We start from the raw sequence: 144,179 nt of genomic DNA on the forward strand, positions 1-144,179 counted from the left end.
CCTATAGTAATATACCAAGAAACATGGTTATAGCAATTGCCACTGAATTAAATACGATTAAACGCGATAAATACGAAATAAAAAATGTTAATTCAGACAATAAAATTATTAATAAAGAAAAAATAATAGTAACAAAAATAACAGAAGTAACGGATAAACAAGGTACAATAATAAAAATACCTAACGAACTTATCTATGAACAACGTATAAAGACACAAACACCAATAAACAAATTCAAGCGTTTATTCACTTCAGACCCTTTAGACTTGGTATGCGCACAAGTAGAACCGTGTGAAATTGAATTTAAAACAGATAAATCGACATTTCAACCACCATAATTAATTAAAGAAATCCGGGAAGGTTTCGAAAATCTTATACATTTTATCAAGTCCCTTGAATAATGTTTCTGAATATTACTTTAAACAAGAAACACAAGATTTAACATAACTGTACAAATTTAACCTTCCTCAAGATTTTATAACATGTATAATACCTTTTACCTACCACTCAACAAGCCACCGTCGGAGACCAACAGACCGCTCCGGCCGCCAACGTTCTTTCATTCGATTTCTACTGATTCATCATCAACCATCATTCTCCATTACGTACCGGACCTGCAAATTGCAACCCTGTCCACGACGAAAATTTTTCACGCAACCACACTAACCTCTTGTTTGGTATCATCTTTTATCCGTTTTCACGACACTGAATTTTCATTTCGGTTGTTGTGTACGACAATATGATAAGGACACCGCCATGGGCCACCGATGGCCGAAAGGCCAATCCACAGTACACACTAACACTTTAAGTCAACTTCTCAAGCCGGCTGTCACCCACGTTATCGTTATATAATATATATATATATGTATGCATTATATAATGATTTTAAATCAATGAACAAATTTAATTTAACTACCTTAAAAATTGAATATTTCTACCTTTAATATTCCTCCAGAATTTTATAATATGTAATACCCTTTTAAGAACAAATATGTAATTTAGCACCAGATTAGTAAAATCAATAGCAAGACATTAGCAGATTTTAAACTAACTAAACTATTGTAATATTATAATAAAACAAATTACATTTAAGGAAAAATAATAAAATATTAAAAACATGTTACAAAAGTAAAAAAACAAAAGAATAGAATGTATTTTCAGCATAATCAAAAATTCACGAGTCAACGAGTAGCAACAATCTTCTGAGACAAAGGGCGAATATAATATTTTCATAGTAGACAATAAGCATTAAACCAAAAATTATAGAAACAATAGCAAATAAAATTGTTCCATACGAAGACACGAAAAAGACACAGTCCAAACAGAAATTTGAAAAGCAGAAATATAGATGTAAGAATAAAAATTACAAATCAAATTCGACAAAACGAAAACAAGCAAGATAATATTCAAATACTTACCTTATGAAATACAAGAAGAGAAGAAGAATTAACTACCACAGAATCAAAGAATGAAATACCATAGAAAAACAACGAACATTTATTGCTATTTGTCGAAATAAAAATATTATACTTCAAACTGTGAACAATCTCTAAGAAAAAATTTTTCCACAAAAGGACCAATCAATACATTTTTATAACCTTATATTCATATTTATTTTTTTTTTAGGCACGCATTATATAATTAACTATTAAAGTAGTAGGATTAAATTATCATTTAAGCATAATTTTATAGTCAACGACGCGAATAAGCCGAGACAGTAACCTAGTAATAATATAAGTTTAGTATTTAATTTAGTAATAAGACATTTTTATGTAGCAATAGCATTAAAAAATGAGGGCATTTTTTCCAAAAAACAACGGGGACTGTCGTATATTGCAGACAGTCGTCAAAATAATATTATTTAATACATATGTAATAGGGTGGTCCTTATTAATACGTAAATTCTCGTAAGTCCATTGGTTTTCATGGAAAATAAAAATATTATATAAAAATATTCAATGTATTGTAATATACATTTTTCTTGTTTTTTTAAAAGCATATAATATAAATACATATGGATGTATGATAACAGTACAATTTTGATTTAATATGTAATAGTTAATCAGTCGAAGAAATACTGTAGACATTCGTCGGTGGCTATGGAAATAATTATTTTTAGAATTAAACTGTTCTGTTACCCTTGTTACCACTGAATAATATTGCTAAGTCTTATCTTATCTTATTTTTTTCGTTGGCACATATTTTTACCAACACATTTACGATATTGTCTTCATAGCTTAATGTACAACACACACCATTTTAGTATTCGATAAGTGGTCTAAGCGTATTGTTTGTCGTTTGTCGTTGAATTTAGAGATTAAGTTGTACTTAAAATTGATTAATTGTTGTTTAATATGCCACGACACCGCGTTTTTCTTGTTGGATCAATGGACTACCAAATTACTGGTAGTAAATTGCCATCTAAAAAAAATTGTTTGAGTGTTTTATTTTATAATTTACGAATTGTAAAATTAAGTTTGCAAGAGAGTGCAGCACTAGTTGTTGACGAGTATTTAATATTTTGGAAAAAAGCTCGAATACCTACTCAAGATCCATCTAATATTATAAAAAAATTGAAAAAATTATATGACGAACTTAGAACATTAGAAAAAAGTAAAACTAGGAAGAGTGATTTGTGCAGAAAAAGAGAGCGAGCCTTTGAAGATAAATTAAACAATTTATTCGATATTGCTCATGCTAATGCTATTGATCTAATGAAAATAAAAGAGGATAAAGATTTTTTACAACTCCAACGAAAACCAGGTCGTCCTGGTTGTATGATGGGTGTGGATATGAAGTTAACGGGAGCTGAACAAAAGAAACTAATCAAAAACGAAATAAAAAATAAAAAGCTTGTACCTCTTTCAGAAATACCAGTAACAGGTAATTTATAACAGTAAAATAATAAAAATATATATAAAAATGTGATAATATATATTAATAATTTATGCATAATTTAGAACAGTATTCAATTTCTTCGTCTACGTCAAGTTTTGAAGAAACGGAAAATGAAGATGAAGTAATTGAACAGCTATCTCCAGTCCCGGGTCCATCAAGAAATAAAAGAGGTAGGATAGAACTTTTAACACCTAGATTATCAGCCACTCTTGATAGATGCAAAATAAGTGATAGAGATGCTGTTCATTTGTTAACTGCATGTGTAGAAGCCCTGTCATTAGATCCCAGTATTTATGTTATAAACCGAACATCAATTAAAAGGTCTCGTGAAGACTATCGACAAAAAATATCGGAAAATATTAATTCCGAATTTCACGAAAAAAAATTAAATTATGTAGTGATCCATTGGGATTCAAAAATACTTCCAGCCCTTACCGGAAAGAATAATGTTGATCGTTTGCCAATTATTGCAACAGCCATGAATGTTGAACAACTTCTTGAAGTCCCGCAAATACCTTCTGGGACAGGATATGAAATATCTTCAGCTGTGTATGATACTTTACAAAAATGGTCATTACTAGATAAAGTCCAAGCATTCGTATTTGATACTACAGCTTCTAACACAGGGAGGTTGAATGGGGCATGCATACTATTAGAACAAAGTTTAGAAAGAGAAATTTTATTTTTGGCGTGCCGACATCACATTTTTGAACTTGTTTTACAAGGTGTATTTTTAGAAGTTAAGTTGTTTCCCATGACAGGACCAGATATATTACTTTTTAAAAGATTTCAACACGCGTGGGAAAATATTGATAAAAGCAAATTTTCCACATCGGTTTCTGATTTCTATATTCATAATATTTTAAAAAATGACGCTGACGAAATAATTTTATATGCGAAAAAAAAAATTACTGAAAATCTTCCTCGAGATGATTACCAAGAGTTTTTAGAACTCGTTATCATATTTTTAGGCGGTGTTCCACCTCGAGGCATTGCTTTTAGGCAGCCTGGTCCATACCATTTAGCCAGATGGATGGCTAAGGCCATATATTCTTTAAAGCTATACATATTATGTAATATAGGTGGGAATATTTCAAATTGTAAATTATTGACATAGGTCAGGCCAGCGAAGCAATATGTGCTGAGGTGACAATAATATTTTCTATATAACACCGCCGTACGCGCAGGCACGGCCCCCCGTTGTCGCTGAGTGATTCGGCAAGGACGTAGCTACGACGTGCGTGTGAAACGCCGATCGTAGTACGGGCTAGGCGATCTGAATTTGCTAAGTGTTTTATTTACGTTTGTTTTAAATATAATAAAAGTGTTTCCGACCTGAAAACCCGAGTTAAACATTATTTTAGTCATTCTTACGTTCTTACATTTTATAGGAACAGCGCCGGGATATACGTACTATGTGTCAATGAAGATTTATTAAACTGAATAGTGCCAAGGTATATGTAATCTTTGAGTCATTTCAACTAGATAGGAACGAACTAAGAATTGACAAGCGCCTACCATCGTACCTCAACGAGTTAACAGTGCCATTCTAATTAACTTTAGAGAGTGTCATTAACTAGAGAATACGAGGGTAAGGTGATAGTTGGTTTACCGCGTATTGTCTAATACGGGTGATACCACAATACCAAGTTGTTCAAAGACAATATTTGATATTAAAGACTCATTTGATGAAGAGTTTGACAAAGAAATAAACGACACGCTACCAAATGTAGTCTCTGATAAAAAACCAGATGTATATTGTGAAGGCGAAAAATCTGATAGCAAATATAGTTGTATAGAAGATGAAATATCTGACGAAAACTCAATAACCCTTTCAACTTCTCTGTCTGGTGAAGAATATAAAAATTGGCGTGGACGTGGTGGTGAATCACAGGAAATATATTTTAATGATAAACCTAAAAGACAGAGAATAACAAAATATATGCAAGCAAATAGAGATATCGAACTGTCGGTATCCGGTGAATTGGTCACGAACAATTGATCGCCGGGTGAATTTATTGTGGATATAATTGGTCGCTAGGATAATTGATCGTCAAATGAACAATTTTAGTTTTTTAATTATTTTATTATAATATTAGGTATATTTCTGAGTTTTATGCTTTTAAAATTTCTCACAGTTAATTAAATTTAAAATTATAATAAATAAATAAATAATAATAATAATAAAAATAAAATAATAATAATAATATTAATAATCATACATTTTAATTTATTTAAAGTTGGAGTTGAAGATTATGGGCTATTCCTTTTAAAAAATCTAATTTACTCCTAGTATGATAGTCGTCACATATTTTTATAATTTTTTCTGCATGGTCTTTGTACTTCCGTTTAACACCCATCGTCATTCCTGCAATTTATTAGTTGTTCTGTCTGTAACTTGATAAGGCTCTCCTCCTTTTTGAACGAATCTATAAATTTCCATATAGTTGGATGACACGCGTTCAGACTAGATGCAAAGCCATTGTGCCACCCTTCAACAGAATTGTTGGTCCGGGGGATATTTTCGAAAATATATTTAAAACAGTTCCACAGCGTCACTGGAAATAATGCTGGTTTCCTTCGATTTCTTCGATCAAGACGTCCAATCCACGTATCTTCAAAATAATTTGTTAAAGGTGTTAATATTTCTTCGTTCAGTGAATAAAATTCTGAGTCCAGTAGTTCATTCCAGGCATTTTCTACATTCTCTTCTGGTACAAAACTAAGTGCTGCCATCATTCTAATTTGCAAAGCAAATTCCGAGTCTTCCATGTACCTTTTTTGGAATCCTAAATTTTGCAAGCGTCTCTAAATGCTTTGCGATAGATGAAAAAAGCACCCACGAACTGATGTAGTTGGTCGGATTGCTGGACTCGATTGGTCAAAGTCGGGGGCTACGTGAACTTGGCCCCCCGACATTTGTTTTTTGATTTATAAGTTATCTGCTGATTTACAAATTCACAAATGTAATTTACAATTATTTACAATTAATTTACAATTGTTTATAATAATTTTGAAAATGTTTGGACAAAGTCGGGGGGCCATTTTCATGTACGTCCCCCGGAGCGCGTGCGATCAACCATGTATCAGTGGACCCATCCGAGATTGTTACCCCCGTTTTATTAACAGAAATAAACAACAATAATCACATAAAATGTAAATCACCCACTTGTACAGATAGGGAATTAGAGTTTCTAGTCGACACAGGAAGTGAAGTAAATATAATAAAAACCATATTTTAGATAACAATGTAATAGTGGAAAATCAGTTAACTTAAGGGGAATTAACGACAAAATAATACAAACAATAGGCAAGCTTACCATACCTTTGATAATCCAAGGGCAAGAAATAAATACAGAATTTGATTTAGTTGACGAAAACTTTCCAATAAGGATAAACGGTAAAATAACGTTTTAATTAACTTAGCAAATACAACTCTAACAATTAACGCTAATAAAAATAAGCGAAGAATTACTATTAAAGCCGAGATTGGAAACAATTGTATCGATACCTATAGCTGCAAAGGATTTAGAAAATAAGGAGATTTTAATTCATAGACAAGAAATAATGGAAGGTGTATTTTGTGGAAATGTAATAAATACCGTACATAACAGTGAAGTAATAATAAGTATTTTAAATATAACCGAAAAGCCTCAAAACGTTATGTTAAATAATTTAAATAAAATAGGATGTTCATTCCAACGCTTAATGAACAATGTAATGGCTGGTATCTTGGGGATAAAATGTTTAGTGTATTTAGATGACATAATAATATACGGAAAAGGTTTACTTGATCATTATAAAAAACTACGTGATGTATTTGAACGATTACGAAATCTTAATTTAAAAATACAACCAGCAAAATGCGAGTTCTTAAAACAACAGTGTATGTATTTAGGTCATATAATTAGTAAAAATGGCATGCAGCCAGATCACGCAAAGGTCGAGTCAGTATTACAGTTCCCAGCACCAACAAACGTAAAAGAAATTAAATCATTTCTGGGACTTTCTGGGTATTATAGGAAGTTTATAAAATCATATAGTTTAATAGCAAAACCAATGACAACCCTATTGAGGAAGGGCGTTACCTTTAACTGGGACACCCCTTACCAAGAAGCGTTTGATAAGTTAAAAAATATCCTTTCTACGGAACCCATATTACAATATCCAGATTTCACAAAACCATTTATTGTTACCACGAACGCAAGTGGAAAAGCTCTAGGTGCCATATTATCCCAAGGGAAAGTGTCACGAGACTTACCTATTGCATATATATCTAGAACTTTAAATAAAAGGGAAAACAATTATAGCACTACTGAACTCAAGTGTTTAGCCATAATATTCGCAGTAAAAACATTCAGACCTTATTTATATGGAAGAAAATGTATTATACTGAGTGACCACCGCTCACTTTCATGGTTATTCAATTTAAAGGACCCACTATCAAAACTCGCACGTTGGCGAATACTTCTAGAGGAATACGATTATGGGATTCATTACAAACCAGGAATATTATACTCAAATGTCGTTGCACTCACTAGGATGTATAGCATAAATGAGATCAAAAAGGAAAGTTATGCAGCATTTTCAAATAAATTCGAAACACAATTAATAACTAATAACCGCGTAAAAGAAGTAAACGGTAGTCTAATAGAGTCACCCGAGGAGTACCATATAGTATCAGAAATCGAAAAACGTTATAACCTTATGTCAGGAATAAATTACAAGTTAAAACAAAAATTTGGCAACGGTCAAAAATTAACACCTAGCAAAGCAATTGTGGAAGTAAATTATTTACGTGATAAAAATAGGTATATAATATTCTTAACTACTAAAAGTATAAAAAAGCAACGTATGAAAATATTTACCTATCACTATTAAATCTAAAACTATTATGTGAAGAACAATCATTGAATAAATTAGCTATGAATAAATTGGGTTTTATAGACCGACTAGAATGGGCACAAGTATGTGCTATGATTCGATATGTTTTCCAAAACACAGAAGTTGACATAATTATTTGTTCTAAGTTAGAATTCAGTGACGAGGAAAAATTAATCATATTCAAACAATGTCACTACTCCGTAACCGGCGGACACGTCGGAATACATAGAACAATAAAAAAAATAAAAACACAATTTAATTGGCGAGGTTTAAAAGAAGACGTAGTAATCGAATTTATAAAAAATTGCGCATCATGTCAAAAGAAAAAGGTCACGAATAAAAAAGTAAAGCAACCCATGGTAATCACGACAGCAAAAAATATTGTAATAATGCGCGGAAAAAGACACGTTACGGTGCATAAAAATCACGTAAAAAGGTTCCACGAGAATCCAAGTTAAATAAGAATAATATATAATATACATGTAAATACAATCATTAACAATAATTGATAGGATAAGGCAATGAAAAAATATATATGAATATGTAATTAGATAAATTTAATATATAAGGAAACTTTTTAGGATCATGATGACGATCGTCATGCTCCAAGTCACATTGGCACAAACAAAGCTGTATCAAATTTCAAAACTTTCCCAAGAGAATGGGATGTACTTTGAAAATCAGGGACCACTTCGATTAACAAATTCCGATTAGAAATGAATAATATATGTTAAATGAGATATCTTTAATCGACGTACTAAGGATATGATGTATTATTACGATAAAACCCTAAAATTATGTGACGATTTAACAATAGTATATGAAGGTATGGTTAAAATACTTTGTGAATATTTTAAGGTCACGTCTATTAGTCTTGAATAGGAAGTTACGAGAAAACGAGTATATATGTTACAATCTATAGATGGAACAGATACAATTACCCGGACAAGAAGGGGTTTAGTAAATTTAGTTGTATTTAAAATACAAAAAACATTATTTGGTACATTAGATGATACCGACGCAGAATCATATGATAAACAAATCAAGGAATTACAAACTAGTCAGAATAATTTATTAAAAATAGTAGAAAAACAAACTAGTATATTAAAATTTAAAAGCAACTGGTAACACGTTTAAAGAGGCAACCCAAAAGGAAGGGCAGATAAATAAACTTAGTATATTATACAATCGAATGGCAACAACCGTAAATCAAACCATAATCAATTTAGATATCGTTGAAGCAAAAAGTAATATTAACGAACAAATAAACATATTAAATTTAATATTCCAATAATTAAGTTTCGAAACCGATACAATTTGCGAAGTAATAATAGCCGCGCAAAGTGATATAATACATTTGAGCGTAATATCTGCTATGGAATTACGTACACAGTTAAAAGATATTTCAATAAACGTTCCAAAAGGACAAAGCTTACCGTTCGATCTAAATCAAATATCATTATAAGAACTAAGTAAAATGTCAAAATTGAATATAATTTACATAAACGAAACATTAATATTCGAAATAATAATACCACTAATAAACTCAGTCGATTTAACATTGTTCCACGTAATACCGTATAGCCGTTTGTACGTAAGTGTATAATATTTAACTCTAAATTATCAAAGTTATACCAAGATTTTTGTTTTTACTTAATTATCATACAGCTAACATGTTATTAATTTCAACTATATTGTTCCTAGATAAGCGCTTCCTCTTGATACCATTTGTGGAGCGACCAAGGTTTGATTTCCTCTTTGTATTTTAATAAAATTCTTCAAAATTAACAACTAAAACTACAACAATCATAATTCATAACCAATAGCAACCTTACAATGAACAAAAATATATTATTATTTAGTTTATTTTTTCCTTTACAGATGGTGCCACTGTTGTATTTTTGACATCCAGATTTCCTACTTTTCTGGTAGATTTTCTTAAAATTTTCTTTCATAAGAACCTTGTCCTGCCAAAAAAAAAGAATCAGCCAAATCAGTCAAGCTGGACTTTGGAGTCAAATCTGGACTTGCTTTTATAGTATAGATTTACCTAGTCTAACTGACTGAGTGTATTACCTAAATTAGTAAATTATTAAAATTGGCTACATTTATCCATTAAAAAATGTTGAAATGTAAATAAAAATTCAAAATAGTATTAAATCGAATTTTATAATAATTACATAACTTTATTTCGTATTGTAATTTTCTACGAAAGAACTGAATGAGTGATGGGTTACTGCATCGAATTGTACACACAACCATGCAACAGCCTTCGTTATAGCAATTATAGTCACCAAGGTAACTAAACTAAGCTTATAAATATACCATAATGTATATTGTGATCTAAGCTCCAGCTTTATAGATATTTATGCATTTCGTTTTGAATTTAAACTATAACTTTTTGAAATAAGTTATTTTTTATTAACTTGCATTTAAAGATGCATAGTGGAGACAGTGCAGAACTGGATGATAAACGGTTGGTTTATGTGTATAATTTTCTAGCCAGATCTTTGAAAATTAAAAGCGATGTAATAGACACAATGATGAAAAATCGAGACTATCAAGTACGTATACTATTGTCTTATGGTCTTATGATAAATTTATTACAAATTATAATGTTTATTCATAATAAACGTGTTCGTTAAATACTTAGAATACAACAATACTTTAGTAAGTATTTTTTTTTTTTTTTTGTTATTAAGAAAACAAATACAGTAAATAATGTATAAATAAAAATGAACAATGCTTGACGGCTTGATTAAGAGGGGACCAGTACGACGCTACTTCCACTTGATTAGATGTTTATTTTGTGTGTGTTTTTTTCTTAATTAATAATTGTTTAGGCGGTCACGTGACCAATTAGTTTTAAGGAGAATTACCCGGGATAGTAAAAGAAGAGAGATTTGATATTAGGGGATTTGAGCGGGCTAAAGTATTGGAGTGAAATATTATTTTATATCTGGATAACTAATTAATTAATAATAATAAAATAACATACGTTTATGATTTTTAATTAATTATTGGTCTGGTGGTAGGTCACATACTATACGAATACCGTATAATTTTTTGTAGTGAGTGGAAGCAAGTTTAGAGTGAGTAAGAATTCTGGGTTCATTATGAAGGATGTTGTTGCTAACTGTATCACGGAGCGTTGGAATGGATATTCTAAAATTAAATTCATTCTGAAAAAAACTATAAATATTTAGTTCTGAATATAGTACCGATACTATATTATTTAAAATACCTCTTTATACGAATGGTTATTGGTTACACATATATTATATATATATATATTATAGGTACCTAGCATAGTTTTTTTTTAACACACACATACCTAAATATTGCTCATCGTCTAACGCCATATTTGCCTCTGTCTAATACATTGCTACGTATGGACCCTACTCAAATCCTATACATATAACTATAATATACTACAAATGATATTATATAGTATATTACTTCACACATAAAATCGAGATGATCTTAGCGTTACGACGAGACCCTGAGAAAGCAATAACTATTATTTAATGTTCGCAACAATTAGCATAGGCCACATGGGATAGAAGGGTCAACGCACAGAATTATGAAATAATAATAAAAGATATACAGTGAGAAGTCCGTGGGTCTGATAAAATCACACGGACTATCTTATATATATTCACATAATATATTCCACATGTAGTAAGGATAAGCACATCTGCGCCAGACCACTTGTTGAATTCATACTTTGGAACATAGATTATATCGATCAATGACTTTTCGGGACTTAGAAAATATCCAAACCATCGTATATTTTCTAACAGCCATCATCATTCATTAGTCTCTAGAAAGTCTAAATCAGCTTAACTTGTAAAATTGTTGAAATATCTTTGTGCAATTTCTGAAAAATGGCAGGTACAGGCGTACAGGTACAGCATAATTTTATTCAGTTTGCGTTAGAGTATTTCAACTAGTAGCGTATACAAGGGGGGGGCGTGGGTGTTAGATCCCCTCCCATTGGTTTTGGAGTGGAGAATCTTCTATATTGTGTTCGATGTGAATTTTGAATTAATTCAAATTATATTCATTGTTCCTTATTGTTAAATATTTTACTACCTAAGTAAAAAGTTTTGAGAGGGTGGGGGATTTTCCAATTTTCCCCTCCTATTTAACTATGACGTTTTCTTTTTTGATCCCCCCCCCCATTTCAGTCATCATGTCTACGCCACTGATTTCAACAATCCATCATCCTATACTATCACCGTCTACTGTAAGCGGGTGTACGCTTTAAAATAATAAACACGAAGCAAAAAAATATAAATATGTAAATTAAATGTATAAATGAGAAACTGTGGCTTGAAGTGGCGCAGTGCATGCACTCAACTGCGGAAACGCACTGAGTGTACGTAACGGCGTTGCTAGTTCCCGGATGGGTGACCACCTGGGGTTTTTAGCAACGAATCCTTGCCACATATAAAAAAAAACGCGTTTTCAACCGTTCCCTCTGTACTAACCTAACCTAAAAACAACTTACAAACAAAACAAACCAGCTAAAGGCCTACATTGCCGGGCTCAAGCTCAATAAAAAAAAAAAAAAAATGAGAAACTTTTTTAAATTAAATTAAATTAAATCTTATTATACACTAAAAATACGCAATAAGCAAAATATTTATTTAGTTTTGTTTTATACAACTTTTAGGCTTTGGTAATGGACTTTTTTACCATGCCAGATCGTAATTCAATTTTTTTTACGATGAACTCTGCTGGTTTATTAACAGCAATGTCCGATGACTTTCCTGATGGTTACAAGTCTAAAGTTTTGTATATTATAAGACTTGAACCTATTGAAGTTACGCAAACAAATTGTAACTCGATACTTTTGAGTGGAGAAATATCACCGAACCCGTTTGAGGATTTAAAAGCAATCACTGAAAAAGTAAGAGATACACTGACAAACAAGTTTAACGTTATTTACTTATATTACCGTCTAAATTAAATTGATGCATACTAATCTTGAATAGGCTTTGTTAAATTTGTTCTCTACCGAAGAGAATTTTTTCAAAAACTGTTCAGATGACATTATAGTAGAAGTTCAAGACAGGCTTAATGATTTTCTTACAAACATAAACAACATGTCAGGACAGATGAAAAACCGTTCAATATTGACATTACCTTATGGCTATGACAACATAACTAATGCTTTAAAAGACACTGAAATGAGGTATCAAATTTGTATTCAAAAATTATTTTTATTAAATTTAGTACGTACAATGTACATCACAACAGAAAATGTAGGTTAGGCTATAAAGTATCGATAGGTATGTAAAATTCAATATGCTACACTGCTACAGTTCATATTTTATACTAGCTTTATTCTAGGCACGGTATAGTTTTAAAAACGTATGCAAGTGGGTAGTACCGCTCTGCTAACTCAAATAGTTTTTCTTTGTTTGGATATCTAATTTTGTCCAAATTTGAACTTAAAATATCTAAAATAAAACTGTGTTTATATTACGTTTTTTTTATATTTTTTTGTTTTGTTTTTATTACTCGTGGATGTACATATTACAATTTCAATCTTTAACTATAAAAAGATGGGTAAGTAGATGTTGCTCTGATGTACAGTAGGTTACAAGTGGGTCACTGTAATGGATGGTGTTAAATTTGAATTCAATGATATGATATCATTGTATAAGAAAAACGATTCTAAGCGAAAACAGTCAGTCAGTCTATGGTATTACTAATTATATTTGATGATATTATTGTGAATAAAGTAATTTATATATAACCTACTTACGTGGGACCTTGTTTTAAATTTTCAATCCTTAGCTATAAAAGTTGAACATTTTATAAATTTTTAGGTACAAAATAATAATAACATCAATATTCTAAAAAATATTGTTACTTCGTATCTTTAATATTATTTAACTGCTATTATCACAACTTATGGTAAACCTTTCATAGTTTAATTACATTTTCAAGCTGTTTGGTCCTTGAAAACATTTTTTTTATCGATATTTATACAAAAAGTGGATAAGTGGGTAACGCTTTTTTAATATTTAAATATTTAAATATTTAATTTTTTTATTTTAAATACTACTAAATTAAAAAGTATAATTATTTTCATTATAACTACTTATTATAACCAATAACAGAATATCTGATGGATAGGTAACTGTGTTATTATAAGCAACCTGTTAAACTGCCGGTTTCCTTCGTGTTTTATAAATAAAATTTGTTGTTTCTCTTGTGGAACCTTTTATTCAATTTTTAAACTTTTTGACTCAACGAATTAAATTTTATTAACATAATATATATAATAAAACTAAAAAAAAGACTGTATTAACTCAAAACAATTCAAAATTATATCATGCATAGAAAATGGTAAAATTAACATTTGATGAAAAATAAAAGTACCTACCCTACGGTTATTAGTTTATGAATAACAACAAAATAATAAAATCGTTGTATGATCATTTCTTAATTTACGGGTGAATTTTCAATGTCTAACTTAAAACGCTCGTAAAAAATCAATATGACTTTCTGGTAAACTTTTTTTTTTTGTTTACGGTAGAAAAACTTATGAGGAATCTTGTATTAAATTTTTAAGTCTTAGATAATCTTAGATAAAGACAAATTTGGTAGTCAAGAATAATAATAATAATAATAATTTGCTAACACAAAATATAATGTAAAATTGCACTATATTTGTGGTGATTTTAATATTAATTTATTATCAAATAATTAAGTATGTATAGATTATCTGAATATTATGGCTGATTATCAGTTAATCTCGTGTATGAATAGTATAAAAGAAGTTTTAATGATTCAAATAGTATATATCAGCGTTTCCCAACCTTTTTGCAATGGCGACCCATAAATTTAATCTTTATTAGGTACGCGACCCCCCCCCCCCCCCCCCCCCAAAAAAAAGTATGCCGTAAATAAATAAGATTTTTATTATAATCCATTTTATCATTGAGTTTTTTATAAAATACAATACGATACAATATACTGAATAAGAATAACTTAATAAATAAATAAATAAAATAAATTATAATAAAAATATAAAATACAAAAAATTAGTATAATAGAAAATTTAGTGTGAATTTTGATTTTGGACACTGTTGCATAAAATTTCCCACTGGGGTACAATTTTAGATAAACTAATGTGCATGCCATGAGTGACATCTAATCTGTTTCTTTGTTTTTTTTAATATTGGCCATGGTAGAAAATCCTTTTTCGCACAAATAAGCTTATATAAACAATGCGTCTCTGAACAGTATTCTTTGAAGCTGGTATTGTTTTTAATTTATTTGCCGCTTCTTTTCCTAATATTTCAGTACACATATCTATTGCAGTGGGCAGAATAAGATTTTCACCAATAGTATGAGGTTTATTATTTTTAGCAATTCTATATGCTAATAAATATGAAGCCTTCACAGCAGAAACTGTAGCGTGACAATAGGTCTTCATTGAATTTGTACTACTTTTAAACTGGTCATTTAAGCGTTCAAAATATTCGGTAGGTTTGTTTTTTACATTTGGGTGTTTGGTATCAAGATGCCTTTTTAATTTGGAGGGTTTTAAACTTTCATTGGCTAAAGTTTCTCCACATACAACGCATTGTGGTTGAACCATTTTATTATTTTCATAACGTCGAAATCCAAATTTAATAAAATCTGTACTAAAACTACGGTTACCTGATGTTTTCTTGTTTTGTACTGAACTGCCTGATGGTATACGCTGGTATATATTGTAATAAATTTGTACCATTAAAGAAAATGATATCAAAAGGTCTTTTAGTCCCCATTAATCATAAAAACAAGGTATATGGTATACAAATTAAGCATCTTTTTATATAAATTTTACGAATTGTTTTTTTAAGAAATAAAAATGTTTAACATATTTTTCAAAAAAGCACGGAATTTGTATTATATGGAAGAAATTGTCTTAGCTAAGCATGATACTAAATAGACTTAGAATATTATTCATGATATTTTAAATATTGATAAGAAAAATAAACAGACCATCATTGAAAGTATTTATAACAAAGGCAATAAAATAATAAAGCGTTAGAAATAAATTATTTTTTTGCAAACTTTGGTAATGATATTTTTTAAATATATTGTTGACAATGGTTGCATTAAAGATCCTTAAGTAAATATTCTTCTCAAACCTGTTGATTCTTTGGAAATTTACTAGAATTTACTTATTAGTTTAAAATTTTTTTTTTTTTGATTAGGGATAACAAATCATATTTTAATGAAGTCTGCTACTTTTATTGCAGAACCCCTTTCAATCATATTTAATAAATGTTTTTAAATCAGAATTTTTCTTAATTCCTTCAAAAAATGCCTAATTACTCCGATTTTAAAAGTGGTGATAAAAAATGTATAGGTTATTACAGACATATTTCTTTATCTCTTTCAATCAGTAAAGTTTTTTTTGTTCACTTTTTTTTGTTAAATATAGGAAAACTCAGAAGTATATCGTAGCTTAGATATAAATAGTTTGTCAATTTTCATGATTTTGATGAACCATGTCAAAATATTTATTTCAGACGATCATAAAAAATACTGTGGATTTTTTTTACTGCTCAATAACATCAGCTTATAAGGGATGTTCTACTATATTTTCAAGTCATTTTATCAGCAGAAAAATTTTGTATCGAAAATAGTTTAAAAAAACTTATAAAATTAATATTTTCTTTTGCCTATAATAAATAGCTTAAAAAGACTCGCAATATTTCGAAAATGTTATGATGCATAAAAATTGCTAATATAAACATTCAGTGAAATGCCCCCCCCCCCCCTCACCACAACAAGTACCAACTAGATTACTTTTCTACCAGAAAAAGTACTTGAAAAAAATTTAAATATTTTTACTGTCCCAATAGGTCACGCCAGACACAAATGAATAAAAAATCACACATCATTATAAAATCAATAAACTCCTCGCACCACTCAGGATCTAAAATTAATTAATACAAATTTAAATTAACTAATAAATATTGATAATTTATTATGACTAGAAAAACCTTAAAAAGATTAAAACTACCTACATTTAAAATGTTATCATATGTGGCGTTAAACGACATATTTATATATTTGGTGAAAACTTAAAGTATCTACCGTTATTTGTTTTTGAGCTACACCAAAAAAACAAAATCAATTTTGTCAATAACTGGTAGGTACGCGTAAAAATTCCCGTTTTTTTTTATTTTCCTCATCGTTTTTAAAATTTTCATTTACTATTGTGTATTGAATACTAATAATTTATTGGTTAAATACGTTTTTAGTGATGGAAAAATCATTGATGATGTGTTAAAACAAAGATTGGAAAACAAAGTGTATACTTGGTTCCAAGAAATGAAAATAATGGTAGCGCTCAAGCCAGAAGTGATTTTGGAGAAAGATCCCGCTGCGTCGCCTTCCCAATGTATATGCTAAATTAAAAATTATAATTAAATTATGTTCAATTTCCATACTGACACATTATAAATATACAGACCTTGATTTTTGGAAAAATCGAGAACAACAGTTTATACATTTTCACGAACAAATTGACGAAAAGATTGGAGATTTCTTAACCATTACAAAAAGCCCATGTATGGATATTTATAAACAAATAATAGAAACAACAGTAACTGGTAAATTAATGTATCTTATATTCTAATTAATATGGTTTCTATATTATAAATATTTAATTCAGTGATTATAATAATATTATTATTTTGTTTTTAATTAGAAAAACGAGAAGCGAATCTTATAAATATGTTTTTATCTACGATGACTAAGCACATAAATATGATCGAAGGTGATGGTTTGGTCGAGTCGAAAGAAGAACTATGCATTTTATGGAGAAAATTAGCTTTGATATGGATAAATTGCCCAAATTTTCAAAATTACAATTATATAATTGTCTTGATAAATGTATTATGTAATATGGTCATGGCTGAAGTAAGCAAAACAAATGTATACATTTATTTCTTTATTCTTATCAAACATTGATATTCCAGTCTTCAAGATATTTGGAACCAACCGCTCTATTTCAAGGTGAACTAGTGGAGAACTTAGCTAAGATTTATGATATTCTAGACGTATTAAGTTATTTCAAGTAACTACTATATTCATACATATTAATATAATATTATACGCTAATTGTCATAATATTTCGTTAAAAAATATATTACGCTACAGAGATCAATTCAAAGTTACTCAAACGGAATATTTTCAAGAACAATTTGATAAATTTATATTGACAAATTCTGTTTCACGTAATTACAAACCACGTTATTGGAACTTCCACACAAATGACCTTTTTCAGAATTTTGACGCATATGAAGATCGGTTAAATTCAATTAAAGTATGTTAGAAACGAATTACATATAACTTAAAAATACATAACTATCTACGCTATGTTTACAGATTTGAGTTACTTAATAAAATTAAGTTTTTTTATTAAGGGGACTTTAGTTGATGAAAAAAGTGACTTTTAGACCAATAAGCTGGACAAAACTGGAAGAATTTGGTTTGACAGATTTTAATTTTGACAACGGATTATGATTGATCAACAAGTTTACTAGGGAATGATCGAGGTGATTTTGAATATTTTTTCGTCTGTGATATCTAAGAATAAAAATATCGAAAAAATATGATATTTTTGTATTTATATTATTGATTATGACACTAACAATAATTGGAATATTCAAAATCGCCTCGATCATTCCTTAGTAAACTTGTTGAGCAATCATAATCCGGTTTCAAAATTAAAATCTGTCAAACCAAATCCTTCCAGTTTTGTCTAGCTTATTGGTCTAAAAGTCACTTTATTTCATTGACTGAGTCATCCCCTCCAGCCCCTTTAAGGTTTATTTTAGGTTACGGAATTTAAATATATTGAAAAACATTATAATAAACAAAATTAATGTTTAGATTGGTCAAATCTACATTAGTTTGACTTTTGACGAAACCGGATGCAGCCCCCTTAAGAAATCTTTATAATGATCTCAATTGGTACAGTTGAGTATTAGTTCTAAATCATTGTAGACAATCAAAATATTTAATGTCAGTACCTTTCTAAATTAACATTTAAGATTCTGAGCGCAGTAATGAGTGTATTTATTTATTTGTTTTTTTTTTTTATTAATTTTCTTATTGTGTTTGTCATCATCCCGTTATGACTTATGGAGCAGTGGCGTAATTACGGGGAAGGGGGATTTGGGTATCATAAACCCCCTCATGACTTTTTTTTAACTGGAGAACCATATTTAAAAATATTTACAAATAATAATCCCAAATCCCCTATGGTAGCTGTAACTAAGGTTATATTACTTCGTAATAAACACTTAAACACAATTGCAAATTGAATATTGTACAAACATATAGAAATAATGCAGTTTAGCTCAATTTTTGGGAATTTTTTTCGGAAATATATAGGGAATAGGTATAATTCAATTTTTTTACGAGTTAAGTACAATGGTGCAATCATAATGTGTTGGTCGGACTTAGTTCCAAGGTATAATCTTTTGAAAATTGCGATTTTGAGTATTTTACGTCTACACAGATTATTCTACAAATCTACTCGAAAAAAAGTTCATTTAAAACTTTATTAAATAGTATCTTCGTAATTATTTATTTTCATGTATGCATACATGTACCCTTCTTACATTATAATGATTACAGATCACAATGGTTGGACTGAGAGGATTTTATATGATATAAACCAATTTTTTTTAGTGGTCTGTAGTTGTTGGGGTAAATATTTCAATCTCCTCCCCTCCCTCCACAAACATGACCAAATTACACCACTGTTACGGATCGGCAAATATGCTCTACTCATCTAAGTTGAAAGTGGTTTCCGATAATGAATTAGATCTAGTATTGGTCAAAAGCATGGAATTTCCAGTACATTTTAAAATAATAAAAACTAAAAAAAAATAAAGTAAACGGGAATATTTATACTTTTTTTACCCAGTTTTTAGCAAAATCTATTTGGTTATTATATTGTAATTGTATTATATTGTATTATATTTATAACTGTAAAGTTTTGATAGTTTCATAAAATATTTATGTTACCATTTTCTAAGCCCGGTATAATTTTCAAAATGTTTTGTTATTTAAAGCTATGAATAGGCATTTTAAACTTTCAAATTATTTGTTTTTTTTCTCAGTCAAAGAGCTGTGTGTAATGTAATACAAGAAGTCGTACATATTATATAGATAGGTACTATCAAGTTAAACATTTCAATAATACATAATAGTTAGTATTTTTCAATCATTTGAAAATGCATTACGAACATTTGCAAATTATATAGTATATCTACTATAGATACCTTACTAAAATATAGATCCGAAGTTCTCAGGGTTTGTTAAGTTTACTTTTTATTACGCAAATATAAAAATAATAATGCTAACTGCTAATAGCCTTTTCTTTTATTTTTACTACAATTACATTGTATTATAGTATAAGTTTCATACCTGGTATTACATAATATAATTTATTTTATTATGTATTAAAATTATACTGTTTTAGTCGATGATAATAACATTTATTGACTATCAAAAATTGGAAAAAGTGGAAGTGGGTGGACTCATAGGCTGTTGGTATAGCCCAATGATTGAAAACATGTGTATTCGGTTTACAAAGTATATGGAAAAGTTGATTTCTATAGCTTACGATCCATTGGACATGTTAAGCGATGCGAATAACGCCTTGTTTGTGGAGGACTACAATTTCTATTTGAATATGTCGGACGATATTGACAATCGCTTAGCCACTGTTTCAAAAGCTTGTTTCGAAAACATCGACAACTCAACGGCATTTCACAAGGTAAATTTACTCTCTTTTTATTTTAAATTTTTTTATAAAATATACTAATTTAGTTGTACACCGAGCTTAAAAAATATTACTCAAAATAGTAATATTAACTGTTACATATGCGACCAATGATCTTTGTAATCGAGGCCTTGTATGTAGAAAAAAAATTATTATAGGTATATACTTACTGGAGTACTGATGATTTACGAACACATTTTTAGAAATATAATAGATACATAGCAATATAAAATATAAAATACAATATAAAACTACTTTTACTTAAAATAAGTGCAGAAGAAATTTCGTTTGTCATTTGGTATCTACCGAAATATTAATACCTATTGCGGTTTAAAGGACGCCACACACTGCAGCGATGACGGTAAAATTGTTTCCAGACTCATTTTGCCGCCATTACCACCGCTGCAGTGTGAAAAAGACCTTAAGCAGGACATGAAACCGCTTATGAAAGTATAGACATATTATAGAACATATTAGATGATTATTATTCATTTTATTTTATTGTAACTGTCGCCGTTAATCGTTGATTAACACTTTTCCGTGAACTATTTTTCAATCGATGGTTATGGGTAATTTATTAATTTAATATAAATTTATATCTATCCAAATATTCAAATGATAAAATATAGCCATATTGGTATTTATTTTTTTATTTAGCTTGTCCTAAACCATTTTATAAAGTGGATATTTGTTTTGTGTAAATTAAAGTAAAACTAAAATTTTCCGAAAAAAACCGGTAATCTTGCAGTATTAAAACCACTTCCAAACCGTTAACCACATTTTTAGAGATAATTTTGGTAACCGGTAATCAATTACCACTAATTCTAAAAACCCCTAAATCTGGTAACCAGTTACGAAAAATTTTTTGGGTAACCGAATTTTTCATAAGCGGTTTCATGCCCTGCTATGAACCAATGAATCGTACTTAGTATCTACGATTGGTGCTTATTACTTATTATCACGGCTACAGACAGTATACCATCTTTAATCGTACTTATTATTACATTATATTTATTATCTTGTAAATAAAATAATAAATCAAAAAAAAAATATAAAAATCAAATATATCGTTAATTTTTTTGATATTTACGGTGTTATTGAATTGACAGGTTTTTTTAAAAAAAGGTTTCTGATACACGTTACCCCTTAATTGAACTTAGTGGTTACCGGTAATTGTTAATCGCTTCTCAAAATTTAAACTCCCAATCCGGGAAGCGGCTACCAGACCCAAAATTGGTCATGGTACCAGTTTCCGTTAAAAACTGGTAACCAGTTTCAAGCCCTGGTTTTAAGTATAAATGTTTGTAAGCATAAATTATTAAATGTTAGAAATCTGAATCAGTTTAAAAAAGGTGGAGGATGCACCTGCATTCACTTTTCTACATTTTTACAGTCATAAACTATGACTTATAGTTACCTTAAATTTACAGTTTCTTATGCTATTTGGTTCGGCCGTGTTGAATCGACCTATCGTAGCGGCTGCTGTGGAAAAACATTACGAACAATTGTTGGATCTACTTGACCAAGATTTGGCCAGGGAGTTTGTTAGTACCAACCCTTTATTTTTTTCATGACCAATTATTATACTATATATATCATACTGACCTAGTAGTTAAATCCATTTTTTGTGCATGTCTTTAGAAAATTATCGACCGCCTATCGGGAACAGCGATGACTACCGAAATCGAGAAAAGTGACTATTACGAATTGCGTTTCATACCAGAAGAAATGGATCTAGAGTACCCACCCGTTGCTAGAGCGATGATGTGGGGGAACTCGCGTATAAATAATCGATTGTTGGAAGATTTAACTATTATTCGGACTTTTGACTTACCGTAAATATTAAGTATTATAATACATTGTTTATAATAATTTATAATTATTCCTTTGTCCTTACAATACAATAGTAGGTACACTGACTTATTTACTACAAAACTACACTAGAGTAAAAACTCGTGTTATTAAATTAATTTTGTTTCACCATTTTCTGGGTTACAAAATTGACATAGCTGATATGTTTAGGGCACGTCTGCGGTATTTTAGCACCTATATATTATTTATAATGAATACATAGTTAGTTTTGACTTTTATAATATCAAAAATGACAAAAATATTTGTCCAACCCATAAAATGGCAAACAAGCATCAATTATTTTGTATTCGTGTTATTTGAACTTTGTTATCTAGTATAGAAATAGGTGTGGCTATAATATTAAACAATTATTACAAATTAAAAATAAATAAACTAATAAGCTACCTCTTAATTATTAGATACGTACAGACTTAACAAATCATACATTTACACTGATATAAATATATAAATAATAATAGCACACTATTTAATTCGAAATGTTATTTCAAACCTAATAATAGACTATATTTTGAAGCCAATAAAATAATCTATTTATGATTTATATTTTAGGATTTTTTAAGGATTATTATCATCAGTACCTATAATCATTACAATAACTCAAAAAATAGCTACTCGTTAGAAATTTGATTTGAATACATCAACATTTAAAAAAAACCATCTTATTAATAATTTGCAGTAAAAAAGGGCGTTCTCATTTGAAAAATAGATGTTTTTATCACCACAAGGCACTCTTTAAGTAGTACAAAAAAATATCAGAAATTTGAAAAAATTATCTTAAGGTATACTTAAAAATTCTAAACATAAGAATTTGAATAAATGTACTATTAAAGGGAAAATGGGAATAAGCATGCTTAATAAATCACCCTGTATACTATTATCTATCAGAATTAAGTTTTTTTAAATATTATTATTGCAATACCAAGCTCGATATTTATTTCAAGAATTAGGTAATACCTAGATACCTACTTAATATTTTAGGTAAGAGAGCTTAAGAGAGCTCATACATTTGTTTTAATGAATGAAAGCATAGTTATATTGATAAGTATTTATTAAATATTAAAATTTAGGTATGTAGGTATTTAATATTTTCATAAACGTTTTCTTTATCTTACAGAATCATGAAAACCCCAAGAGGAGAACAAATCAATATAAAGATTGAACAATTAAAGGATAAATTTAAAAATTATTTAAGTCCTATATTTGAGGAATGGAAGCGTGTTGTACCACTTCAGATACAAGAAAAACTAATGCAACCACTATTCACAATCAATGAAAATAATACAATTGGTCTTAATTTTTCTGAAGAAGTAATCATTTTTTGTTTATAATCAATAATAATTATCATTCACTAATTCTTTTTATTATTTTTATTTACAACAAAAAGTTGGATGCCGCAATTAAAGAAACCAGATACATAATACTCAGTAATTACAATTTCAAAAATCCAATCTTGGCAATTGGAATAGATGACATACCAGACGATGCAATTAAGCTCTATAAACGAGAAAAACTGATTTTGTCATATAAAAGAGATATTGAAGAAATTGTTAAATGGTTAGTGACATTATTTATTTAGCTTTTACATTTAGAACTTTCAAAATATGAAAACATTTGTAAATAATAAATTATATTAATTAGGAATTTGATAACTTATCAAAGTAGGTGCCTAGTACCTACCTATATCAAAATATATTAAATTATTAAAAATAAAACTTAAACAGTTATTTACTAAGTCGCATGGAATTTATTGTATTAATTTAATGAATTAAACATTTTCTAAACATTTAAATATTCACTAAATTATGTTTAAAAAGACTGCCGGACTATTTATAGGACACTATTGATTCATTAAATGTTGACAGATTGATCATGAACCCGGCAATAGAGTATGAATTATAATATAATTATATTATTAAGCTGAAGTTTTTCTTTCAAAACTACATCCTTTAAGTCAGTGTTTCCCAAACTTTTTGCAATGGCGACCCATTCATTTAATCTTTATTAAGTACGCAACCCCCTGCTAAAAAAAAATCAATTATGCCATAAATAAATAATATTTTTTATCAATTTATATACTTATTTACGTGGAACCTTGTTTTACATTTTCAATCATTTGCTATAAAAGCTTAGTACTTAATACATTTTTAGCTATAAAATCATTTTTAAATTTTAAATTTGATACACTTTGTCAAAATTTGAACTTTAAATGCTTATAAAAATAATATTTGTCCATATGTATTTTTAATATTTTTCAACTGCTATCAATATATTAGGAGCAGTGTATTAAATTATCACGTTTTTTGACCCAACAAATAAAATTTTATCGTGTAGAATATGCTAATATAATCATTCAGGGAAAATTACAAGTACCTATCAACGATTTTTGTTTTAGAGTTTCACTAAAAACCAAAATCGATTTTTTTACAAACAAATTTGAAAACTCAGAATCTAAAATTCTTATTTTCTGATTTGCTTGTTACAAAATTACATTAATTATTATTATAGGTATAATATACTGAGAACTGAAACACATCCTACAGAATTACAGTTAATTATTGAAGAAATCGAGAATATTGATAAACTTATTGATGATGCTCAAAAGTATGTTACGTGGAATTCGGAAGGTAAAAAAAAAAGTGTCTTATTAATTATTATCTCTAGGTATATTACTAATAGGTACTAGTATTTATAATCAATGGCATCATATTAGATAATTAAATAAACATAATATTATCATCTTATAAATAGATGTTGTTTACTTAAGTGAAAATGACATGAACGAAGAAACAGACAATTATGAGTCTATGTCACCGATATCGTTACAAAGTACAATTAGCACCATTCATAATTTAACAAAAAATGTTTATGAGCGTGTAATGCAAACCCACGAAAATTTCCAAAAAATAATTACTCTAAGTAGTCAATGGATTGATAAGCCAATGTATGTGCGTGATAAGATTACAAAACGTATAACATTTGGCAATAAGTTGACAGAAATGAAAATCGCTAGGTACGCCGAAGTGCGAGACGCTAGTATTAAGATACAACAATTGCTTATGGAAGATCTTTTATTATTTCACAACGTGCCATTAGTGGATCCAAATTTGAGTAAGTTAACTTCAACACATTTATCTTTAAAATGATAATGACATCAACATGGTCTATTTTTAAATATATATATAATATATTAAACTCGGTTTCGTAAATAATTTTTTATTGAGATATGCTCCTAAATAGGTAATATTATGAAGTTTAGATAGAAAACTTTCAAGGTTAACATGAGATATAAATATATACATAATCATATACCTACATATATTTATGAAATAATTTGATGTCTGAGAAGAAAAGGAGGAGAAGAAGAAGAACAACAACAACAACAGCAACAATAACAACAACATCCTCATCAAGAAAAATTACTTATGAAACAGAGTTTAATACAAATTTTAAAAATAAATTATGTTTATGTCGTTAACATTTTAAAGACAAAAAAAATGTGATAAATTATAAGTTATGTACATTAAGAAGAACTTATTTTAGGAGAAATATTAGAGGAAGAAAAATACGAAGAAGAAATCACAGACAACGTAGACAACGTAGACAACGTAGAAATTCAGACAGAGACTGTCTTAGAAGAAATGTTAGATGAAGACAACAATTTTTACGGAGAAGAAATGATAGATGAAGTAGAAAATCAGTTAGATATTATTTTAGAATCATTTATTGAAGGAGAAGCAGAAGATGAATATTACGGAGAACAAATATTAGATTACATACATATTCAGGCAGAAATAATTTTATCCAACATCGAGAGAAAGTTATTGTGGGATCAATATAAATTATTTGTTGATGAAATAGTATTTACTGGGTTACAAGATGCGACTCTTTGCAGGTATGAAATACATAATATAATGAAATGATAAAATATTACAAATTCAAAAGTTTTAAACTATGTGAAATAAATACATTATAAAATAGTCGGTATATTTATGTCAGGATATCCATATTTCTTATTTTCAAGGTACAATTAAGTATCAACCTATGTAGACCTATGGGTATGTGAAAAATCATTCAAATAATAAATTCTCTTAATTTTTAATCTAGTGAATCCTAATACTTAAATCATAACATAGTAATAATACGTTTAAAGTTATTGAGTTTTTCCTTTAATATTATATTTCACTATTTTAACATTACTAAAATCATATTTTATCTTGGCATATAAAATTTTGAATAATTAATGTATCTATATCTGAAGTATTCACTAGTTTTTAATTTTTCAATTATTTTAGGTGATCTGTAGCAATGTCTTATTTGTGTATACAACTACCTATTTACAATATTTTGAAATAATGATTTTAATCGATTACAGGGAATACTTATATTTTTGTATAAATTTAATAGACTAATTTTATTAAAAAAATTCTTACAGCCTCAAGTATATCAACGATGAAATGACAATTCCAAATGGATCTTTAGCAATATTTATTGTCATATATCTTCTCGATAACGATAATATCCCTCGTTTTTCACCTAATCTGGAAATCGACGATGAACCAAATTTCTATGGATTAGTAACTTCTTTACTTGAAGACATGGTTGAAATGGGATCGTACATGGAAAGAGTTGCTGATAGTTATCCACCATATAATGTAAAAATGTTAATATGGTGTATGCATTTATTTAAATATAATTTTAAATATCAAATTGTAGGTAGATATTAGGATTGTTGAAAAAGTGGTAGAATATATAGATATCATACTTGATCAAGTAAAAATTACAACCAATAAAGTAAGATTAAATCTTAGCTAATTGTACTTATTACCTGTATATTATTTAATAGTTTAATTCCTGTTTCGGTTTTCCTATTTCAGGCTCTTGAATATTTTGTGCAGTATCAAGGTTATTCTACGCTATGGCTAACCAATCAAAACGATGCATTAGCATCTTTTCTATTATATGGCAGAGATCTAACATTGGAAGAACTAGAAATTCAATATGACGTTGATGAAAACGAAAATCTATTAGTAATGCAGTCTTCCCCAAAACTGATTGATTTTCAAAACAAAGTATATGCAACAAAAATACATACATTTAATTAGTAATATATAATATATTTGAGGTTGGACATTTTATTTTATTTAGATTAACTCATTTGATAATATTTATCAAATAGTCGATAAAATAGATGAAATCATGACATTTGATTTTTGGTTAACTGTAGACATTAAACCATTTAAAAGGGATCTTTTAAAACTAATTACGAGTTGGTCAGATTTATTTAAAACCTATTTGGTCAACAAAGTGGTGAACAGGTATAGATTTATAAACCAGATTAAAATATAGTATTTTTCTATCTATAGTTTTTAAATTATCTAGTTTGCGTTCGTTACGAGATTTCACAGTAGAAACTGATATCGGTCTTTTAAAACCATTAGAAGAAGGGGACTATGAAGGTCTAGTTAAAATCATGGGACATTTATTTAATGTTCGAGAGAGGCAAGATGAATATGATTCAATGTTCGAGCCAATAGGAGAAATATTGCATCTACTGAAGGTGTACGACGTAGAAATGCCGGAAGATGTGTACATTTTGAAGCAGGTATGATTATTATTGTCTTATAATTTATAACTAAACAATAAGAGAATAAAATTCAATACATTTACTATAGATATTTATCTTAAGACTTAACACATCTAATTCATTTACTTTTAACTAATTAATTTCACAATGTCTACAATAAGAAACAGACAATTTTGTTTTTTATTTAAGATTCTGAGCAAACAAAAAAATGTATCGTTTTGTATTTGATTTTTGAGCACAAGAAATGTTACATTTGGAGAAGGTTTTGGTATCAAATTTGATATAATATCATAACTACGGAAGAGAGGATAAAAAGTTGGAAATTAAAAGACTTTTCTTGATAGTTGGGAAAATCTATCAAAATTGGATATTTAACTAATATATGACAGTTTTTTTCTTAGGTTTTAGTTATTTTTATGTAATACAAAAATATTAATTGAAGATTCTATAAACTTCCCAGCATAACCTAAAGAAAATTATGATAGCACCATAAATAATTTTAAAGATGAAAACGGGACTATTAGTTATTACTTATTATCAATTAATATGACAGTTCATTTTGAGAATGTTAATATAGGTTTCGTTCATGTCTGTTCTCTAATTATGATTATATAGCTGATCCCGCTGGCACTTCGTTGCCCGTTAAATGTACCAATTCTATATGACTCAAACTTTGTTCAATTCGTTATTTAATATTCGGTGTATGGTGTATAGTGTTCAAAATTTATCTTAACTTTTCTGTTGCCCGGAATAAAAATTCTGATTCGCAGCAGTATATTATCAGGTAGGCAATATACCTGCGGTAGATCGTGGACCCCGTGCTCTTTGTATGCAAGTGTATGATTTAACTCTAAAGTATTAAAATTGTACCAAGTTTGTAATTTTTACTTAATTTCACCTTCGGAGGATTAATATAATAAATTAATACAAAAGCCTGACGCAACCGTACTAAAATCCGATGAATAAAAAAAATAAATTTAACACTTTTTAAATTATCCCATCTTCTTCCCAGAGGTCTAATCTACAAACAAACATTCATTTTAACCGATTTTGAAAATTCTTTTACTAATACAAAGCCACATTCTTTGTGAGTGTCATAAGCTAATTTAAAAATCACCCCCGGTAGGTGCTCAAACAGGAATTTTGAGTTACGATAGAAATTTTTGTTTTTAATGGTTGCTATATATATATATTATATATATATAAATAAAAATAATTGTATAGACGTTGTTGTTGTTTTTGGCCATGTCGCCAGTTGTGTACTTAAGAGGCCATAACTCCGAAACCACTTATCCCACAGCGTAAAAACTTCACAGAAACCATTTACATATCAATCTTAATATGCCCTGAAATGTTTATCGAAATCGGTTTGGTGCATCTTGAGTTATAAAATTTATTCAAAATGTACTATTTTTATTTATATAATATATTTTATTATTTTAATAAATAATAATATGACGTTATGATGCTTAGAAAAACACACGTTTATGTTAAATTTGTATTAAGGAATTACCGGAAAAATGGAGTACAACTAAGAAAAATGCTTTAAACGTCAAATCTCAAGTAATTCCATTAATTCAAATAGAAGGATCAATTATAATCGGGAGAATAATTTTGTTAAATGTGCGGGAAACGTTTTACAAAATGAACTTTATGAAACAGGCTCAATTTAAGTAAGCATCGTGTTTCTATTTATAATTTATAGTTTTATAAATGTCAATATACTACATCTCATAGTTAATTTTATTTAGTGCAAATTGTGAATATCCTTACATAGAGATTGATAATTCAAATCATTCTTTAATGGAATTAGAAGACATGCATGAAAAATTACTCTCTCAAGCTGTATTATTCGAAATACCACAACCAGAACCAAATATTTTATTAACAACTAAAAAAACGTTACGTATCAATAAACAGCTGTGGGATTTTGTGAACTTAGTAAGAGGTTGGATAGATGTGTGGAAATCGACATTGTGGAATGACGTAGACACAGAGTACATGGATATGGAACTTAAACGGTTCGCCAAAGAATTAAAAGGTACCTATTACAATTTTACATTTAAAAATGTTTAAATATATATTTTCAAAAATTATACAACTTTATCTATATTTATTTTATTTTAAGTAATGGATAAAATTATTCGCGAGTGGTCGGTATATGGATACATTGAAGACTTGGTAAAAACCATGATGACATCTTTGAGAGCATTAAGTGAACTACAAAACCCAGCAATGAAAGAACGCCATTGGGCAGAACTTATGAATGTTACAAATGTAATATTATTCTATTATATTTATATAATATACATTGTTATTTGATTTATTAATATCTATATAATTTATTGAACCATTACATTATTCCAGGTTGTTTTTGCTATTGAGAAAACAACAACACTAAATGATTTAGTATCACTTAATTTACATGTGTATGAAGAAGATATCAAAAATATTGTCGATAAGTCTGTAAAAGAAATGAGCATGGAGAAGTCTTTGAAAGAATTTACTGAAACTTGGAATACAATGTCATTTGAGTATCAGCCTCATCCTAGGACAAAAGTTAATTTGCTTAAAGTCAGGGAAGAAATAATAGAAGTCTTAGAAGACAATCAAGTCCAATTACAAAATATGCTAAGCTCTAAGTTCGTTGGATATTTTTATAATGAAGTTTCAAGTTGGCAATTAAAGTTGAATACAGCTGATAAAGTAATAAATTTATGGTTGGAAGTACAAAGAATATGGGCTTATCTAGAAGCAATATTTATTGGTTCTGGTGACATACGGGTACAGTTACCAGAGGACACGAGGCGATTCGAATTACTCGACAAAGAATTTAAGGTGAATGAATAAAATAAAAATAAAATATAACCATCAATAATAATGAAAATTGTTTGAATAATATTGTATTCATAGGCATTACTAGTGGATATTCGAGCTAATCCAAACGTTATAAAAGGTACTAGTAAACCTGGATTGTACAATAAACTTGTTAATATACAAACTGAGCTGTCTAAATGTGAAAAAATATTAGCACAATACTTGGAAACAAAACGTTTAACTTATCCAAGGTTTTATTTTATATCATCGGCTGATTTATTGGATATACTATCAAATGGAAATAATCCGGAGTCCGTTTGCAAGTAAATTGAATTAGTGTATATTAATTTTTTTTATATAACTTAATTTAACAGCACGTTTTATTATACAATAAATAAATTATTAATTTAAATATAATCGCAGACATTTGATCAAACTATATGACTCGATGGCAAAAATAAAGTTTATTAAAGACAAATTAGGGGTTGGCATGTATGCCAAGGATGGTGAATACGTTGAGTTTGATGGAAACTGTGAATGTTCCGGACAAGTAAAAAATTACAATAAATCCCAATTTATATTTTTAATTAATCAAAAATTATTTACAATTATTAGGTCGAAAAATGGCTTAACAAATTGACAGATATAATGCGTTCATCAGGCCGTCAGTACTTTAGCAAAGCAGTAAAATCTTATGACGATAAACCAAGAAGGTTATGGATATTTGATTACCCAGCTCAGGCAGCTTTATGCGGAGTCCAAATATGGTGGACTGCTGAAACCAACGATGCCTTTGCTCAACTGGAAATAGGTCATGAAAACGCGCTAAAAGAATATAACAAAAAACAAGTAATCTAAACTTCTTCTCTTAAATATTTCATTATTTAAATACTAATAAATCTGTTCGAGCAAAGTTCAAGAATGCTCAATACTCATACTCATAGATGTCATCATACGTGCGCGCGTGCACTATCACCGACAGGGAACACACACAAATATGCGTAGCAAATATACTATATACCTTTGGTATATTAATATTGTTCCGTTCTTCAAACAGAGTGAACTAAATTTTTTGTCATTATTGTTATTATGGCGAGGACATGAATCACTTTTTATAATATTATTGTTGTTAGAGTGCGAATCACCTTTTATTGTTGTTATTATTATCTCAAGGGTATCCATTTTTTAGAATTGAGACCATCTAGCTAGTCTATGCTCTACTATCATTGTTGTGAATTATTATGAGTCCATAATATTAATTTATATAATTTGTAAACTATACATTGAAACTATACAACTTCCAAATAGCTGTGTTAAAGTATTTTTATCTGTTGGGCCTGAATGGCTGTTTATTGTTTTATTCTCCTTGTAGAAATAAAGGGGTTAAAATGATTATATTATGTATTTATATATAATCATAATCTATTTTATAGGTAACTGGGAAAGCCAATTATTATTATATACACTCAGTCAAATATATTGTTATGTTTTCAGATAGTGCAATTGAACGAACTTATCGATTTACTATTGGAAGACTTGACCAAAGGAGACCGACAAAAAGTGAACACAATTTGTACTATTGACGTGCATTGCCGGGACGTAGTGGCAAAAATGATTCAACAGAAAATCGAAACTGGTTCTGCTTTTCAGTGGCAGTGTCAACTAAGACACAGGTAACATAATATTATATACCTTCTTAATTTTGGAAAATAAAAATAATTGTGTTTTATAAAAGATGGGATTTAAAAGACTCTGATTGTTTTGCGAACATTTGTGACGCTCAATTTCGGTATTGGTACGAATACTTGGGAAACACTCCTAGATTGGTTGTGACCCCCTTAACAGATAGATGTTACATAACGTTAACACAGGTAATTTCTGATACATCTCGATAGTGTCAGAATGGAAATTTAAGTGTATATTTTTAATAATACAGTAGAACCTCGATTATCCGAACTAATTGGGACCGCACCTAGTTCGGATACGCAAAAGTTCGGATATTGGAAATATAAAATAAAAAATGTTTATAATATTATGTATTAATTATTTATTATTTTTATAATTAAATATTTATTATTATTATAAATATTTTATTAGAATTGCATTACATATTACATTACATTATCAGAAATACATTAAATTATTAGAAATACATTAGGTACATACATACATTATTAGAAATAAATAAATACATAATTAAATACATGACATTTATTATATTTTTTTGACATAATTATCGGATACAAGTTTTCATGTTCGGATAACAGAACGTTCGTATACGCTAATTATAGTTCTAGAGGGTTCGTATAACGGAGGTTCGGATAATCGAGGTTCTACTGTATAATGAAATACAATTTGAACAAGTCACATTATGTTGAATGTTGAATAATTACATTAAATGTTCATGTTTATGTTTTAAAATAGTCGTTACATTTAATAATGGGTGGTGCTCCTGCTGGACCAGCCGGTACCGGAAAAACTGAGACAACCAAAGATTTAGGAAAAGCTATAGGAATGATGGTCTACGTTTTCAATTGCTCCGAACAAATGGATTATAGAGTGAATTAATAATATTATTTATTTCTAAATAGAATATTTTTCTTCCTATTAACATACATAATATTATAACATGTTTATATTTTTAAAAAAAAAATCTCTTTTCTAGTCATGTGGTAATATATACAAAGGCCTTGCTCAAACTGGCGCTTGGGGATGTTTTGATGAATTCAATAGAATATCCGTAGAAGTGTTGTCCGTGGTGGCAACTCAAGTTAAATCTGTATTAGACTCCATTAAAGCAAAAAAGAACACTGTTTTTCTGTTGGGTGATACTGTTAATCTCATTCCAACCATTGGTATGTTTATTACGATGAACCCTGGATACGCGGGAAGAGCAGAACTCCCTGAGAATCTTAAGGCGTTGTTCAGGTAAATTGACAAACATTTTCTAAAATTTTCATAATTTCATGCTTGTTAATTTCAAATGTATTTATACAGGCCTTGTGCTATGGTGGTACCAGATTTTGAACTTATCTGTGAGATAAATTTGATTGCGGAAGGATTCCAAAATGCAAGGTTACTTGCTAGAAAATTCTTAACTCTATATTCGCTTTGCAAAGAACTCCTATCCAAACAAGATCATTACGATTGGGGTCTAAGAGCTATTAAATCATTATTAGTTGTTGCCGGATCGTTGAAGGTGACAATTTAATTATGCTATTTTAGTTCTTACCTATATGTTACAATTAAAATGATTGCTTGGACATTTGTATTTGTTATATTTTCTATAGAATATCTTATAATACAATTATCTGTCTTAAGCGGCACATACACAATTGATTTTATTGATATGGACATATGGGTATGGGCCATGGACGATGGGTTGCTTAAATTAAATTATAGTCATCTAGTCGCAGTTTGTGACATGAAAAATGGGTTGTAAATGTCATGAACAAGCGGCCATTTCGTCTCAATCGTTTTCATATATATTGGGGACTGGGGAGTAGTTACATGTGGCGCGTGGTTACAGTAAATGATTTAGTTATAGCTAATGACCGGTCTATGTTGAACGGATGACAGGGGTCACCAACCAGTTTTCTTATCGTGTACTAAAATTAAATTGTATTAAAAATTATGTATCTTAAAAAATTCAAAAATATGCATATTATTTGTCTTAAGATAAATGTCACACAATTATAATTTTTATTTTAGCGGGCAGATAGAAATCGTCCTGAAGATGAAGTTTTAATGCGAGCTCTTCGAGATTTCAACACTCCAAAAATTGTAACTGAAGATGTAACTATATTTATGGGACTTATCGGTGATTTGTTCCCTGCGCTAGACGTGCCCCGAAAACGTGATTTAGAATTTGAAAAGCAAGTTCGTCAAGCTGCAATTGACTTGAAACTCCAGCCAGAGGATAATTTTATTCTTAAGGTCCTTAAAAAAAAAAAAAATCAATAAACTGGACGTTCTATTAATGGTAATATGAATTGTTAATTTTATCCACGCAGGTAGTTCAACTAGTGGAGTTATTAGAAGTTAGGCATTCAGTTTTCATAATTGGCTTGGCTGGTACAGGCAAGTCTGAGGTGTGGAAAACTCTGTATAGAACTTATGCAAACCTCAAATTTAAACCGTATTTCAATGACATTGAACCGAAAGCAGTAACGAATGATGAGTTGTTTGGCGTCATTAGTCCGACTACTAGAGAATGGGTAGACGGTAAGTGTTTGTGCATCAGTATACTTTTTGCGTGTGGTTGTAGTAATACTGTATTTTCTGATAGGATTATTTTCGTCCCTGATAAGAGATCAATCACAAATGTCTGGTGATGGATCCAAATGGATGGTAATGGACGGTGACATAGATCCTATGTGGATTGAGTCGTTAAACACAGTGATGGATGACAATAAGGTAAGAAATACTTTCAGTCTTTCATGATGATTATATAGGTATGCTGTGAATAATAAATGGGTTTACATTATTACCACATGGAAACGAAGTCTGTTGATATAATATATACATTACAGGTGTTGACGTTGGCGAGTAATGAACGTATTGCTTTGACACCGACAATGCGTCTACTTTTCGAGATATCCAATTTGAGATCCGCCACGCCAGCAACTGTTTCCCGGGCTGGTATACTCTACTTAAACCCTACTGATCTTGGCTGGAATCCGTATGTTTCTAGTTGGATTGACACTAGGCATAATGCAACCGAAAAAGCCGTTCTTCTGGTACTGTTTGAGAAATATGTGCCCGTCTGTTTGGAAGCGCTAAAAACAAAATTTAAAATCATAACACCCATACCGGAAATAACGCACATACAAATGTTGTGCACGTTACTCGATTGTCTTCTGACTCCCATCAATTGTCCCCCGGATACCACTAGGGATGTGTACGAAACGTATTTTGTGTTCACTTGTCTTTGGGCTTTTGGTTCAGCAACATTTCAAGATCAGGTGCCTATAATTAGTATTATTTTTTAATATAGTTAGCGCACCATACTATACAATTAATAAAATTGTATTTAATATATTATATATCTTACACATTTATAATAATAGGCACGTCAATTATATTATATTTTGTGTCTTTGTAATCATAATGCTAAATTGGTGATTTACATATAGTTGATTGATTGGCGAGTTGAATTTTCCAAATGGTGGTTAACAGAATTTAAAACTATTAAAATCCCATCATCAGGAGTTGTGTTCAATTATTTCATCGACCCTGAAACAAAACAGTTCCTTCCTTGGTCAGATCTTGTAACATCTTTTGAGCTTAATCCAGATATACCTCTACAAGTAATGATTATAATATTATTTTATTAAAAAAAAATTAATAATTATACTATACCAGACAAATTGAGAAAAATATGATCACAATAACAATTATGATATTTTATGTTTCGGAGTCTTGACCTTTTTGATATTAATCGACTATATTTACGACTTATAAATTATAATTATTTACAGCAAACACTCGTAAACACAATAGAAACAACTAGGATAAGATATTTCCTCGACTTACTGGTTGATAAAAAAAAGGCAATCATGTTGGTTGGAGCCGCTGGTACTGGAAAATCAGTCATAATTAATGATAAACTCAAATCACTTTCTAACGATATGTATGCCGTTGCAAATGTACCGCTTAATTTCTACACAACATCTGGTACTTAAACTAAAAAACTAAATTTTCTCACATTCATATAATTATATTTATGATTGGAGGTGTTGACCAGAGCCATTTATTATTTTTACGTACTTGTTTCGAAAATAAAAATTAGATAATTAGTAGTAAACTATAAGCATTATGCTCATATTTGTTTGAGCATGAGTAGTGACTTTATAGTTTTATACTGCTAATTGTTCTTTATAAATATAATTAATGACAATATTTTCAAAAATGGATCTTTTGAAGCACATAATCATACATATTACTAATACTTTATTATAGAAGTCTTAATATTGTAATTTATCTTTACTAGAAATGTTACAAAAGATTTTGGAAAAACCATTAGAGAAAAAAGCTGGAAGAAACTTTGGCCCACCGGCTGGTAAAACACTGATTTATTTTATTGATGATATAAACATGCCAGAAGTAAGTTATTTAACATTTAATATTTATTAGAAACAACTATTGTATAAATATATTGGTATTGTAATAAAAATGAACGTAAATAATTATTACAATGACGAACGATCACTTGAATAAAATAAATCAACAAATAGATGACAACTTATATATTAACCTACTAATTGTAATTTTTAAAAATAATGTGGATAAAAATAGTTTTTTTCAATTTGATTGAAAAATCTATTAAAATAGTTAATAATAAGTTGTAACAGATTTTAAAGTTAATTTTACAAATCCATAATAACAATGGCTTTTACTTATTTTGATGTATACATTTTTAAATGTAATTAAAGGTCGATCCTTATGGAACCGTGCAGCCTCATACCCTCATCAGACAATTTATGGATTACAATCATTGGTATGACAGGACGAAGTTATGTCTAAAAGATATTCAAAATGTTATGTTTACTTCGAGTATGAACCCAACTGCTGGAAGTTTTACTATTGATTCTCGACTGCAGAGACATTTTTATGTATTTGCTTTGGGGTAAGTAATTAGGATTGCTTGAAATTCTTGACTTATACATAATTTTTATTTTTTTATTTTGTCATGATAATATTCTGTACTATAGATTTCCATCGCGTGATGCATTATTCACAATTTACACTTCGATTTTGAATCAACATTTAAAAAACCCAGTTAATAAATTCAACGGTACTGTGTCAAAATTAGGAGATTTAATTGTGCAGTTGTCGATCAATTTCCATGAAAAAATTCTTTCAGTATTTTTGCCAACAGCCATTAAGTTTCATTATATATTCAATCTTAGAGACATGAGCAATGTTTTCCAAGTAAAATCATATTCTGTACCTAACTAAAAAAAGAAGAAATCTTTTACGTTTTAAATATTTATACCAATATAATTTTGTTAAAAAGGGAATCATGTTCACCACTGGCGAATGTGTCCCATCAACAAGTTCTTTTATTCGCCTCTGGCTGCACGAGACTAGTCGAATTTATAGCGACAAATTAATCGAAAAAAAAGATCAAGAAACCTTTTCAAAAACAATAACTGAACAAATAAAGAAAACTTTTAGTGTGAGTATTTTATTTTATTTATTCATCTTACATGTCATTGATTAATTGTAACAATTCAAAATTTTTTTCATGCAGAACTTAGTAACTGATGTAAGATGATTATATTTTACTCGATATTTATAAGTACATAATTTTAGTATAAAGACCAACCTAGGTATTATTTGCAGACCGATTATTTACTTTTAAGGGTTTGAAAAATAATAAAAAACAATACATTTTATATAATATTCATGATCAGATTCTGGGATTCATTGTGGTTATAATTTTTGATTTATGAAGACCAGTGGTTTTTTTTTAAATCATGCATGCACACGTAGACATTAACATACCTAGAATTTTTAAATTAAATTATTTTATTTGTATAATATTATATAAATCAAATATTTAAAAGTAAATTTAATCAAACATTTGAAAATTTTTTTTTTTTTATTTCATATAAACTTATATTCTGATTTTTAACATAATTAAATTAATACCATATTGATATACATTAGAAGAAATGATTGTATTCTATTATTATTTTTTTTTCTTCAAAAAGTGTTATAAATTTTATCCACTACTATTTTTTTTTTATTGGTTAACCCACGGCAACATGGGCCATTGGGTGTGGGGGAGGGCACTGTAGGTTTTTAAATTGGGTAGGTTGGTACACGTGTGTGTTGTGTTTTGGCAGAATTTATAATGGGGCACCCGTTGGTTTCTGCCGTGCCCCGGGTGGGGGGATGGCGGCACTTGTTCTCCGGACACCGTGACTTGCCCGAAGAAAAATTCCGCCCGCGGCTAAGGTATTGAACTCGGGTCGGCCACTCCGTCCCCCATCCACTACTATTATTTTAAGTCTTAAACGTCTGTATACAGGATACTCCAGAAAATGAATACTTGATAAACCCATTGATATATTCACATTTCGCGGATGGTATTGGTGATCAAAAATATATGCCTGTGCGGTCGTGGCCCATACTGCAAAAATTACTAAACGATGCAATGAGATCGTACAATGAATTTCTGGGGGCTATTAATTTAGTGCTATTCGAAGACGCGATGTCACACGTTTGCCGGATAAATCGTATACTTGAACTTCCCAGAGGCAATGCGTTGCTTGTTGGCGTGGGTGGCAGCGGTAAACAGTCGTTGGCTCGCCTATCAGCGTTTATATCTTCACTAGAACCCTTTCAAATACAGTTGAGGGCTACATATGGCATTGCCGATTTGAAAGCTGACCTAGCCACCTTATACATAAAGGCTGGATTAAAAAATATTGGCATCATGTTCCTGATGACTGACTCTCAAGTGGCCGATGAGAAGTTCCTTGTGCTCATTAATGACATGCTAGCCAGTGGTGAGATTCCAGAGCTGTTTGCTGATGACGAAGTCGACAATATAATTCAAACCGTCGGCCCAGAGGTTTTATCATAGTTGGATTAGGTTATTAATAATGTTAAATTGACAATATTTAATTCTAGGTTAAAGCATTTGGTTTACCCGAAACTAAAGAGAACTGTTGGCAATTTTTCATCAACAAAGTGAGATCATTAATCAAGATTGTCTTGTGCTTTTCACCTGTCGGTAACACATTAAGAATTCGATCCAGACGATTTCCAGCTCTAGTCACGTGCACTTCTATCAACTGGTTTTATGAATGGCCAAAAGAGGCATTGGAATCCGTATCGTTTAGGTTTTTAGGCGATTTGATCGAACTTCCAGTGAAACTAAGAAGACCAGTATCTTTGTTTATGTCCCATGTACATAGTTCAGTAAATGATATGTCACTAAGGTATTTAACAAATGATCGTCGATACAATTATACAACGCCAAAATCATTTTTGGAACAAATTAATCTCTACATGAGACTATTAGTGTCAAAGACCAATGATATTAAGCACGGAATCCACAGATTCCAAAATGGTATTAAACAGCTTTTATCATGCGCAGCTCAAGTAAGTTAAAATAAAATAAGTTATTTATAAATATTTAACAATACTGTTTGCCGTTAAATGTTTATTCAGTTGAGTTATTATTTTTATAAACATAGGTCGATGTTTTAAAAGTTGAATTAGATGTACAAGAGATCGAATTAACCAAGAAAAATACTAAAGCTGAAGAGCTAATCAAAGTGGTCCAAAAAGAAACAGAGAAAGTGAAGTATGAAAAATACAAAGGTATGATTATATTATTTTAAAATTAAATCATTAGTTTGATATTAACGATTATTTTTTTACAGCGGCTGAAGAAGAAGACAAAGTTAAATTGATTGAAGAAGATGTTGCTTTGAAACAACGATTGTGTGCCGAAGATTTAGAAAAAGCAGAACCAGCTTTGGTAGCAGCACAAAGTGCTTTAGATACATTAAATAAAGTAAACTATGTTGATAACCTTCAAAAAATCTAAATGCATTGATAACAGTCAATAAAAGAAATTATATGGGGGATGGAGTGGTCGAGCGGACTAACGCGTCGGTTATGACGCGCACCGACGCCGATTCGAACATTTTTCTTCGGGCAGTCACGGTGTTCCGAGAGAGATGCTGCCATCCCCCACCTGAGAATGGCAGAAACCTACGGGTGCCCAACTTAAAATTCTGTCCAAACCTAAAATTAATGTGTTTCAACTAACCGTTCCAACCGTGCCCCTCCCCTAATATAAAAAAACAACAACAAAACAGCTAATAACCATAATGACCGGGCTTAAGTTCAAAAAAAAAAAAATGTATATACACTATGTACAGTTATAAATTATAATAGTTTAAAATAAAAACAACTGAATGTAAATATTTATAAAATTTAAAGTATATAATAAATTACGTTATATTTGTATTATAGTATGTGGTAGTTATGTCAAAGACTTGACTTATTTTTATTTTACCATTCTAGAATAATTTAACAGAACTGAAATCATTTGGATCACCTCCGTTAGCGGTAATAAATGTAGTATCGGGAGTTATGGTATTACAAGCTAAAAAAGGGAAAGTTCCAAAGGATAGGAGCTGGAAAGCTTGCAAGGTATCTATTAATTTCTATTAATTTAATATTATTAAAATGTTATAATTTATAATAATTAAAATTCCTAATTATAATGTATACTTATACTTTTAATTCATTCAGTTATGTACTAGAAGTATTTTTTTTTTAATGAAAAAAACATTTTAATTAATATATGAATATGTAAAATTAAAACAATGCATTTTAAGTTTATAAATTTAAATAAATTATATATTATACATTAATTAGTTTACTATGAACATCTTTAAAAATATACATTGTATATTTTTTTACTAATTACCATCTATTCATATTATACGTATAAAATATAAATTACGCCTACTTTAGTTATTAATATAAATATTTGGTAACAAACAATATATTTTTTAATAAGAATTATTTTTTACGTTATATCATGTTTTTGTGTATATACCTAGGTAATGATGTCAAAAGTTGATGGATTTTTAGATTCACTTGTACACTACGATAAAGAACATATACACCCGGATGTAGTTAAAGCAATACAGCCTTATCTAAAGGATCCAGAATTTGACCCAGATCTAATCGCTGCAAAGTCTTCGGCTGCTGCTGGTAAGTAAAAATCAAGTATAATTTATATCAGCAATTATCATAATTATTATATAATAAATAACTTTACCTACATGAATATAAATTACAATGTAGGATATACTCAATTTTGAAGTTATTTTTACATAGATTTTCAGTAATAATACATTTGAATTTATTATAATTTGTAACCATGAACTTCCATTATTCAAGGTTTATGTAAGTGGGTAATAAATATTATGAAGTTTAATGACGTTTGGCAAGTTGTGGAGCCAAAAAGAAGAGCTCGGGATCAAGCAAATGAAGAACTGAGCGCTGCTAGGAATAAGCTTATGGAGCTTAGAAATATGATTATTGTAAGTTTAATTGAGTACTTAATTACATACAATTTTATATAACCTATAATTTTAGGAATTGGAAAGGAAACAAAAAATTTTAACAGACGAGTTTGACGGCGCTGTAGCTGAAAAAACAAATTGTCAAAATCAAGCGGATGAAACATCTATGAGGATCGATTTGGCAAACCGACTTGTCAATGGTTTAGCATCGGAAAATGTCCGTTGGAAAGAAAGTGTTTCAACGTAAATTATTTTAGCATTATATTCATTAGAAGGGTAAAACTATATACAATTTTATTTTATATTTTAGATTGCAAAAAAGCTTGCAAACTTTACCCGGAGATACCCTAATGGTTTCTGCTTTTGTATCATATGTAGGTTATTTTACAAAAATGTATCGTCAAGAACTAATTCAAAATGCATGGCTGCCTTTTTTCAAAGAAGTTAAGGTAAATTCATCATATTATGTGTAAACAAGTTAAATCAAAATCAAAATGTGTATTTTACTTTACTTTGAGCTCTTCGCGTACCTATTCAAATTGAAATAATAATTTTTCAGCCTGAGATACCAATTACAGATAATTTAGATCCGCTAGCTTTGCTTACTGATGATGCACAAATTGCAGTTTGGAATAATGAAGGTCTACCAAATGATAGGATGTCATCTGAAAATGCAACAATTTTAACTAATTCTGTTAGATGGCCATTGATGGTTGATCCTCAGGTACGTTACATTATTATCTTTGAACAATATTTGATTTATTTTATGATTAATTTTGTTTATTTTGTTGAATAGCTTCAAGGAATTAAATGGATTAAAACAAAATATGGTAGAGGCTTAAGAATTACTAGATTGAACTATAAAAATTATTTATCAGATATAGAAATTTGTGTAAGAGATGGGTTCGTTCTATTGATCGAAAATATAGGTGAAAACATAGACCCTGTTTTGGATAACATTATTGGTCGAAACTTGATAAAAAAAGGAAGGTAAACAATTTTTCTCTGCTAAATAATATCTATGTTTAAATTCTATTCATATTCAATTTTAGTGCTGTTAAAATCGGGGAAAAAGAGATTGATTACAATAAGCATTTCCGTCTTATATTGCACACAAAATTATCAAATCCCCATTACAAACCAGAAATGCAAGCGCAGACAACACTAATCAACTTTACTGTGAATCGTGATCAACTTGAAGATCAATTATTAGCAGAAGTTGTGAAAGTTGAAAGACCTGATTTAGAAAAAATGAGAATTGATCTGACCAAACAACAAAATAGTTTTAAAATAACATTGAAACAACTTGAAGACGATTTATTACAGAGACTGTCTTCAGCTGATGGTGATCAGATACTTGGTGACAAGGAACTTGTTTTGAACTTAGAAAAGTCTAAAAAAACGGCTACGGAAATTGAATTAAAAGTGGCTGAAGCGAAAATAACATCAAAAGAAATTGACTCTGCCCGTGAAGAATATCGCATTGCTGCAACACGAGCATCAATAGTTTATTTTATAATGAATGATTTGATTAAAATAAATCCAATGTATCAGTTTTCTCTAGAGGTAAACTATTACATTTAAGACAAGCTAGCCCCATATTTATAGTTGATTCGTGCCATTTAAATTTATTAATTTACAGAGTATTTTTATTTCATTTCAATATTCTTAAACAATAACTAAATGCATTTTTAGTTATTGATTATCTTATTTATTATAAATTATTTTTAAACTTCACTCATGTATAAACTATAATTTATTGCTTATTATTCTCATTTTTATTTTAAAAGGCTTTTAGTGTTGTTTTTCAACGAGCTATGAGAGAAGCAGAAAAGGCAGACACATTACATAAGCGAATAATCAATTTGGTGGATAATATAACTTATCAAACATTTATTTATACTAGTAGAGGATTATTTGAAAAAGATAAGTTAACATTCATCTGTCAAGTGACTATTCAGGTACATAATATACAAATATATGATGAAAATGTATTTATTTTTTATAATATTGTTAAAGCTTATTGCATTGATTTTATTTTAAACAAATTTTTATGACTATTGACTAGGTAGTAATAATGTTTTAAGAAAATATATTTACTGTAGGTACAACTTCAAGCAAATAAAATAAAACCGATAGAGTTGGAATATTTGTTGAGAAGGCCAGCAATTACTGGATTATCTAGTCCATTTGATTTTATTCCATCAAATGTATGGGGAGCTATACGATCACTTGTTATAGCTGATGATGAATTTGTGTAAGACAAAATTTGCACTTTTTATAAATGCTTAACTTATTTTATGCTAATTTGCCATAGTAAAAAAAACATTTATTTAAAAAATATATTTATTATTAAAGAGGTCTAGACAAGGACATTGAAACTTCCGGTAAACGATGGCAGTTATACATTGATGGTGAAGCTCCAGAGAAAGATAAACTACCACAAGAATGGAAAAACAAAACTCCATTCCAGAGACTTTGCATAATAAGAGCTTTAAGAACTGATCGAATGACTTATGCTGCTAAAGTATACGTCCAAGAAATTCTTGGTCAAAAATATACCAATTTTAGACCTCCAGAGTTCATTGATTCATTCAAAGAAACTACTTGTAAAACACCTGTATTTTTTATATTATCAGCAGGAGTAGATCCAACACGTGTAAATATTACATTATTGTCTATATCTGTTAATATGTAAAATGTTCAATTGGGTTAAACTAAGTTCAATTTTGCATGGATATTAATAATATTACACTATGCAATGTTTTAAGCCTATGCAAATACACAATTTACTTGTTTACTACAAATATATTATAATATAGGATGTTGAAGCTGTTGGTAAAAAAAAAGGATTTACAATTGAAAAGAAGAACTTCCATAACATATCTTTAGGGCAAGGACAAGAACAAGTGGCAGAAGATGCTATAGAGTTAAGTGCCCGGTTGGGTAATTGGGTTATGTTACAAGTAAATATGAAATTATAGTTAATCATTAACTCACCATAACATAATATCAATATTTATTTTTGAAAGAATGTGCATCTAGTACAAAAATGGCTGCCTTCTTTGGATAAAAAAATGGAAGCATCTTTTGATCATCCACATGTCAATTATAGAATATTTATTAGTGCTGAACCCGCCGCTGACCCACTCTATCACATTATTCCTCAAGTAAATAAACATTAAATAATATTTATTTTTATATTTAACTTTTTTGTTTGTCTTTTTAGGGTGTTTTAGATTCTTCGATCAAAATTACTAACGAAGCACCAACAGGAATGATGGCCAATTTACACAAATCTTTAGATAATTTCAATCAAGATACACTTGAGATGTGTTCTAAAGAAGCAGAATTCAAAGCGATTCTGTTTAGTTTGTGTTATTTCCATGCAGCTATACAGGAAAGATCGAAGTTTGGAGCTCAAGGATGGAATAGATTGTATCCATTTAATGTGGGTGATTTAACGATATCGGTGAACGTATTATATAACTACCTGGAAGCTAACAATAAAGTTCCTTGGGAGGACCTTAGATATCTTTTTGGAGAGATCATGTATGGCGGACACATTACCGACGATTGGGATAGAAGATTATGTCGGACATATCTTGAAGTCTACATGAATCCAGATCTAGTACTACCTATTAAAAATGTTCATGTTTATACACGCAATACGGTTTAATACAATTTAGTTATTTGAAATTTTAGATGGAAGGAGATCTTTTATTTGCACCTGGTTTTGTGGCCCCACCAAATACAGACTATAAGTCATATCATGAATATATAGATGATTTATTGCCATCAGAAAGTCCTATACTGTACGGACTTCACTCAAACGCTGAAATTGGCACACTCACTACAAGGTCTGAAAACTTATTCCAGACTCTATTGGAAATGCAACCCAGAGATTCGAGTTCATCAGGTGGAACTGGCATGTCAAGGGATGAAAAAGTAAGTTGAACTTCACTCGTGTAATAAATCAAATTTATTGCACATATAGTAGTGAATGGTATGCAATTTATTTCTAGGTTAGACAAGCTTTGGACGACGTTCTTGATAAAGTGCCAGAACCGTTTAATTTAATAGATATGATGAGTAAGGTCGAAGATCAAACTCCATATGTAATCGTTTCATTCCAAGAATGTGAGCGTATGAATGTGTTAATGAATATAATTAGAAGGTCATTAAAAGAGCTACATTTAGGATTAAAGGTATAATATATATTTGTTTAATGATTCAATAAAACATTGAACAGGAGATAGCAATTATAGTATTATAGTGTTTATTATTATGTTAGTTAGACTTTCTTCTAATTGGTGATCTATGATACGTAATCTCTTCTATACGCGTCCAAAATAATTTAGGAATTCTCTCTAGAGCGTAATATTGAAATGTATGTTCAACTGAATCATTCAATAATTTAGAACATTTATATATGAAAAATTTCTATAAATTCTACAATAGATAAATTTTATGTATTTTTTATACAATCACTGAGAGGGATACATCTAAATCACTATGAGGGATAAAAAATAGTTTTTAATATTATTTAATGTAGGTATTTTTTTTATTATCGCAGTTGACTATTAATTTGATGACAATGGTGCGATTCACATTTAACCTCTCTCTGCCTTATGTAAAATTGCTCGGACGTGCGTTAATTAATAATAATAATATTCCGATGTTCTATCTTTTAAAAAATATTTTTTAACTATTTTCTTGTCAAAATGGCATAGTTTTCGTCATATTTTAAGTATTAAAAATTTATTTATCCAAATTTTAAATTTTTTTAGAGAAAATTAATAATAACATAAAATATTTTTTTTTAATTTTGAATATTTATTAAAATTGTTTGCGTATTTTACAATGTTTTCGTGAATATTTTTCCTTTTTTATCTTCTATAACTTCCGAGCCCTACATATCGTTATAATAATTAAGATCTTTTTCCATATTTCTATTTCTTTTTTATGTGCTTTTCTTTATTCGCATTTATTGAATTTATATATTAATACGTAAATGGTATTTCATAAAATTTAGGGTGAACTGACAATAACAGCAGACATGGAGGCGTTAGAAGAATGTTTGTTCATGGATAAAGTTCCACCTAGCTGGGAAAGACGTGCTTACCCATCTTTATTACCTTTAGCAGCTTGGTATACAGATTTATTGAGGAGGTTACGTGAATTAGAAGCTTGGGTTAGCGAATTTCAGGTAAACTATGACTTATCAACTAATAAATAAGAAATTATTACTAATATTATAGACATATTTGACTAATTTTTGTCTTAGCTTCCATCGTCGGTATGGTTAGGTGGATTTTTCAACCCGCAATCATTTTTAACTGCTATAATGCAGAGCACTGCTCGAAAAATGATATGGCCTTTAGATAAGATGTGCTTACAATGTGATGTAACAAAAAGATACCAAGAAGAAATTACGTAAGCAAACAAATAATCCTAGAAATGGAGCAAATTGTAATTGAATATTCTAAAACTATAAATCACGTTTATGTATTGTCTTTTGTTTTTAGGGTAGCGCCCAGAGAAGGTGCAATGATAAATGGATTAATATTAGAAGGTGCTCGTTGGGACTTAACTGCAGGTTGCATTGTCGAATCCACTCCTAAAGATTTGTTTCCAATAATGCCGGTAATACACGTTAAAGCTATAATCAAAGACAAACAAGATTTGAGGAATATTTATGATTGCCCAGTCTACAAAATCAAACTGAGAGGGCCAACATACGTTTGGACGTTTAATTTAAAAACGCGACAAAAACCATCCAAATGGATTTTAGCTGGTGTAGCAATACTACTTAGTGTATAGCTGTTCAAACATAGTACCAAATATATGTAAATTTAAATTGAAGTTATGTTAATGTTTATTTAGTTTGATCATTATAAATAATTAATAAAACTAACTCAATTTTCCTGTGAAGTCAATTATTGTTTTATACAATTAAATAATGAAAACTGATAAGGTTTGAGCATTAGGTTGTCTATTCATTCGTTATTGATTTGAAGAAGTTTTGATGTTTTTTCTGTTTACCTAATTATCCAGTTTGAAATTTAGTTATATAGTTATTCTAATTTTAGTGGTACAGTTTTATTATAATTATATTTCAATGTGTTTTGTATTATAAAAATGTGGTATATAGTATACATTTAAACGCCAAAATATAATTAAATTTTGATTCCTAATTGTACATAGATAATACCCTATGAGTTTTTTAATGAACACTTAGGTACGTCCTTATTATTTGTACTGGAGATGGTTTATATTCCATGTATAGTAATATATATTCCATAGTTATAGAAATTTTGTATACAGGATATAAAAAAATATAAAATAAAATAATAAACACCTTTGTAAAACCATTAGCTTCTTCGCTCCGCTCAGAATCTAAAATATTGAAGGTTAAAGTGTATACAATGTAATATAATATAATATTATGCAATGCATCTAATAGGCGTACTATGATAACAATGGAAAGCAGCTGGAATTCAAATAGTAATTATTTATCACGTGGAAATAAATATTTCAATTCATATTATAATTATAATTGTTAATAATTACATTTTATAGTTTAAGATTCCGCGAATCGTAGATAAAATGTAATACAATATACAATCACGTTGCACAGTGTATTAAAAAAAAGCTGACCAAAACTAAAATAATAATAATATATTCTATTTTTATAAATTTATAAAATGTTCAATTTTTATAGCTTAGGATTGAATATTTAAACAAGGTACATATCTCATAAGTATTTGATACTGCGACCAACAAATCTAAAAAACTAAAAGTGTCTACATATTCGCATAGGGAATTTCTTATACAATACCCATATTATATGGATTATATTATTAAGTACATTGTACCAGGTTTGCTTTTCCATACATAATTAATATAAATATGTATAATATTATATTATAATTTTAATCTGGCGGCTAATCTAAACATTTCGGCCCGGGAAATTACAATGTGGTAGGCCCGCCTAATATAATATTATAGTACCTAATTAATAATAATTTTCCATGAAAAACCTTTTTATTTTTTAGGAGTTATCTCATTTATAATTTAATATAATATACGATTAACATGTAATCAACATACGTAACTTTTCCTTATGATTACCCAAATTACCAGTTAGATTCACTTTCCTACCGGAATATAGATTTTGAAATAAAAAATTAAAGCATTTTACTGCCTAAAAAAGTGACAACAGTCACAACATTTCAAAAAAAAAACACACACACATCATTATAAAATTAATACATTCATCGTTCCGTTCAGAATATAAAACAAATTTTATAAAATTATTTTCTAATATTATGTTTTACGTTTGTAGAACGAATACTACATAACATGCGCCTGTAACGTCCTGCTCTGAATATTATTTTCTTAATAACACAAAGTTACAGTGGTATTACTCATTATTACCTGTAGAACCTAAATGAAAATATTCAGATTTAAATTACAAAAATGTATCAATATAATTGTATGATAATCTTACAAGTTGATGTAGGTTGTTCATTTTGATTATTCATTATATTTAGAACAGAAGAACACGGTTGATTATTTTCTACATTTTCAGTAATGTCATTACTACCTGTAGAACCTAAATTAAAATATTAGAAAATATATAGAAAATATAGAAAATTATACAAAGAAGGTACTCATCCCTATTATTTTACTATCGATATCATTGATTTATAAATCTAGATAAAAGTGTAAATATTTTAGATTCTCAGCGGAGCAAACCATTGACCAATAATGCGAACCTATAGGTAATTACAAGGCGGAGATCGTGGGTAAAAGCCACATGTTATTATTAAAAACACCAATAAATATAAACCACCATAAAAATAAATGAAGACTTTTTTTTAATTTAATCAAGTACCTGGTACAGCAGGAAAAATGATTCAAAGGTTAACAAATATTGGCTCAAATTTCAAAACATTTTTCTGGAGAAGAAACTTCAATTTTAGATTATTTGTACAAGTATGCTAGGATGACACAAAGTCTCCTCTCAGAATCGCTTTACAACTGCAAAATTTAACATTGAATTCAAATATAACACATCCATTACAAATACCTAATCAACCACTTTTTAACTGATATTACAGTAACTTATGAGAGATCTTGAATTACATTTTCAAAAATGTTGACCCAACAAATAAAATTTTATTAACATTCATAGAAAAAAATGTGATTAAGTAGATGTCGCTCTGCTGTACAGTGGGTGACAAGTGGGTCACTGTAATGGATGGTGTTAAATTTGAATTCAATGATATAATATCATTGTATATAAGAAAAACGATTCTGAGCGAAAACGGTTAGTCAGCCTATGATATTACCAAGTATATTTGATAATATTATTGTGAATAAAGTAATTTATAAATAACCTATTTATGTGGAGCCTTGTTTTAAATTTTCAATCCTTAGCTATAACAGTTGAACATTTCAAGGGTTAAATTTGTTTTTTTTTTCATCGGATATTAGTACGGTTATAACGGTTAGGCAGTGCCATAGCCAGGGGGTGGGCACTGGGGTCACGTGCCCTCACCCAATTTTTTTTGGCTTGTTTTATATTATATTATGTTTGATAAAAATTAAAAGTAAGGCTGACGAAAGCGAACCATTTTGAAGGGGTTGGATTTAGGAAATATTGTACATCCATCGTTAGTGGTGTGTGTGTGTAGTGTGCCATTTGGAATATTCCCCAAGGAATGTTCCCGGGAACAGGGAATATTCCTGGAATATTCCCCAACCTCTCGGGGAATTTCCTTGGGGAATATTGAAAAAAAAAAAAATAATAAAAATCGAGTTGGAATAGAACGACGGTCACATACTAGTATATTTTGTTCAAAAGTATAAATTAAGAGCACTGTAAAGTGATTTAAACAAAAAGACTGAAGTCTAGTTATATTTTTATTTTATTCATTACATGTATAAATAAAAAGGTGGGTAAGTGGATGTCGCTCTGCTGTACAGTAAGTTTCAAGTGGGTCACTGTAATGGATGGTGTTAAATTTGAATTCAATGATATAATATTATAATTTTATAAAAAAAACGATTCTGAGCGAAAACGGTCAGCCTATGATATTACCAAGTATATTCGATGATATTATTGTGAAAAAAGTAATTTATATATAACATATTTACGTGGAACCTTGCTTTAAATTTTTAATCCTTAGCTACAAAAGTTGAACATTTTATAAACTTTTTACTACAAAATAATTATTAAATTATAAATTTGATAAATTTTGTCAAAATTTGAACTTTAAATGCTTATAAAAAAAATTGTGCATACGTATTTTTAATATTTTTCAACTGATATTTAAGTAATATATCAGGAGCCTTGTATTCAATTTTGACGCTTTTTTACCCAACAAAAAAAATTGTATTGATATTCATAGAAAAAAAAACTAAAAAAATTTAAAACTGACAATGTCCGTAAACAGCTCAAAAAGAGTCAAAATATTTTCAAAATTTTATTGTGTATAGAAAATTCTAATACGAAAATTCAGTGAAATTTTTAGGTATCTACAGTCATACGTTTTTCAATTACAACAAAATAAGAAAATCGTTACATGAGATATCGGGTGAATATCAAATGTTGTAAAAATATGAATTTCAAACGCTCATAAAAATTTAATTTTACTTTCTTGAAGATATTTTTTTTTTGATAAAAGTAGAAAAACTTACGGATAATCTTGTATTACAATTTCAAATCTTAGATTTGAAGAAAAAAATTTGTATGAATTCTCAACTCGAAATAATTTGCTAATTTTCGTGATTTTTCGGTATTTCGTCAATATTTGAACTTTAAATGCTTATAAATAAAAACTGTGACTAAGGATTATTAATTTTTTTCATCTGCTTTTGATTCAATAACCTAGGAGCCTTCTATTAAATTGTCAAGCTTTTTTACCTAACAGATAAAACTTTATTGATATTTATAGAAAAAAAAACTAAAAATGTCCGTAAACAGCTCAAAATAAGTCAAAATATTTTGAAAATGTTATGGTGTATAGAAAATGCTAATATAAACATTCAGTCAAAATTTTATGTACCTACGGTCATTTGTTTTAGAGTTGCACCAAAAACCAAAATCGATTTTCTCAAAAACAGATTTTGCGTAAAAATTCCCGTTTTCCCTTAATTTTTCTTTTGTTTTTCACGTCGCGTTAGAAAACATCTGATTTTTACTTTTGACCCCCCCAAAGTACCAACTAGATTCGATTTCCTATCAGATAAGTTACTGTTAAAGAAAATCCAAGCACTTTTACTATCCTAAAAGGTGATGACAGACACAAAAAAAAATTTAAAAATAAAAAAAAAAACACACATCATTGTAAATATTAGTTGCACGGGGTAATTTTAATTTAGATTTTTTTTTTTCATATACTTGGAAACCGAGATTTGAAAAATGTATATATTATTATATAAATCAGTCGTGGTACAAAGTTTTTTTTTGATGGTACTTTAGGGTACAAAATTCTGATTATTCTATAATTTTCATGATTTTTATCAATTTTGTCAAAATTCTAACTTCAGACCCTCATAAGAAACCACAGTAGATAATATATGCTCAACTTTTTTTTATTTTCCACCAACAACTTACGAGGAACCATGCATTACATTTTCTAGTTTTTAGAAACAACAGTTAAGATAACAAAATTGGAATAGCCTAATAACTGGTACCTATAACAAAAGTAAAAAGAGAGATAGTAGTTACGAGAAGGGTGCGTTCTTTACGCGTAATCTCTTACAGACCAAATAATACAGGACATTTTGCTTACAATAAATGTATTATTAGTAGAACTTGCAGAGTTCCCAAGAGAGAAATTGGAATATCTTGCTCAGGAACATAATAATATAAATTATAATAAAAATAACTCGAAACAAAATAAACATAATGAAATTGGAGAAATTAATTATATATCTTTCGTAGAAAAATGGTGTAAAACGTAAAATGTAAACAAATTAACCACAGACAATAATAATTATAGCAATTAAAAGGAAGTCAAAAACATATTCATACAAACTAGGGGGTTATAATCCGGAATATAATGTTACGGATTGAAAAATGCATATTTTCGGAGTCTAAGATCTTGGATTTCCGTGAGAAATCACGGATCGTTGTATTCAGGAAAAAAAATCATTGGTTCCTAAGAAATTAGTATATAATATATATATTCAATTTATATTTTTTTTATATTTGACCAATTCATTTTATGAAAAAGAATAGGTACATTAAAAATATGCCCAGATTTTATTTAAGATACTTTAACCATAGTTAAAACAAACGTATTAAAATGTACCAAATCTACCTTACGGAGCTTACCTATCTAAATATATTGGGCTATTCATAATTATTCAATATCAAAAATAACATAAAAATAAAAATATAATAATTTCACAAAATAATTAAAAATAAAAATATCATAAAAAGTTCACAAAGTAAATAAAAATAAATGTACCATTATATTATCGTAAAAAGATCGCAAAACAAAACAATATGCAGAAGATCACACAATGAAATTGGTATTAATAAACTAAAATTTGCTTATAAAAACATTATTATATTTTCAACCTAAATTAGTTATTATGATTTTTAATTAATGTATTGAGATGGTTTACAAAAATATTTCATATCAATACCATTTTCCAAAATAAATTTTTTATATAAGCACTTAAAGCTTTTTTGTTTTGTTCTACTGTAAAAATATCATGCTTCTTTTTTCTAAATAAAACCTATTCATTCCCAGTGACCTATATGTAGGACACCGGTTTATCGCATTGTATATTACACCTTATTTTCCTACTGTCCTACATATAGGATACCTACCTATTATCAAGCAAACTATGGGTAAAAAAATTTATTTTTAATTTTTTTTTGTTTTCCCAAGAACAACAATAGTAGAAATAAGTTAGAAAAAAGTTAATTTATAAATATTTTTAACCTTGGGCATTAATAAACAATTATTAGAATCATTAAAACATAACTTATTTTCCACTACATTTTAGATTCTGAGCGGTGCGAGGAAGCAAGTGGTTTTACAATGGTGTTTATTATTATTATTTTTTTTTTATATCTTGTATACAAAATTTCTACCAGATGAAGTGCTTCGATTTCAACATATTATAGTACTTTATCTTTTAGCAAATTGGATCAAGATGGTACTTTAGAGAGGTCATTTTTCGTTTTTCTCAATAGTTATTTAATGCCACGGGAAAAACTACCGACGAATTACAAAATCCGCTTAAAATGAGATTTTAATTTTTAAAGATTTGTATATCACCGTAGCAACGAATGAAAAATTATAATATTATAATATAATAAATAATAAGAATTTAAAAAATCCAGACTCATAAACCGTCTCCGCTCAGAATCGTTTTTCTTATGCAATGATATTATATCATTGAATTCAAGTTTAATACTGCAATCCATTATATATTGTCCCACTTGTAACATACTGTACATCAGAGCGACATCCACTTACCCACTTTTTTTTAAACACCTTTGCTTTTTTAATTTCTTTTTCAATATCTAAGATTTTATGTGAATATAGTTCTGATCTTAATCCAAAAAATAGATACCTTAATATTACAAAACATAAATATAATACATCGTTTAGAATCTACGGAAATAATTCAAAAATAAACACGATCTCAAAATGCTGCATTTCAAGATCAATTAGATGATATACTAGAAGAACCTCATGGAACCAATAATAAACTCCATTACACAAATAATTAACTTGACAAAGCTCTTCCTGAAAGAAATATAAAACCAAAAGATATTGAATTAAATCACAAATATATTTTATTTAAAAATAAATTAATAGATAATGGGTACATGTTTTTGGAGGTCAGGATTTATATATAAATCGCGGAAAAAATGTATAAAAAGCACAATTTGAAATTATTATAGATTCAATAAAGAATCCTAACTCTATAGATTTAGTGAACAAACTCAAGTCAAAAATTCATGAACTAAATGAAAGATTTTATTCTGATATTATAGTGTTAAAGCTTTCCAGATGTGTGATTATATAATATACCTAATATAGTAATATTATTAGCTACATGATATTTAGAAAATATTTTAAACATAGCAATACTGAATACGTATTGTTATATTATTGTGTATTCATTTTAATAGTGTTGCATTATTAAATAATAATCAATAGTTATTGTTAAAAATTTTATTTATAGAATTTTACTGTAGGTAAAAAATGTATTTTATAGATAGTCGAGAATTGTTTAATTTGATGTTAAACTCTGCTAAAATATACATTAGGTATAATATTGTACATAAAGAATAAGTTCACAATGTAATGTAATCTTTAGGGTTGAGTGACAAGGTGTCACTCAAGACTCAACTCAAACCCTGATTATAATGAGGGAGAAGTAATGTATGTAAATGAACCAGTAAAAATAAAGAAATATTAATTTTATAGTTCTATAAAACTACTTATTATTATAATAATGTTGCATTATTGAAATTGAATTATAAAAATTGAATTAATTATAGTACAAGACTGTTTCGTTGGTTGTTGAACTCTGTTTAAGTTCTTTTTTAGCTGAAAAATAAAACTTACTAATTAGTAAAATTTAAGATATTGCAATATTGCAAAATCATAAAAACCCATGACAAATATTGATGCCCGTGTACCACTGAATAAAATTACATAAAAACAATTTTTTTATATGAATAAACAAATAAAAAAGAAAACCAACCTTAAAACACTTTTAAAAAAAACGAGAGTAATTTAAAATTTAACGTATTGAAAATCAGAAAAAATACCACACATCTTCTTTCAAAAATTCATCAAAACTAAATATTGTGAAAAATTAAATGTTTTTTTAGATAATGAATTTAAATTAGTTCTAGCCGATAGACTTGCTAAATTATCAAAAAAAAATCTTAACTTAGAACCTAATTACTTTTTTATTTACAATAAATTCATTCTGTTCATTCTATTTAAATAGAGAAACTAAAAAATGGTTTTTGAAGAAAAGCGTTTCATTGCATTTGAAAAATAGTTATTGTAATTTAATTGAATAATATAAACTTAATTTTAATGATCAACAAATTATTTTTTAGAACAATCCTACAATTTTTAATGTATATGGGTTTGGTTCCCTTTTGTTTTTCGTTTCAAAACCGGCCATCTGTGCAAAAGATACTTCTTGAGTGACTGGTTTCGCAGGATTTTGTTGTAGTTTTTTTTTTGGGTGAGCTTTTTCTATTGCATTTTTATATGTGATACAATTTTTGGTATGGACAATTAATGCCATTTTGCCCAAACTTTGGTATATTATAATCATACAGAATTTTCTTTTCCTAATGATATAATCAACTTTTATAGACGATTCATATTTTTAGAATACGCCCAAATTTTTTAACTACATAAAAAATGTAATCATGTGTTTTAAAACCATCGTTCACTAAATCATAACTTTATATTTAAAAAGTTTAATATCAAGTAATGGATTGATTGCAAATAAAATCTTTTACTAATAATTCACAGGTGATAAATAAACCATGGCATAACAATAAAATGTTAGATTTTGATTATAAAATATATTATGTAATTGTTTACACAGATAATTTTTTAGTTTTCTTTACAACTTAACAGAAAATTCCAACAGAGCCACAATTCTAATATGTTTACTGGGGCCCACCTAAATTATAGTTCATTTTTTTTTAAATTTTACCACAAAAAAATAATATATTTCATATTGCTAACAGAAATATAATTTACCATTGTTTAGTTAGGGCAATAAAAACAATTTCGTAGATTAGCCTTTCATGGATTTTCTGACTTTATTTGAACCTTTAATTCTGTCATTGGCATGAGAAAAAAGAATTTTTTAATTTTATAGTGTATCAATTTTTAGATACTTATGATATCTTTGTGGTTTTGCTCTGATTTTATTCAATAGACTGTTTTTCTAATTTTCTTCTGGTATGCAATTGTTTCATTTCTAACATATAGTTTGGTACTGGACATCCTGAATCCCTCATTACCGTGGAAATGCTGTAGAAATAACAAATTATTTATATAGTAACTCTTTTACATAAAAATAAACAAATTTACCTTCTTAACATTGGTTTGTTGTCATTTGTAAAAAATGTGACAGCCTGACCAGAACGTCCTGCTCATCCTGGCTTACCAATTCTATGAATATATGAAATGGCTGAATATGGAAAGTCATAATTTATTACCAAATTTACACCTTCAAAATCAATACATCGGCCCATAAGCTCTGTACAAATTAAAACCCATATTTTTCCTTCTCGAAAGATTGTTATTGTATTGAAAAAAATACAGTCCTTCTGAAAATAAGTTGTTTTATATTGTTCAAAATATATATATCTATTTTTCATTATTATAACTCACTTGTTGTTGAGTTATAACAGCATGTATAGCATCTACATTAATTCCATCATAAATTAGTTCACTAAAAAGCTCTTTACCACACTATTTAGATTGTAAAAATATCAAAACTGGAGGTGATAAACCCTGGAACACAATTTAAAAATATATAAAGCATAAAGAACAATGATATGTTTTTTTGTTACGACATTTACCTTTTTCACTAAAACTCTCATGGAAATTAATTTTTCTTCTTCGTCGCCAACAAATACCAGATCCTGTTTGACCATTGTGGTTGTAGTGTTCCTATTTAATAACAATAAATGCTTATTCTATATGGATGAAAACAAATTATTGTGATAAGGACAATTTACATTTATATAACAGTGAAGACACTAAAGTATTAATGACCAGTATATATTTTAATTTAAAGCCTAAACTTTATTTTGTTGTTTTCTAGTTGATGGAGTTTCTGATGATACAGCTGCATTATTTTTGGGTCTAAAAATATATAAATACAAATAATAAGTAGGTAATTTGTATTCAATAAAAATTAAATTTTGTTCAAAGAATATGAAAAACCCAATTTACATTCTGAATAACTGATAATATGGTATTATTCGATTGAATTGACAATTATCGAATTCAATGATACGAATCAGTGGCGTGGTGAAGGACTTTATTTGAGGCACGTGCTTCAGCTTAAAGAGTGGTGGGTGTCTTGGAGGCCAGGGGCATTTCACATATTATAGTAAATAATTTATTAAGTACACGCTAAGACTAAGCCAATCATTCTCAGTTACCATTTAAGTAAATACGTAATTATTTATATAAGTATTTATAATTACTAATATAAATTATTGTGCCTTATAAGTTAATGAAGTTCGCCATGCCACTGATACGCATACATCAGTTATAAAACTTACTCAACAACTGTAGAAATGCTGGACGGCAATAATTGAATATTTTTATCCCAAGGATTACTAGTTTTCAAATACTATGTACCGATAGTTGACCTTCGTCATTTTTGAAACAGCAATTGTACTGATTCTATCTAGGTAATTGATAAATCAAAAGATTAAATACTAACACAAAAATCTTACTGTTATCACTTTAACTGTATTACATTAGCTTTTATTTTCAATATCAGTTAAATGATATTTTCTTTGTATGAAGCAGGTATTTGATAAATTAATTAAACATATCACACGATATCATCTACATCATAATATTATAACATTATTATTATCAAAACCTACAAAAATTATGTAACAATTATTATTTGTATTGAATCATAAAAACTTAAAATACTTTAAAGACCAACATAATTTATAAACATTTTAAAAATAAATTGTGATTTTAATTTTAAAAAAAGGATACCTAAAATATAATTTATTTTAACAATTGTGTTAAGCATTTAAATCATGTAATAACATAACTCATAACTTAAATATATTTTAAGATGTTATCAAAATAGTTAATTTTAAATTGTGTTCTCATTGTACCCCAACCCAGTACACAGTGAGACACACAAAACTATATTAAAATATGGAATAATATAAGAATCCACTTAACCTGATTCTAAAATAATGTTTACTCACCTTGAATAACTTAATGAAATTAAAATTAGCTATACTAACTTATGAATGATTGTAAATATAAAATATTGACATGTTAATTTACACATACAATTTGTATTTAATTTAACTATAAGATATATTATTATATATATTCATTATAAAAAAGTGAATTATAAAATACAAATTTTACCATAATGTACAAAAGAGTCCAGAAATTCTGTTTTCGATCCCTCTTAATGTACCTAATATCACACTACGCTCCTATCCCACATTTCAGATTCCAACGCATAAAAAAACTATTATCTTTTCGCTCCAGTTACCCGCTTGTTAATGTTGGGAAATAAGATAGAAACATTTGATTTTTTTTCAACTCACTACCTAAATTAAAAACATGTCTTAAAGCATTAATATTGAATAACCAATAACACTATCCTATAATACTTACTATTAACTAATATATTGTTTGAATGTATCCTTGTAATTATAATCATTTAATTTATTGTTTTTTTTTTGTGCTCTCTATAGCTATGTGATGTAATAATTTACTTATAATCTTTAACTGTTAATATTATGTATTTGTATTTATGATAGTTAGTTAATCTGTTCTACTCACTTTGTACTCTATGCCCTTGGGCGTTTATAATTAAAATAAAATAAAAGAACATAGTTCACGAGATCAACTGTCGCACAGTGCCCCAACGTACTTTATACATTTATATCCTCGAATAATATATGAATTTGCGTTGTAAAATATAGTTAAATACCTTATAATACCTAATTATTTATGGTTTTTATAATAATATTTAATTTACTTGCCTATATTCAAAAACAAAAATATAAAAAAAAATCTTGAAATTTGTAATCAAACAATAGACGTGCGTAAACAAGGAAACGCTGATAACAGGTTATCAAGTTATTGGAACTCATCTATTCCTAGATTAAAATGTTTATAACGTCATAATTCATAAACATTAATATTTTTATTATCATACTAGGTGGACGCTATTGAATGTATAATGATATACTAAAATACTAAATTACCTGAAACTAAAATGCTCTACTGAGCCTTCACATCTGTAGCTACCTACATCATAGTCTATATAATCTTTATTAAATATTTCTCTTTCAATACGAGTCTTAAATAAAAACAACCGAAATTATGAATTCAATTTGAATAATGAAACAATACATTGTTCAAAATTCAATATTTGATATTCTTCTCTATGACTCTTGAGCTTTTCATTTTAAATTTAATATTATATAATATTGATACTCTACCAATAGTCAATAATTCAGTTGTCCAAAGTCAGAATTTGACAAATCACGGTTTTTAAATGTTGATATTTGAATTTAGCATTAAGTATTAACAATTTTACAATTTACTATTTACTATTTAGTATATTTTTAAAATTACAATATTATGTCAATGTTTGTTTACTTCGATATTAAAATTCAAAATATCAAATATAAATGGCCGATTGAGTATTGAGTATTGACCAAATTTGATTAATTACTACCACGATTAAAGATAGTATCGTCACAGATGATTTCATCTATTCTGTGGTATCGTTAACGCTGAATAATATTTATTAGATTATTACGCACTACAATGAAAGATGATACACTTGCGCACGATAATCAATAGCTAGTGTGTTTATATCTTTAACTCCGGCACATAATCAGTAACGGTAACAACCACAATACCGTTTATTCGTTTTTTTTTTCATCCAAGCACTTTTGGGAAAAGTACCATAATGGGTTCAATCCCATTCGTGTAAACATTTATAAGCTCTTTGATATAAACATTTTACAACATTATTAACGTAAAGCGCCTGTGCTTTATTGTTCATTTCCATGTACTCAATAGTATGCTTGGTCGCCGATCGTCCATCGTCCATGCTCCGCAATTTTGTTACTTATTATTTGTTATTGCGTCGTGTGTGGGTTAATACCAAATTGCAATTTTTTATTCAGTTTGAGTTTGATAAATTTGAGTTATACTGTTCCTTAGTTTGTTATATTACCCACCACCATTTCTAAAGGTTTGTTTTTACTATTTTATTGATGTATCTACAAATTACATTTGTTTTTGTATTTCCCTGTCAAATGTTATATAACAGTTAGATTTAGCATACTATCCGTGTGGTACTCTTATTTAATGTTTAGCTTACGTATTTTATATTAACACAATATATTTTCATTGCAAAATATCTTATTCCAATATGATGCAAGATGCAAACCATCAACGTTTTACTGAAGACAGCTTATCAAAGTACATGGTAGGGTTTTTTTTTTTTTACTTACTAGTTATTATATTTCATTTTGTAATATATTTTTGAATTGCTTTTTTATATAAATTAAATGCCTTTTTTTGCCTTTTTTTACATTTTAAATGCTTTTTTTATTGATTATATTGCCTTCAAATCCAAACCCTAGTTATAATAAAAAATATATTTTTACTGCTCTTATAGTATAAATGAACGATGGTTTATAATAAATAGTTATAAAATGAAATTATTAAATCACAAAATAATTATACCAGTAAATCAGGATAATAAAGGAAATAATAATTAACCTTTAATTTAATTTTTAGCTACAATGTATTTTGGTAAACTATTTCTCATAGGTTTGATAATTTAATTTATTTTAGTTAGGTGTTTACAATACTTATTTTGGGATTAGGTATAGAATAAAAATAGTTTGGTAATTTTAGATAGCTTGTGAAGTGGTATCCTTTTGACCACTACCATATAATTAGTTTTTCCCAGTTATCTACAAAGATGTAGGTTAATTTCCAAAAAAAGACAATTTAATTTTCTATTATCTAGTTCTATGATATTAAAACATTGATTTAAGAATATACTTATAGTTGAAAACATTGCACATGTACTGCTACAATACCTAAAATTATAATATAATACATCTTTCCAACCTATGTGATTTTACATTTACAGTTTGTTACTATTGACAGTAATAAAACTGGTACCTGGGTTTTTTATTTTATTTATTTTTGTATTTTTAATTGAGGGTTAAAAGAATATTTTGTTAAAATGTAGGTTATTCATCTAGAAAATACGGCTGGATTAATAATAGTTAAAGATAATTGTCTATGATATACATTATACAGGATGTAACAGGAAGTCCTGACAAATGCATTAACATATGTTCTAATCAATATGTTATTGGTTTTCATTTGTAACCCTATCATCTGTGTTTATATCTTATTAAAAAAATTATATTCTTTAATGACTTTACAATCAAAATTGTATGATTACAATACATTCACTTATTTGTGCGGCTTATAATATATGATGTTTATATGGTAGTTGTTATCAGGGGCCTATTCAGCTGTAGAAGTTGTATCTAAGCATTTGGTGACTTATGCCTTAAGAGGTCAAAATGAGTAATGGCTTTAGGGTGTTTGTCGGCGGTCTGTCTCATTGCATTAGCGAGAGGGATCTCTCGAGGTTTTTCCAGAAAATTGGCAGAGTCAAGGATATTGCTATGAAGAACGGATATGCTTTTGTGGTAAGTGTACATTTTTTTTAAAATGTATTTTTAGCATGGAGAGTGGTTCAAGAATATATATATTGGTAATTTTCCTTATGGTGTGCAAGAAAGGGATGTAAAAAAGTTTTTCAAATGATTTGGCCGTATTAAAGAAATATTGCTTAAAAATGGATATGGATTTATTGAAGGTAATCTTAAGTCTTCGGTATATGCACAATATTCAGTAATACATACCAATACAAAATAGGAAATTTAGTAATTAAAGTGTTCTGTTTGTACTGTTTCATTCTTTTTTTTATATATTTTACTTATGCAAAATAATTTTATAGGAATTTCATAACTACCGTGATGTTGATGATGCAGTATATGAATTGAATGGCTGTCAACTCAATGGCAAAAGGTATAATCTTTTATCAGTCAAATATAACTTTGTGTTTTTATAAGTTTAGTATCTTATTATTTTATTTTGTAATTATTTTTCTAACTTTTATTACTTCTAACTTTAAGTCAAAAAACTAATGTCATATGCATAAATCAAGTATCTTTATGGCAGGGGTTGTATAAAAAATTGATTATTTATTTATGTTTTCACTAAAATTTAATGGATTTCATCATGGACCACTAAATCATTGTTCAGGGACCATTGGCTCACTATTGATGCATTACATAAAAGTTAATCAAACTTAATTGTTGCATTACAATAGAATAGTTAATTAATATTATTTAAATAAATAAAAATCTACAATCAACACACATTTATAGAGTTACTGTTGAACGAGCTCGTGGAACACCAAGAGGCAGTGATGTTTGGCGTGGTTTACGGCGAGGTGGTGATTTATCACCTTCTCCTCCAAGACGACCTCGTCGTGATTCTAGGTATGTATTAATTAATTTAAATAGATGGAACAAATTGTGGGTTAGTCATGAGATGTATGTGAGATTTTAAGAACAAATGAGTAGTATATGATAGAAAACAATTTAGTCCTGCTCCTGTGCAATTGTTTCACAAGCTAACTAGATTAATATGTTTACTGAGTTCTTGGGTATTTTAGTATTCGTATTGTTGATATTTAATAATTGATATTATGAGTGATTCTTAATAAGTATACCACAGAATTCGATATACCCGCTAAATTATTGAAAATTTAAAGCATGTATACAAATTATAGTATGTAGGTTGCTAAATAAACAAATAAAGGCCTCTGCCGCTTTAAATTATAATAATTTAATAAACTCCATATTAAAAAATAATATTTTATTGTTGGTTTATAAATATGTTTTTATAATTTTTAGGGATGACAGAAATGATAGGTATGGTCCACCAATAAGAACAAATTATAGATTAATTGTTGAAAATTTGTCAAGTTGTGTTAGCTGGCAGGTAAGAAATCATATAGATGTTAATTTGTTTTATTATTTATTTAGATTTGATGTTTTAAAATAATTTTTGTTTTGCCATTTGTTAATTTTGGAGATTTATTTTTTTATTTGAATGCCTTTTGAACTTTTTTTCACATATGGTTTGTTTTTGTGAGGTGCTGATAAACGTTCAATCAATAATATTATATGAGGAAAGAGCTTGCAATTCTTTTAAGGTTTAACAATATTGTAATAAATAGCTCTGTTATCTAAAAGAAATCATAAAACTATTTTGCTGTTCTCTTCATTACCCAGTATTATAACAAGAATAATAACTAATATTAATAATTAATTGTGTAAGTTATATACTAATATTTATTTTTAGTATCATAAAGTGAATAGTGATCTAAGTTTGCTTTGATTAAACAACTTAATTTTAAACGTAAAAAAAAATGTAATATTATTTTTCTAAAGAGCCACCACAATGTATTGGGTTCGATTGATGTCCATACTAATGACATTAAACGCTTGATCGTTGGCCGATAACATAAGAGTGGCTCTATGAGGCACATAGGCCACAACAGTACGATATCACACATTCCATTCCGGGCCTAGGATGATCGGCCTAACCACCAAAGGTGTTCCCAACCATACAAGCCGATTAGCATCCCAATTTGGTTAACCCCCATTCATGACCCCATTCATGCCGCTCCACACATGGTCTGAGGCCTAGTCGCTTTTCAATACCATTCCATGTAAAATCGATAAATTGTACTTGGCGTAGAATTATTAATTTAGTAACAAGAATATAATTTATATGTGTAATTGTATATTTATGACTACATAATGTTCTATTTTTTCTTATTCTTATTAATTTGTTTGGACATAGGATTTAAAGGACTTCATGCGCCAAGCTGGGGAGGTTACTTATGCTGATGCACATAATCAACGTAAAAATGAAGGGTGAATATTTGAATAATAGCATAAAATACTATAATAGCATATTATAATATATTATTTTTTTTTTATGTAGTGTTGTCGAGTTTGCATCCTATTTGGATCTTAAAAATGCATTGGACAAGTTGGATGATACAGAATTAAATGGACGTCACGTAAGACTCTTAGAAGACAGAAGTATTAGTCGCGGTCGTGGCGGAGGCAGGCGCAGTCGTAGTCCTTCTAGTTCTCGTACTCGTTCACATCGGCGTGTACGCTCTCGTTCAAGGTGAAATTTAATGCTTAAACTAACTTATTTTAACATTTTTTATGTACCATTATTATTTTTGATTAGAAGTAGGTCACGAAGCCATTCGAAGTCAAAGTTTGAGCCTCGTTCGAAATCTCCTTACAAATATGTGTATAATAATTATTTTTTATTCTTAATTTAAGAAGTATCGAATATTATCGAATACTATCGAATATTACGATGATGTGTAACCCCCATGTGTTGTCTCCGTTTTATAAGTGCGTAACATAGCGAATTTTACGCTCAGCAGAACACATGTAGCTCCGTTAGTTTAAAAATTAGAATGAAGTGACCTCTTATAAAATCTAAATATAAGATTATTATTTAGGCAACCTCATGGGCTTTTTAATATATTTTAATTTAAAGCAAGTAATGAGAATTTTAAGATGTACAAACAATTTACAATTTTAAAATACTCATATATTGCGTTCAAATTAAAATATAATAAAAACCCATGAGGTTGCCTAGATAATTATCTAACCTTTAGATTTTATAAGAGGTGTCTAATTCACTCTAATTTTTAAACTAACTGAGTTACATGTGTTCTGTTGAGCGTACAATTCGCTATGTTACTTACTTGTAAGATGTTGACAACACATGCAGGTATCACGTCCTCTTAATATTGTTCCTAATAATTGCATTCTCTTATTAAGTTAATAATTGAATTATTATACATTTATTTTATTTTACCGCTGCCAAATTTTGGGCTAATAGTTTTGTTTTGAATATAAATAGTTTATACTTAATTAAATTGTTGATCTTAAATGAGTTATAATTTATATTATTAGATATGTAATGTGGATTTTACGCAAAAAAAATTTGTAATAATAAACCGAGTTAATTTACTACATTTACGGTAAAATTGGTAAATTGTTATTAAAATTCAATTTAGGTGTACTTGTTGTCCTATAGTGTACCTGTTGAATTTTTTCATAATATTATGTAAAGAAGGCAAGATAAATATAAAATAAAGCATTAGTATTTAATCCCTTTATTAAAAATAAAAATAAATAATTTTTAACTATAGTAAAATATAAAATAAAAATAATTTTGACAATAACCTGTTTCAAAAAAAAAAATTAAGTAAAATAAAATAAAAATCGGTCATTATCATTTAAAAGAATTCCTGATTTGTATTATAATTATAATATCTTGATAAAAAATACAAAATCATTTAAATAAAGTGGTCACTCCATTGTTTGAACAGTAAAAAAATGTAAATTGTACATTTTTTTTTTTGTAAATTTACTTTACCGGTAAAATTTTACAAGGTAAATTTACAAGTCTCCAGTCTTGTAAAGAATACTTTTAAAAAGTATTTGAGTAAATACTCAAATACAATTTTTTTAAGTATTTAAGATACTACTCAAATACTTAAATTGTATAGTATTTCAAATATTACTCAAATACTTGGAATACTTTTCAAATACTTATGGTTTTTAAAGTAGGTTTCTAAATATTGTAATATAGACACATGTATACAAATAAATATTATGACAGATTGAATAGGTAAATACTTAATAATTTAATTACAATGTTTGAAAATATGAACGGTCAAACTAATAAAATAATTAAAAACAGATAAATGAATAATTATTAGGTTATTAAAAACGTATATTTTTTTATAAGTATCTGCTAACTGGACATCTGGTATATAATATATATGAAATATTATCATCAATTAATAATAATATTTATATATATAATAACTTATTAAGTAAATGAATATATTTATATGCTAGGTATAGATAGTAGGTACCTACTTACATTTAAATGTTTTCTTTAGTTCAAGTTTGATCGTGTATCAACTTTAAGTACTTTGGTACCCACACAGATCAAACATTTAATTTCAAGTTTTTTGTAAAAAAACTTTTCGTCTATTATTCGTAGCACTTAAAAATATTTGGAGTAATTGGGCTATGGTAAACAGCAATTTAGCAGAGAATTAGTCGAAAGAGATGCGTTGTGCGGTTCTGCTGCACTTTCATCATCACTATTATGGCTAGAATTACTCATATTAGAACTAAAAGTAATTAATTTTTATTTATGTTGGTAATTAGGTACTTCACTTGATTTTAACACTGTAAAAACTTAAAATCACACTTTCAACAGACAGGCAGACACATTGTACACTTGTGTACTACTACACAAGTCTTTAAATTAATAAATAAAACGTTGCAGGCTTGCAGGCTGCAGCTATATAGTGGAATAATCTACAGTATTCCCGTAATCCCGCATAACCAATAACCATTAAGGCAGGCATTATATCTGATATTATCAACAGTTATCTAATAATTCAAAGAGAATATTGTTATTCAATAACTATTTTTAGAAATCTGGTTTTCACAAACCTTCGGGATTGGCTAACACAGAAATACAGAATATTAATAAAACTATTATTCTACTGTTGTAGTGGACAACAATATTTTTCCAACCAATTATTTCGAATAAAAATAAAATGTTTGAAATAAAAAACCAAAGTATTCAATACAAAAAAAAAGTATTTAAAATACCATTCAAAATACTTCATGCTGAAAGTATTTAAAAAGTTATTCAATACTTAAAAAAGTATTTGAATACTTTTACTCAAATACTTTACAGGACTGCAAGCCTCACATTACTAGTTAATATATTATATTTCATGTTAAAATTTAGATTACCAGCTCATTCTAAATTGTGTTACCGTTCAGGATCTATAGATAAAAAGAGGTCTCAGTCATGTTGACAATCAATATCTAATAAGCGTATTAAGTAAATCTCATACACTAAATTAACACATCGAAAATGTGTGTAGATTAATTTATTATTTGTGTTCTATTTTATTAAAAATTTTATTTTTGGAAGTCTTGATATAATAAAAAGTTACATAAATAAAATGTTTACCCCCATACTCTACAAATACATACAATTAAACATGTTATGTATGACAATGTGTTCAATATATCAAGTCATAATAATCATAATTCATTGAAAAGTTGACATTAATCAGAAGTATTATTTTATTAAAATTAATTTGAACTATTCTACTATATCATACTTTATAAATAATCGGTTTATATATAAAATGTTTACTTTTTTTTGTGTTTTTTTTATATAAATACTATGTTGTTTATTTACTTAAGTGTATCTACTTAAAATATGTTTTTATTCTAGGCGCGATTCACGTTCACCTGATGAAAAATCTCGCTCACCATCAAGAGAGAAGAATGGTGATGCCAGTCCACAGTCAGGAGATGATTAGAGATACACATTGAATCCTCTATTATTATAATTTTTTTATACATCAATTCAATCTTTTTCTATCCAGTTTAACTTAATGTACACTTTATCTAACCATTTGACTAGGTCATATTTATGTTCAATGCCGTAGAGATAAAGTACCAATTATTGATATTACAGAACATTTTGTATTTGAGACTTAAGATTACTTTTGAAGAAACATTCATAAATGTTTGACAAAAAACTATATTCATTTGCAAAAAAATGAATAGAATATGTTTATTGTTTATGGTATTCTTTTTTCTTATAAGTTCTAAAGTAATTACTTATTTTATTTGTATGATGTGTGTATGAAGATTATATACTTATATCTATGACATAATGTGTTCTATAATGATTAATTAATAGTATTCCCGTCCATTACACTGATAAGATTATGCACAATAATCTTACCTTTCCTACCTAGTCATTATTTTAATACCTCAATGTGGGGTCAGTTTGAAAACTTGTTTTTAATAAATATGTAGAAGTATAGAACCAATTATTCAGCTAATAGTGAACAAGGTTCATCTTGGAAACTGGCAAGTATTATTTACTAAATTAATATATTATAGTAGTAAATTTATTCAGTCAAACTTATGCATACTTCTGTGTCTTATAACTTTTTAAAATTCATAAAACACCTTTGGATACAATGAAAGGCAAGTGCTTAAACTGTTAACTCAGAATAACTTATTCAATGTTTAAATACAATATTTTTACTTTTGGTTTTAGATATATTTTTTTTTATTGTTTGTTTGGTCTTGGCTGTCGTTGTACTTTCTGCTACTACTAAATCTCAAGTTAATGCTACCACTAAATCTCAAATTAATGCTAATGAAAATAACAAATTGATTACTCAAAAAGTGTCCGATAATAATTTACCAGATTTTCATGCTTTTAATTGGAGACTATGCAAAGTACTTATACAATTTAAAAGTGATTATCATGATAATCAAATTAGTTTTCTCAATCAATAGGCTTTGCTTGATGTTGAGAAGAATAATACAGTTATATCTTCTATAAGCATTAATTTGGTGCTGTTGATGCTATATGAAGGACCTCTAGGAAATACATCTAAACAGGTAGAACAAGTTGTTGAAATAAGTGGTCATAAGCAAATATAAGAGAACATTATTCACAAAAATTGCAATCATTACAAGTAAATTGTTGATTTAACATGATTATTACATCTTAAATATTCAAATAACCCAACTTTTTTTATTTTGAAATGAAATGGTTTTAACCATACAATATTAGATGTAATTACAAATATTAAAATATAAAGACAATTTGCAGGTGATCTCACAATATATTATTTACCACGTTGTAAATAATATTACTTTCGAGAGACCACCATAATATATTTCACAACTACTTAATTTCTTAATATTGTTAAGCAATATTAACAAAGTTAAGCCGTTTGTAATACATATCAGGAAAAAAAAAATTTTAAATTAATTCCTTAATGATATATTTTAATATAATAGTGTAGGTGTACAACGTAATTTTTAATGGTTTTGCATTTTGGCTGAATAAATAGGTCAATGGGTAAACAACAAAAATACTAATTCAGCACAATTTTATTCATGGGCATATATTATAATATAATATGAAGGATATATATATATTTTTTAATACACCAGGGTGTTACTACGAGTCATGACAGTCAAAGAACAATGTGTCGTAATCATCGTTTTTAAAAATTGTAGTCAGCTATTTTTATACTATATTATATTTAATCATTTTGTTTTAATTTTTATAATTTAATAAATTGTTGGAATGTTCGCAATAGTTCTAGTTATTCAAGTATAAGGCATGATATAATACCTGATACATTGCTAATTTTTTTTGTTTTGTTTGTGTGTAATGTCCAATGGTAATCAAATTGTTAAATTGATGTGATCATAAATGAAAATGTGTAAAAATATTTAATGTTAAGTGCTAAATATTATAAATTTACACTGTAATAAATGGGGGAAAAAAAATATGTACCTGATTTAAAAAATATTATATATATTTAGAGTTCTAAATTTGAAATATTTCACTCGAAATTTATATTTTTTCTTCTTTTAAACGTGTTCGGTTATAAATTGATTACACACTTAGAATTAAAGAAAAACATATTATTTTTGTTGATTTATTATTTCATATTTGTATATTCTATATTTTATAGTGCTGAAAAATATTCCTGGCATTATTTTGAGAATAAAAAGATTTTTTTACATGAGTTTTAAAATATTGTTGTATATCAGAAAAGATAATGGTTTGAAATATAGTTGAAGTCATTTCTAACAATGAATGAAATAATAGTGTATTTTCAGTAATTATGAAGTGTATAATATGTGTGTATATATGTGGCTGAGTGATGTGAAGGTGCTCTGGGCTCATTATTTAATACTTAGATCATATAGTTTGTTATAATTATTATAAATTTGTTAAACAACTTATAAATTATATGTAAATATGTTACATATTTTCTTTGTTTCATACAATAAACAAACTTTTAAAAATATTCACTTAGAAATTGACAATTATAAACTATTAGGTATAATAAACATTTTATTTTTATTTTTCATCAAAATGAAATATTTCATGAAAAATTCATGAAATTTTAAAAATGACAAAAAAAATGTGATTGTTCAACTCGTTTTTGGTGTAACTCACTGCAGTGAGGGCAACTCAGCCACCCTGGTAGGCAATGTGTGAAAATTCGATTTGTTGCATGCTCGTACCTGATCCGCCCGATTAACCAATAGCAACCAATAATAAATAAATACTATTTCTAAATTATTTCTCCTATAACCAATAGCAACCATTTATAAACAAATATTTCCATCGTAAATCTCAAAATCCCTGTTTGAGCACTTCTATTAATTGGTCGTAGGTAGCGTGATGTTATATAGCCTATAGCCTTCCTCAATGAATGGACCATCCAACAAAAAAATAATTTTTCAATTCGAACCAGTAGTTCCTGAGATTAGCGCGTTCAAACACACAAACACTACAGCTTTATATATTAAAGTATAAATATTAGGTAATAATGTTGAATAAAACATGATCAAAACTATTAATTCATGCGGTTATCTAAGTACGTTGTAATGATGGATGTGAGTTGATAAAACTTGGTAAAAGGCTAAGATATAATAATTTTAATGAATCGAGTATTTTTTAGGTTCTGAGTGAATTGAGGATGGAGGTACATAATAAAATGCTTGTATATTAATAATGTGTTTAATGTGTTTTTTTTTCTAAACACTACAGAGAAAATATTCTTTTTATTCTCTTGAATATTGTTAGTTGTCCAATATGATAACTACCAAAAATTAAACTATACAAATAATAAACTATTCTGAAATAGTATAGTAGTAAAGTAATAGTATTAGTGATAAGGCATTATTATTTTGCAATTACTAAGATTAGTCGTTCATAAGGTAGGTATTGACTAGTTAGTTCATTTTCAAACAACTTGTGAACTTAACTAGTTTATTTGATAGTTGAAATAACTTAGCTTTCTTCAGTTTATTTAAAAATAATCTAAATCATAACAATGTTTGAAATATTTCGTTTTTATGGGTTTAGACGCAAGTATTAATACTAAAATAAAAATAAAAATAATTTGAAGGCACGTAGATCATTCATGATTGCACATATTTTGGTTCCTATATAAACATATTAGTGTTACTATTACGCAACTTAGGCTTTGTTAAACTAACTTATGGTTCTTTTTAATTCTTTTCTTCGATTTTCATAACTATTTATTTCTCACTTAGTCGTACGTTATAATCCAGAATATTATCCTCGGGTATAGATTATCAATACATTGAAACAAAATTCTACAATTGAATCAGTTCAACACAATTGCTTACGCTTTATTTCCTATAAGTTAAATATACCTACCTACCTAGACCACTTTATTTATTTATTTATTTCTAATCTTTCCCTACTCAAAGATAGGTACATGTTACTACTATCAAAGCAACTTCATAATTTACCTGATTGCCCCGAGCTCTTTTCCTTATCCGCTCTAAAATAAATTACTCAAATACAAGAAATAACAAGAAATAACAATCAATATACCTATATCTATAACTCTCTTTCGAATACTAATTGTATGTTTATTAATCATTCCAATTTTAAAGTGAATTTAGTTGGTGTACTTGGGAGGTCAACATTTAAAATTCTCAATAGTTTTAAAAAGCGCAGGAAAAAACAAAACAAAAATTAAGGAAAAATGGTAATTTTTACGAAAAATCGGATTTCGTATATTATTATACTATACTTGAATTGTTGCATTTTTTTTATTGTAGGTGCTTACAAGGGACGTTTGATTTATTGCTTTGACCACAAATTGCAATAGTTTATCACACATAACCAATATTAATATAACAAGCTAATGAAATAAATGCTTTTTGATATGTGGTTTACTTAATGCTTCGTTTGAATTTTTGAAGGTTTTTCTATGAATATTGTACATTCGAGAAATATATCCCGCTTATCCATTTTTCTGCCGGATTTCGACGGGATTTGTTCTTGTTTCTGTTTCTAAGCTTATATGAATGTGAACCCGGTGAAACCCGATTGATCACAGTTAAACGAACGCAACGTGGTCAATTTTTCTGTCCGGCTATACAACCAAAGTATCGTCACATACGTGTCTTTCAAAATAGGACGTACAAGAGTATACTACATAATGCCGAGGTGAATATTAGTCAATATTTGGGCTTTACGAGTCGTATGGAAGGTATTTCATAGTAAAACATGTTGAAAGTTTTCCATGGCCCAGTCTTTCTTGGATTCCCGTCGGTTGTAAGTAAAAGCAACACGAGTCAAACGAAAATCGTAAATGTATACGAGTCGTATTATATGAGCTATATATAACTGTAGATATATTTTATTTTTTTTTATTACAACAAACGCGGTTCAAAGTTTTTATAGAACTTATAGGTAACTCACAATTCTACAAGTCTCGTCCACTCGGCAATTATCGATTTACAAGAAACTCGGGCTGAATCGATGACACGATGACGAAACTTCAGGCAGTAGAGACTAACAGTCATAAAAATATGAGTTTAATTAGACAAAAAATCAATGCAACTATAAAGGCTTACAACAAATATTTAAGTAATAAACATAATATTTTAATGATTTACTAAAATATTGATTGAAAGTGGGAAATAAGTATTTAGAAATTATATCACTTAAACATGTGTCTATAATATATAATTATTATTTTTAATGACAAAAACGAAATATATGAAAATTGGAAAACAGTTATTTACAGTAAGTAAAAAAATTTTATAATTAATAAAAAACGGAAACTTTGTACGTATTTCTGTGCTCAATCGTATATCCGTATTTTGATATTTGTTGGAGTACTGTTGTTGGATTACATCTGTGCTCAATCGGGTCACGAAAAAGGTAAACTGTGCGCAGAGCATCGGGTTGAAGCTGTGTGGACCTAGTGCCTGTTACCTACCTACAACCTACTTACCGATTGACATGGAAATAATGGCTAAAACGCGAGCAGTTTAGCCGTTTTGCACTATGTACCGTTTTTTTTAACCGATTTAATTATTGGTACGATTCGCGTATAACACAACGTTAAATAACAGAATAATATTTGAATTTGACGGCGTATGTATATCACACTTTTCGTAAATATTTATATACATATATTGTACAGTACTCATATAGATATATAAGAAATACGGTGAGTCATCGGCGTCATAAACGCGATATTGAAAGTATGAGCCGATTTCGCGTACAAACCGCATATACCGAATCTTAAGCGACGTGTACAATCTGACCTCCTAAGCCAAAATTAGTAAGCGACACAGTTTGAAAAATTAATTTATTATATCACAGTATTCATTATTTTAAGGTGAATTTTTAATTTTGTCACAATTTGAACTTTAAATGCTTATAAAAAAAAATTGTGCATATGAATTTTTAATATTTTTCAACTGCTATTGTGACAATATATCAGGAACCTTGTATTAAATTTTCACGCGCTTTACCCAATAAATAAGTTTAATATTAAAATATACAGTTTTATTGACATTCATAGAAAAAAAATGCTTGCCACGTCAGAGATCAGCATTTCAACTTTCTTGGTTTTAATTTTTAGAAATTTATTAACTGTTATCACACCCAAGCGGTATAACAATTTGAATCCAGAAAAATGTTGGTGTGAACAGCCCCACAAAAAATCATTTTCATTTTCATTTAGTGAGATAGATCTCCTAAACCGGAGAGCGGATTTTGTTGTTTGGAGTATTGTTAGATTCACATTGGTTAGGAGAAGTGCAGTTAAGATTTTCAGAACTTTATCTTTAATAGTTCATTCATTACAGAACATTAAAAAAATTAAAACAAATTTTATTGGGAGTTTTTTGATGATTTTTAGCTTTACAGCTGAAATTTTACTATTTAAGTGGTTATACCACTTAGCTGTGATATCAAATCTCTCTCATTAATATTTTATATTAAAGCTAGCTAAATTATCCACCTACTCATCATTACTGAGTTACATTTTTATTATTTTCCTATTTAACACAAATTCTTGAAGTTTTCAAAATTTAGACTTTTTTCATTTCAATTACATGAAAAATCGAATGAATATCCTATAATAATCTTGAAAAAGTATGTACTTCAAACGATTATACTTAATTTGACTTTCTTGTAGACTTTTTTTTTTAATAATAGTTGACATATTTTTTTGGTAATTAGTAGACAAAATTATCAGGAATCTTGTATTACATTTTCAAATCTTAGATATAAAAAGAAAAATGTTTATGAATTTCTAACTCTAAATAATTTGCACATTTTCGTGATTTTTACGTTTTTTTATCAAAATCCAAACTTTGAATGCTTATAAAAAAAAAATTGTGACTGTATTTTTAATATTTTTCAACTGCTATTGTAACAATATAATATTAGAAATCTTTTCTTAAATTTTCAAGCTTTTTGACCCACAAAATAAAGTTTTACTGAAAATAGAAAATAATAATTATAACTATAGAAAAAATTGGAAACTGAATATGTCCGTAAACAGCTCAAAACAAGTAAAAATGTTTTGAATATTTGTTTTATACCTACAGTAAAATATGCTATTATAAATGTTCTGTGAACATATTATCATGTATTTGATTTGCTTGTAGATATTTATTTTTTGATAAAGGTAGACAAACTTATGAGGAATCTTGTATTACATTTTAAAATCTTAGATTTAAATAGTATGAATTTCTAACTCAATATTATTTGCATATTTTCGTGAATTTTAGGTATTTTGTCAATGGTTGAACTTTAAAGTTTAAATGCTTATAAAAAAAAATTGTGACTGGATTTTTAATATTTTTTTGAAACAATATATTAGGAGCTTTCTATTAAATTTTCAAACTTTTTTACCCAACAAATACAATTTTATTGATATTCATAGAATATTTATAAAATACATTTTACGTTTAAATTCGTACAAAATTAGATATTTAAACAAAAAATAACGACTATAGTTAATTTTTTGTAATTTAAAAAAATTATCCGTGAGTACTTGAAACATTTTAAGTAAGTTATTCTTAGGTTTAAATTGATGCAACTTTCAAATGCTTTTTTACATTTTTTAATGTTTTACGTGTACAATCTGCCCTCCTAAGCCAAAAGGCAGTAAGCGACACGATTTGAAAAATGAATTTATTATATCAAAGTATTTGTTATTTTAATGTGAATTTTTTGATTCCTTAGCAAAAATACCGTAAATGCAATAGATTTTATAATATACGTGGTTAAAAATATATGTATTTACAAATATATGAATGATGGTAAGCAAAAAAACAGTACAAACACATGCTAAGCAAAAAGGTAGTAACTGATCACAATATACGGTAATACTGCTTAGTATTGGCTCAAATACGGTATTTTCGTTTAGTATTGATGATAATTTTCAAGTCGTATCACACAATTCCATATTATCATAGATTATAATAATTTATAAACATATAATACTGTTAACCACGGTCTTAGAAGACAGTGCTGTTAACATTCTTGTGGTTTGGCCCATCGACCGTGAATATATTATATTATTATCATGGTTATGCTTTTAATAAATGTGCTGATACTGCATTTTCCCTATGTAAACAATAATATTAATGTCTGACACCACTAAGCTAAAAATACGTAAATGCGTTTTGAGGAGTTAAGATGTATCTTAGAGTTTATCCATGAGCGTTATTGGATTTTACAGGAAAAAGTTATTTAAGAATCATTAATTTATTATTTTATTTTGATAATATGATAAAAATAACAAGATGATTCAGAAAAAGTTATTTTTCTCAAAACTACTGCATTGTTGGTTACTGCTTTTTGGCTTAGGAGGGCAGTAATAGTGTATTTGCTTACTTGGAATTATCCGCAGAATCATAACTAGATTCTCTCAAAGGTTCCATCCTGAATTATGCCCAACTAAGTTTCTCAAAAGAGTTAAGCTTAGTTAAGCTAACCTAACCTTTTGGCTTGGGAGGGCAGAGTCTATGCGATTCGGACACAAACGGTGTGCTAAAAGACGAAACGGATCGAAAACACGAAAAAAAGGCAATGGGGTTAGGTACATGCGATGGCGAACGTTACGAACGAAATACGAATATAAACCACGACATAGGTTTTAAAAATAATATTGGTACTAAAGTATAAAAAGTGCGTGAAAAAATAACGGGTGGGGGATAATTTTCTTATTGAACGTTCTTCTATAGAATGCCAAGCGCTCGTTGGAGAACGGGTGAAGGTCCTTGGCATAATAATTATGTGCAAAAACAAATAAAATATAAAAAAATTTAATATAAACCCCAGGTACCATCATAATGATATGAATGATGTTATCGGTGGCTAGCGACAGTTGTTATGACGTGTTATTATTCCAAATACGTAATAATTAGTGTTTGAAAATTTCACGAATTTTAAAATTGTGATCGGTGTTTATATTGGCAAAAAACATACAAAAATGTTTAAATGTTACGTATAAAATATTGTACATATATACCTATAGTAATGATATGTCAACCACAGCACACTTATTCCATTAATATCAATGATATAATACCTAGTACCTACTCTTGGAGAATATAGTTAATAATTGATGAATATTAATACTTAATAAAATATTTGTATTAAAAAAATTTTCAATGTTTCACGGTGAAATATTTCATGCTTCAAACACTAGCAATAATAAAATATTATAAACGATAAAAATATATTGAGTACAAAAAATATACGTATACGTATCTGAACAATATACGATACCGTAGTTTCGGGTCCATTTTGTGACCGGTCTAGCCGCCTACCGGTAACAGGCGATTTTTATAAAACCAACAAATTTTATCGTTAATATTTAATTATTATTTATTGGCCATAAAGCGTTAAAAGTACATTTTCGTTTTTTTACGATTGAGCTCCAATCATAATGCTGTCTTGTAAAACATCCTGGCAACCACCAGGGATGATATGAAGGCGTACAACACCGCAGAACCGGTGATCGATGGTTGACTGTTGCCTGTATCGGTGCCGTTGCCGGTGCTGTTGCCTGGAATGATGGGGGCTTTCGTGGCTTCAGGCGCCGCCGGTTCTACTGCGGTAGCATTGGCATCCGCGTCTTGAGCTATAACACCTGAAACATACGTAGGACATAATATATTTTAATGAATCCATCATATCATGCAAACAATTATAAAAAAACAATACTACAATGGACACTAATTATCGATGCAAGTACAATATATTATTTGGGTATAATATTAATAAGCGCGTTTATGTATAATTTTATTATACCAAACCATGCATTTGAGTAGGTATATACGATCAATTAGTTACAGTGTTATACTTACTCTGAAGAAAAAATCCGCTCAAAATCATCGTGGAGACCACTATTACTACGGCGAAGGATTTCATATTTGCTTTTAGATGGCAAGAATAAAAAATGACTCAAGTTTTAAACGATTTATAATAGGTAGTTTTAACCAGTAATTAGTATTAACACTGTAATATAAAATGATTATTTTCTTTGGACAACTTTTTTCTCGGGCGATCTCTTAACCTGGCTAAGCTTCGAAGTAGACTGACGAATATCGCTTGATGTGTATTTAGTATCCGTGTATATTTTATACGGAGAAACATTTTTGATTTGGCCAGATATAGGAAATGTATTTATTTTAATTACAAATATTTTACTGTACTTTACAGCCAGCTTATTGTTATTTTGATTTAATAATATTGCGTTATTGTAGTTTTTGAATGTCGTTAAAATGTATAAGTTATAACGCGGGTCCTCTTTTTAGACGATTGCAGTCATTGGCTGAACTATTCTAACTATTCCAACTAAACTATGTTTAACGTGTTATGAGCATAAAATGTACATACGTAACTACTACTAGGTTCTGCGTAAACAAATACATATTATAATTTCTAAATAATAATGTCGATTTCAAAATTATGTACCTATTTATTAGCGAAGAATTATTTTATTTTGTCATTATTATTTTACTTAATATATATTTATAGACGAGAATATATAATAATTAAATATTAAAACACAAATATGTGCATTCACCTATGATAATGATTAATAAATATTCAATTTCACCAATATGGAACTATTTCATACTTTATAAATTATTTTTCGTGTAGATTAAATTAATTTATTGTGAACAACCCACTTAGACTGTGTTATGGCTTATTTTATTTTATTTTATTTTATAATAAAACACGGTCTTCCAATATACAGATTGTACATTTAAATATTTAATATTCATTGTTGGAACAATAATTTAACTATTATTAAAGCAAGAAAGAAGGGTATTGATTTGCTAAATACATGCAGCGACGTATGAGCTCATTCTTACCATAATTAGTTGAGGTAGCAGTGAGTGAGAAAGAGGAACAAGGTGGCGTGAGATTAGAGCAGGAACATTGAAAGAGATTTGTGATAATAGGTATGGTGAATCGATTTTCCCTATTCAGTCATAACATTGAGATTTTCAGCTTGCCTACAGTTAGCTAGAGTGTCAAGTTTAAGTAATTGATGAACAGGTTTAAAGTCATAATCGGAACACTCGATGTTTAAAGTGTTTCCAACATAGTTAAATTATGAGTGATAAATAAGACTTATGGTATTTTTAGATATAGTTCTAAAGTAGATAAGTCGTTATAGTTTTATTTCAAAGCATTTATTAACTAAAAATAACTATTTATTTATAGTGGGTCACTGAAAGTTGTACCGACCGAATTATTAAAATACTCATAATAATCACTAATCAGTATAATAAGGTTGGTAGGTGGTACTAATACTAACCTACCTAGTATTATAGTAACACCAGGGCTAGATTTAAACTTTGGGTAAGTATATTCGATAATAGATCGTCTCAGTCGTCCACGAAGCGGTGAAACACGAATTCACCCTACCATTCGTCCTACCTTTTAACATGCAAAAAACGCAACACGATTACTGTGATCTGTGAAATATAAGTCTTGCCCTTCTAACTATTTTCCAATACACCATTTCAAAATATAGTCGGAGTGGTAAACTCAAAGTTGAAGTTAAAATTTTGAATTTTTCGAAATTTTGACTGTATTAATACACAGCATTATAAACATTTGTTAATACATTTCAACTTTGACTTTAAATAAATGTATGCATTAAAATTAATAATTGTAAGGTACATATAGGCGCACCTACTTTAATACTGATATCATTGTCAAAATCCAACAAAATAATTATTTGTATTTATTTGTTTACCTATTGTCCACAAATACCTATACTAAATAATTGTAAATATCAAATTAGTTATTATAATTATAAGAACACAATTCGGGTGTTGAGAAGTTTTCCCCAAAGGCTGTTTGGGATTTTAGTAATGTACCAATTACCCTCAACTACATTTACCAGTTGCCCCCAACCAAATATACCAGTTGCCCTCACATGTTAATATATACACAATTACAATATATTATATCCCGTAAAATAGGGGTTGTAAGTATCAAAATGTTGATATTTAAATTATTGTTGGATATTAAAAATGCACTTAATGAAAAAATAGAATAGAAAACAATTCATATATATTCTTGCAATTATATTATAAAATATTATATTTTGTAATAATTACTAACAAAATAATATTATTACAATAAAATTATAAATATTATAATTATAAAAATAAGTGGAATTCAATGTAATAATTTGTTAAAAAAAATATTAAAAAAAATAGATATAATAATATTATGTATTATGTTTTGTAATAATAATTACTGCTTTACTCTACCTTAGTCAGTCATCAAATTTTTATTTTTTTTTATTAAGTTTAAGCCCGGTAACTATATGGCCATCAGCTGTTTTTTTGTTTGTAAGGGGGAGGAACGGTTGGAAGAAACACGTTTGTATGCAAAGGTGGGCAAGTTAATGAAAATAATTAACTTGCCTTCAGTTGAGTTAAAAGTAAACAATTGACGCGTATATTTAATCTACAATTTGTAAACCGGATTTTGTCACGTATTATCGCTCATAATAAGGAGCGCTATGTAATAATATAATAGTATAAGTAATCTAATGTCAGTATACGTTCGACTGCCAATCGCCGCGTAAATAAAATTAAATATGTTCTTACGTTATATGTTTTTATGTAACACCAAATATAAAAAATGGATTTTGTCAAAAATTGGTCTTGCGTATAAAAAATTCCCATTTTTTCCTTATTTTTATGTATTTCACGATACCGTTAAAAAATACCAGGGATTTTAAAAGTTGACTCTTTTAATGCACCAAGTAGATTCACTTTCATATCAGAAAAGATGCTGAAGTAGAATATCGGAACATTTTTATATTTCCTCCCCAAAAGTCGATAACAGACAGAAAAAAAACAAAACACATCATTTTAAAACCAATACATTCTTTTGCTTCACTCATAATCTAAAATATATTTAAGTACAGTTGTATGGGCACGAAGAAAACAAAAAAATAATAATTATCAAACAATAATTTATTGAATGTAAGCACGAGGCACCTACTTACAGTAAAAACAGCACATAAAAATATTTCGAGTGATCGACTTATTTAATTGGTCAACAAGAATGTTTAAATTTTTTTTATATGTTAATATATACTCACCAGGTACAAAATATATTTGTTAAATTCAGAAAATTGTCTAGTTTTTTTTAAAAATGTAACATACTTCCCTAAGTTAGTTTAAGTAATAGATAAAATAGGTTTTTCATAAAAACTTATTAAAATCCTACTATATAATATTATTACTAGAGCGCTGATTTCTATGCAATTGCATATTTTTTTCCTTTTAATATTTTTGGATTGTTGTCAGTTATTTCCACGAATCATCATAATTTGAAGCTAATGGAGAAAATTTTTTTTGCATATTTTTGCATATTTTGGAAAATTCAAAATTTATTGCATATTGAAGCAAAAATTTAAAAAAATGTATAAAATAATATTTTGTTAAGTAGAAAAATTAAAACTAAATTTCATATATAGTCATATATACTATAGTCACTAAATAATAATGTATATATATATTTATTTAAACCTTTATAAGATAAATAATCGATTACGACGTAAACTTAATCGCTCTTGCTGTGTTAGTCGGTTATCGACATACCACTTGGCACTCGGTTACATCGTTTTTCATTGTCCGTAAATCGTTAATATGCCGAAAATAAATGTGTGTCTACCTATAATCTATATTGCTCTTGCTGTATCAGTCAGTTATCGACATACCAGTATACAACTGAGTTTCGTCGATTGTCGTTGTCCGTAAATTTTTTTTCAAATATGCCCCAATAACTTCGGTTGACGTCGAACGTTCGTTCTCAGTCTTTAAAAATATGTTAACCGATAAACGATACAGCTTCACAGAAGAAAAACTTGAAATGCAAATGATTATTCATTTTAATAAAAATAAATTAAGTTTTTCAGAAAATTCCCTAAATTTTTTTTTATGAAGTACCTATTTAAGTAATTAATTATTATAAGTTGTATTGTAAATTTTAAATAAATAAAAATTTTTTGCATATTTTCATGATTTTTACTGCATATTTTTTGCATATTTTCATGATTTTTACTGCATATTATATGGCATATTTCAATACTTTTAAGTGCATACAAATCCGCGCTCTAATTATTACGTACTAAATACTTTTATATGTTATGTTTTTACTGTGAGTAGGTGTCTACATTCAATAAATTATTGTTTGATAGTTATTTTATTATTACCACCTATATTTTCAATTTTGTATAATATTTTGATATACCTACTATGTTTTGAACTGTATTATTTGACGTATAGATCACTTGAAATGTGTTTATACTTTATATATTTGTATACACTACAGTACTACACCACATACAATAATCATAAGTAACATTTGAAATTTTGAAAACGTAATATTTTACTTCGGGGATATAATTTTTACAGAATTATTCCAACATAAAATGCGTATTAATATAGTAAAATAAAATGTTATTGTTAATTTTTTGAAAATTATTTATAGTTATTTATTTATATTATTATTAGTACCTATATTTTGTATAATATTTTTGTACACTATGTTTTTAACTGTATTATTTAAAATTTTGACGTATCGATCATTCGAAGTATTTTTATATGCTATATATTTTGTGAAGTTGTTAAGTTAGTTAAGTTGAATTACACATCATGATAAACTATCGTAATTTAAAACAAAATATTATTTATAATATATCATTTTTTAAATTATATTATATACGTATTTGTAATTAAATATTAAAAATGTGGTAAATGGTAATATTATGGATACTAATTAACATTTGAAAAATATTTGTTCAACCAATTGCATGTGGTCGTGAGTAATATTGTAGTCTGGGGATTTTTTTTTCCGGAGATTTTTTTTCCGATTGCCGTTCATATAATCGCCTAACGTAACAAACATCACATATTTATAGCGGTTTTTGCTCATCCGATAGACAATATATAGTTACACACAATACACAAATACGTTAAAGGCAACAACTAGTTTTTAAAAATTCCCTTTTAAAACCACGCAAAATAGTATATAAGTAATTACTCGTGCGCACTATAATATAGGCACTATATACACTTTTATACGATATACGATATAATATCTATTATCTTCTTGTTAATAAATGTTTTATTTTACTAATATAAGCTATAAACCTAATGTAGGTACCCACCATTATAGATAGAAAAAAATGATATGTATAATCGTAAAAATTATTATTACATCGTAATTTGTACCACCTGTTGATGACGTGCACAATAAAACTATATAACAATGTTTTACAGTTATTTCAGCCCAATAACCATTGGTTTTGTCGAATACAAAGTAAAAGTGCATATTATTACGCGAGTGTATAAAAATATAAATTTCGTGGTAGATAAATTTAAAATTACATAGGTAACTAAGTTACCTAAATATTTTTCGGTTTGCGTATTTGCTACTAAAAGAAATAGAAATAAAATATTTTGGAAATTTAACATCGAAGCTTAACCGCATGGAATATTTATATAATATTATACTGTCTGATTATGTTTTTGCATATCTTCACATAGTATAAAATTAAGTACCGCTGTCCGTAGTATTCTTAAATCTTTAAAACTACGGAACGGATTTTGCTGCGGTTTTTTTTTATTCATAAAGTAATGATTCAAGAGGAAGGTTTAGATTGACAACTGTACCCGGTAGGTCCAACCCGAGGAGGTGCTCAAACAGGAATTTTGAGATTTACGATGGAAATTTTTGTATATAAGTAGTTGCTATTGGTTATAGGAGAAATAATTAGTAGAAATTAGTATTAATTATTTTATTGGTTGCCATTGGTTATCGGGCAGATCAGGTACAAGCATGCATCCATCAAATCGAATTTTTGCATATTGCCTACAAAGGTGGCTGAGTTGCACTTATAATCGCTCTTCGGCGTGTCGTTGCATTCTTGATATGCTGTCGCACATAGTCCGTGACCCGACATAGTCGGATTGACCACCGGGATGTCTGAGTTACACTTAATGCAACGAATTGTAACCCAAAAGGAGTTGAACAATCACAATTTTTTTAAGAGTTGTCATTTTTCACGGCAACAAAGTTCGCGGGATCAGCTAGTATTATATAATAATTGAATTTAACTTTTAACCCATCCCTGGAAAATAGTTATAACTCTTAAGTAGGGCTCGGATTTTAATGCCCTTAAAAATATCGAAAAATTTCCTAAAAAAAATCCCGTGTGAATACCTTTGAACTCAGCAACGAAATAAATTATTACTATACAAATTGTTTAGTGATTTCGATACGTTTTGTCAATATAAAACAACATAGCTGTACCACCTGTACCTACCAATGATAGACATTTTTAAACGAGACATATGTATATATTTCATAGTAGGTACATATCACATACGTTTTTTTTTAATATCTATATTGTGTTACGCCATAGGCGCAATTCGGGAGGTGTAAGGTTGGGGGGGGCTTAGCCCCCTTATTTTATTTAAGCCCCCCAATGTTTTTACAAATATTTATTCTTAAATCCACATAATAAAAAAATTATGCGTGTCTGTATTGATTTTGTAAATGTAGCCCCCCCAAATCAGTTGTAAAAATCGCCCCTAAGTGCAACGCGTATATTAATCGGTTTCAATATTTTATTTTGTTCAATTACGCTGTGTATATAATGGATTTTGATAAAAAATAAATCAGTACACATATTTCTGGATTTAATATAATTTGATAGGTATACACAAACATGATATTGCGTAATGCTTATTACCACTGTGGTTTGAATTGAGTTGAAAGAATTTAAAAAAAATAAATGTTTAGTTATTAATTTTTTAAATAATTAAAAAGTGAACTATCTGTGATTCGGGTGCGGTAATTAAAAAAATAATAACTTCATTAACAGGACTTATCAGTGAATAGGTACTACTAGTGATGTGCCATTGGGAATATTCCCCAAGGAATGTTCCCGAAAACAGGAAATATTCCCCAACCTCTCGGGAAATTTCCTTGGGGAATATTGAAAAAAAAAAATAAAAATCGAGTTGGAATAGACCGACAGTCCATACTAGTATATTTTGTTCAAAAGTATAAATTAAAAGTACTGTTTTACTTTTATTTTAAAGTGATTTAAACAAAAAGACTGAAGTCTAGTTATATTTTTATTTTATTCATTATATGTATAAATAAAAAGTTATTTAGTACATAGCTATGTTTATTTTCACAACGTATTTCAATACAAAGAAGTAGTTTGGATACTTTATTAATTGTTTTCTTTTTTTTTTATCATAATACATTATTATTATAAAACTATTAATTGTTACGTCCCAACCGCCGTCGATATATACATCAACGCAGAGATAGAATACGTGATGTACTAGGTATGATGAATGTTTATTATCGTAATACAAAAATACAATGTTATAATATAAAGATAGAATATAAACTGTGAGTGGTGTTACGACCTGACTCTGAATGTCCCTAACCGTCTGAAGAGCTCTTGTCCTGTGCTTCTATATATATGATTATGTCCTTTGGAGTGGGTGGTTGTAGTAGTGGCTAAGCTCGGTCATGAGACAGAGTTCGGGTCTCGTATTTGGTATGCTGGTCGACTCGTATCCTGCGTATGGGCGTTGGCTTTCCAGGAAAGATGCGTATGTGACGGCACCTTCTATAGGTTAATTGTTTTCTCTACGATTTTGCAACGACCTCCGCATGTTATACTATACTAATTGCCTTATTAGTTATAGTGTCGAATATTATTAGAAACGTGCGGCGTGCTGTACATAGTTAATATATAACTACTTAATACGTGGGTACGTAACACCTCCCTTCAAAAAAAAAGACTTTATGTTTAAAAGCTTAAACATAAATCTTTAACATTTCCATAGTATGTAGTTATTACAATAGTTTTACAATAGTGATACATTGGTTACAATACATTGATACATAAAATAGTGATAAATTGGTTATAAAATAGTGATACATTTTGTTAGTTATATAATAGTTGTTAGATATTAGTACATTTTTTTTTTTTTATATAAGTATATAGTTTCTTTTGTTTTACATTTTCTTCTTAGTCTAGTGTTAGTACATGGTGGTCATATATGTGTGGTTAGTTAATATACGTATTCTGTTACATATTTTTATTTTATATAATTTAATTATTATAACTATTACATGTTTATATATGTAAATACTTATGCTATTACCTAAAATTATAAAATTTGACATTACATTTATTACATATTTATATATCCGTCCTATATTCTATTGGTCTTATATGGTTTTTGTTTTAATGATTAATTCGTTAGTTAAAAGGTTATCTATTTCTTAATTAGAGTATGTCCATTCATGTATGTGGAATCTTATTTAGGTACTCCCTGATCCCTAGTTATAGGTATAGTCTACATTTTTGAACTGACACTCCTGATTAATACGATTGTTTTATTGCTAAACCTGTTTTGCATAAGTTATATAACTGTATTGGTCCCATATCTTTTATAATATAATTAAATAAACATTTGGTGATAGTTACATCCGTTACTGGGTCGTGACTATGAGTTATATTGTGGTCTACTTTGCATACCAAATGGTGGGTTTCCATTAGGTTTAACATTCTCCCATTTTTCGGGTGGTGTCCTATTTTAGTTGAGTATATTAGTTTATTTGTAGGTCCTGTTATGTCTAACAGCTTTAAGTTGAAATAATTATCGTTGTTATCACTATAAGAGGTGATATTTAACATTTTTTTTATATTTAATTTTAATCGGTTTATTATATCTTTGTCAGTGGTACCGTTCCAAAAAACTATGATTGGTGTTCTCCCGTCAGTATGCAAGTATTGGTTAAGGTATATGGTCGACAGAGTTGTCGCCCCCTCGAGCGTTAGACTCGATTCTAACTGCCCCAGTAATGGTATTAATAACTCTGGCTTGTTCCTAAATATCCTACCAACACTACGCATTACTTGTCTGACTTCTCGCTGCTGTATCATCTTCAGTTTATTGGTGGTAGTTAATACGATCGGTTTGCCTTCGATTTTAACTGGCCTATATTTATCGAGACTGTTTGATATCGACCCTGATACAAGTAATAAATCCTTCTTATTTATCATAGTGAACTCAAAGTCTACTATAACGAATTTGATATTGTCACTGAAAATTATAATGATTGTATGTGAGTCATTTTTTTTTTTTATTATTTTAATAATGGGTTTATATTACGAAATATTAGTATTATTTTATATATTAAATATATATTTTCCTTATGTTATTTGTTATTGGTACGTGTTTTAGTGAAGAATGTACGTGATTTGAAAGAATTGAAATTTGATACGGCTTTGTTTGTGCCAATGCGACTTGGAGCATGACGATCGTCATCATGATCCTAAAAAGTTTCCTTATATATTACATTTATCTTATTACATTTTCATATATTTATTTTTTTTATTGCCTTATCCTATCAATTATGTTGTTAATGATTATATTAACATGTATTTGTTTTTATTTATATTTATTCTATATATATATATAAATATACTTTTCTTGTCTAAACCGGATTCTCGTGGAACCTTTTTACGTGGTTCTTATGCACCGTAACATGTCTTTTCCCGCGCATTATTACAATATTTTCCCTGTCTAATACGTCGGTTACTTCATAGGGGCCTGTCCATAATGGATTTAATTTATTCTTTTGCGCGCGTTCCTTTAATAAAATTTGATCTTTCACGTGTATCTCTATAGGATTTTTGTTGCTATCGTAATTTTCTTTAGATTTTATTTTGCATTTTATTAATCTTTCCCTTGCTATTTTATGAGCCTCCTGCATTTTCTGTTTTAGATCGAAATAGTAATTGTCGTAGTTATATCTAGGTTCAGGTTCATGAGATAATTTAATTGGTATCTCCAAATGTTTACCGTATAATAGAGAATATGGTTGATAACCCGTTGATGTGTGCTCCGTAGTATTGTATACGAAAAATGCATAGGGTAAGTACTCATCCCAATTGTTCAATTTCTTATCAACATAATGCCTAAGGTAATCTGATAATGTCCTATGGGCTCTCTCTAAAGCGCCCTTAGCTTCCGGGCGGTAAGAGCTTGTGTTTATCTTATTTATTTGTAATAATCTACATACCTCGGTAAATATTTTACTTAAAAAGTCGGTACCCTGATCGGTTAATATTGTTTGTGGTATACCGTGTGTGCATACAAAATGTGTTACGAACGCCTCGGCAATAGTGTTAGCTTGGTGATTTGGGAGGGGAACTCCCATAGTATATTTAGTTAAATCGCATTGAAGTGTTAATATATATGTATTCCCTGCTAATGTAGTGACCAGTGGGCCAACGATGTCTAAACTTATTTTTTCGAATGGTTCTGAACTTGTTGTCGTGATTACCATGGGTTGTTTTACTTTTTTATTCGTGACCTTTTTCTTTTGGCACGATGCGCAATTTTTTATATATTCGATTACATCTTCTTTTAACCCTCGCCAATTAAATTGTGTTTTTATTTTTTTTATTGTTCTATGTATTCCGACATGTCCGCCGGTTACGGAGTCGTGACATTGTTTGAATATGATTAATTTTTCTTCGTCACTGAATTCTAATTTGGAACAAATAATTATGTCTATTCCTGTGTTTCGGAAAATATATCGAATCATAGCACGTACTTGTGCCCATTCTAGTCGGTCTATAAAACCCAATTTATTCATGGCTAATTTATTCAATGATCGTTCTTCACATAATAATTTTAGATTTAATAGTGATAGATAAATATTTTCATACGTTGCTTTTTGTTTGTTTCTACTTTTGGTAGTTAAGAAAATGATGTACCTATTTTTATCTTGTAAATAATTTACCTCCCCAATTGCTTTGCTTGGTGTTAATTTTTGACCGTTGCCAAATTTTTGTTTTAATTCGTAATTTATTCCTGACATAAAATTATAACGTTTTTCAATTTCTGATACTATGTGGTACTCCTCGGGTGACTCTATTAGACTACCGTTTACTTCTTTTACGCGGTTATTAGTTATTAGTTGTGTTTCGAATTTGTTCAGAAATGCGGGATAGCTTTCCCTTTTTATCTCGTTTATGCTATACATCCTAGTGAGTGCATCGACATTTGAATTTAATATTCCCGGTTTGTATTGAATCTCGTAATCGTATTCCTCTAAAAGTATTCGCCAACGTGCGAGTTTTGATAGTGGGTCCTTTAAATTGAATAACCATGAAAGTGCGCGGTGATCGCTTAGTATAATGAATTTTCTTCCATACAAATAAGGTCTAAATGTTTTTACTGCAAATATGATGGCTAAACACTCGAGTTCGGTAGTACTATAATTGTTTTCACTTTTATTTAAAGTTCTAGATATATATGCAATAGGTAGATCTCGTGACACTTCCCCTTGGGATAATATGGCGCCTAGAGCTTTTCCGCTTGCGTCTGTGGTAACAATAAATGGTTTTGTGAAACCTGGATATTGTAATATAGGTTCCGTACAAAGGATATTTTTTAACTTATCAAATGCTTCTTGGCAAGGGGTATCCCAGTTAAAGGTAACGCCCTTCCTTAATAGGTTTGTCATTGGTTTTGCTATTAAGCTATATGATTTTATAAACTTCCTATAATACCCAGAAAGTCCCAGAAATGATTTAATTTCTTTTACGTTTGTCGGTGCTGGGAACTGTAATACTGACTTGACTTTTGCGGGATCCGGCTGTATGCCGTTTTCACTAATTATATGACCTAAATACATACACTGCTGTTTTAAGAACTCGCATTTTGCTGGTTGTATTTTTAAATTATGATTTCGTAATCGTTCAAATACGTCGCGCAGTTTTTCGTTATGATCAAGTAAACCTTTTCCGTATATTATTATGTCATCTAAATACACTAAACATTTTATCCCCACTATACCAGCCATTACATTGTTCATTAAGCGTTGGAAGGAACATGGAGACGTTTTAAGACCCATTGCCATTTTCTTAAAATGCCAGTGGCCTTGGTTAGTCGAAAATGCTGTAAGCTCTTTGCTTTTTTCATCTAACTTTACTTGGTAAAAACCCGACGCAAGATCAATAATGCTGAATAGATTACATTGCCCTAGTTGGTCTAATATTTCGGTTATGTTAGGTAGTGGGTGGTACTCGTTTATCGTTAGTTTATTTAAAGCTCGAAAATCTACGACTATTCTAAATTTTGGTATTTGACTCGCGTCAAGTTTCTTTTTAACTAGTAATAAAGGAGCGTTCCATGGTGAAAAGGAAGGTTCAATAATGTCGTCCTTCTCCATTTGCTTAATTTGGGAATCTATCTCGGCCATTTGTGCGTGTGGTAAGCGATATGGTCGCTTATATATAGGCTCCTGATTCTCCGGTATATTGATTTTATGTGTTAACGTATCTGTATATGTTAACGTGTCCCCCGTTAAATGAAATATATCTTGGTAATGCTCACATATATCTAAGATAGATTGCCTTTGCTCGTCATTCATGTGATCACTTCTAATTAATTGTCTAATCTCATTAACGCGTCTACCTTTATCTTCGTCATTTATTGTTAACTGCGTATTGTATTCGAATTCGTGATCGTATCGTATTTTATTTAAATTGTTTAACATAACGTTTTGAGGCTTCTCGGTTATATTTAAAATACTTATTACTACTTCACCGTTCTGTACGGTATTTATTATATTTCCACAAAATACCCCCTCCATTATTTCTTGCTTATGAATTAAAATATCCTTATTTTCTACATCCTTTGCAGCTATAGGTATCGATACAATTGTTTCTGATCTCGGTTTTAATAGTAACTCCCCGCGCCTATTCTTATTAGCGTTAATTGTTAGAGTTTTATTTGCTAAGTTGATTACAACGTTATTCTCTGATAAGAAACTATTTCCTAATATACCGTTTCTCCTTATTGGAAAATTTTCGTCAACTAAATTAAATTCTGTATCTATTTCTTGCCCTTCGATTATCAAAGGTATGGTAAGCTTGCCTATTGTTTGTATTATTTTGTCGTTAATTCCCCTTAAGTTAACCGATTGAGTTTTGTCTACTATTACATTATTATCTAAAATATGGTTTTTTATTATATTTACTTCACTCCCTGTGTCGACTAGAAATTCTAATTCCCTATCTGTACAAGCGGGTGATTTACATTTTATATGATTATTGTTGTTTATTTCCGTTAATATAACGGGGTAACAACCTCGGATGGATCCACGGATATATGATTGATCGCACGCGCTCCGGGGGTCACGTGAGATGTCCGCTCGTTTCCCGAATTACTATTACGTCGCTCGTCGTTCTGTTTTTTATAACAGACGGCTATATTGTGTCCCGGTTTGTTGCAGTAAGTGCATGACTCGCTCCTTGCATTATAATTAGTCGGTGGACGTGTGAAATTATTCTGATTGGGTGGTCTACTATTATACGCGACATTGTTCATTCGGCACTGTGACGAAAAATGTCCTTCGCGATTGCACGTATAACAACGCCTAACATTAAAATTGTTGCTCCTCGGATTTGGGTTTCTATTAGTATTCCTACCGTAGTTATTGTTTCTGTTTATATTATTGTTATTGTCGTTGTTCCGGTAGTTGTACGATGTGTTTTGATTATTATTATTAAATTGTCTATTTTGATGCGTATTTCTATTGCTATACGTATTATTTGCGCGGAAAATGTCTTGTACATCATTATATGTACGAATATTTTTTTCGGTAATTAACGCGATCTGCATTGCTTGTTCGAGAGTAGTAGGATTTTTTGTTTTTACTTCGAATTTTATTTGGTCGCTTAAACCGTTTATATAACTGACTAACGCTTGTTCCCTAATATTGTCACGTAATATTTTTGCTTCGGTGGGTGTTTTGTCTATGGCTACCGTGTTACATAGTTTCTGATATATTTCTTCTACTCTATTATTGTACGCGCATATGGTTTCATTATGTTTTGTTTTTACTATGTTTAATTCGATTTGTAAGTTAGCTGCTCCGTAGGGAGTTTCGAATGCGTCTAACAATATTTTTTTCATATCGCCCCATTCTATAATTTCCTTATATCTGGTTACGTTAAAAGCTCTGTCTGATAGTTTAGTAGCTGCTATCATTTTCAACATGAAAGGGTGTTGTTCTGAGTCTACCGTACTTATAATTACTTCGCATGCATTTAAAAATGGATATATTTCGGATTGTCCTGAATAGTTAGGAATTCATTTTATTGCGTCTAACGCGCTTATCGGTTTCATATCGGTACCGCCTGTCATTTTCTTAGCTTTGACTATTCTTTTCGGTTGTATATATTCGGTGTGAATAGTATTTCTATTACTTCGTAAACCTTGGCGAATTGTGCCAGTAGTAGGACTATTTTCAAACTCCTCTAGGTTTATTAATCTTAAACTTTTATTTAATATATCACTACTTATTGGTTTGATCTCTATACGTTCGTTAATTATTTCTTCGTTAAATGTGTCTAACTCTTCGTCTAAATTATGTATTTCTATGTTGTCAATTATTTCGCTATCAGTATTGTTTACGTCAATTTCTAAATTATTCTCGTTTTCGATTATTTCAATTATTCTATCTAATGTTTCCCTAGCTATAGTTTCGAATTCGTCGCTAATATTTTCCTCTGAACTATTGTTCATTAATATTTGTTTAATTCTTCCTAACGTTTAATATAGATTTCAAACATAAAACTCTTATATTCATATATTTTTATTCGATTTGGGCTTTGAAATTTGGGCATAGGGACTTCTACTCGGGCTAGTAGGCTTCAACTTGGGCTTTAAACATGGGCTAGGGGCTTAAACATGGGCTTCAAAAATCTACACGTGTTCTATACAATGGAGTAGCTAATTCCAAGGGAGTTGTACTTAAATAAGATGAACTCAATAATCAATAATAATCTCAATAATGCCCTGTAATAATTCACAATAATAATTCTCAAAATAATATAATATGCCCTTTAATAATTCTCAATAATAACTTCAATAACAATTCTCAATAAATGCCCTTTAATAAATCACAATAATAACTTTAATAATAAATTCAATAAATGCCCTTTAATAACTTCAATAATAATTAATTCAAAAATTGCCCTTTAATAACTTCAATAATAATTTAAATAAATTGCCCTTTAATAATAATTTCCCTAAATACGATGGACCAATAGACCAAAGGAGACGGTTATATAAATTATGCTTACAACATTGCTGTATTCATCTCGTTGCTTGATCTCTCTCGCCGTAGTTGAATTGTAACAAAAGTTCGGTCTTCCCAGAGTCGTTGAATTGAAGCGTGCACTCCTCAGTTCAACGGTGATCCACGAAGGTGAAATTGCCTCTGTTGATTGAAGTTTCCTTGTATCTTGGAAGACCCTGTCCACAGCGCCAAAATTCTGTTACGTCCCAACCGCCGTCGATATATACATCAACGCAGAGATAGAATACGTGATGTACTAGGTATGATGAATGTTTATTATCGTAATACAAAAATACAATGTTATAATATAAAGATAGAATATAAACTGTGAGTGGACAAGAATGTCCCTAACCGTCTGAAGAGCTCTTGTCCTGTGCTTCTATATATATGATTATGTCCTTTGGAGTGGGTGGTTGTAGTAGTGGCTAAGCTCGGTCATTAGACAGAGTTCGGGTCTCGTATTTGGTATGCTGGTCGACTCGTATCCTGCGTATGGGCGTTGGCTTTCCAGGAAAGATGCGTATGTGACGGCACCTTCTATAGGTTAATTGTTTTCTCTACGGTTTTGCAACGACCTCCGCATGTTATACTATACTAATTGCCTTATTAGTTATAGTGTCGAATATTATTAGAAACGTGCGGCGCGCTGTACATAGTTAATATATAACTACTTAATACGTGGGTACGTAACATAATTAAGAGTACAGTTTTGCTTTTATTTTATTAATAAAGAGACTGAAGTACCTATACATATATGTTGTTCATTATATGTATAAGTAAAAGTTATTCAGTATTTCAATTTCAGTATGTTTATTTTTATTTTTCAATATAGATAAATGAAAGTTAGATCGTTTATTTTGTGATCAATGACCATCGTACAGATTTAAAAAAATTAAATTATCGTTACTTAATAACTTTTTTTATAAAGAATAAATATCTAAACTGATATAATATCAATAAAGAGCTGTAATTTGGATCATTTACAATCATAAGTTTAATTTAAAACTGAAATCTATGATCAATATTTAAAAAACTCATTATATTCCCTGGAAATTTCCGGTGTTGGGAATATTCCCAGGAATTTGCCCACTACTGTAGGTTACTGTAGAATCAATAATTCTCTAAATTAACTTTTGACTTTTAGCATTCGATTTAGATTAACTACCTATTAATATCGTACAAATTAAACAGTTAACTCGATTACATTTTTCCATTTACTCGACGTCTATTATTATGCGTTTCATAAAGTTTATTATGTGTATACATTTGTTAATGAGAGTTTTGTGTGTATCATTACATTTTATACCAACAGGCAACAGTGAAGTACGTGTAATATAAGTGGTGTGCTTTGGCGTATGTACCGATTCATACTCATTCATATATATAATATAATATTAATTTATGGTTATTTTCACTAATAATTTAAATGTTAGGAGATAATATATAAAAATAAAGAATGGGACAGACAACAGTGTGAATGGAGATTAAATATAATACATAATCGATTTTCTTGTATTTAATTTTAGGCTTATTATTGCGCTTAAAGGAGATAGATATTTTATTTTAAACATTTTAATGTTACGTAAATTATTTTATTTATTTTAACAGTAAAAAATATTGGAAAAAAAATACCACTTGTTATAATTTTTCTAAATAATCATACTCTAAAATTTGTTTTTATTATCATTTTAATATTTTTATAAAAAAAAAAAAATTAAAAATAAAAACATTAAATATAACGATTTTGTCACATACATGTAACTACCTATCTATTGTATTACACAGAAGAACTATTTTAACATTATATCGTTTTACTATTCTCGTGTAAAAATGTGAATATTTAGTTGAGGCATTGAAGTAAATTTAAGGACTGCAAGACAAAAAAATAATATAATTTCTTTTAAAAATATGTTAAGTTAATTTCATTTTATTTTAGTGTATTGAAAAGCATGCATATTAGGTTCAGATGTTAAGTTAATTATTTTTTTTTAAAAAAACGTGCTTTTCAAAATATTATTCTAGAAATAATGAAAAAAAGTTATTAAAACCATACTAAAATTCATTTAGAATTTCGAAGTTATTACAAAAAAGCTTTAGCTTTTATCATAATTTCATTAATTTTATGAAATAAAATAACATCAATCAATTAGGTGGAATATGATCGACGATGCTTTCCTAGCTTAAAATGTGTTTGAATATATAACATACGAATCTATAATACAAGTATACAACTAATTTTTATTTAGCATTTTTTGCGTTTTATCGTTTATAGCCTTAAAGGTAATTTTTTTTTAGTTTTAAGCCATTTTAGATTCTGAGGGGAACTATGAATGTATTGATTTTACAATTATGTGTGTTTGTTTTTTAATTTTTTTTGTGTCTGTTATCACCTTTTGAAAAGTATAAGTGGTTAGATTTTTTTCAACAGTATCTTTTCTGATAGGAAAGTGAACCTAGTTGGTACTTTTGGAGATCAAAAGTAAAAATTTGGCCTATCCTAAACTCCAGAGTATTCAAAAGCACCGTGAAAAACAAAAGAAAAATTAACGTGAATTTTTATGCAAAATAGATTTTTGACTAAATCGAAATGCCAGAGTAACGTTATCCCAGCACCCGAAAAATTAAATAATCAAAATTTCTATTTGAAAACCGATTGGTGTTATGTAATCTTTTATGTAATAATTTTTAACCTCAAAAAAAATGTTTGACTCTTTTTGAACTTTTTACGGGCATAGGTAGTCAGTTTTTATTTTTTATAGTTCTTTTTCAATAAATATCAATAAAATGTTATTTGTTGGGTAAAAAAGTGTGTAAATTTAATACAAGGCTCCTGATAAATTTTTACAATAGCAGTTGAAAATTAATATTCAAAATACACAGGCACAATTTTTTTGTTATAAGCATTTAAAGTTTGAATTTTTACAAAATTTATCAAATTTTAAATATAATAATTATTTTGTAGTTAAAATAAATTGTTCAAATTTTATAGCTAACGATTGAAAATTTAAAACAAGATTCCACGTAAATAGGTTATAATATATAAATTACTTTATTCATAAAAATAATAACATCAAATATACTTGGGCAAGACCCCGTTCGCCCAAAAATGACTTTTCGATTTTCGCCTACGTCTCTTTTCGCCCAAGAATATTATATAGCACTTTTCAGCCACATTTTTATAACACACACTTTGGAAAACACTTACTTTTAATTATATCTAACGTAATAATAAATTTGTTATATTTAAATTCTTTATTTAGGTAAATTAGTTTTATAAAGCCATTTAGCATTACCCAGAGAGTACCACGAGGAGGCGGCTTTTATTACCCTCCAAAAATGTATTGTGTTTGTTAATTGCACATTTATATAATTTTTATATAATGTAAGTAAGTTTTTATCAAAAATATAAATCGTCGAAATATTATTACCTATTTGTTAGTATTGTAGTATTAGATAGAATAGTTAAATGACACTGATTTAATTCAATCATACCAATTAATTGTTCCTATTTTATATTGCTGTATTTTTTCCTCATTTTTTCGCTGTCGATCTATAATTTTTTTATCTTTGGGACACCTTTGTAAATTAATACTATTTAATTTTATGTAGACCTCGGTTTGAATTTCATTTATAACACTTAACCAGGCACTTATTGGTGGAGAAATATGATTAAAACTTTTGTTAAAAAAAGAATGAAAAGATTCACACGCGTTGGTTGTTCTTATTAATTCCGACGTATTAGATGCCCAAATACTCGGTGGAAATAAACTGTCTTCAGATATGTAAGTATAGGTTAAATAGTCACAGTAATTTGTTAATTTGTCATTTACTGGACATTACTAACCACTGTGTGACGGGGAGTATAAGACCATTTCCTCGGGGGTATTTACACCTTTAGCCATATGTCACGAGGGTGGCTCTTTCACGCCTTTTTACGACGCAGTCACATCCCTCCGACGGGTTTCGTCAGGGCGCTCAGGCGCCAGACTGGCGGTCCCCCGCCAGGTGCTCTCGTTTGAGATAGATCGGTGGGTTTCGTATAACCGCGTCAGGTTAGGTTAGGTTAGGTTAGGTTAGGTTAGGTTAGGTTAGGTTAGGTTAGCTTACCGTGTCGTCAGATTTATTTATTTATTTCAGCATAATATTCAATAAGGCGTGTTAACTTCGAGTAACTTATAGTCACGAAGTACGTTTAGTTTGTTCTACAATTAATTATTATATGATTGAAATTATGACATAATTTATAAAATATATACATAGTAGGTAGGTAGTTATATTTAAACCATAAATTATTTTAGATCAAAATCGGTTTTATAGTCAAGTTGAAAATAATTATATAGTATATCAAAATTTGTAATTCGAGTAATAATTATTACACATTATTCTCATCGGTCACTAATTATTTTTTTTACTGATTGAATTTCGTACACAGTTTTTGTTTATAACATAATTAGTAATAGCCATTAGGTGGACGGATTTCACAATGATTTAAACAAAAATTCTTCGATTTATAGTCTCAAATTGAATGGGTAGTTTTTGTTGTTTAAAATTCAAACAACAATATATAATATATTATAAGTTGACAACAATCACAGGTTTGAGAAGTCTATAAATAGTTTATCTAACTTTACAAAAAAAATTTAAATTCTCGAATTTTTGTTTTTTTTTATTGAAAGAAAAAGAGGCTTCAACGTCTGGGGTTATTAGCCATGTATACATTTTACAATTTGTGAGTTACATTAATAATTACATTTAAAAAGTTACAAAAGTCTTAAATTATGAATGCAGAATACATATTGATCAAAGATTGTGTACAATGTTAATTTGTGTAAGGAAGTTTAATATTTTTATGGTGTCGTCTTCATGGAGTGCTTCTTCTAAGTTGTTGGGTATTTGTAAAGTATTTCTGATGTTTTGGAGGTTTGGGCAGTCTAGGATGATGCGTTTAATGGTTAGGTCTTCTTGGCATTGGTTGCATATGGGTGGTGGATCTTAGGTCACTGACCCTGGCACCACAAAATTAACATTTTGTTACAAAAATGGTTTCACAAATTAGTAACCAATTCGTAATAATTCGTAACCACAAATTTGGAATTTGTAATTCAAGTCTAACCCCCCAAAATCCATTTTCCATTTACGGGTGCCAGGGTCAGTAGGACTCCAGCACCCGAAACTCGAAAAAACGACTTATAGGGTCCGTAACGGATCTATAGGTTAGTAACCAATTCGTAATAATTTGTAACCACAAATTTGGGATTTGTAACACAAGTATAACCGCCCAAAATCCGTTTTCTATTTGCAACTACACAATTCTACCTACAAAATATTAAAATATAATTACCGTGGTAATAATAAATAATAATAAACGAAATCAAATTCTTAATTTTTTTATTATTTATACTTCTTTTTTAATGCATTTATATTACTTTACAATATTTAAAATTATTAATATATTATGCTTAATAATTAATTTAAATTTAGTTTAATCAAATTGTAAATATAATTAATTCAACATTAACTTCACATTTATTGTTTACATTTAAAACTTTTTCTTTACAGTCATCATATAAACTCCCATCTATCATTAGACCTATATGCATATGCAGTATAATGGCCAGCTGTGTTAAACCTAAGATTTCCTCTTGTTGGTGAACTGAATGCAATAATTCCACTCATCGTATATTTTTTTTTGTTGATTACGACTTTTTTTGTAACATTTTCAAGAAGCATTTTGAAAGGCTTGACATAATTTTGATTGATTGTATCTAGTGGTGCACTTTTAATGTCTTTACTTGTATTAACGTACAACCCTGTAAACATATAAGATTAAAAATAAGTATATTATTCATAATTAATTATTATAATGTTAAAGTTTATTTATAATATTTTACCTGCTGGCATGGAGTTAAGTTCAATAATTAAATATTCTCCTAGTGTCATAATTGAATTTTTCTTAGCCTGACAAGTTTCACATATTTCATCTGAATCAATTATATTTACTATTTCATTTTGTACATCAATTTCTTCATCATACGCGTTTATTAATATTACGGTGGATGATAAAATTGTTTTTAACCAGAAACTCGAAAAAATTACTTACACTGTCCGTAACGGTTTGAGTGGACATATTTGATGGAGACGTACGGAGATCTAAATATTGATATCATGTTTATTTACTTTTGGGAAAGTCCCATGTTATTGCTAGATGTTTTTGTTACACTCACACACTTGCATAATAATATATAGTTTACTCGTGTCATTCATTACGAATCTTAATATGCAAAACGTTTGTTGCTGATTGCATATTATTATTCATTAAAATTGCTGGAAAAACCCCAAAAGTGGATTCAAGACATTTAGGTGCCGCAATATTATTGCATAAATATGATATCCTAACAGACGATGGTCGAGGTAAGTAATTTTAATTTATATATTATTTTATTTAGTTCAGTGGCCGTGCTGTTCAATTTTGTTTGAAACCATTAAAAAAAGTTAACGGGGGAAGTCAGAGCTGCTCTATACCTACTGTATTATAGTAATTTGAAGAGTGAGTCACCGTAATAAATATGCTAAATTTGAATTCAATGATCCAAAATCAATGGTCACAAGGGCTCGGGGCAGGTCAAGCTTGGTGCTAGCTAAATAACCAAGGACCTCCGAGTACCCTGGGCCACCTGTACCTTCCAGGGTGGCAACCCGGTGGTTTAGAGCACGCTAAGTCACAAAAGGTCTGAAATGGGTAGGAAGGCGGGGAGGCGCCTGAACAAGGCTACACCCTCGAGCGCCCTCACGAAATGCTTACTCACGATTGTGCAGAATCGAGCGAAGCGAATAAGAGCCGCGGGATTGAGACCGCGGCTGACGATGTTCTGCCCGGGCGCAGGACTGGGTGGATGACGAACGGCCGGAAGGCGTCTTCGCACCCCCGGGTCACCTAAGGACCCCGTCCCGATCTCAACGCCAGTGGAGGGCGCATCTCCAAACCGAGCTTCCCGGGGTAATAGGAAGCACCTGGAGGTAGTCTCAGAGACTTACCGGTGGTGACGGGGAAGGATCATCAATGAAGGAAAAGAGGACTGGCTAGGCTGTTTTCAGCAGACCAGCTACTCCAACAGTATACCCCAGAGATGGGCAGCTTGCCAAGCGCAGGTCCTCATGGATCGCAGAGCATCTGCTTACACATACGACTGCCCGACCGTCAGCTACGAAAAAGCTCCGCGCTCAAGGTGCAAGCGATCGGAGCGGACCGAATCGCAGAGCGCGGACTCACGGAAAAACCAATAGCCGTGTTCCAGGCGTATCAACGCACTGAGGAAGGGTAGTCCTGATAGGCACGTCAAAAGACCTCGACGTGGGTCCCCGAATAAGGACGACCGAGGTGATGGAGGGCACCTACCTTTTCCGCACGGGAACAAACTACCCGAGTGGGGGTACCATACCACCTGCGACAAACCAGTGGGCTTGGGCGAGGGGCGCCAGGTCGCGGCGGGCGAAGCATACGCGGACCTCTGCGGACGCGCTGGTGCTTCTAGCACGAACCTGACTGAGAGCACACAGGCCCGACCAACTCGTGTGCGATTACGTGCAAGATGGAAGTCCGGCTGGAGGACACCCACCGACAAGCACCCAAACCCGAGCTATTGGTACGGATACGGCATCCGGCAAAAGAAAACCGTACCACTCCAAAAAGGTCGCACCGCGGCAGCGTAAGAACTGTTCCGGTGCCAATGCTAGTGGGAAAAGAATCGTTGTGAGTACTCTGGATAATGGATCCTTCAATCTCATTCAATCTCATCCCGCGGGCGACGAGGACAGCCCCAATGAAAATCCGACATTGCTAACGCCCGAACGGTATCAGTGCCCGTCGAGCTTCGCCACCGATCGACGCGCGCGGGTACCTCGAGTGCTCGCGCTTGCCGGCCGCGCGTTCGCGACTTATGTGGATGGCCTCGCGGAGACTGTTGGGAGTAGCGCCTTAGTAGAAGGGGAGGAATTTTACTGGGTCGAATCCAGCGCTCGCTGACGCGGATCAACGAGATCCACCGATCTACCTCGTACGAGAGTAGCCGGCGGGGGACCGTCAGTCTGGCGCCAGGGCGCCCTGACGTTAACCCGTCGGAGGGTTGTGACCGCGTCATCAAAAGGCGGAAGGAGCCGCCCTCGCGACATATGGCTAAAGGTGTAAAAACCCCCGAGGGACTGGTCTTATACTCCCCGTCACACAGTGGTTAGTAATGTCCTAAGTCTGTATTAAATGGGAAGGAAAATAATGTATTTGTTGAAATATTAAATTATAATTTATTTATTTAATTATTTAATTATAATTTATTTATCAATCACTAATTATTGTATTGTTATATGTTTTTTGTTTACTGTACTTTGTTAATCTCTCCCATTCAACAGTTTATACATAGAATGCAATTAGTAAGGCTGGGCATTAACGAGTTAAAAAGTTAATTTTATTTTAACGTTTTAACTTAACTAGTTACTTTTGGTTTTTAATTAACTTAACTGTTAACCTACTAAATTTCTTTCTTAACTAACGTGAAATCAACGAGTAAATTTTTCTTTTTAAGAAGTAAGTTAAGTTAATGTATTTTGTTTTGAATTTTATAATATTTCACTATTACAGTCTATTTCGTTTTCATGTCAAACAAAATGTATCGTAAGTTGTTTAAAGTTAAAAATGTATATCATTCGAATTTAACATATATGGAAATACTGTATGATGTATAAACAATATATCCTATAATTTAGTTTTGGGTTGGAAAAAATTAAGTACGCTAGCATTGTTTAAACAAATTAACTTTTTTTTAACTTAATAAAAAGTTAACAAAATGTGTGTATTAACTTGAAACTTAACTGAGTTAACCTATAGTTAAATTAACTTTTAACTTTTAACTTTTTGTTATTGGTGCATATTAACTTAACTGAGTTAAAAAAAATCATTAACTTGCCCAGCCTTGGCAATTAGTATAGTTGATAAATATTATCCGGACACAATTCATATGAAAAAGGGATCTTGGGACGCAATTCGTTTGCTGCGGGGTATGCGAGGCGGTGGTGTACTGATAGCAGTCAATAAACGGTTTACCTGCCATCAAATTAATCAGCAAAATATACCCGTTGAAAAACTTTTTGTAAAAATTAGCTTTAAGTTGATGCGGACCTAATGGGTGCCGCGTGGGTGAAATGGATTGAGGTAACCAAGTTTATACAAAATAGAAACACAAATTTGAATGTGATGTTTAGCTTTATTCATTCAATAAAAAACAAGGCGATTCGTATAGCAAAGGTTATTAGCCCTGTCGATAACTGTTACGAAAAAAAAAGAAAGACGACTGGCCGGGGGCGTGTGTGGTCCGTCTCGTGAGGGTCGTCGAAAACTAGTCAGTCTTACAATCCGGTTCACCAAACCGCCGGCCGACGGTTCCTGGCGCGGGTGTTACGCGCCGGCGTCGTCCGTCGTCGTAGCGGTTTGTTTGAGAAGCACAGCGCGGCTTTCCGCGTAAAAGGCTATTTGAATTCAAACAGCTATTACGCGGGACCGTGTCAGTATGATAAAATATTTAATAAATATAATTATTTTTTTGGTTATATTTACATATTACATTTGTTATATTAACGATTTATAACATAATACATAAATAATTATTTACTTTACATAAACTGAAGTTGTTTCAGTTAAAAATATACATAATTTAGGTAATCAAAATAAAGATGAATCACTTATATTATTTTTGGTGTTTTCAACAATTAACTAAACAATAAATTCATTTTGCATAAGCTTATAGTTATTTGATACAACATTAAAAAATAGGCAATATCGTAGATTCTTCCAAACAGGCTAAAAATTAATTCCTATCATCACCACTGTTATTAAATTTTCATAGTATTAAATATTTGTGTGAAAATTTATTGAATTGAAGAGTTCACACATAGTAAACTCAACTTTTCCAAACAGGACTTTATAGTTTGTTAACACACAAACAATTTTATTTTAATTTTCTTGTAAAATATTACCGATATCAATGAGGGTCTATTCAAAATGTGTAAACACATTATTTAAAAAAAAGTGGCTTAAGTTTATCTGTTTTTAATTCTGGTATTATTAGGGATGTAGACTTTTTTTAAATTAAATTATTGGGGTCGTTAATTTCATGTTATCATATCTTAAAATAAATTTAAAACATAATATTATGATTGGCTTTAAATACTATTTTAATAAATTAGTAAGACATTTTTAAGAATTGATCAATTGTTTACCGCTCATAACTGAGAACATATCAACATTTCAAACTTAAAATAAGGGCCTAAAAAAGTAAAAAGTTTTACACTATAGTCATCCAATTTATTCAAGAATGAGTAACCTTGTAATACAAAAGTTATGGTTAGGTTATGTATTGCAGGAGTGTCATCAAAACAGCCTTCACCAACCAATTACCACCAAGGTCCATGGTCTTTACTGCATGAAATACATTTGGAAAACTTTTGAAAGCAGCATCCAGTATTTTCAAATCTGTAATTATGAAAAATTTGAGTATTTTATACCTTGCTAAAATCAATCTGGATATTCCGGTGAAGGTATGATAACCCAAACTCCGGTAGGTATTCAACTTAAATAGTGACATTAGAAAAACTAAGTGTGTCTAAGTTTGACTTCATAATACACTGACATTTTTATTAATTATACTCATAAACCTTAATCAAGAGTTATTAGGTATATAAATATTTAATACTTTTTAATTATCATGGTGTTTATGTAAGCTCCCCTTCTTACATAGAATGTTTAAAGACCCCAACATTTAAACAAGTCAATTATATAATAAATTCAGTTGGTTTATTTTGTAAATTAAAATGAAAATATAATATAGTTATTAAATTTTAAATTTGATACATTTTGCCAAAATTCGAACAATGAATGCTTATTGAAAAAAAATTGTTCCTATTTATTTTTAATATTTTTTAACTTGTATTGTAGTAATATATCAGGAGCCGTGTATTAAAGTTTTACGCTTTTTGGCCCATCAAATAAAATGTTATGGATATTTGTAGAAAAAAAACTAAAAAAATTGAAATTTGAAATTGCCTCAAAAAGAGTTATGTTAGGTCAAAATTCAAAATTTAATCGTGTGTAGAAAACACTAATATAAACATTCATTGAAATTTCCAAGTATCTATAGTCATTCTTTTTTTAATAATGTTGTAACAATATGAATTTCAAACGCACATAAAAATTTAATTTGACTTTCTTGTAGACATTTTTTTTGATAAAGGTAGAAAAACTTATGAGGAATCTTGTATAACATCTTCAAATCTTAGATTTAAAAAGAAAAATGTTTTATGAATTTTTAACTCAAAATAATTTGCAAATTTTCGTATTTTGTCAATATGTGAACTTTATATGCTTATAAAAAAAAATTGCGTCCATGGATTTTTGATTTTTTTCATCTGCCTATGAAACAATATACTAGGAGCCTTCTATTACATTTTCAAGCTTTTTTAACCAAATAATAACATTTTATCGATATTTATAGAAAAAAAAAACAAAAAAAATTGAAAATTGACAATATCCGTAAACAGCTTAAAATGAGTCAAAAAAATTTCTAAATTGTATGGTGTATAGAAAATAAAAATATCAACATTCAGAGAAATGTTCATGTTTATACATTCATTCGTTATTGAATTACAATAAAATTAGGAAATCGATACATGAGAAATCGCGTGAATATGCAACATTGTAAAATTATGAACTTCAAACGTTCATAAAAATTAAATTTAACCTTGTTGTAGAAATTTTTTTTTTGATAAAGGTAGAAAAATTTATGAAGAATCTTGTATTATATTTTCAAATCTTAGATTTAAAAAGAAAAATTTTTATGAATTTCTAACTAAAAATAATTTACACATTTTTATGAATTTTACGTATTTTGTCAATATTTGAACTTGGAGGGCTTGGAACTGAAATTAAATATACCGGTATTTTAACCGGAACCTATTGAAAATATTGGAACCAGAATCTTATTGAAACTCTTTTTTTGATTTTCTTAGGAACCTAAACAGGTACCGGAACCAGTAATTGTCGGAAGAGAATTTTTCAGTTTTTTTCGATTCTAGTTTTATTTCATCATTTAATATATTTAGGTAGGTTATACATATTAAATAAACTAGGTATACATAATATTGTATTTAATACCACCAAAAATACTATTTTTTAATATATAATCTAGATTAAAATATTAAAGTAAAATAAATTATATTTCAGTATCTTATTATATTATACATTATTATGGTCTCATATTAAATTAGACCGACAATTATCAAAAATGAATTCAGATTTTGAAACTTAAAAGTTCAAAGAAAAAGTCAATTAATCAAAATAACTTTTAGTAGGAAAGTAATTTTGTCATTTTAATTTATATTAAAAATCATCAGCTAAGTATTAAATTAAGTACTATATTCACAAAATATTATTTTTATAGAAAAAAATCTTTATAGGTACACCTATTGTACAATTTCTGGTATGAATGTCAGTTGTTCAAGCTGAATTTTTCAATTCACAAGGCTACAGACTCACTGGCCACAGCTACTGAGTAAGTTAGTCAAGGATCTAATGGCTGTATGAATTAGTATCTATTGAGCGATGACCGTTCATTTCATAATTCTTTTCAATAAGAAACTATGTACCTTGCACAAATTACCTATATATCAAAAATTAATTTACAAGAACCTATAATAATTTAAGATAATATATCGAGGCAGAGTTCCATTCTCAAGTGTTGAGTAAACTAATAGGTGATATAAACAACTACTAAGTTGATAACCTGGCCAATAATTTGCACATGGCACATTATACAAATTCTAGGCTATTATTTATATAAACCCACTTTTTATAGAGACCATTGAGTGTTTGACAGTATCAAATTATAAGATGCACTGACTTCCACTTTTTACAAATCATTATCATTTTTAACATGAAAGGGTGCTGTTCTGAGTCTACCGTACTTATAATTACTTCGCATGCATTTAAAAATGGATATATTTCGGATTGTCCTGAATAGTTAGGAATTCATTTTATTGCGTCTAACGCGCTTATCGGTTTCATATCGGTACCGCCTGTCATTTTCTTAGCTTTGACTATTCTTTTCGGTTGTATATATTCGGTGTGAATAGTATTTCTATTACTTCGTAAATCTTGGCGAATTGTGCCAGTAGTAGGACTATTTTCAAACTCCTCTAGGTTTATTAATCTTAAACTTTTATTTAATATATCACTACTTATTGGTTTGATCTCTATACGTTCGTTAATTATTTCTTCATTAAATGTGTCTAACTCTTCGTCTAAGTTATGTATTTCTATGTTGTCAATTATTTCGCTATCAGTATTGTTTACGTCAATTTCTAAATTATTCTCGTTTTCGATTATTTCAATTATTCTATCTAATATTTCCCTAGCTATCGTTTCGAATTCGTCGCTAATATTTTCCTCTGAACTATTGTTCATTAATATTTGTTTAATTGTTCCTAACGTTTAATATAGATTTCAAACATAAAACTCTTTTATTCATATATTTTTATTCAATTTGGGCTTTGAAATTCGGGCATAGTGGCTTCTACTCGGGCTAGCGGGTTTCAACTTGGGCTTTAAACATGGGCTAGGGGCTTAACATGGGCTTCAAAAATCTACACGTGTTCTCTACAATGGATTCCAAGGGAGTTGTACTTAAATAAGATGAACTCAATAATATGCCCTCAATAATTAATAATAAATATAATCTCAATAATAATCTCAATAATGCCCTGTAATAATTCACAATAATAATTCTCAAAATAATATAATATGCCCTTTAAGAATTCTCAATAATATCTTCAATAATAATTCTCAATAAATGCCCTTTAATAAATCACAATAATAACTTCAATAATAATTTATGTGTAAAAGAGTGGTGTTACGACTCTTTAAGATACTATACTAATACGACGCTTCCATTGACGAAAGCTCACGAGACTAGCACTGCGCAGAATTCAGCCACCTAGGTACGATCTTATTCCGAATAGAGTATATACTAATGGGCGTATGTTCCGTTCACGGCATTGAAAAGTATACCAATGAAAAGTTTACTACACAAGCGGGTCTATATTTTGAAAATGAAGGTCCGATGAAAATAATGACAACGCAGTGGAACATTTTATGATATATCATATTTTTAACAGAGGAAAGGTGTAATAGACGATTACTTATGTTACGTCCCAACCGTCGTCGATATATACATCAACGCAGAAATGAAATACGTGATGTACTAGGTATGATGAATGTTTATTAACGTAGTACAAAATTACAATGTTATAATATATGGTGTAAAAGAGTGGTGTTACGACTCTTTAAGATAGAATTTAAACTGTGAGTGGTGTTACGACCTGACTCTGAATGTCCCTAACCGTCTCAAGAGCTCTTGTCCTGGGTTTCTATATATATGATTGTGTCCTTTGGAGTGGGTGGTTGTAGTAGTGGCTAAGCTCGGTCATGAGACAGAGTTCGGGTCTCGTATTTGGTATGCTGGTCGACTCGTATCCTGCGTATGGGTGTTGGCTTTCCAGGAAAGATACGTGAGACGACACTTTCTATAGTTTAATAAAATTGTTTTCTCTTCGCTTTTGCAACGACCTCCACATATTATACTATACTAATAAATTGCCTTATTAGTTATAGTGTCAAATACTATTAGAGACGTTCAGCGTGCTGTACATAGTTAATATGTGACTACTTAATACGTTGGTACGTAACAATAATTTCGTGTATGCAGCAATAAAAAATTAAAAATTAAAAAAACAACAACCAACAGACTAGGTAATCAAATATATTTTAAATAACCCACTAACTAATAATAGTAACATGCATAATACATTAATCTCTACCTTCAACATCCAAAACTTAGATCGATATTTAAAAAGCGTTTAAGAAATAGAATTAATTAATATAATAATGTATAAAAGTTTTTCGATATAGATATTTACTTCCACCTATCAATCATGATTATCATTAGGGCTGTGCATTTTTAGGAAATTACATTTTTTTTTTGGTGATTGTGAAACGTAGCTTTGTAAGTACATAATTTGAATTATTTTAGTATGAATCCATTTATGAAACTTTTATTTTGCATTATTCGGTTATATTTTCCTTTTTTAGTTTATTTTCCGGTATTTTCAAACATTTAATAAAATGGCGAAGAGCTGAACAGTTATAAAGATGTAGTGGAAAAACAGAAAATTGGATTGTATGTAGATTTGATGTAAAATAGTTACATGACAAGACAACAATTGTTCAAACTGAAGACGATTCAGTATCGAGTGTATGACGTACGTCACCATCGTCCAAAATATATCACATCATTGATTGGAACACTGGTCTTAAAACATAGATCTGGAAAGAAAGCACGATTGATTAAAGTAGATTCAAATGAAACTGAAACAACCTACCTTTCACAACTTAGAGCCGGGGAAAAAAGAAAAGGGTAATGACTGAGGCTAGTGACAATAAGGCCAATATTATTTCTTTCAGTATATATTAATATATTGTAATTTTAACAGGAAAAGCTTGGAATCCATTTGAGGTTCGATGTATCTATGTGATAATAAATACTGAAAATAATATTAATTGACCTTTGTTACTTTTTTAAATTTTCTGTCGCTAGCCTCAGTCTGTATCTTTTTCCTTATTCCCCGGCTCTAGGTAGGTAGCGAAAGGTAGATTGTTTCAGTTTTATTTGAATCTAATTCAAGCAATCGTGCTTTCCGTCCAGAACTATGTTTTAAGACCGGTGTTCCAATCTATAAAGTGATATTTGGACGACGGTGGCGTATTTATCCTCTTTATATGAACATCAACAATATTAAAGTCAATACATAATATTCTAATTTTGTTATATATTTCAACAACCATGTTTAAAGAATGTAAACTAATTGTTATTACATCTTGTCTCAATAAACCTGAATGAAAGTGGTTATTATTGTTATATTTATCTCATAAAATGCAGATTAAAAAGTTGTAAACTAAATGTTTTTCAATTACCAATTGCAGTGCTAATTGTTAATATTATTAACACATATTTTGCTTTTAACCTCTGTGTTTATCTAAATCTTCCAAACATATTTCCATTAAGCACTGTATGTCAGTTGAACTAAGAAGGATAGGAGTTTTTCTGGTGTTCCCTGTTGTCTTTCAATTTTATATAGGAGATAACCTGAGATGATTCAGACGTGATATATTTGGTAAAACGACTAGATCCATATAGTTTTCATTTACCTGCTGAATTCAATGAGAATTTGTCCATACTTTTGTCTATGATACTGTGGCGTAGTTACGATACATTCTACATTACAATTTTTCAAATTATGTTTTAGTTCTAAAAAGTAAGTAATGACCAACCACATGATAGCCTTCAAGAGTTTTATTTAACCATTATTACAATAGTAGACAATTATAAAAATACGGTTGTTCTGCACATAAGTATAACATTTTTCATTTATTAATACAGAAATTATAAATTTAAGTCTGACATAAGTTTTTGTAGAACAATTTAAAATAGCCAATTTGTAAATCTGTTTTTAGAAAAATTTTAATTGTAAAAACATTAATTTAAGTAATGTAGTTTATTTTTTGAAATTTTTTGAAATATTATTATTTTTGTTAAATAAAGTAAAGTGTATTTAAATATTTATGGCAGAGTACGGTGTGATTTGTTTTGCACACAACCATATTCTATCGACGAACGAAATTGTGACGTGCTAAAATGTAACAATAATTGACAAATTATTATAATATTGAACACTGCAGTTATGCACCTATTTTGCCTATACAATACGCCGGCCAACACTTTATGATTGAGCAAAATGCAGGTATTGGTAACCTAATACTATTTATACAATTACTAATAATATAACATAGTTCTGGAAGGAAAGCATGATTGATTAAAGTAGATTCAAATGAAACTGAAACAACCTACCTTTCACAACTTAGAGCCGGGGAAAAAAGAAAAGGGTAATGACTGAGGCTAGTGACAATAAGGCCAATATTATTTCTTTCAGTATAAATTAATATATTGTAATTTTAACAGGAAAAGCTTGGAATCCATTTGAGGTTCGATGTATCTATGTGATAATAAATACCGAAAATAATATTAATTGACCTTTGTTTCTTGTCGCTAGCCTCAGTCTGTATCTTTTTCCTTATTCCCCGGCTCTAGGTAGGTAGCGAAAGGTAGATTGTTTCAGTTTTATTTGAATCTAATTCAAGCAATCGTGCTTTCCGTCCAGAACTATGTTTTAAGACCGGTGTTCCAATCTATAAAGTGATATTTGGACGACGGTGGCGTATTTATCCTCTTTATATGAACATCAACAATATTAAAGTCAATACATAATATTCTAATTTTGTTATATATTTCAACAACCATGTTTAAAGAATGTAAACTAATTGTTATTACATCTTGTCTCAGTAAACCTGAATGAAAGTGGTTATTATTGTTATATTTATCTCATAAACTTCAGATTAAAAAGTTGTAAACTAAATGTTTTTAAATTTGTTTTTAAAATTTAAACTAAGTTGACCTAAATAGAAAAGGAGTTTTTTTGGAGTTCCCGGCTGTCTTTCAATTTTAGATTGGAAATAACCTGAAAATATGAATAAAACGTGATATATTTTGCTAAAACGACTAGATCCATATAGTCTTCACTTACCTACTGAATTCAATGAGTATTCATCCATACCTTTGTCTCTGATACCGTGGAATAGTTACGATACATTTTACATTAAAATTTTCCAAATTATGTTTTAGTTTTGAAAAATAAGTAATAACCAACCAAATTACAACCCTCAAGAGTTTTATTAAACCATTATTACAATAGTAGGCAACTATAAAAATTCGGTTGGTCTGCACATAAGGATAACATTTTTCATTTATTAATACAGAAATTAAAAATGTAAGTCTGATATAAATTTTTGTTGAGCAATTTAAAATAGCCAATTTGTAAATCTGTATTTTAGATCAATTTTAATTGTAAAAACATTAATTTAAGTAATGTAGTTTAATTTTTTTTTTAATTTTTTGAAATTTCATTATTATTTTTAAATAAAGTAAAGTGTATTTAGGTATTTACGGTGGGGTACAGTGTAGTTTGTTTTGTGCACAACCATATTCTATCGACAAACGAAATTATGACCCGCTAAAATGTAACAATTATTATTGATAATTTATTATAATATTGAACACTGCAGTAATGTACCGATCTTGCCTATACAATACGCTGGCCAACACTTTATGCTTAAACAAAATGCAGGTAATAGGTACCTAATATTACCTATTACCTATACAATTATTAATAATATTTATATTTTGTATACCTACACCTCAGTTTATTCAGTATTCACAACGATTTTCAGTGAAGAATATAACACCGATATTACCTATATGTAGGTATTTAATATTTCACAATAATATACCTAATATATTTTATTTTTAATTGTAATATAATAATAAACTTCAATTAAATAGGTTGTCAATTATTGTCATCAAGACCTATCTATTGTTAGGTCCAGAAGGACTGTAAGAAATAAAAAGTCTAGAATGAAAATTCAAATACGTTTCTAAAAACGTACTCTCTTCCGAAAATTTTCAGAAGCGGATTAACATTAAACATTAATATTGCGCATCAGTTGTTACATCATCCCAACATCCCGTATAGCATATTATGAAAGGATATGTCCAACTATGCATCGTTATAAATTGTACAGTTTATAATAACCATTAATACTGATTTGCGATTGAATAATAATTGATCGCAGGTAGTAGCCAGGCTTGTTATAGATTACATAGACATTTATTAGAATTTGGATTTTTGGAATTTGTTTTATGACAATTCTGTTGTACACATAATAGTATTCTTATTTCTTAGTATTGATAAACTTTAATAGAACTATGATTTTATAATTATATGTTATTACTAATAAGTAGTGGCAATTAACTTTATAACTAAATTATACATACTAATATAGATAAAATATATACATATTGTATTTTGGTACCGAAAAAAACCAAAATAACCTCTACATCAAAATATAGGTTTCGGTTTCGGTTCCTAAAAACAAAATGTATTTAAGGGTTTCGGTCCCAAGATTTACAAAAGGTTTCAGTCCAAAACCAGGCAATTTTTGACTTTGGTACGGTTCCAGGCCCTGCTATAGACACTCAACATTTTCACCAAATGTTAAAGTTCTGTCAAAAGAATAATGTGAAATTTTCTGTTAGAAATTTATAATAGTTTTTGTTTTCATATTTAGTTATAACATTAGGCATTTTTATAGAAGGTTCCCAACAAGTTTTTCTACCTCTATCAAAGAGAAAAAGATCACAGACAAGTTACGCTATTTATAGCAATGAGATATTTTCGATTTCTATATTTTAACGATACACAATGAATAATACAATACCTATAGTATAATATACTGTTAGCACAGATATCTATATACTAACTAGATAAGGTACTCCTATTTAATTTACATTGTTATCAAGTGATGCTCAGCTGTTGACACCTCCATTTTCTCGGGAGGGGGCAAAACATTTCATTCATTATACAAAATGTATTAGAAACAACATCGTTTTTAATGGTAAAATAAATAATTAATATAAAATGACTTACATAAAATATTTTTTCTTGTTTTTAAAACTACAGGTTTAGAAATAATAAAATATAATACATAATAAATCGTAATTAATCTTATTTGTCATATGAAATACCATGCAATTGCCCCCTGACCTTGATGCTTCAATTCACTGTGGGAGTTCGCTATGTTTTACTATATAGATGTCTGTGACTGTTTGTCATAATGTCATGAATTATTATTTATTTTATTTATATGTTTTTGTTACACTTCTATTGGTATACAATTACTATTGGTTTGATTATATCTCTTTAAAATCAGAGAACTAATTCATTTTCTCCGACTCACATGTTTCATTTTTTTTTGATTTGTTTACCTTCTTTATAATTTAAGAAACTTAAAGTGTTTAAGAATAAAAAAAGCAAAGGTATAACTGGTATAACAGTGCCGTATTTACGGAGGGATATGGGGGTTAGATCCCCCTTGCCTATGATATTAAATTTTAAGTATGTTGGTTTTCTAAATGTTCTAGCCGTGGTAATTGTACCACTCTGATAATATACTATACGTCGTTCGTGGCATATATTTGATTATCGAACAACAAAAACGTACCTCTATGGTAGTATGGTGTACTGTATTTTTTTATTTTTCATGCATGAGTGTTTATAATAAATCCGACTAACAGTCGGTAAATAAAACAAAATTACCACGTTGAACCCTCCAAACCTCCCCCCCCCCCCACAAATACGGTCTTGTATGTAAGTATGTTCCTATTATTATTAATTTCAATTATAAATATATGTGTAAATTAATTGCGAAAATGTTATAAATAATAACATTCATAACTATTGTAAGAATTTGGAGTTTTGACAGTACCAAAGACTACCCACGACCAAAGGGGAACACTTTGTTCGTGACCTATGAGCCGCACCGCGTGTGACCCGATGGTCAAGTCGGTGGAACTCATAGGTTTATTACACGCATCAACAAGTGAATGTTGAAGATTTATGTGGGGGAAAAGAAAAAATGATATTAATTAAGAAAAATGAAATAATAATGGTGAAGTTTAAGGTAATCATGTGGTTTTTATTTTGACATAGTAAATAATAGTTATAACATTGGCAATTGTTTATAATAATAATTTGGCCTCCACACATGTCAATAATAAAGTATGAGTATAATATAATAATTGGGCACATGGCAGGTTAGAAAAAGAATAATAATATGGAACATGTTTCAAGACATTATAATTTATATTAGATCATGGGTTGTGACCATTGGGATGATGCACAACCATGTTATTGAATGTAATAATAAAACTCAGGCCCACGGGAGGCTACACGCCACATAAATCGTGGTGTGCCCTCACAGGGTTACCTGGCATGTATGTATTAAAGAAAATATATTGAGTCCAGTATGCTTTTTTAAAATAAGCCGGAACAACAGTCTATGGAACTTGTGACAGCTTAGGCAAAGGAGAAATAAAGGACCCGCGTCTTGTGACGCCTATAAATCGTGCTTTAAAAGGGGGGGGGCATAAGGAAATTTACGTTACGACATTATTTGAATCAACGGCCGACGACTGGAGCTTCAGGGCTGTGGAGATTCCGTGTCTGGTGTCCTTGGCCACCAGCGACCCATCGTTGTGGCTTAGCCCATCATGGCAGTGTGTGTATGAGCAGGAACCGGGTTCAAAATGATGGCGTCGTGGTCGGTTGGTCACAAGGTTTTTTGTCGATGTTCTCGTAGACGTGACGTGTGGAAACGTGATCGTCGGTTGCAAAAGAAGGTACGTGTCGACAGGTCGCCAGTTGTAAAAGGAATAATTCGTTGAGTTGGCGACGGAGCTTCGTATTCGTCGAAAAGTGGGGCAGCTCAGTGTCGGCGTTGTTGTCATTATTTTATAATAATATAATTAATACATTTTTGGAGACAGGTTGTTCTGCCGGTGTTATGATGCCGGGCGCGACCAAGGCGCAGACGGCATTGGCAGCTGTGGGCAACGGTGTGTGGACACTGAACACTGCAGGTTGTGGAGGTCGGTGGATATCTGTTACATAATACTGCGATCATTTACGCATTAGCGCGTGATACTATTTGTTATAAATGACTATGTATGAGAGTGGGTACGCGCAACCGTAGATTGTAATCACTAAGGTACGCTCAGGGACTGTTTCTAATAAAATAATGTGCCAAAAAATGATGTGATGTTACGCTATATAACTGTATATTAGAATATATTATAAGAATAAAGTATAGAATATAGATATAGTAACTATAACTACATCCTACAAACATAAACAATTGTCGTGGCGTCGGGGGGGGGGGGGGGGGGGGGGGTACAGTTTTTCCATGATTTTATCATTCCGGTCATTTATTTTCCGGAAAATTACGGCTTACCGTCGCTATCGACTATTTCCTTGGAAAAATGTCCATTACTATGCTACAAATAAACGAAAATAAAATCAGAATACACCGTTGACAAATATACATGAATTACCACGAATAAAAACAGGAGCATTGCTCTAACCTAGTGAATATGAATCCATAAAGATGCATAAACAAAATTGTAGACTACGTCTCCGTGGCACGTATTGAAAAATAAAAAAAAAAGAATACCTACCCTTTGGTATCATACATTTAAAATGGTATTCAAAATTTTTAAATTGGCAAAATACATACAAAAATGTTTAAGTGTTAAGTATAAAATATTATATATATATACCTATAGTAATAATATGTCAACCACAGCACACGTCATATTCTATTAATATCAACGATTATACCTAGTACTCTCGTATAATATAGTTAATGATCGATAAATATTAAAATAACCATCATTAATATTTATATTGAAATAATTTTCAATGTTTTTCTGATATATTTCATGCTTCAAACACTAGCAATAATAAAACTTAATAAAGATAAAAAAATATTGAGTACGAACATATTAACGTATACGTCTCTGAACACTACGCGGTACCGTAGTTTTCGCATCCACATTTTTGTGACCGGTCAAGCCGCCTACCGTACAGGCGATTTTTACACATCAACAAAAAATTTTATCGTAAATATTTAATTATTTTTTTTATTGGCCACACAATGTTAAAATGACATATTTTTTGTTTTCTTATGATTGACGTCCAATCACAATGTCTGGTAAAACATCCTGACAACCACCAAGAAGGATATAATGGCGCACTGCACCGCAGACCCGGTGATCGATAGTTGACCGTTGCCTGTATCGGTGCCGTTTCCGGTGCTGTTGCCTGGAATGATGGGGGCTTTCGTGGCTTCAGGCGCCGCTGGTTCTACTACGGTAGCATTGGCATCCGCGTCTTGAGCTATAACACCTGAAACATACGTAGGACATAATATATTTTAATGAATCCGTCATATCATGCAAACAAGTATAAAAAACAATACTACAATGTACACTAATTATCGATGCATGTACAATATATTATTTGGGTATAATATTAATAAGCACGTTTATGTATATTTATACAAAACCATTTAAGTAGATATACGATAAAATAGTTACAAAGTGTTATACTCACTCTGAATAAAAATTCCGCACAAAACCAACATGACGACCATTATTATTACTACGGCGGGAGATTTCATATTTGCGTTTAGACGGCAACAATACAAAATGACTCAAGATGTAAACGATTTAAAATAGTTTCAACCGGTAATATTATTTATAACACTGTAAAAAAATTGAATATTTTCTTTAGATAACTGTTTTGTCTGGCGACCTTTACTCGGCTAAGCTTCGAAGTAGACTGACGGATATCTAAAAGTGTATGTTTATATTTGTAGCCATGTATATTTGATACGAATTAACATAATGATGTGGCCAGATATAGGAAATGTCACATTTATTTTTAATTACAAATATTGTACTGGCCAGCTTATTATTATAGCTTGATTTCATTGTAGTTTATTGAATGTTGTTAAAACTAATAACGCGGGTCCTCTTTTTAGACGATTGCAGTAGTGGGCTGAACTATTCGAATTGTTTAACGTGTTATGACTTATGAGCCTAAAATGTACAATTGTACATACGTAACTACTACTAGGATCTGCGTAAGCAGATACCTATTATAATTTCTAAATAATATCGATTTCAAAATTATGTACCTATTCATTATTGAATAGTTATTTCTATTTGTCATTATTATTTTACTTAATATATATTTATAGGTGGCAACATATAATAACCAAACATTAAAACACATATATGTGCATTTACCAATGATAATGAATATTCAAATTTCACCAATTTGGAACTATTTCTAACAAATAGATTATCCTATATAAACACGAGTTTAAAGTGACGCACTATGCAATATTTTTCAGACCAACGGAAAAAAACTAATTTAATCCAATTGTCAATCAATATAGTTAAGTTATTAAGTTAATTAGGAAATGTAGGAACAAGCAAGTTTTGTTAAAAAGCTTTAAAAGAATTAACATTTTAAGTAGTTAATAAAAATTATCATAATAATAATGGCTACAGTGTTTTTATTTTATTCTTACTAAGAACACATTTTTTACCACCTACCGTGTAAAAAAATATTATAAACTTGTAAACATACAACTATTATAATAATATTATGCTGTAAATTTAATAACTTTTTTGTTCTCTTGAGAATATATGTGCTTTCTTCGATAACGATTTATTATAATTTGTCGCTATAAATAATTATTGTTTTACCTACTGTCTAATATAGTCAATCTATCGTTACTATAATATGACAAACGATAGTATAGTTATGAACACAATATTATACATTTGTCGGCATAGAATATAGATATTAGACAAGGGCGTCCATCTTTGAAAATACAGGGGGGGACTGTATATTTGCAATAATATTGACCATTCTGTTAACCTGTTAACTGCTATATGTAAGTTTACGTAGTACAATATTATATGACTGTATTCATACAATAGTATTTATTAGTTTATCATAACTATATAATTATTTATTAAATAAATAAGAGTTGGTAGGTCAATTTTTAATAAAATGTAAAATATACAACATAAATAATTCATTTTATTATTTAATTCTATAAGTGTCAATAACTACTTACTATACTAGAATAAATAATTTAAAAGGTAAAAAATATTTCAGTTTATTATTTAATTTAATTTGTGTCAATTACTACATACTATGATAACTATGTCATTAAAAAGGTAAAAAACATAATGTTATAAAAATAGTATAGATAAACATTAAAACAAAAACTGTAATTCCTTTTGTTTTTTGAAAATTTGTCCACTACATCTTGAATTAAATTTAAATCATTAATTTTCTGTCTATGTATACTAAGTATACATATACCAGATAGTCGCTGATCCGTCATAGTAGACCTTAACCATGTTTTTACACGGTGAAGCGTATTAAATGATCTTTCGATCGTACATGTTGCAGGAGGTATGGTCATATAAATTATGATACATTTTTTAACAGATGGAAAAAATTCACAATCCTTGAGATAGTAAGAAATGCTACATTTTTCATTAATTTTAATAGAGTTTTCAGTTATATGCCAGTAATCATACCATCATATCTTCTTCTATAAGATTATCAATATTTTATAAATCCTTTATGTTTTTTATTGTACATATGAAAGCGTATATTTCATATACCACAGTCTAAGATCCATGTCTATATAAATAATAATAATATAATAGTATAATAATTATATAAATGTATAATAGACACGGAAAAGACAGGGGGACATGTCCCCCCCTCTCCCAACCAATGGACGCCCTTGATATTAGACACCTATGTAATTAATTCTTGAGTACCTACGTTGTTTATGAATTAAATCTTCACGACCCAGTTAAAAAAAAAAAATTAATTTTGGTTTTTGGTTTTTGGTGCAACTCTAAAACAAATGACCGTAGGTACATGCAATTTTGACTGAATGTTTATATTAGCATTTTCTATACACCATAAGATTTTCCGAATATTTTGACTTATTTTGATATGTTTATGGACATTTTCAGTTTCAATTATTTCTATAAATATCAAGAAAATTGTATTTCTGGGTAAAAAAGAGTGAAAATTGAATGCAAGGCTCCTGATATATCGTTACAATAGCAGTTGAAAAATATTAAAAATATATTGGCAGAATTTTTTTTTTTATAAGCATTTTGAGTTCGAATTTTGACGAAATTTATCAAATTTAAAATATACGACTTTCTTTTTTGTGAAAATTCTGTTGAAATAATATTTTTAAATGCTTCAAAAATGTAAATACATACCTATGGTAAAATTATAATATTTAATTAATACATTTGATAAGAAAACAAAATATGACATAATAATAAGCAAATATATTTTGTAACAATAAATCTCTGAAAACTAAATATTTTAACAACAATTTACTGGTGAGTGGCGGAAAACAGGAAATCATTAAAATGCTGAATTTTCCGAGTTACAATTAAAATCCAATATTGACCTATTTATAATATGTATTTAACACCCAATTTAATAATCAGCGGTGAATTGAAATAACTTTGAAAAATACGTTAGCCGTTTGTGCTAAATAAAATGATCACTCTCTTACTATATTATATTTAGGCTGGCCCGAGCACGAACGGCTAACGTATTTTTCGAGAATATCTTAATTCAACACTGATTATACAATTGGGTAGGATAAACGAGGTTCAATGTGAAATGTTTTATTTTAAATAATTAACAAAACATAATAATAATTAATAACTAGTATCTAACAATTTGCAAGACTATTTTTACAATTTGCAAGCCTTAAGTTGAATCATCAAATAAAAAAAACTAAGACATGTGTCTTCCAACAAAGCCGATCGTTTCAATATTGATTTATACTTTCTTTCTTTAATATTTAAATATTATAGGACATTACTCATTTTCTAAACAACCAAAAGTACATTTTACATGCAGTCGCGGAATGGGAGTAAATAACGGCCACAGCTACTAGCTTCCGGATGAGTGACCAGTGACCACCAGTGTTCATAATAGTTAAAAACCTTACCTTACCACCGTAACAAAAACCTTCTGTACCAACCTCTTACACCTACCACGGTTCATAACCCCTACAAAATGGCCTCCGATTGTTCTGGCGACTCCTGGCTGGTGGGTTGTCCCGGCTCCTCGGACTTGCCGTCCTCGGATGCCGGTTTGTCAATCTCCATCGGTGTTGGGTTGGTCGGAGGCGTGCCGGCTGCTTCCGGGTCTGAGGTTGGCGCGGGTTGCTTGGCAAGACCGGGGGGGGGGCTGTTTGTGGGGTATCCGCCCCTTTTTTGGTTTTAGGGGCCCATTGTTGTGGGGGCGGGTTGGTGTTGTTCGTTACCGGGTCCAAAACGCCTGCGATGCGTCGCAGCTCGCTGAACGTCGATGGCCGGTGTAGACGTATGTGTGTACGGAAAGTGTCACGCGTTAGTCCAGCGATAATACCTACCAACTCCGGTTCGGATAGGCAGGTATTTACGCGGCGCGCAAGCTGGTTTTTAATCAGCACAAATTCCGTTAATGACTGTCTGGGCGTTTTACGTGTTGACACGATGTCGGCGCGCAATCGAGACTGAATTTTGGTGTTATTGAAATTTTTATAAAATTTCTCCCTAAATTCTGTCCAGGATAGGTCGAGTGCCCTGATAGAATTGTACCATGTACTCGCCGTTCCTTTTAATTGCGGCTCGACCGCCCTGCACCAACCCGATGGGTGTATACGAGCTTGCGTCAAAATCGACTCGGTATTGTCTATAAACCGTACGGGGGTCCTCGGCCCTAGTTCCTGTGAACTCGGGTAACGAGGCTCTTGCTGTACACAAGTCCTCGTACGGTATTAGTACCGAACGTTCATGTACGCGTGCTTCGTATGACGCGTGTTGTGACGCACGTGTGGTGTGACCCGTATAGTCGTGTTGACTGTTGCGCGGGAAGAACGGTCGGTTGTTCGTGGCGGCAGTGTGGCTGGCGCTCGGCTGAGCGCCGCCTTCGTTGCGCTCATACGACCTACCCGACTGGTAACTATCGTGTGTACGAGTTAAATAGTCAACATATTATATAATAAGGTGAAATTATTTTTAGTAAAATCTAAATTCAAACTACGGATAAGCTATCGAGTTCAGAAATACTTTAACGTTTGTTAAATTACAATGGTCAAATATACTACAATCTTTTGTTATCAAATTTTTGCGCCCTTTTTGTAATCCAATTATGATAAATCGAGGTTTTTCTAATTTTGAAGCAGTTTTCAAATTATATGCAACTTTTTTAGTGGTTCCGAGTTCAGGATATTCAAAAGTTTCAAAAGATCTAAAAGGGATAAATAGACTTTTTTCTTTTTCTATAAGTCTCAATAATTTTAACCTTTCTTCATCGTCAACAGTGATATGTGGAACCATCCAGACTAATTTATTTAAAACGACTTTACCTTCAGTAGCAGTTGCACCAGTCTTAACTTGTAAAGCATTTAAATCACTATGACTTCGGGTTAATATTAATTCCAATCTAGAATTCACTAATATTCTTTTATCGTCTTCAAACAAACCTAACCAATATTTCAATGGAATGCAATCACTAAATTCCCCTTTGTCATTTTCCGATTGCGTTGCGTTTTTAAAATTCCAGACAGCATTTTCATAGCAATTGTAGTTTTCTGGCGTACCGGATAGGTAACCTTTCAACGAGCTAGTGATTCCAAGAACACGTGTGCTATCTACTTCTATCCCATTGATTTCCAATCGTATTTGTTCGAAGAGGTAAGAGTAACCGTTATTAGATAGTTTCACTTTGGTAGCATCAGTAATTGTTCCTTCAAAAAAAATAAAGCTTTCGTGTAGATATGGATAAACATCTGTTTGCTGGATTGATATACGTATTTCATCATTATTATTAAATCATGTTGTATACGGTGCATATGCATGGTATTCAATTTTCGTAATCTTAGAATCCGTTTCGTACTGTGAAGTTATATCCAAAATATCACTTTCAGGCATTCTGCTTTAATTGGTAACACAGATTTTGTAAAATTTTTTATTCTTCACCGTCAATTTTTTTATTTAATTTGATGTTACTGGTTGCACTTAAGTCTTATGACTAGTTGTACTGATCCGAAGTAGTGGGTTTATATTGAATTTTAATCTCATCTCAAGACCCGTAACGTTTAATATGTAACACAATTGTCAATGTCTCACCAAAATTGAAAATCGGATTATGATCTTGATTAACTAACTGAACGGTTATCGTATCAATATTTGTTTTGTTCAATTTGTAATATATTAAATTTGGGGGTGACTGTACTACTTTCGATACTGAAGTTTCACTAGGAAAAAAATCATAAATCGAATGACTTTGAAGATGGTTGTTGAATGATCCTTGAGCTATATTACACATTACTTTTATAGAATTAATTGTGTTTAAATTGACTTTGTCCTTAATTTTATAAAACGCTACCCAATGACTTCCGTCGCCTGAAGATATATCCAAGTTTAATATACCACATTCAATCGCATGAGGTTTTTTAGGTAAGTTCTCACGTGAAAAGACACCACGGAAATGATTGATTTTCAACTTTCTTACATATTTTATAATACCTTGAGATAAAAGCGGTTTGTCAGGTAGCGTGATATCAGTCTTTTTTTATTTTTTTTTAACCTATTATTGTTTGAATTCAAACCACCACCTTTTTTTCTTTTTGAATTTTGAACCGCATTATACACACTGGCACCTCCGGACATTAAACTACCAAGTGCTGACAATTCCGCAAATATAGGTATTAAGGGGATTACGCCTCCTCTCTGTCCTGGTGTTAAAATCAATCTTTTACCACTATTCTTTTTCTTTGAGGATCTTTTTTTCTTCACAGCTAGCATACCATTGTTTTTCTAACACGTTTCCGTTTAACTTTACAACCCATCACTAATTTTCTTTTAGCTTTCATCGCGTTTGTTATTGCGTACGCAACCAATTTCTCTTTTCTAGGTGTATCTTTTGTTTTAAATCTTTCCCAAGCGCGATTTTCTAACACTTTATCAGCTTTATGTCTATCGTCTAAATTTTTACTCGCTGCATACACAATATCGTGATCATGACAAGCAGCATCCAATGGGTTTATTCCTTTATCATCGTGATCTAATGTCTTCTAGATTCTGAGCGAAGCGATTTGATTTTAAAATGATGTGTGTTTTTTTTTTATTTTTTATTTTTTATTTTTTAATTTTTTTATTTATTTTTGTGTCTGTCATCACCTTTTAGGACAGTAAAAGTGCTTGGATTTTCTTCAATAGTAACTTTTCTGATAGGAAAGTGAATCTAGTTGGTACTTTGGGGGGTCAAAAGTAAAAATTTCCCAGTAGTTTTCACAAGCGACGTGAAAAACAAAAGAAAAATTAAGGAAAAACGGGAATTTTTACGCAAAATCTGTTTTCGAGAAAATCGATTTTGGTTTTTGGTGTAACTATAAAATAAATGACCGTAGGGACATGAAATTTTGACTGAATGTTTATATTAGCATTTTCTATACACCATAAAATTTACAAAATATTTTGACTCTTTTTGAACTGTTTACGGCCATTGTCAGTTTTCAATTTTTTTAGTTTTTTTTTCTATAAAAATCAATAAAATTTTATCTGTTGAGTAAAAAAGCTTGAAAATTTAATAGAAGGCTCTTAGGGTATTGTTTCAAAGGCAGATGAAAAAAATTAAAAATCCTTAGTCACAGTTTTTATTTATAAGCATTTAAAGTTCAAATTTTGACAAAATACGGAAAAATCACGAAAAATAGCAAATTATTTTGAGTTGAGAATTCATAAAAATTTTTCTTTTTAAATCTAAGATTTGAAAATGTAATATAAGATTACTCATAAGTTTTTCTACCTTTATCAAAAAAAAAATGTCTAGAAGAAACTTAAATTAAATTTTAAGAGCATCTGAAATTTATATTTTTACAACATTTGATATTTACTCGATTTCTCATGTAACAATTTTCTTATTTTATTGTAATTAAAAAACGAATGACTGTAGATACTTGAAAATTTCACTGAATGTTTATATTAGCATTTTCTATACACCACAAAATGTTGAAAATATTTTGACTCTTTTTGAGCTGTTTACGGACATTGTCAGTTTTCAATTTTTTTAGTTTTTTTTTCTATAAATATCAATAAATTTTTATTTGTTGGGTAAAAAAGCGTGAAAATTTAATATAAGGCTCCTGATATAATAAAATGATTAACTTTTATGGCTAAGGATTGAAAATTTAAAACAAGGCTCCACGTAAATAGGTTATATATAAATTACTTTATTCACAATAATATCATCAAATATACTTGGTAATATCATAGGCTGACTGACCGTTTTCGCTCAGAATCGTTTTTCTTATACAATGATATAATATCATTGAATTCAAATTTGACACCATCCATTACAGTGACCCACTTTTAACCTACTGTACAGCAGAGTGACATCCACTTATCCATCTTTTTTAATTTTGTACCAGGACCACAATACTGATAGCCTGGAACATGGGCTTCAACTGGGAGACTATTTATAAGGAAGTTTGCAAATCCTTTCCCAGTCTTACCTGATTGGCACTTTCGAGATGAACACCTCATCTATAACTGATTATCAATTGAAAAATTCTAGAGTATTTATAAGAAAAGAAAAATGGATTTTATCGAACAGAAAGATAAATTAGATGTTATAAATGTGGATGTTCAGATGGTAAAAAAACCATCAAGACACGGTTCGTTATTACCTGATACTATACGCGCTATATTAGTCGGTCCCAGTGGATCAGGAACAACAAATATAATGTATAATCTAATCACACATGTAAACGGGTTAAGATTTGAAAATATTAATTTCTACTCTAAAACCTCTAATCAGGAAAAATATGTTTTATTAAAAAAAATAATATATGATATACAAGGTGCTAATTTTTCATATTTACAAGCGCTGATAAGGTTATAAAACCAAACTTGACTAAAAAAAATTCTATTATAATTTTTGATGATGTAATATGTGGTCCACAATCTGTAATCAGGGAATACTTCAGCATTAGAAGACATTCAGGTGCTAGCTCTGTATTTTATTTAGCACAAACATATTCTAAAATATCAAAACAATTAGTAAGAGATAACTCAAACTTGTTAATGGTGCTGAAACAATATGAGACAAATTTATGACATATATTCAACGATCATTCGTCTGCAGATATTGATTTCTCAAAATTTCGGGAAATTTCACATTTATGTTGGAACCACAGTGATTACGGGTTTCTGGTTATCGATAAAACTCGAGAAATTAATGAAGGAAGATATAGATGTGGTTTTCATATGTTTATTAAAATAAAATAAATTAGTATTGTATTATGTTAACATACGTATCATTAATTTTCTGATATTATAATTTATAAGCCATTTAATGGTGAACTTTGTAAAAAATTATTGTAAACCTTATATATATTACTTTAATAAAATACTTTATAAATATATATATATCATAGTACATAGTTATTAGCCCCATAGTGATATCAGTAGTCATACAGTTATATTGTATTTATTATTTAGAATGAATAAAGAAAAAGTTTTGCTGGAAAATGTAATAACATCAAAAAAAAAATATTAAACGAAAAATAATGGAAATGAAACGTGGTGTTATAGATTCTGAAAACTATTTCCGTGAAGCATTTAAACCATTGAGTACACGTATAGAAAATAATAATCAATGTAACTCGCACCCAGCTGATCAAAAAAATACGGAAACCTTGTATATTAGTGACGAAGATGACGGTTTATTAAATTCACCATTTATAAATTTTTTTAATAATCGACAGACAATACACTGTTATGATAAATCCTATGGTAAGTATTATGATAAAGCTAGGGATTCGTACAAAATAGGAGATCACACAGTAACTTTTTGCCATGGTAACTTACAGTTGGTTAATAAATACTATAAATGGACTAAAGGACTATGGTCGTTATTATGCGAGAAGGAACCAAAAAATCACACTATAGAAGATATGGAATCTTATTATGATATTTTGAGAATAACACATGTTCATTTAAAACCAGATGGGAAACCCAAAACTTCAAGATACTTTAAATGGATTAATGTTGTAAAACCTCTATACGAACGAATGAAAAATGAGGATCACCAGTTAAACAATGCAATAGCCAAAATTAATACCCCTAAAACTCCTCGAATTAACTTATTACCATTTAACGAACATATATCTAGGTTGAGCACTAAACGTAGTAATATTCATAATAATACAACCATGGGAAATGAGCCGTTTGAATTTCAACCAACAGCTAACAGTTCTATGATTTCAGAACCCGTTGTTGAAAAGATGTTTAGTTTTACTTCGACACCGCAGACTTATAATAAAGGTGCTGGTTTATATAAAGATGTAATACCTCAAACCCAGTTAGTTTATTATGACGACCCAAATGAGCTAGTGACTAGATTAAACCTTTTAGCATCATCACAAAGTGTTGGTAATACTGGTGTTAATAATGAAATTATATCTATTTTAGAAGAACTACGTGAGAGAAATATTATAGTATAATGGCAACCATAGATAGTATAGCTAATGAACTACATCGACCAGCCAGAAAAATATTTCCTAGACGATGTGTAGTAACACGGTTTATTGATGACCTCTGGCAAGCTGATTTAATGGATATGCAATCACATTCTAGAAAAAATCATGGCTTTAGATATATTCTAGTTGTTATAGACACGTATTCAAAATATATTTGGGTTGAGTCACTGAAAAATAAGTCCGGTGAAGATTGTACAAAAGCCATGTCTAATCCAAAATTGTTATGGACAGATAATGGCACACAATTTTATAATATTTAATTTAATGATTTACTGAAAAAATATAAAATTAAACATTTCAGTTCATACAGTGTTATCAAGTGTTCGATTTGTGAACATGTTATACAAACTCTTAAAAATAATATATATAGACATTTCACTGCAACAGGTAAATGGAATTGGTATGATAAAATATCAAAAATTATACAAAACTATAATAATACAAAACATAGAACAATTAAATGTACTCACAATGAGGCTCGGATGGACGCAAACAAAATTAAATTTAATGCTCATATAAATGATAAAACATTATATAAACCGAAATTTAAAGTTAATGATAAAGTAAAAATATCTAAGTATAAACATGCATTTAGTAAAGGATACACCCCAAATTGGACAACGGAAATATTTACAATTTCAAAAGTCTTACAGACAAACCCAGTAACTTATCAACTAAAAGATGGAACAGGCAATAAAATCTTAGGTGGTTTTTATGAACAGGAAATTAAGTTAACCGATTATCCAGACACTTTCCTCGTTGAACGTATTATAAAAAAAGTTGGAAATAAAATGTTTGTCAAATGGCTAGGTTTTGATTCGAGCCAAAATTCATGGATAACATCATCAGATATTTTAAAATAAAGATATTTTATATGTTATACTGTTTATAATAAAAAAATATAAAAGTTTTTTTTTTATCAAGTCAAATTAATTATTTACATAGGTTATCTCCTGGAATAAAAAAAGATTGTTTATTGTATACAAAAAAGTTTTAAACAATAATATATTACACTAATAGGTCTTGTAATATCATATCAGACATTGTGTTAAAATGAAATTGCAATATTTCATGTAAAAATGATATGTCATCGTTTTGTAGATGCGAATAATAACTAAAGTCATAGTTTTGAATATATTGGTTTGTAAATTCATTCCTCTGGCAAGTGATGGTGAGACCACGGACATCGATTTTAATCAGTTCGTAAGCTGTGTCAAATGTAACCTGATAACTTGTCAAACGTTTCTGTTTTTCTACAATATACAAATCGATCAAATTTTGTATTTGCTTGAGACGGGCGAAGTCAATGTTCGTCAGGCTAATGTAATTGTCGTTAACATGCAAGGTAATTAAACTATGTTTAACATTGTTTGAATATGAAAAGTTATCTGTTATTTTTACACGTCTAAATCTGGTATGTAAATTATTCATAATTGAATTGTAATTAGATTCAGACATAAGTGTAAACCATTCTTCCAAACTTAATGTAATGATTTTCTTTGAAAGTTTACACTCCAATAGCAAAATAATAGAAATCTGATTATTAATTAACCCCACTGTAATATTTTTCTTGCTTCAAAGTCGAATCTATTATAATACCTGCGCGCAGTAATTGCGTGTTACAGGTCAAACCCGATGAGATAATACGGTCTAATTTAGTAGCGATTAAAAAATATGCTATAAACGACAATGTTATAATAGCAAATAGTTTAAGCCCGGTGCGCGACAACACCATTATAAGTAATATAATTAACATATCCGAACAATCATTTATTATTGACGAATTAACCACGAGTAATTTGAAATGGGAGCCATATACGGATAAGATTCTTTTTATTAATGAGGATTACGTGCCGGTAGATAGGAGTCACCCGGGCCGAATAACATTATTAAACGATTTAATTAAAACTGAACATTTGAATAAGGAAGAAAAACAAAACATTATAAGCATTTGTAATGAGTATTCTGATATTTTCCACCTAGAGGGGGACCTGTTGACTGCACTACGTTAGGAGCATCAATAGGGTGTGAACCTTTATTAAGTCATGCGTTATTATTAAATAAAAAAATACTACAGCGTAAGCAATTACTACTAGACTCCGTCGAACTTAGGCGTCGCCGGGGGGTAATGCAATACGTTGCACAAGCAGCACAGGTACTATATGGGTTGTGCAATTGGGCATGCATAAAGAAATTTGAGTCCTCTATAGGTAAACTACAAGAAACAAAGGGGGGCCCAATAAACCTAGTAGACGAAAATCTTAGAATTTTAAAACTACAAGCGGAAACGTTCGATGAACAATTAGGGTCACTAAAACTAACAACAGCGAATTTAGTTAGTTTAACTAATGTCACTTTCCAGGAAATTAAATCGAATAAGCGATTCATAATGGTTAATCAGGCATTGGTAATACAAATGATGCGGGTAAACACATTCGTCGAGATATTACAAAGTGCTAGGTCAGGACAAATACATCCGAGTTTAATAAGTGCGAAAGATTTACTAGAACAGTTTAAAAAAATTAAACTTATTCTACCTAGTGGGACCAATATGCCACTCGAGGTGCAATATAGCAATGTTTACGATTTAGTAAAGCTTGCAGATTTGACGGTATATTCTAATAATAATAACATTGTTTTTATTTTAAAGATTCCACTAGTGTATCAACATGTTTTAAGTTTATATAATTTAATACCACTTCCAGTGTGTATTACAGATAACAAAAAGAAATGTATGTATATTAAACCTAAGCACAATTTTTCAGCTGTAACAAAATCAAAGGAGCTTTACTCGACTTATGACAATTTTAATCCCACCATTTGTAAACCTGTCCACGAATTTTTGGTATGTCCCGAAACGCACCCTTTACATTCTAGGAGTATGAGACCAGTGTGTGAAATACTCATAATGCAGGAGCCGCGAGAGGTACCAGACAATTGTGAGATACGACATATCGAAATGGCAACAACAGTGTTCCACAAATTAAAACAAAAAAACGAGTGGTTATATGTTACAAATAACGATTCATTATTCGTCACCTGCGATGGAGACCAAGAATCAAAGAACCACACATTAGAAGGAGCCGGGATAATTTCATTAAACGAAACATGCCGTAGTTATGCGAACCGCGACGTTCTCATTCCAGGACGCATAGCAGGAAAATCTCAGTATACTGATTTCATTCCAACATCGGTCATCAGAGACAGAGAGGAAGACAACAGCCAGAGGCAGTATGCCAAAACAATGGAGGCACATCATGTAAAAACAAACCAAATTCACGACATGAACGCAATAACTTATACTAAAGAACAAATCACGAACCAACGACAACATGAAGACCGGTACGATCAAATCGAAACAAAAATATATATATATGTCGTAATTGGGGGAGCTTCTATAACGATTATTATAACAATAAACATTATAATTGTCTGGTTTGTCAGACAGGAAACAACAAAAACACCACCACCCAGACCATGGGAGTGTCCTATCATAATGGAAAATAAATGGACGCAAACTCCAACACCAGAATCAACAGAGGAGGTCACCAACACAACACCAGAAACAGTAGAAGTTGTTCCAGAGGAAGTGAACGTAGTGTCCAACCTAATCTATCCCAAATTAAAATTCAACATGAATTAATGGTGGGGGGGTGGGGGGAAGGAAATTTCTATAATATATTTTATTTTATTTTATTTTTTTTTTTGGAAAGTCAGAGATTTTCATCTTAGAGGGGAGGGATGTAGTAAACCCAAAAGCCATTATATTATTTTAAATAAAATAAGTAAAATAATAAATTATACATAGTATAATTTATGAGTAGAAACGTAGGTATTAATATAATCCTAAATAACAGGAAACATAGAGCAAAGGTGAAAACAACAAGTTGTTTTACCGAGTCACAAAGTAGTGCAATTCAACAATATTAGGGATGTATTAATACCCACAGCTATAATACGATATTAAACAATATCACTTAGAATAAATTATACATTTAGTATAATTTATAATGGGTAATGTAGGTAGTAATATGCAATGTAAAATAGGCCTAAATAACAGAAAGCGTGGATCAGAGGTGAAAACAACAAGTTGTTTTACCTACTCCCATCAAAATGCAATTTGACATTACTAGGGAAGTAATATTAGAATATAGATATCACGTTACCAATACGTCATTGTTAGAACCCGCATAAATACGTGTAGAGCACCTACTATTACTTAGAAGATAATCAGCCCTCGTCGTAGGTCTATCAAGCTTACGACAGTGCTTATAGTTATTTTGTAATTCAAACTTGTAATAATAAAGTGTAATGTAATTGTCATATTTAAAAAGTCTAAAAAGTGTTATAAATTATTTACCTATCTTTCTCAAACACGACTCAAGACGACAACGAACGTGCTACGTCGTTTAAATAATTATTGTATTAGTGTTCAACGTGTCCTTCACGGCTAAAATTGACTATTTTTGAGCTGTTTACGGACAGTGTCAGTTTTCAATTTTTTTAGTTTTTTGTTCTATAAATAACAATACAATTTTATTTGTTGGCTAAAAAAGTTTTTGGTGCAACTCTAAAAAAAATGACTGTAGGTACATGAAATTTTGACTGAATGTTTATATTGGCATTTTCTATACATCGTTTATAAAAACAAATATTTTGACTTATTTTAAGCTGTTTACAGACATTTTCAGTTTCCATTACTTTTTATCTATAAATATCAATAAAATTTTATTTGTTAGTTAATAAAGCTTGAAAATTTAATAGAAGGCTCCTAGGTTATTGTTTCAAAGGCAGATGAAAAAAATTAAAAATCCTTAGTTACAGTTTTTATTTATAAGCATTTAAAGTTCAAATCTTGACAAAATACGGAAAAATCCCGAAAATTAGCAAATTATTTTGAGTTGAGAATTCATAAAAAATTTTCTTTTTAAATCTAAAATATGAAAATGTAAAACAAGATTATCCATAAGTTTGTCTACCTTTATCAAAAATAAAATGTCAACAAGAAAATCAAATTAAATTTTTATGAGCATCTGAAATTCATATTTTTACAACATTTGATATTCACTCGATTTCTCATGCAATGATTTTGCTATTTTGTTGTTATTCTATACACCATACAATTTTGAAAATATTTTTGACTATTTTTGAGCTGTTTACGGACAGTGTCAGTTTTCAATTTTTTTAGTTTTTTTTTCTATAAATAACAATACAATTTTATTTGTTGGGTAAAAAAGCGTGAATATTTAATGCAAGGCTCCTGATATATTGTTACCTTAGAAGTTGAAAAATAATAAAATACATAGGCACAATTTTTTTATAAGCATTTAAAGTTCAAATAATGACTAAATTTAATAATTATTTTGTAGTTAAAAATGTATAAAATGTTCAACTTTTATAGCTAAGGATTGAAAATTTAAAACCTTGTTTTAAATTTACTCCACGTAAATAGTTTATATATAAATTACTTTATTCACAATAATATCATCAAATATACTTGATAATATCATAGGATGACTGAGCGTTTTCGCTCAGAGTCGTTTTTCTTGTACAATGATATTATATCATTGAATTCAAATTAAGCACCATCCATAACAGTGACCCACTTGTAACCTACTGAACAGCAGAGTGACATACACTTACCCACCTTTTTTTTGATTAATTTTAGCTTGCTGGAACATTTTTATTTTAAGCTGTGGTAACTGGTGATGTTAATGCCAAGTTCATTAGCCATAGGAATTATAGTCCTTAATTGATTGTCTGGGTCCATCTTTAACTAGGGTTCTAAATTTGAAATATTTCACTTGAAATATTTCAATATTGAAAATTTCACTGTTCTTGAAATAGTTCAATGAAATTATGAAAATTATTTTTTTTTCTTTTAAACGTGTTCGGTTATAGATGATTAGAAACAATAAATTGATTAAACACTTAGAATTAAAGAAAAACCTATTATTTTTGTTGATTTATTATTTCATATTTGTATATTCTATATTTTATAGTGCCGAAAAATATTCCTGTCATTATTTTGAGAATAAAAACATTTTTTTTACATGAGTTTTAAAATATTGTTATATATCAGAAAAGATAATGGTTTGCAATAGAATTGAAGTCAATTCCAACAATTAATGAAATAATAGCGTATTTTCAGTAATTGTGAAGTGTATAATATGTGTGTATATATGTGGCTGAGTGATGTGAAAGTGCTCTGGGCTCATTCTTTAATACTTAGATTATATAGTTTGTTATAACTATTATAGATTAGTTCAACAACTTATAAATTATATGTAAATATGTTACATATTTTCTTTGTTTCATACAATAAACAAACTTTTAAAAATATTCACTTGGAAGTTGACGACTATAAACTTTTAGGTATAATAAACATTTTATTTTTATTTTTCATCAAACTTAAATATTTCATGAAAAATTCGTCGTAGTAATAAGGGTAGACTACTGGGTGGACAATGTACGACGGCCGGGTCACGTCTTCAGGTATGCAATCCGACTGCATCGAATCGCGGACAGCGTTCATTACTGTCGCAGAAAACGCAAAATTAAGTAATAAATTACGTGAAAAAAAATTCAAAACATTTCGGGCTTCTATGCAAATTATATATCCACCGTCTTTTTAGGGTGTCTATTAGGTGAGTCACCTCAGTGGTCCGGGTAGGCAATCCGACTTCGTCGGATAGCGGACAATGTGCGTTGGCCGGGTCACGTCGTCAGGTATGCAATCCGTCTGCGTGGAATCGCGGACAGCGTTCATTACTATCACCGAAAACACAAAATTAAGTAAAAAATTCAAAACATTTATAGCGACACGACGGCGGAGCTCTCCACGATGTCAATCGGCCCCCGGGACTCGTCGCGAACGAAGGGCGGCCGCGAGCGGCCTATACATCTAGGAGGGAACGCGAATAAGGTTTCAACGGAACTGTACGGATTCCGAAAAGGAGGTAAAACTCGAATTTTGAAAAAAATATTAAAATGTTCGTTAATTACGAATAATATAGGCGGAAGTGATAGCAAAAGGTAAATAACGAAAAAAAAAAACACGGATTATCACGGCCGCCGCAAATTAACGACAATCCCGGCGACCGGCATCGAAACCACGACCCGCAAGTCATCCGCACATACGCCTAAATCTACCTACCTACCTATCGAGTCTAAAAAAAAAATATAAAAAAATTTATAAAAAAATTGTGCCTATGTATTTTATTATTTTTCAACTTCTAAGGTAACAATATATCAGGAGCCTTGCATTAAATATTCACGCTTTTTTACCCAACAAATAAAATTGTATTGTTATTTATAGAAAAAAAAACTAAAAAAATTGAAAACTGACACTGTCCGTAAACAGCTCAAAAATAGTCAAAAATTTTTTCAAAATTGTATGGTGTATAGAATAACAACAAAATAGCAAAATCATTGCATGAGAAATCGAGTGAATATCAAATGTTGTAAAAATATGAATTTCAGATGCTCATAAAAATTTAATTTGATTTTCTTGTTGACATTTTATTTTTGATAAAGGTAGACAAACTTATGGATAATCTTGTTTTACATTTTCATATTTTAGATTTAAAAAGAAAATTTTTTATGAATTCTCAACTCAAAATAATTTGCTAATTTTCGGGATTTTTCCGTATTTTGTCAAGATTTGAACTTTAAATGCTTATAAATAAAAACTGTAACTAAGGATTTTTAATTTTTTTCATCTGCCTTTGAAACAATAACCTAGGAGCCTTCTATTAAATTTTCAAGCTTTATTAACTAACAAATAAAATTTTATTGATATTTATAGATAAAAAGTAATGGAAACTGAAAATGTCTGTAAACAGCTTAAAATAAGTCAAAATATTTGTTTTTATAAACGATGTATAGAAAATGCCAATATAAACATTCAGTCAAAATTTCATGTACCTACAGTCATTTTTTTTAGAGTTGCACCAAAAACCAAAATCGATTTTCTCAAAAACAGATTTTGCGTAAAAATTCCCGTTTTTCCTTAATTTTTCTATTGTTTTTCACGTCGCTTTTGTAAACTACTGGGATATTTTTACTTTTAACCCCCCCCCCCCCCCCCAAAAAAAAAAAAAGTACCAACTACATTCACTTTCCTATCAGAAAAGTTACTGTTGAAGAAAATCCACAGAAAAACACTTTTACTGTCCTAAAAGGTGATGACAGACACAAAAAAAAAAAAAAATTAAAAAAAAAACACACATCATTGTAAAATCAATACATTCATTGCTTCGTTCAAAATCTAAAATTATTTTTAAAAGCAACTATGACCAGTTCCTGACTAAATGATTTGATTATACCTACTTGATTCTGAGAAAGTCATTTTGGATTATATTGAAATGACATATATTATGATAAAAATATGGGCATTGTTAAAGAAAAGAAGAATCTATGTGTAATATACATATTAATTTATTATAATTTTTGTTTTATTGGAATGCACATTTTGACAATGTTTTATATTACATGATTTGTAAAATGTAATATATTATAATACTTATTTGTTATATATTGTATGTATTTGTTATTGTTTTATGATGCCCATTTAAAATCAAAATAGATACTAAAAAATCAGATTAGATCAAAAACTCTAAGTAAAAAAGCAATATTGTTAGTAAATAGTGATTTAAATAATTGAAAAATGTCTCTAGGATTTTGTTTATTCTTATGATACCAAAACATTATTATAGTTTTATTGTTTTATATAATACTAGCTCTCCGAAAATCGATGGGGGAAACCCCCTGAGTTGGCGAAGAGTCTTAACCGATTTCGGAAGCTGGTCTTTTGGTCTGGTCGTCGATCTCGAGCCGGTTGGTGTGTAATAAGGAAGTAAGGTGATAAGGTTAGAACCACTACAGTTCGACGTGGTAGCCCGGGTTATGCCGCCGGAAATTCGAAATTCCGTAAAAAAATCATATGGCCGCCGCGAGTTTTTTGGTGTCTAGCAGGTCAGTCACCTTAGTTATCCCGGTAGGCAATCCGACTTTATCTAGCAGGTTAGTCACTTCGAATGACATTCGCCGTAGTAATAGGGGTAGGCTATCCGACTTCGTCGGATCGCGGACAACGTTCATTACTGTCACCAAAAAAGCAAAAAATAAGTAATAAATTACGTGAAAAAAAATTTAAAAAATTTCGGGCGTCCATGCAAATCATATAGCCAACGAATTATTTGAGTGTCTAGCAGGTCAGTCACATCGAATGACATTCGCCGTAGTATATAACTACACACAATGCAAACGATATACTACACAACCCATAAAAACATATTGTGTATACCCTATGATATATGAACTAATAAATACATACATATCAATATAATATTACAGTTGTCAGGTGAGTTAACTGGTTGAGGTAATCAAATAGCCACTTTCTTATTTTGGTAATTCATAATTTTATTTAATGTAGCATACAAATACTGCTACAGTTACTATATAATATATATTAATAAATAAATAAATCCTCATATAGTATACATGTAGGTTGGTTAGTTATTAATTTGATTTTATGCTCATGATTAAACATACCTATTGTATAGTTGACTCGACTCGAGCTAGGATATTTTATTATATAATTAATATTTATACATTTATTATTTATTATAATATATACATGTACCTACGTACAGACCGAGTAGGCAAAAGGACAAAAGGCAGTCAAATATAATACTATAATAATAACGCAGTTAATTAAATCAAAAAATACATGTAAATATATCAATAAAAAAATCAAACTTTTCGACGCATGTATTTATGCATGTAATACCTACGAGACGTAAAGTGGTAAAACTCGACTTTTCTAAAAAATTATCGATAAACACGCGCGACGGCGGCACTCGGTTTGCACGTTATCTCCGCCGCGGCGGGTTCGCCGGGAACTAAGTACGGCCGCGCGCGGCCTGTAAATTTAGCGGGGAACGCGAATAAGGTCCGAGGTAGGACGCGGGAAGTCCTCAAAGTGGGTAAAGATGAAAAATCTAAAGAAATTGATTATTTATTTTTTGAACTAAATTATTTATATTAATAGATTAATAAATAACTAATCATTAAAATATATTAGTTTTATCTTTAAATATAAATACAAAGTTCTTCGTAAATATGTCTTTTTTTTTCTAATAATATTTTCTATACATCTTCAAACTTATTATCTCTAAATTCTTCGTAAAAATACCTTTTTTTTCTAATATTTATAATTATAATTTTACAAAGCAACGACCTGGGGGACCGCCCATCGAATTTTTTCAATGGCTGTCTCTTACGCTAGCACAAAAAATCGCCAAAGGAGCGCTAAACGGGTCTCTGCTTTATAGTTTTAGATAAACCCATCACATTAACGGTTTGACGAATTCTTACTCTAGAACAATATCATAATGAATAGTGAATAATGAAAATATAAATATAAACATGCTTTAATCAAGATTTAAGGTGTAGTGCCTGTACACTAATTATTGGGCTCAAATGTATACAATAGATAGTGCTACAAAAAAAAAAATCAAAATTTCGACGCTGAGGTTTTGCTTCAACATAGTATGGAATTGTAGAAACAAAAACTTGACATTTTGAGTGTAACAAAAAATTTTTTTAGGGTATTATGATTATGCATGAATTTCAGTCGTCACTTTCGTTAACCACGACCCCTTACAAAAATTACCTAACGCCGGCCCTGATTTTATTAACTAGTTAATAGTATATACATAATACATTTAATAATAATATTATTGTCATCAGTAATTATTTAATAACAGAAAAGTATGTTAATATAAATATTAAACAGCTAGACAATAAAATGATCAATGCAATAAGGTCTTATACATAGGCGTGTTTACAGTAGCAGCTTAGGGTGCCTGGGCTGCCCCTGCAATTTTTGAAAGGTGCCGGTCAACCGAGTTTTAAGAAAGAAGGGTTACAAAATTTTTTTTTTTTAAACTTGATTTTTTTTGTAGGTTTTGTTATAAATACCATTTACTTACAAAGATTGATTTCCTGACTTCCGAAATCGGAAAAACCTACTATAAAGACTTGAAACAGACGACGACGGTACGGTACGCATCTAGGTATTATTGATATTAATTATTATTGTTGTATTATTTTTGATTTGTAGCTATAGGTGGTGTAATCCAAGGCTGAAGATGAATATTATTTCTGAAGTTACTGTAGATTATTATTGTAAATAGATAATTTAGACTTTTTTTAAATTATATAAATATTTCATTGTGGAAGGCCGGAAGGGGGACTTAAAAAATACGGCTTTGGGTGTATAGGGCTTTTTTCAGTTCATTAATAAGGTAGCTCGAGCTATCCGGTTATTAACTAGGCTGCCCCTGCCAACGAAGTCTAGTCACGCCTATGGTCTTATATCAAAATATTTATTGTTTTTATAAATAAATACTAGGTATTTCTAGTAACTTTATGTTTTTAAAAAGTATATCACCAAACTGACAAGAAATGTTCGAAAATAATTTGTTATTTTTATGTGTCCCTGCAAATAACTTATAAATTACTGTAGTCTAAAAGCTATTAAATATTAAAAACGCTCTCCTATACAATTTACCATTTTTGATACAGGTACGGTCCTCTTGTACTGACAGTACGATGTTACTTACACCATTGGCCACAAGTCCATACGTCCACACATCCATAGCCCACAAGAAATGTTTAGTTTAGACACAGAAAAATAGGTTTTGGTATTCAGTGACAAACGCGTATTATCAGATGTGAAAATGATTTCACAGAATAGCTATAAGAAAATAGCTTTATATTAAGATGTATATTAATGGAACGTTTTGTTGCGTAAATCAATGTAAATCTGTTTTCAAAAAAAAGCCCCCACAAAAATGTGCTGCCCATCCCCTTCCCTTATAAATACGCCACTGTTTTTAATGTGCCCTAAAATGTATGGGTATTTTCCATTTAATGTAGAAACACAATTGTTAGCTATAAAATGATTGCTTTTAAAATTAAATTAAATATTTTTTTTAGAAACCAGCACACTTTAAAAATTTCAAAATGGTACCCATTAAATCAAAGAATCTAATGAAAATGAAAGAGGTTCAGAGTGCTCTGATTTGCATGAAAACGTTCTATTCCAGACTTAGAAAATAATTTTGAAAGTTAAGACTTCAGTTCAAATGTGGATTCAATTGATAATGATGAAAATATTAGATACACTTGATTATTGTGTCAAAAGTTTACTCTTAGATTGATTTTAGTTTTACTTAAGTATAATTTTTATTTTTTATTTTTGTCTCAAGTTGAACGCAGGGTGCTTGGAATAAGAGTGCTTAAAAATCATGTTTTAAATACCAATTACAACTTGTGACTTATAAAAACTTTTTAAAAATGTTGTTCTGTAGGTAGTGCATTTAAAAAAAAATTAAAAAATTCAAAATGTTTATATTTTAACATAGGTGACTTTGACTTTCCCTGGGTCGTCAGTAAAATTTATCTCGAAATAATTCAATATTGCCTCCGGTTTGACATCTTTCTAAGTGATCAACAGTAATTATTAATTATATTAATAAAATTAAGTCTAGCAATTTAAAATAGCATAAAATATGTTAAATAATTTTATAACTTCACGGTTTGTTACTAAACAAAATAGCAAGGGGAAAAATATAGAAAATTAATGAAGTGGATTGTATATTATGCCAGTGTGTACTGTGTGCAACTGTGAAAGGGGCCCATAGAATGAATGATAAACTATTCAGCTATCTATATTACGCGTTTCGACTGCAGCCGTGCAGGGAGAATAATTTTATAGATTAGGTTAGGTTGGGTATTTTATTAAAGATGCTTATATCCTAATACATTTAATTACCAAGTGTTTATTTCAATATATGGTAACCACAAAATAAAGACACGTAACTAGACAAAATAGTAATTGGTGATAGTTACATACTAATATATAAATTGTGGATACGTCCAAGGCTGTGCATAAACGAGTAATTAAGTTAAAGTTAAGTTAAAAAATTAAGTTACTTTTCTAATTTAACTAACGAGTTACATTTTCACCATATTATTCAGTAACTTAATTAATTCATTTTATTGGCACGTTAAGTTAATTTTTTCCCAAACCACATATTTAAAATTAATTCAATTTTGTAAAATTAATTATATGAAAAAAAACCCGAAATATTAAATATATTTTAGAAAATAATAATTTATAATAATAGTAAGTTATTATATTGTATGTTCACAGAAAAGATTATATAACTATATTATAGACGGAAATGTTATAGGGTAACCGTGTCATTAATAAAAAAAAAATTAACAATATAACCTAATCTTTATTAAAATGTTTACTTATTATTATATTTTTATTCATTCATAGAATTACAACAATAACTTGGCCCGTCGGTGTAAATAATACCCGTAGTAGCGTAGTAGTTCATCGTATTTACTATTTACCTAATTAAATAAATACCAAGGACGCTGATTCTTTTTATTTTTCAATAAACCAATCAATAATTGCGGGCTATAATAGATTTTAATAGTGGAATAGTGGACATAAATTCATAAGCAAAATATAAAATATTTGATATTATATATTCTAATAAATAATAATGTATATGATTATTATAAATCATAATATTTAGTATAGTTGTGGACCGTTTACGTTACCAAATACATAACAATTATTTTATTTTATTATTTTATTGGATTTTATCATTGATTAAAGTATAGTATACAAATATAAGTACCTACAGTAACTAATTTTATTACAAACATTTATTTAAAAATTGTAAGACATTTATTGATTTATTGAATTATTATATTATTTGTTAGCTTTAAAAAAGGTAGGTAGGTATACTTATTAATCTTATTTAAAAAAAAAGTAACTTATTTTTAACTAAGTTAAGTTACTTTAATTTTCTAATTAACTTTAACTTTTAACCTTAAACTTAACTTTTTTTTTCCGTTTATAACCGACGGCGCCTCGGGAATTGCTTTCGCATTACTGCCGCGACGCCGACAGTTTATTATACATTAAAATGAGGTACAATTTATGTATACTGTTTTACACCTATGTTTTTTTTTTTTTGAGTCCTCTAAGGGCGCACATTTAAAATTAATTTTACATGTTATCAGATAAAAAAATACATTTTGGCTGAAGGCCTGCTGTTTGCGTTTGTGGGTTCTCGACCCGGCTTCGCTGCCCGCCAGTCTTGTTTTCTCGTTCATCGCGTCATTTCCTTGAGATGTTGTGGAGTGTGTGTGTCGCCGTTGTTGGTTTGCTAGTTTTCCTTCTGACAGTTGTTGTTGTACTCGTCGTTCCGGGAGCTTTGCGGTCCTCAGCACCTCCTGGCACCGCATCCGCGGCCCCTCTCATGCTCAATCGCGATCACCCGGACGGTGACCAACCATGCTGTGGGTGTCCTAATAATGTCCCGGGGCACGCCAGCTGCTGTGGAACAGTTTCGGATGAGGTGATTTGGGGGTGCGGGTGGGTGACGGTGTGGTGCCGCTTGCTGCTAGTCTCCCGGAGTTCCGTCTTCAGCTGGTGTTCTATCGGTGGAGCGATAGGGTGTTAGCCCTGTGTGGTCTGTTGTTGACTGCCGGTGTTTTGGCTTTATACAGTTTTCCTTCTGTTTCCTCCGTGTCTAGTCTTTCTGCGTGCTGCTCGGTGCGTTGAGTGCCCGGTCGGCAGAGACTTGAGGCGTTCGGCCCGAGCGCCCTTTCAGATCAATCGTGATCACCCGGACGGTGACCAAGCCGTGCTGTTGGTGTCCTACTAATGCCCCAGGGCACGCCTGCCGCTGTGGGGCAGTTTCGGATGATGGTACTGAGGCGCTGGGTGGTCTGACCGTTTGGTCCCCGCTTCCCTGTTGTCTTCGCATCGAGCCTTCGGTCTGTTGTCGGTTGGAGGGCGATGTTGGCCCTCTCTGGTCGCTGGTGTTGAACCGCCGGTGTTCGGTTTTATACAGATTGCCTTCTGTGCCTCCCCCGTTAGCCGGAACTGGAATTCCGTTTCCAGTCGGCACCACGTGGAGGTGGGGGTAGGACTCTGCCGACCAACCTTAAACTTTACTTACATTTTTCTATAATAACTTAACTTAACGAGTTAAAAAAAAATAGTTAACTTGCCTAACCTTGGATATGTCTAATTACTATCCGATCCCGCACGCTTAGTTTCCCGTAAAAAATGACAACTTTTAAGAAAATGTCACTACGGTGACGCGTATGAATATTATATATGACGCACAACAACGAAACTGCCAGCAGCGCGTATCGAACGAATTAACACTATTTCTTAGATCGTATTTTATATGATCGGGTTGCCTCGACGGCGGCTGCGGGACGATGATGTCAGCACGCCCGTCCGGTAATGAATTGTATAGATGTATATAGTATACACCGGCGTATATACATATATATTATATCCGACCGGCCGAATGTATAATGTAACACGCCGTTACGACACTGACGACGGCGGTGCGTAGTTTTCCGATATATACTATATTTTTTTAAAAATATGTATACTATATATACCTTACTATCTATACCTTTAGACACTCGAGTCTCCGATTATTGAACGTGATTGCCTTATCTTCCTGTACTGATTTTCCGTAGTGATTTTCTGACACCAAGCCGGTTGAAACCAAACGGCGGTGGTCCACGTAGGTTCTTTAGTGATCTCCAAAATTGCACTGTCACAAAATAAATTATGACAATTTTTCCCTTTTAGAGATCCCACCGCTGCCACCAATGAAGTGTGATCCACCGTCGAATGACGTTAAACCGTAGGTATTGGTGTTAAATAAGTAACACGTAGATTACGTATACTAAGATTACCAATTTATTAAATTAGACATTTGTAATAATGTATATAATGCTTTTATAAGTTGATATTAATACTAAATATTTCAATTGAACACAAAAGAATTAATGTATACATAATTTATGTAATGAATCTAAAATACTGTCTAATACTGACACTGAGAGAGGTTTTGATTAAAACTATATGAGGCTCTGTAATAAACTATAAAAGATGCTCTGACCAGTAACACGGGTGTTACTCACTCTTTCGACCTTACACGACCGCCGTCCGCCGGGCGAGGCCCGCCGCAACGGTCCGTCCAGGCCTCTAAGAATGTGCTGACCCAGCCCTTTCGGTCACGTAGACCCTCGTGAGAACCGAATCGGTCACACACTCGTCTTACCCCGAGTCAACACATTTATCCCTATATATGTATTACATACATACATATAATATACATACATACATACATACATACATAGTATTACATACATACATGCATGCATACATACGCGTGCATGCATATACAACATAGGTTATGCATTTATGATAGAAGAGGACGATTCTTATAATGTAGTATGTAGATAATGATTTGGCAACAATAATAATAAGTGATGAATTTATTATAATCTTTACCTATTTCATATTTTTGTTGACGTTATTTCATTCTGATATAAATTAAAAATAATAAGTTAGGTATTTCTAAGTTTGAACTTCAAATTTAATTTAAACTAAAAATTGAAACATAAGGTAATAAAGAAAATATAAACTTATAGCATGAAACTAAAAATAACTTAATAGTTAACAACAATTTTGAATTTAAAATTCTAGTCACCAGTTTTGAAGATTTCAATCCCACCCCCCCTCATGATTTTTTTTTGAGATCGTCCCTGCTTGTGTGTCTTTAATAAAGGGCTTTAGAATGAGGATGATTTTCTACAGCTTTGGACTTCAATTCTTGATTTTGTTGCTTAAAATTAAAAAAACTAAATCTCGTATAAAATGGTCATATTAAAAATCGTATATTTTTACCAAGGCTTGGAACTTTAGGCATTTGCATATTTGTCTAGAAAGTGCATATTGAAATTCTGATTCGATACAAATTCGATTATTCAAATTCGTATATTTCAAAAACTAACATTTTTGTTGCATAATTTTGCATATTTCGTTATTTTATGTACGAATTTGCATATTTTAGGTTTAAGAACATTTTTATGCATATTTCATAGATTTAACGAAAACATTTTTTTTTTTTAGAAATTTACAGTTTAATAAAAAATTATTAGATTTATGACAAACAAAATTCTAAATTTTATAATATCGTGTTATACCCAATGCACTCAACAATAATATTATAGTCTCTATATAGTATTGAGAACTCATCGTAGGTAATAGTCAAAGTTTATAGATACGTGATAACGCAGTGTTCGGACTTATCTAGATAAATTTATCTAGATGAATATCTAGATAATTTTCATCTTTTATCTTATCTAGATAAATAGTTACAAGGTATCTAAACGTTCATCTTAGATAATTTTTTTACTAATCTAAATAAATTCATCTAGATACATTTTTTATTTATAAAAATTGCGAAAT

The 144,179-nt window shown here is 29.7% G+C and overlaps 5 protein-coding genes across 5 annotated transcripts; 4 read left to right on the forward strand and 1 right to left on the reverse strand.

Annotated features, from left to right (window-relative positions):
• Positions 1-12,893: 12,893 nt before the first annotated feature.
• LOC132934188 (dynein axonemal heavy chain 9-like) lies at positions 12,894-17,885 on the forward strand. Its single transcript, XM_061000468.1, has 5 exons — positions 12,894-12,982; positions 17,064-17,203; positions 17,274-17,414; positions 17,513-17,724; positions 17,784-17,885. The coding sequence occupies exons 1-5, from the start codon at positions 12,894-12,896 to the stop codon at positions 17,883-17,885; spliced, it is 684 nt and encodes a 227-aa protein (XP_060856451.1).
• A 2,417-nt stretch (positions 17,886-20,302) lies between these two features.
• LOC132935791 (dynein axonemal heavy chain 17-like) lies at positions 20,303-25,617 on the forward strand. Its single transcript, XM_061002413.1, has 7 exons — positions 20,303-20,596; positions 22,033-22,146; positions 22,244-22,437; positions 23,589-23,781; positions 23,859-24,028; positions 24,980-25,098; positions 25,223-25,617. Exons 1-7 carry the CDS (start codon positions 20,303-20,305, stop codon positions 25,615-25,617), a joined length of 1,479 nt encoding a protein of 492 aa, XP_060858396.1.
• A 279-nt stretch (positions 25,618-25,896) lies between these two features.
• LOC132935809 (dynein beta chain, ciliary-like) lies at positions 25,897-47,761 on the forward strand. The gene is made up of 52 exons (XM_061002434.1): positions 25,897-25,906; positions 26,000-26,366; positions 26,907-27,126; positions 27,188-27,265; positions 27,349-27,543; positions 27,620-27,789; positions 27,854-28,076; positions 29,565-29,731; positions 29,810-30,099; positions 30,187-30,335; positions 30,426-30,896; positions 30,972-31,198; positions 31,299-31,425; positions 31,491-31,724; positions 32,370-32,548; positions 32,611-32,746; positions 33,300-33,434; positions 33,541-33,803; positions 33,873-34,074; positions 34,587-34,811; positions 34,889-35,099; positions 35,164-35,291; positions 35,408-35,839; positions 36,011-36,184; positions 36,356-36,551; positions 36,868-36,980; positions 37,310-37,503; positions 37,589-37,808; positions 37,894-38,055; positions 38,914-39,459; positions 39,519-39,992; positions 40,088-40,214; positions 40,277-40,410; positions 40,926-41,054; positions 41,471-41,624; positions 41,814-41,956; positions 42,012-42,181; positions 42,249-42,387; positions 42,498-42,662; positions 42,735-42,928; positions 42,991-43,504; positions 43,729-43,899; positions 44,044-44,195; positions 44,297-44,597; positions 44,761-44,904; positions 44,971-45,108; positions 45,168-45,569; positions 45,644-45,886; positions 45,964-46,146; positions 46,974-47,147; positions 47,226-47,374; positions 47,467-47,761. The coding sequence occupies exons 1-52, from the start codon at positions 25,897-25,899 to the stop codon at positions 47,759-47,761; spliced, it is 11,139 nt and encodes a 3,712-aa protein (XP_060858417.1).
• A 14,548-nt stretch (positions 47,762-62,309) lies between these two features.
• LOC132935726 (serine-arginine protein 55-like) lies at positions 62,310-67,750 on the forward strand. Its single transcript, XM_061002342.1, has 8 exons — positions 62,310-62,438; positions 62,750-62,820; positions 63,183-63,296; positions 63,714-63,801; positions 64,669-64,742; positions 64,813-65,004; positions 65,071-65,136; positions 67,681-67,750. The coding sequence occupies exons 1-8, from the start codon at positions 62,310-62,312 to the stop codon at positions 67,748-67,750; spliced, it is 804 nt and encodes a 267-aa protein (XP_060858325.1).
• A 48,585-nt stretch (positions 67,751-116,335) lies between these two features.
• On the reverse strand, positions 116,336-116,815 carry LOC132935825 (uncharacterized). The gene is made up of 2 exons (XM_061002456.1): positions 116,749-116,815; positions 116,336-116,541 (listed from the first exon to the last, which is right to left on the reverse strand). Exons 1-2 carry the CDS (start codon positions 116,813-116,815, stop codon positions 116,336-116,338), a joined length of 273 nt encoding a protein of 90 aa, XP_060858439.1.
• Between the last annotated feature and the right edge of the window lie 27,364 nt (positions 116,816-144,179).

Source organism: Metopolophium dirhodum, chromosome 1 (genome assembly GCF_019925205.1).
Source record: "Metopolophium dirhodum isolate CAU chromosome 1, ASM1992520v1, whole genome shotgun sequence".
Taxonomy (NCBI): Eukaryota; Metazoa; Arthropoda; class Insecta; order Hemiptera; family Aphididae; genus Metopolophium; species Metopolophium dirhodum.

What these genes read in the sequence shown, in the direction of transcription:
- LOC132934188 (XM_061000468.1), top strand. Translation starts at nt 12,894, where the DNA reads ATGTCAGGACAGATGAAAAACCGTTCAATATTGACATTACCTTATGGC. An exon ending in CGCTGCGTCGCCTTCCCAAT is followed by an intron (nt 17,204 to 17,273) that starts GTATATGCTAAA and finishes ATAAATATACAG; the next exon opens with ACCTTGATTTTTGGAAAAAT. An exon ending in GTAATATGGTCATGGCTGAA is followed by an intron (nt 17,725 to 17,783) that starts GTAAGCAAAACA and finishes TTGATATTCCAG; the next exon opens with TCTTCAAGATATTTGGAACC.
- LOC132935791 (XM_061002413.1), top strand. Translation starts at nt 20,303, where the DNA reads ATGATAATAACATTTATTGACTATCAAAAATTGGAAAAAGTGGAAGTG. An exon ending in ACTCAACGGCATTTCACAAG is followed by an intron (nt 20,597 to 22,032) that starts GTAAATTTACTC and finishes TTAAATTTACAG; the next exon opens with TTTCTTATGCTATTTGGTTC. An exon ending in ATTGAAGAAATTGTTAAATG is followed by an intron (nt 24,029 to 24,979) that starts GTTAGTGACATT and finishes TTATTATTATAG; the next exon opens with GTATAATATACTGAGAACTG.
- LOC132935809 (XM_061002434.1), top strand. An exon ending in AACTTGATAAAAAAAGGAAG is followed by an intron (nt 42,929 to 42,990) that starts GTAAACAATTTT and finishes ATTCAATTTTAG; the next exon opens with TGCTGTTAAAATCGGGGAAA. An exon ending in AGATACCAAGAAGAAATTAC is followed by an intron (nt 47,375 to 47,466) that starts GTAAGCAAACAA and finishes TTTTGTTTTTAG; the next exon opens with GGTAGCGCCCAGAGAAGGTG.
- LOC132935726 (XM_061002342.1), top strand. Translation starts at nt 62,310, where the DNA reads ATGAGTAATGGCTTTAGGGTGTTTGTCGGCGGTCTGTCTCATTGCATT. An exon ending in CGACCTCGTCGTGATTCTAG is followed by an intron (nt 63,297 to 63,713) that starts GTATGTATTAAT and finishes TATAATTTTTAG; the next exon opens with GGATGACAGAAATGATAGGT. An exon ending in AATCAACGTAAAAATGAAGG is followed by an intron (nt 64,743 to 64,812) that starts GTGAATATTTGA and finishes TTTTTTATGTAG; the next exon opens with TGTTGTCGAGTTTGCATCCT.
- LOC132935825 (XM_061002456.1), bottom strand. Translation starts at nt 116,815, where the DNA reads ATGAAATCTCCCGCCGTAGTAATAATAATGGTCGTCATGTTGGTTTTG. An exon ending in GTGCGGAATTTTTATTCAGA is followed by an intron (nt 116,542 to 116,748) that starts GTGAGTATAACA and finishes CGTATGTTTCAG; the next exon opens with GTGTTATAGCTCAAGACGCG.